This window comes from Lynx rufus, unplaced genomic scaffold, assembly GCF_022079265.1.
Source record: "Lynx rufus isolate CCGP_SWC_20201006 ecotype Redwood Valley unplaced genomic scaffold, mLynRuf1.p SCAF_15, whole genome shotgun sequence".
In the NCBI taxonomy this organism is placed as follows: domain Eukaryota; kingdom Metazoa; phylum Chordata; class Mammalia; order Carnivora; family Felidae; genus Lynx; species Lynx rufus.
In genome coordinates this window covers 30,314,974-30,436,869 of record NW_025814829.1, presented here as the reverse complement: position 1 = coordinate 30,436,869, position 121,896 = coordinate 30,314,974, and the positions used below count along the sequence as shown (strand labels likewise).

General features: G+C 48.5%; 3 protein-coding genes across 6 annotated transcripts; 1 reads left to right on the top strand and 2 right to left on the bottom strand.

Moving 5' to 3' along the window:
• Positions 1 to 16,848: 16,848 nt before the first annotated feature.
• On the bottom strand, positions 16,849 to 17,616 carry G0S2 (G0/G1 switch 2). Its single transcript, XM_047076784.1, has one exon. The coding sequence runs from the start codon at positions 17,506 to 17,508 to the stop codon at positions 17,197 to 17,199; it is 312 nt and encodes a 103-aa protein (XP_046932740.1). The 5' UTR covers positions 17,509 to 17,616; the 3' UTR covers positions 16,849 to 17,196.
• Positions 17,617 to 17,660: 44 nt separating this feature from the next.
• Positions 17,661 to 80,178, top strand: LAMB3 (laminin subunit beta 3). 4 transcript variants are annotated; one of them, XM_047076780.1, is made up of 28 exons: positions 17,661 to 17,920; positions 19,520 to 19,784; positions 32,519 to 32,647; positions 36,321 to 36,505; positions 38,007 to 38,327; positions 42,215 to 42,523; positions 43,901 to 43,965; positions 44,758 to 44,912; positions 55,566 to 55,680; positions 56,215 to 56,288; positions 60,170 to 60,361; positions 61,949 to 62,012; positions 62,416 to 62,603; positions 64,547 to 64,667; positions 65,427 to 65,615; positions 67,022 to 67,177; positions 67,542 to 67,738; positions 68,082 to 68,193; positions 69,051 to 69,429; positions 70,653 to 70,813; positions 70,921 to 71,141; positions 71,424 to 71,621; positions 71,980 to 72,124; positions 75,565 to 75,772; positions 76,213 to 76,354; positions 76,745 to 76,921; positions 77,654 to 77,807; positions 79,679 to 80,178. In XM_047076780.1, exons 7-28 carry the CDS (start codon positions 43,938 to 43,940, stop codon positions 79,813 to 79,815), a joined length of 3,513 nt encoding a protein of 1,170 aa, XP_046932736.1. In that variant the 5' UTR covers positions 17,661 to 17,920; positions 19,520 to 19,784; positions 32,519 to 32,647; positions 36,321 to 36,505; positions 38,007 to 38,327; positions 42,215 to 42,523; positions 43,901 to 43,937; the 3' UTR covers positions 79,816 to 80,178. The 4 variants fall into 4 exon arrangements, with proteins under 4 accessions (XP_046932736.1, XP_046932738.1, XP_046932737.1 ...); XM_047076782.1 differs by lacking the exons at positions 17,661 to 17,920; positions 19,520 to 19,784 and adding an exon at positions 18,062 to 18,104; XM_047076781.1 differs by lacking the exon at positions 17,661 to 17,920 and having other exon boundaries at positions 18,812 to 19,784.
• Positions 80,179 to 82,204: 2,026 nt separating this feature from the next.
• On the bottom strand, positions 82,205 to 100,170 carry CAMK1G (calcium/calmodulin dependent protein kinase IG). Its single transcript, XM_047077277.1, has 11 exons — positions 100,067 to 100,170; positions 94,631 to 94,759; positions 91,867 to 91,941; positions 89,279 to 89,417; positions 88,515 to 88,638; positions 87,076 to 87,151; positions 85,909 to 86,021; positions 85,068 to 85,146; positions 83,470 to 83,557; positions 82,809 to 83,233; positions 82,205 to 82,295 (listed from the first exon to the last, which is right to left on the bottom strand). Exons 1-11 carry the CDS (start codon positions 100,153 to 100,155, stop codon positions 82,205 to 82,207), a joined length of 1,428 nt encoding a protein of 475 aa, XP_046933233.1. The 5' UTR covers positions 100,156 to 100,170.
• Positions 100,171 to 121,896: the final 21,726 nt, after the last annotated feature.

The following is a 121,896-nucleotide window of genomic DNA, read 5'->3' as shown; positions in this document are numbered from 1 at the left end:
TACAATTCAACAATTTTTAATAAATTTGCCAAGTTGGGAAACCATCACCTTAACAGAAATTTTAGGACATTTCCATCATCCCAAAAAGATCCCTCTTACCCATTTGCAATTACTCTCTGTTCCTATCCCCAGCTCCATGCAGCCAGCAATCTTCTGTCTTTCATATTAGTGGAATCACATGCTATATGACAGACACAGTGTCTGACTTCTTTGACTTTAGCATACTGTTTTTGAGCTTCACCCATATTGTAGCATGTATCAATACTTTGTTCCTTTTCATTGCCAAATCATATTTCATTATATGGGTATGCCACGTTTTGTTTATCTAGTCACCAATACACAGATGTCTGGAATTTTCCACTTTTTGGCTATTATGAATAAGTGCTTCTGTAAACATTGGTGTGGAAATCTTTGTCTAGACACGTTTGTATTTCTCTTGGGTATATACCCTGGAAGGAGTGCATTGCTGGGTTGTATGGAAAATTTATGTTTAACTTTAAGAAACTACTAAACTATTATGACTTCGCTATTTTTTATTTATCATATCCTAGGGACCTCTATTTCAATGAATGGCTACACCATTCATCCAATGAATACTCCAGAACCTTGGAACTGCTTCTTTACTCCTCCTTGTCCATATCCCTAAATTCCATTTCTCATCAAGTCTACTCAATTCTACTTCCTAAGTGTCTCTAGACCTATCTCCCAATTTTCACCTTTACTATGAACATCCTAACTCAGGCCACTGTTATTTTCTGCTTTAGGAATCTCCTCATTCTTCTGTCTATCTCACCTCTAATCTATTTATTTAAAAAGAAATGCTGTGAAACATTTGATGTGCACAAAAAACAAAGAAACCATAAATAACTTATAAAGCGTAATAATAGAGTGAAAGCCTTATGGGCCTACCATCGACATAACCATTGCTAACACTTGACCACTACCAACACTGTGGATGTGCCCTGTGGGCTCTACTCCACCCAGTTCTTCTTCAGTGACTCCCTGTTGTTCTCAGGATAAAGTCCAAACTCACTATTTTATCTTTGTAAGTTCTTCATGAGTTCTGAAATCCTTTCCCAGGGGCCCCTTATCACCACCCCCCAATTCTTTTCCTTAAGGTTCCACCCTTCAAAATCAGTGACCTCCCTGCCCTCCCTTAGACCAGGTAAGGGGCTCCCCAAACACTGGGCATTTCTCTTATCATGGCTCCCATCACGGTATTCACAGGTGCTCATTTGCCTGTTTTTCCCAAAACCTAGCTCTGGAACAACAGAGGCCTGGTCTGTCTTGCCACTGTAGCTCTAATATTTAGCATGGTGTTTGGCACACAGTATGTACTCAGCATTTTTTAATGTTTATTTATTTTTTTAAATTTTTTTTAATGTTTATTTCTGAGACAGAGAGAGACAGAGCATGAGTGGGGGAGGGGAAGAGAGAGAGGGGGACACAGAATCCGAAGCAGGCTCCAGGCTCTGAGCTGTCAGTACAGAGCCCGACGCGGGGCTTGAACTCACAAACCGCGAGATCATGACCTGAGCCGAAGCTGGACGCTCAGCCGACTGAGCCACCCAGACGCCCCAGCATTTTTTAATGTTTAAAGGAAAGTGACTTCTATACATCCAGATAAAGATGGCTGGTAGGTATTTGGAGCTCAAGAGAAAGGTCTAGGCCAGAGATGTAGATTAGGGAGAATTAAATCTTGTAAGTTAAAATGGAAACCGTAGGAATAAATGAGACCATGAGGGAGAGGATGAAGAATAAAAGGGGGGATAGTACACTAACACTTATGGGTTAGGCAGAAGAGGAGAGCCAGTGAAGGAGGGCAAGAAGAAATAAGGAGCAGGAGGACCTGAGAGAACAGGGGCAGAGGGTCTCAATGAGATGGGAGAGGTCACAGCCTTGAAGCTCTGGGAGGTCAAGGAAGATGAGAAGTGGCAAAATACCTTGAGTCTTGCATATAAGAATCCCTGGAGACGGTGTCAGAGGGTTCTGAGGAGCTAAAGCCAGGATGCTATGGGTTGGAGAGTAAGGAACATGAAGAAACACCCTGTTTAGTGTGAGCCTGGGGGTACTTTTGAGGAGCTTGAGAAGTATGCAGATCTGAAGGAAGATTCTGATTGTTAGGATGGCAATGAGTTAAGCTTTCATTCAAATGTTTTCGAGCACTTTCCCTGTGCCAGACACTGTGTTAGGTTGAGCATATGTTCACCTTATGGGAAAGATACAGGAGTCCACAGACAGGTATGATTTACACAGCTCTGAAAAAGGGGACTCGAGGAAGCACAGTGAGGGTGGGTAGTGAACCTGTGTCTTCTGCTTCCAAATTCAGTGGGCTCTTCAGTCTAAGATGTTCCTTCCCTTCGATTTTTGGGAGGCAGATGGATGTGGCCTTCCATATCTCTTGGCGGAGGGGGAGGAAGAAGGTGGGGAGAAAAACTCCTCAAGGTCTCCTTTTCCTCAGGCTTGACCACAAATGTACCTCTCACTGTCATTTCTGCCTCTCCTGCTCCCTCCTGATCTTTAGATATCCACACAAGTAAGGCAAGAAAGTCTTTCCCAGGTTGGGTGAATTTTCCATTTTCTGTCCGACAGGAAGGTTCCTGAACTATGAGGCTTGGAAACTACCCAGGGAAAATGACCTCACAGGAATGGAAGCAGTTTCTCGGTTTAGGATGTTAAGAGTTTTAACAGGCTTCTGCCAGCAGAGGGAGCCCCAGGGTTGGGAGAGGAGGATCCGACAGCAGTGTTTAAAATGGGATGGGGAACTCGTTTCTGGCAATGTTTTTAGCAGTCTGGAGGTATTTATGCATTAAGTTCAGATAAAAGGGGATGAAAGCGGGAAGGAGGGAGGGAGGAAGAGACACTCATAACACACTTGCATATACACAGAAACAGTCACACAGACACACACAAAAAACACCGTATAACCCCCGCCCCCTCACCCCTCCCTACACGCACTCACAATTTAGGCTCTAGTCCAGTGGTTCCTGAACCCTGCCGCGCAACTGGATCACCTGGGGAAACTAAGGGCAGATTTCCAGGCCTCCTCAAGGCCGCTTCAGTCAGAACCATTAAGGGCGCGACCTAGGAATCTGTATTTGTACAAAGCTCCCCAGGCGATTCTGAAGTAAATGTGGACTGGTGAGCTGCTCTTGGTAATTAGGTAAATACTTTAACTATAGCTCGTTCAGAGATTTAATTTAATGGCTCCAGGCATCAACATGTTGACTGCTAGATCCGATGTAATCCAGGGGAGACCAATGAATAATTAATGAATTTATTAATGAATAACAGAAATCCTTGTTCCTTTCTTCCCCATGCCCTAGTCTCATTCTAAGGCAATTACTGGTTTAAATCTTCTTTTTTTCCCCCTCTGGGAATCAACTCCATATTTTTAAACAATATGCTTTCATTGTTATTTCTTGATTTTGCAATATTAGAAATTATTTATTTGATTTCCTACTAAGGATTCTTAGGACTTTGCTTTTTCTCACAACATATGCAGACAGACATTTCCTTCCTTCTAGATTCCTAGTACCATTATGTCACAAATTTTAAGTAAACCAATAGTCAGTGTTTATATTGTTATGACCAACTGTTTATAGCACAGCAGTACAATGCACTGTAATGTCATCTCTTCTGATCTCCCCTTCCCTTCTGGGAGTTAATAACCACCTCATTTTTGTTTGCTTACTTCGTTGTCCATGGTCTCCAAATCCTCCGACAAGAGCTATAAAACTCAAATAAGTTGGTCAAATTCATTGGATAATTTATCCAATTTTTTTCTTTGGAGACAACCCTCCTGGAGCCACGACTGTGCCAGTCTGGACTAGGAGCTTGATAGACTGTTCTCTGGGACATTTCCTTTGCCATCCACCTGGAAACTCAGACTTTTTTCTCTCTTGGCTCACTTCCTTATGCATGGTGAGGAAATGTTTTTCAGACCTTGGATGCAGGAGTGATGTTTCACATTAAACATCTTTTTGTGGCATTCATCCATCAGACCTTGGCCACATAAACCCCAGTGAGGCAGCTCTGTCTGCTTGTCTTTACATTCCCCTTGATTCATAGTTTGTCTGGGTAAGGATTTCTAGATTGAAGGTTGTTTTCTCTTGGAATGGGAAGACACTGCTATATTGCCTTTCGATTTCTAGCTTCCAGTATTGATACTGAGAAGTCCAGTTACTCTCTGGATTCCTAATCCTTGGTTTGTGAACTATTTTTCTTCTCTTTAGAATTTTTGGGATCCCTTTATTCCTGGGGTTCTAACATTTCTAATAATACACTTTGGGGAGAAGTGGGTTTTTTTTTTTTCATTCGTTGTTTTGAGTACTCAGTGGATCCTTTCAATGTGGAAATTAAAATCTTTCATCACAGGAAATTTTGGAGAAATTATCTTCTTTAAAAAATTTTTAATTAATTAATATTTAAAGAAATTTTTATTTATTTATTTTGAGAGAGAGAGTACATGAGGGAGGGGCAGAGAGAGAGAGGGAAACAGAGAGAATCCCAGGCAGGCTCTGAGCTGCCAGTATAGATCCCCACATAGGGCTTGATCCAATGAATGGTGAGATCATGACCTGAGCCAATATCAAGAGTTGGATGCTTAACTGACTGAGCCACCCACGTGCCCCTGGGGGAAGTTATCTTTTTGAGTAATGTATTCCCCTCCATTTTCTCCTGCTCTCTTTTTGGAATTCTAATTAGAAGGTGTCAGAGCTCCTTGACTGATCCTGTAGGTTTCTTACTGTTTTTGTCTTGTTTTCCATCTCTTTCCCTTTTTATCCTATTTTCTGGGATATTCTGTCAATTTTATCTTCCAGTGTTTTGTTTTAATTTTTCAATTTCTAGTTGCATTTTTATTTTAAAAAGCTCTTTCTTGTTCTCTAGTATTTTTAAAAAACAGTGGCTTCCTGATCTTTATTCATGGATGCACTGTCTTCCCTTATCTCTGGGGAGATTTTAATGTTGCCATGGCTGTTGTTAACAATTTCTTTTGCTCTCTGGATGTTGGAGTCTCCATCTTCAATGCCAGAGGCTTTCATTCCATGCTTGGTAATCCTTGGAGTCCATTCCTTGGCTGTTGGAAGTTTTGTTTGCAAGGGCAGGGCTTGCCAATTGCTGGATTCTACTACAAGATAATCCAGAGAGTGCTTGGCAGTTTCATTGGCAGACCCCATTGTCAGTGTCTGTAGTCTTCTCTTCTTTGGTTGGGCACTTTCTACAAGGAGCAATCGTGAATTCTTCTGGCTAGTGCGGGCTGGAGTAGGGTGAATGGAGATGGGGGTAAACTGCACAGTTCGTGTTCTGGGAGCTGGGCCAGGATAAGGGGCTGGGGAATCTCATCTTTCAGTATTGAATCTTTCTGTAATCCTTCTGTTTCTAGCTCCGTGCCTAACCCCACCCTTTGCTCTGCCTGGTGTCCCTGTGACTGGTGCCTCTTGGCCAGTTTCTCCAGAAAATAAGCTTTCTTTTTTCATTGGAGGGCAAGAGAGGGAATCTGGAGTGTCTCTTATCCTTCCCCTCATTTCTCTGGCTGTGTTCTAAGGTTCCCAATGCCCTGATCCCCGAGACTCTCCTGTACTCTGGCCTCTTGTGGGCTTCCCATCATGGGTACTTGGGCTTCAGCAATCACTGCTTTGCTAAGTCACTTATCACTCATCCATCCACTTTGCATCTTCCAAAGGGTGTTGACATCTCTCATCTGCTGTTTCTATTCCAGTTCTCTTTGTCCTTGTGGTTTATAGGATGCAAATTCTTCTACTGTGATCAGTGCATTTTGTCAGGAAGCAGAAACTAATGTTTGTTCAACTGCCACATTTAACCCTAGACAGCTCCTTTGAGTAGTCTGTCAGGCTTGACATGATGGGAAGCTTATAGCAGTGACATCTTCTGTTTCCCCCCGAGTTACTCAAGAGTCAAGAACATGTAAATGAGACTTTTATGAAATAATTTTAATGGAAGAAAATGAGGGGAAATATTTCATTTGTTCATTCATCCATCCCCCACCCCCCAAACATTTATTGAGCACTAATATATGCCCAGACTGTGCTAGGTGCCAGGAATATAAAAGCTGAGCAATATTTGGTATCTTCCTTTGAGGAAATTATAGTTAAGTATAAGGAAGGTAAGCAAGTAAATCAAAGTTCATAATAGCATAATAATATGCTATAATAAGGGTGTGCAAAGGGTATATATGGGAATATAGCGGTAGGGTGTCCAGATCAGTCTAGGACAGTGGGAAAGTCTTCCAGGAGGAGGTGGCCCTGGAGCTAAGTGTTGAAGGACAAATACAAATGACAGAGATGAAGAAGAAGGAGGAAGGGCATTCCAAATAAAGAGAACTGCATGTGTTCCGACAAGGAGTCTAGAAATAGCATGATATGTCAGAGGAACCTCAAGTAGATTGAAATGGCCAGAGCAAGGGTCTCCGTTGGGGAGTGGCTTGAGTGAGAGTATAATGGTCATTGAACTTTAAATATCTATGTTAGTCTGGAGCATGATCCTGGGTCTACCGATGAGAGATGCAGAAATAATAATAATATCCTATTCCCTCTGTGAATTTGAGCAAATTTTTAAAATGTCATTTGTAAAATGAGACTACTATGAGATTATATAAAGATATGAAGTATGCAAAATGCTGGGTCAGTGGTAGGAATTTAAAATATTCTAGTTGTCTTCTGACAAACCTGCCTTAAATCTTTCTACTCTCTCTAGTCCCCTAACAGTTATAAAACAGATTCTGGAAAAGCTTAACTATTAGGAAAATCTTTTCCTTCTTTCCATTTCTGCCAGGCAAGGATTACATGAGCATCTTTTAACTGAATATTTTTTTAATCAGCAGATGCAGTGTTTATGAATTCTTGGGTGTCTGGGGGCACCTTCCTGTAAAGGCAGGGTGGTTATTTTACAGGGCCCTTGGGTAGGACCAGAAGAAATGAGTTCCAGTCTCCTCTCCACCATGAACATATATGTGACCTTGGGCAAGGCCCTTTCCCTGTCTTGGCTTCGATTCCCTCACCTGGCGAACAAGAGGAATTAAATTAGATTACCTTTAAGATTTATTCCAGCTTAGAAATTGGCTGCAGGGAGGTTTTAGCTGTACTGATACTAGGAGGGAGGGAGGATTTTTGGATTTTACTTTCATATCATTTATTTTCATATCATGTAATATTTTCATATATCATGAAAAGGGAAAGGCAATTCCTGTCCAATCTCAGCAAGCAAGCAGAAGTAAGATTCTTTAGAATCATCTCTCCTTACCTCTCCCACTCTCCTTTCAGCTTCTGACTGATTTACTCACACAAACCCCGAAGAATGATGCTGGCACCAAAAACAAAACAAAACAAAACCGCCCCCCCAACCCCAACTTCCATGTGCGTCCTTCTGAACTGTTACGCACTGTTGGAAAGGTTGGGGGACAGGGACTCTTAAAAGCCAACTGTTGTGAAAATACATCATCATTGCCTAGATGTGCTTTCCAAAGCATGAGTCCAGCTCTCTTAATCCCTCCAAGTGACTGGATCGGTCAACTACAACCTTCTGGATGGTACTGTCTATTGATGGCAAGTGACGGTTTGGGTAAACGGTGGGGGTGGAGAATGGCATTTCCTGTTCCTGTCAGTTTCTCCAACCGACCTGAAAGAAGTGCCTTTGAATTGTCCCCAACAGGCCCTTTTAAGGCTCACAGGGTCAGTACCCTGAGCATTCAGGCTGGACGGGGGCTAAGGCATAGGTGAACAGCACGTGGAGATTTTTGATTGACAACTTTAAGCCTCCCTTGGTGCATTGAACAAGACTTCTTGAGATAAAATGAGCCTTCCTCAAGGCTCCTGGTTTCAATATTAATAATATTGAAGGAGCTGATGATCGGATGCAGAATGCAGATATCAGCATTCTCAGCAACTCCCAAGATACAGCCTGGTGTTTGTGCTCTGTCATCGGTTTAAAGCCAATTTTTAAAAAAATGCTTACGACCTGCAATCTTTGTATGATTTCAAAAGAACAGGCAGAGTTTTTAAAACAATTTTTGCAACTTTTTGTTCCAACTTAACTTTCTGTCCCAAAATGATCAGAATGCTCTCAGTGCCAGTAACAGACGCCTGGTTCCATCTGCGTCTTATCATATCTTCCCTCCTACACATTTCAAATCTCATCGGGCATTTTTTTTTTGACCAGCATTTGACATTGAAATCTCTCTTCAGCCCAGCCCTCCAGTTTATTCCAATAGATGCATTACTTCAATAGCGTTTTTTTGAAGACCTACTACGGACTAGGCCCTGACACAAATAGTGATGCTATCATATATAATGTGATTTTAAAAAGTCTTACCTTGAGGTTTCAACCAAGTTTGACTTCTTTTTATTGATCTCCTTTTTCCTTTTGCTTCTTTTCTCCCTTTCCCTCCTCCTCTGCTTTCCCTTCTGTTTCATCTCTCTCTTTCTCTGCGGTTTCCCACTCTTTGGGGAGGGGCAGGATTTCCTGCTCTGAAGTTGGTTGGTTTCTGGGAGGAGTCAGAAGACCTGATTCGGGACTGGAACCAGCTGGTCTGCCACCTGATACAAGAAGGTGAAACCCAGGCCAGGGAAGAAGGCTCTTAGGCTAGGACGGGAGCTTGCAGCCAGGAGGCGCTGGGAGAGGAGCCCCGAAGGGAAGCCAGAGTGGGCCAGTCCTTGCCGCAGGCAGGCGGAGAGTCCAGGGTTCTCCAAGGGAAGCCCATGGTGGGAAGGATTGAAAGTGGTCCTGGTTGCCCTGGAGACTTATCCATTACTGTTGTTAGCTCCCCACATGCCAGAGGCACGCTAGGCAGAACCCCGTCCCACCCTTAGCAAAAGCTCACTCTCACATTCCTGGCTTTGCCTCAAAGGAAAGTACTGAAACAAGACCTGGGTTTGGGCCGATTTTCCTTCACTACCAGGAGAGACTCTAGGATCCAGTGTGCTCTGTGAGACCTGTGTGTCTACACATTTCTCAATTATAAACTCCTTAGGAAGTCCTCTAAGGACATAAACGATTATGGTGATCACATCAGCAGGAGCAGAGCATAGACGGTAGAGGGAAAGACAGGAACCTGCAACAAGATCTCCATGGGGTTGGGGCTCCATATTATTCCACAATAATTCCAGCCTGATTCACACCAATTAATGTTGGAGGATCATACTCCAGTTTAGAAGTTTTGTTCTTTTGGAATAAGGCATGGACAACAGTGTGCCGATTAAAAAGTTCACTTTCTTGGGGCGCCTGGGTCACTCAGTCGGTCAAGCATCGACTTCAGCTCAGGTCATGATCTCACAGTTTGTGGGTTCGAGCCCCGCATCAGGCTCCATGCTGACAGCTCAGAGCCTGGAGCCTGCTCTGGTTTCTGTGTCTCCTTCACTCTCTCCCCTCCCTGCTCATGTTTGCTCTCTCTCTCAAAAATAAATAAACATTAAGAAAATTTTTTTTAAAGTTCGCTTTCTTTATCCATTCATTTATTCACTATTCAACAGATATTTAACGAGCACCTACCCCATGCCAGGCATTAGTGTAGGATCTGGGAACAGAGGGCTAGCCAAACTAGACATAGCCCCACCCTGATGGAGAGTATGATTGACATGGTCAAACAGTGGTGTCTCTGAGAGTAGGGGGCATAAATTTAAAGGAAGGACTGGAATTGTTGGGTGCTAATGTCTCTCTTGGAACAGCATCACTGGACAGATTTTGGACAGTTATCTTTCTGTTTCTTAGTCAAATGGGACATTGGTTCTTTCAACAATGGTTTTGCTTGCACTAACTTTAAGTATCCTTATCTATAGGCTCCCAGGTTTTTTTTTTTTTTTAATGGTTATTTATTTATTTTGAGAGAGAGAGAGAGAAAGAATGTGAGCTTGAGCGGGGGCGGGGAGGGGGAGGCAGAGGGGCAGAGAGAGGGAGAGAGAATCCCAAACTCTCAGCTCGGAACCCCACGGGGTAAGGTCATGACCTGAGCCAAAATCAAGAGTGACGCTTAACCAACCGAGCCACCTAGGCAGCCCTAGGCTCTCAATTCTTAAAACATAGAAGAGTTTTTTTGTCTTGTTTTTCTTTCAAGAGACAGTTTTCGTTTTATTTATTTATTTATTTATTTATTTATTATTTATTTTTTTATCTAGAGAACCATACGTTCTATTGATTTCTAGCTTATTCACCCTCTAAGGCTCTCTGAAACTGTTTAGCCCCATATTGGACATTTGGGATTATTTTTATCTCTCATTAAATCCCCTAATTTATATTTGAGCCCTAAGAGAAAGAAATAAGAACTGAAAAAGACAAGTCTCCTTTACTTCAACTGTTGGGTCTACTCCAGAATACTCTGAAAATTTCCTGAAGTCTGTTTTCATTTTTATTTAATTTATAATTTTAAATCTTTGTCCAATGTACCTTTAAAAGAAAGGCTTCTGGAATTGTCTTTTGTACTGTATTTTTTCTTGCTTTCTTAAGGCACTTTTACATGGCTGAGTTATTTAAAATTTTTTCCTTTCTTCCCTGCTGCTTTTAAATATTTTTCTACAGCTGAAGGACTAACAATTGATCAATTTGGTACAGATCTGTAGCCCAGAGCAATAAGTACCTAATAAAATCCTGAATTATTTAACAAATTTCTCCCTGGCTAGGTTTAGGAAACTCTTTTTTTTTTTTTTTTTTTTTAATTTTTTTTTTTCAACGTTTTTATTTTTGAGACAGAGAGAGACAGAGCATGAACGGGGGAGGGGCAGAGAGAGAGGGAGACACAGAATCGGAAACAGGCTCCAGGCTCCGAGCCGTCAGCCCAGAGCCTGACGCGGGGCTCGAACTCGCGGACCGCAAGATCGTGACCTGGCTGAAGTCGGACGCTTAACCGACTGCGCCACCCAGGCGCCCCTAGGAAACTCTTTAATTACAACTCTTAATATGGCTCCAGACCAGGTTTTAAATTTAGCTCCTTTAAAAAAAAAAAAAAAATCGATTTATTTATTTATTTATCAAATGTTTATGTATTCATTTTTGAGAAAGACTGGGGGGGCAGGGGAGAGGCAGAGACAGAGCGAGAGAGAGCATTCCAAGCAGGATCCACACTGCCAGTGCAAAGCGGGATGTGGGGCTTGATCTCACCAACCATGAGATCAGGACCTGAGCCATAATCAAGAGTCAGACGCTTAACCGATTGAGCCACCTAGGCACCCCCAAAATTCGATTTATTTAAATCAAAAAACAAAAGAAACAAACAACAAAGCCCTCAAAACAGGTCACCCAGCTTCTTTAGGACTGCCTTCTGGTTTAGCAATTTTACAGTGTGATGGCTTTTTTTCCCCAGAGAAAACTCTGATAAAAGTATGGTCTATATAGAAGCAGGTAAAGATGAGTAGAAAGAGAGAGAGAAATGAAATGAGAGTGGGTGTCAGAAGGTATCAGAGTCTTTGAGAGAGACTATGCTGGAGTTAGAATTTTACTTTTTAGGCCTCAGCCTACCATTTAAAGAAGCAAACTACTGACTCTAGATTTCTGGAGTTCATCTTTTTTTTTTTTTTTTTTTTTTAATATTTTTTTTTTCAACGTTTATTTTTATTTTTGGGACAGAGAGAGACAGAGCATGAACGGGGGAGGGGCAGAGAGAGAGGGAGACACAGAATCGGAAACAGGCTCCAGGCTCTGAGCCATCAGCCCAGAGCCCGATGCGGGGCTCGAACTCACGGACCGCGAGATCGTGACCTGGCTGAAGTCGGACGCTTAACCGACTGCGCCACCCAGGTGCCCCTGGAGTTCATCTTAAATGCCTTAATTTATTCTGGAGTTCCCCCTAAATGAATTAATTTACTGATTTTGACATGTCAAAAGTTCCTCCATGACGGCCATTGTTATTCTAACTCAGTTTTTGTCCTTTATCAAAGTAAGCACAAGAGTTAGGATCACAGGGCAGCTTTATAAGGGAAGTAGGAGTTCTTCCAAGAGGAGGTTGCAATTTTGATGTAGAAGAACCCAAGAAAGACAAAAGAGGCTGTTTAGTAAGAGTGTGTGCGTGGGTGCCCTTTCTAAGCAAAGGTTAGGAAAGGGCCATGCAGTCAATGACCTGACAATGTTTTACCCTGGAATACAGACTAAAAAATGACCTTCTTTCACATGTTGACCAGACAGAGAGTACTCTCATGAACGTTTTGTAGGGGACCCAAAGCTAAGTTTGGCCAATTGCCTTTTCCTGAATTGGGCATTCGTCTAATGGATCTGCAACTGTTATCCCTTAGGCCAGCTTGGACTGGATTGGCGGCTTATTGAACCATTCCCTATGAAACACTCCCTTATACCTATATTAGAAATAAGGTGCTCCAGAACAAAACAAAAACAGTTTCATAAGACAAGACTTTATAATATAGACAAACAAAAGCAAAGGGAAAGTGAGCAGCAGGGGAATAAGCAGTTTAATGACAAAAATAGTTATCAGATGGTATATCTCCCAAACTGAAGGTCTAATAACCTTATACAAAGGCCTAGGTATAATAATTTACTAGCATGTACACCTGTAAACTAAAATATCGAATTACTTTGTACAAACATTGAGGTCTAATGATTTTATACAAAGTTACTTGGTTATAAATCATATAGGTGGTGAGAAGTCAGTGAAACCACTGGAGTTCAGATTGTCATTGGAGCTGACTTAACTGGTAGCAGATAGAAGGACAGATAGAGTTTGGGCACAATGAACCCAGTAAGCTCATGTGTTGCCTTCTGGGAAACAAGAAAGTTAGAGATTGGCGTACTTTCCCAGACTTAAGTGGGCTGACATCACCTATAGAAGCATATTTACTTGTTGACTGCCTGGCATTCTGAAATGTATTTATGGGGTGAGTCATTTACTGATTGGTTGACCCTCAGAAGTTAGGGACTATCACTGACTGGTTAGCTTTGTAAAAGTGTGTTAACTGAGGTGAGTTATCATTCATTGAGCCAATGGATTTAAAACTGATTCTGGATACTGTGATTATAGGAACAATCAAACTTGTCCTAAGAATGTGGCAATTAAAAAAAAACTATTTAATGTTTATTTTTGAGAGAGAGAGAGAGAGAGACAGAGTGTAGCGGGCAAGGGGTAGAGAGAGAGGGAGACACAGAATCTGAAGCAGGCTCCATCCGGGCTCAAAGCTGTCAGCAGAGAGCCCAATGTGGGGCTTGAACTCACGGACTGCGAGATCATGACCTGAGCGGAAGTCGGATGCTTAACCCACTGAGCCATCCAGGTGCCCTGAAACTTTTTTTTTTTTTTTTGAAGTTTATTCATTTATTTTGAGAGACAGAGCAGGGAGGGTGAGAAAGGAGAGAAAATCCCAAGCAGGCTCTGTGCTGTCAGTGCAGCACCTGATGCAGGGCTCAAACTCACTAACCCACTAACCCTGAGATCATGACCTGAGCCGAAACCAAGAGTCAGACCAGGGGGCGCCTGGGTGGCGCAGTCGGTTAAGCGTCCGACTTCAGCCAGGTCACGATCTCGCGGTCCGTGAGTTCGAGCCCCGCGTCGGGCTCTGGGCTGATGGCTCGGAGCCTGGAGCCTGTTTCCGATTCTGTGTCTCCCTCTCTCTCTGCCCCTACCCCGTTCATGCTCTGTCTCTCTCTGTCCCCAAAAAAATAAATAAACGTTGAAAAAAAAAATTAAAAAAAAAAAAAAAAAAAAAGAGTCAGACCAGACACTTAACTAATTGAGCTGCTCAGGTGCCCCTGTGGCAACTTTTTAATATTCTCACAGTTGATACCAACTATTTGTTTTCACTAGAACAAGTGTAAGTTGAAATTTGATACAACAGAAAATTACATATTTACTTATATTAATAGATCGGAGTTTTGTGGTGTTTTGTAAAGAGCAACGTGACTAATAAGTGTTTCACTATGACAAAGTTTGAGAACCATTAGATACCACCACTAGATTAGGGTGTTTCCTAAGAGGCAAAAGTATTAGTTAGATAACTTAATCAGGAAATAGTTTATTTTTTGAATTAAATTCATTATTTTTAATATTCATCCAGCAAGAAGGAAAATATTTGGCAACATGCTGAGAGGAAGAACACAGACACTGGAAACATAGAGAGGGTGTGTGTGTTGGGACCTCAAAGGTCATAAGACTAATCTCCCTCCAAGTTCAGAAATCTCCTTTCCAATTTATACCACCCCTCACAGATGATTTCCAATCTCTGCTTGCATGCTTTAAGTAATGAGGCACTTACTACACATCACAAAGAAACTCATATTTTGAATTATTCTGATTTCTTAATGACCTAAGATCTGCTTCCTTGTACTTCTATCTGATAATTCCAGCATTTTCAAGCCACATCAAATAAATCTATTTTACTGACTTTATTGGGTCAATATGGAAGCACTTCAGATATTTGGAGGCAATCGTTATGCAACACTAGTGTATTGTAACTCTAGTGGTCTATTCAATTGCTCTGTAGGTGACAGGGTTTCTGGATTCTTATATGCCCAAGTCACTCTGATCTTAGCAGGTTTTTGTTTGTCACGGTGTCTCTTGAAATATAGCAACAACTTTCATTGGCTGAAAGCTTACTGTATGCCAGGTAGTGCTGTAAGCACTTTACATGCATTATCTCATTTAATTAGCAAAATTATCCCACAAGGAAGGCACAGTTTTATAGATGGGGAAGGAACTTAACTAACCTGAAGCGGGGAATTTATAAGTAACTTTTTCAAGGTCTTAGAGCTAGCAAACGAAGGAGTCAGAATGCAAACCTAAGCATATCCAGGCAATCTTATTTAACTTCTTTGGTTTCCTGCCTGCCAGATTATAAGGTAAAACAAAACCTCCTCCTCATCCCTTTTGCTTGACATTCCACTTCTACTACTAAGATGCTAGGTTTTTTAGCAGGCCCTTGTTGGCTTATATTGAGTTGGCAATTAGTGAAACACCTAGGTCTTTTTCACGTGATCTGCTGCTAGAATAAACCTTTATAATTCTGTGGCCATGCAACTGGATTTTTGGAACTAATTCTGTACTCTTTCTTCTTCCCTGTTCAGTTTCAATTGGTTAGCTTCAGTGCATGGTACTAACCTGTTGAGCCGTTTTGAATCCTGACTCCACTGTCTCAGCTCTGCATCAGCAACAGAATTGATACCTTCTGTCACTTCTCCTAGGTTGATGATAAAATTGCCAATCAGGATAGGGCCAAGGACCATTTTTGTCCCTGTGTTGGGAGAGAGACTTATATCTGACCGTAGTCTTTCAAGATCACCTCAAAACCTTGACTCTGAAACTATTAAGCAAACCCTTTTTCCTTCCTTTACTTTAACCTGGCGTTTCTCAGCCTTAGCCCTATTGACATTTTGGACTAGAGAATTCTTTGTAGTGGGCGGGGGGACCTGTGCATTATAAGATGTTTAGCAGCATTCCTGGCTTCCTTAGATGCTAGTAGTAATGCCCTTCCTCCCCTACCAGACAACCAGAAATGTCTCCAGACATTTTCAAATGTCTTCTGGGTGGGGGTGGGAGTGGGAGAAACAGAACAAAATTGCTCCTTGTTCTTTTGAGTATCAGTGCTCTAACTTCATGAATTGATTACTTGAGCAATCAAGTATTTATTAAGAACCTATTATTTGCCCAGGACTTGATACTTTCAACAAACACTAAAGAGGAAGAGGAAGATAAGGACCTTGATCGTGAGAAGATTATACTTTTTCCCTGGAGGGGGATGGGTGTTAACCAGCCTTTTCTCTTTCTAACCTGGAGCTTCTCACTATGATTTGAGTTGATAAAGAGGAAGGTTTGGTAAAGCTAGAGATCCAATTAGCCATTCTTGTCTTGCTTTCTCTTTTCTTACCAGCTGGGAAGCTGGTGCTTCTTTCCTCTCTCTTTCTTTTATTAAGATACAGTTAGAAGAGGGGTGCCTGGATGGTTCCTTCCATTAAGCATCTGACTGCAGCTCAGGTCATGATCTCATGGTTCCTGAGTTCAAGCCCCACGTCAGGCTCTGTGCTGACAGCTCAGAGCCTGGAGCCTGCTTCGGATTCTGTGTCGCCCTCTCTCTCTCTGCCCCTCCCCTGCTTGCGCTCTGTCTCTCTCTCAAAAATAAAATCAGTATTAAAAAATATATACAGTTAGAAGAAAGGTATCAGTCATAGGAGGCTCTGGTCTGGTGTGAGGTGGCAAATAGCCTTTCTGCCCTAGAACTAATCTGTATCTGCTGTTAGTGTGCTGTAGCTCAGAAGTTGATTTATCTTTTTTTTTTTTTTTTTTTTAAAGAAAGACAGACAACCACGTGCAACACCTCATATGGATGTGTCTGGAGTCTTGGAAGCTTGACTACCCTACGTTCTCCTACAAATGGACCTCGAGAGCTTGTTTGGAGGTTCTAGCAGGGGAACGCAGCTACTCGTATACCCTTGACAGAAGAACGGTCCTCCTCTATCGGGGAAGGTCGTCCTCTTCGACCGAGCGAGCTCACAGCTTCAGGAGGGACGCACATGGAGTGGTGAGGGAGGAAGGGGACACCCGCCTAGCTAGCCAGATCAGCCGAATCAACCCTGGCGATCACTCGGGGGACAGATGTTGTGGCCAGATCGCCCTCACATCTGAGAAGTTGATTTATCTTCTGATCTTAAAATGCTAAGTCTGATGCAAGGTATAAAAGTTTCTCTCCTGCCACCCCTAACATGAAACAAAAACAAATCTTCAGCATACTTACAAGCGTGTAATATGAACATCAGTGTCCCTAACAGTGAAGCAAACGCTGACTTGGTTTCAGGGAGCTGCTCTTCCCACAGTGCTCCTGCCCCTTCACCAGCATGCTCCCCCTCCTTGCTATCTCTCCACCCCAGGGAAACATGGTCAAGGAATCAGATACTGAGATATAGTATAAAAAGATTTTATTTCAAAATGCAAAATGGTGGTCACCGTAATAATAATAATATAAAAAGCATTTCCCCTCCTTCCACCCTAGTGCAAAATGGTAGATGCACTCAGATAGCTCAAAGACACATAGTTTTGTATGTGTCTTCCTGCAGTGCTGCACAGCAGCAAAACTCAATCCCAAACTCCTTTTGGTGGATCCGTGTGGTAGTTCAGTTCTAGAAGTCAGTGGCTTCTCAGATGTAAGTCCAAACAGCACAGGACTCCTGCTCTCTCCCACTTGGGCCTGACCCTACGCGCGCTCTCTTCTCACGCTCAGGCTATCTGTCCCCTCCCTCTGCCGGCTCCCAGGGGTCCTAGGAGGCGTGCAGCCTGTTGGAGAGCGCCCGGCTGCAGAGGACGGCCTCCTGCTGCTTGCCTTTCTCTAGCGGGGCCTGGGTCTCCAGGACCTTCCGTTCCCGGGCGGCCTGCAGCTCGGCCACCGCTGCCTCCCTGTCCCGCAGGCGGCTGGCGGCCGTGAAGGGGCTGCACACAGTCTCCACCAGGCCGATCACCACGCCGAAGAAGGCCAGCACGCTGCCCAGCACGTACAGCTTCACCAGCTTCCGATTGGGCTTCTGGGCCATCATCTCCCTGGCCAGCGGGATCAGCTCCTGCACCGTTTCCATCTCGGGGGCGGGGATGACCTGCGGGAGGAGCGGCGCAGGAAAGGGGCCCGTTCAGCCACGGAGGGATGGCCACGGCCTTCCCGAGCACCCTTCTCTCGGGTGTCCCGCAGGAAGGGGGACCCGCCCCGGACCCCGCCCAACCGCGCTCTGCCCGGCGGGGCTCACCTTGGAGGCGCAGCGCGAGCGGGAGGCAGCGCGAGCGGGGGGCGGCGGCGCGGCGGCGGTCAGCGCGTCCGGGGTCCGGCCGGCCTCTGCGCTCTCCTCCTCTTCGGCAGCCGCGGCTCTTCCAGGTGGAGACTCCGCAGCTGGCACCTTGGCAGCGTCCCGGGGCCGCTTATATCTTTCCTCTGAGACCCGCCTATCGGGCTCCCAGGGCCCCGGGCCAGCGCAGTTCTTGCCAGAGGAAGGAGGGGTGAGGAAGGGGAAGGGGCGGGGCGGGGGAGGGGAGGGACCGGGAAGGGCCCAGGGGAGGCGGCCGCGAGCAGTGCACCTCCAGGCGGTGTGAGCTGCGAGTCCCGGGCAGGGGAGACCGCGGCGGGGGTGCGGGGTGGGGTGCGGCCGCAAAGCAGGAGGACCCACTCCGGGTCCGCACAAGGGTGAGGACCCGGCACCCTGGGTATCGTGTACAGTTCCGACGTGACTCCTCCTTAAGAAGTGTGGGTGGGTGCGCAGCTTCCCTTGTCTGGGGCGACCCTAGAGGGACCCCTATGAGGACATGGGTTGGGGGCGGGGGAGGTTCTACGTAACCGGAAAATCTTTAGTTTTTATTCCTAAGGGGTGTCATCTTCCCACAGGTGTGGGGATCGGAGGGGAGAAGGCAAGGGGAGGGATCATGGTTAAGGAACGGAACAGGTCTCCAGGCTCTGTGTGTGCTTGTGTTTCTTTCCGGCCTGACTGGTTTTATTCACAGGTGCTTGCATTGCTACGGTAACTTGATAGATAACTATTTATCGAGGGTACCCTTTAATTGCAGGTGTATGTGTGATACGTCTCTGTGCTTGCCTCTGTTGGTGTATGTACTTCTGTGTCAGGGAACTACCATTAAATCCAATGATCCCCACTCCTACTTGAGAAGTGCAGTTTGGGGGTTTGGGGGGACCTGAAGATGGAAAGGAGCTGTTGATAAATTTCCTCTGCGGGTCTGGAATGCAGTTAGTTTATGCTCTCAATAATTATTTGCCACTTCCCTGGGTCTGGGGGTGCCATACCACAGAGCCAGTTCAGCTTATGGAAACAGGGGCGGAAGGGTGAGAATAGAGGGTTTGGGTAAGAGTTAAAGAGACAATTCTTGGAGGGCTCCCGGCTGGCTCAGTTCAGAAGAGCATGTGACTCTTGACCTCAGGGTCATGAGTTTAAACCTGACTTTAGGAATAGACATTACTTAAGTAAGACTTAAAAAGAGAGAGCATTCTTTGAAGCAAGTGTGAAGAGAGTAAGATACATTTTGGCCTGGGTGAAAACATCCTCACCTTGGGGTAGGGTGTAAGGATAAAACTTTGGTTATCCACTTATCCGAGTTAGCTAGCAAGAGGGGAGAAGCAGAGGTAATTGGGCCAAAGGGCTGCAAGCAGTGAAGGGAGAGGGCAGGAGGAGGAGGGGGAAATCAGACTGGCCAGAAAATTGTAAAGGTCAGTGATGCAATCTTGCAACAGTTTGTCATAGGCTGAGTGCTGTGAGGAGGGACTGGGTAAAGGGCGGCTTCAGAGATCAAGTGTTTGAGTCCTTGCAAATTTTAACAGTAATCTTTTTTTTTGGGGGGGGGGTTGGTGCTGAGGCAGTTTCCCAATTTGGTTAAAAAAGGCAACAATAATAACTACCCTATGCCGTGGCTATTAGTATTCCAGGTAATAAGATCTATATATGCTTGCAGATTGGGCAAGGTTACTTAAATAGCTTTTGTAAAATTCTACATTTTAGTCTGTACCCAAGCAGTCAAGGTGACGTGGGGCCCAACAGGGGTTATTCCTAGACGGTGGTGTCCTGGTGCTTATTGTTCTTTTAATGTTGTCAGACAGGAAATTTGCGCAACAAGGGACCAATTTGAGATTAATATCAATCTTGGCATTTTCTGTGAATCTTCCTTACAATTTTGGAGAAGTCTCCAATACCTGGCAGAAATGATACATGAGCTTTCTCAAGATTTGTGAGTGTTCCAAACATTGTGGCCTCTGGAAGAGTGTATGATGTGTACCTTAATATCAGAGCTTTCACCTGGTTTCTTCTCTGAAAGTGAGTCAGCCCAGCTTTGGACCCAAAACTCTGAAATTGACTCAATGGTAAGCATTTCCGGTATTTCTGTAAATCAAAGACGAAAACCGCATGTCTTCCAAGGTCAGCAGACTGTAATTTACCTACAGTTCCCCTTTCTTGTGATTTGCTGTGGCAGAATACATCAGCATCTCAGATAAGTTCTTCTCTTCCCCTCTTTGATAATCTGACTTTGACCCCCAGACCCCACCAGCTTGCTGGCCAGACGGAGACAGACACAGCAGCAGGAGGTATGGATTGGAGTTGCCAGTGCATTGGGTGCTTCTGGTTTAGGTGGTAGCTGGGGCTGAGTGGGAGATGGTGGGAACCAAAGGCTGAGGAATCCAGGGCCACCACATGTTTAGGAATTTCTGATAGCTCCTCTGTCTAGTGGGGCAAGAGAACCCAACTTCTAGGGTAGCAGGTTAGGTAGGGCTTGAGAAACTAAGCATGTGCTTTGTGCTGATGTCACTTTAGAGATGTAAAGCCTTGTGTTGCATCACACAGGTCAGACACAGGTTATAGCTCTGAAGGCCGGACCAGCTACAGGGTCATCAACCATTTCAGTGTGCCTAGGGCTAAGGGGTTTCCCTGAGTGCAGGAATTAACAGGGCTGAGAGTGGGACAGCTCTGGGTAAACTGGGATAGTTGGTCACCCTACCCTGGAGTCTATCCTAACATTTAATTCTGCCATTTCTAGGAAGGTAGGAAAGGCTAGTTTAAAGTGTGTTTGTTTTCGGGGGGCCTGGGTGGCTCAGTTGGTTAAGCGTCTGTCTCCTGATCTCAGCTCTGGTCATGATCTCATGTTCGCGAGCCCCACGTAGCACTCTGTGCTGATGGCATGGAGCCTGCTTGAGATTCTGTCTTTCCCTGTCTCTCCCCCTCCCCCACTCATTCTCTCTCTCTCTCTCTCTCTCTCTCTCTCTCTCTCTCTCTCTGTCTCTCCCTCTTTCAAATAAATAAAACTAAAAAATTTGTGTTTACAGGGGTGCCTGGGTGACTCAGTAGTCGGTTAAGCATCCGACTTTGGCTCAGGTCATGATCTCATTGTTCATGGGTTCAAGCCCCGTGTCGAGCTCTGCGCTGACAGCTCAGAGCCTGGAGCCTGTTTTGGATTCTGTGTGTGTCTCTCTCTGTGTGTCCCTCCCCTTCTTGCACTGCATCTCTCTCAAAAGTAAATAAATGTTACAAAAAATTTTTTAAAAATTTTGTTTATTTTGCTTTCCAAATCCCTTTCTCCCAAACATTAAAATACCCAGAGCCATCTGCAGAGGAAACAGTCACAAAGGTACAACAGGTAGTCTTAGGGATAAGTGCAGAGGTGGGATAGAGCTGTCCCAACAACTGTGCTTTGGGGATTGAAGGAACAGGAGACCGAGGCCTTTTGGATGATTGGTTGTATATGAACTTCAATGATTAGTATTATTATTTTGTTACCAGCTCCTTGCTGCCTAAAGTCACTGCTCACCCCTGGTATTCCAGGAGGCAGGAGGGAGAAGATCATCCATCATAGAAGATAGGATAAAATCATTTGTAAATCTTACACTCAGTCCTTAGAGTTACTTTCATCTCATGTATGCTAGTTGGAGAGGTTTCTCATCTCTCAAATATCAACGGATGATTTTTATTTTATTTTTTATTTATTATTATTTTTTATTTTATTTTATTTTTATTTCTATATGATTTTTAAATTTATACATGATTTTAGTTTAGTTTATTTATTTTTAAAAGTTTATTTATTTATGTTGAGAGAGTGAGTGGGGGAGGAGCAGAGGGAGACAGGGAGAGACAGAGAATCCCAAGCAGCCTCTGCACTGGCCCCAATGAAGGGTTTGAACTCACAAACCTTGAGATCATGACCTGAGTCCAAGTCAAATACTTAACCAATGGAGCAACCCAGGTGCCCCTTAACGGATGATTTTTAAATCTACACTCTAACCTTTATCTTCCTCTGGTTTTGTAGATTAGAGTTCTAGAGGCTAGACATTTCTGTGTGAATCTCCTGCTTTTATCAAAAACTTAACACACTTTAAACAAGACTCCCGATATTCTCTGTACTCTTACAAATGAAGTCACCTCAGTATCCTTGTGGCTAGCAGTGCATCTCCATTTTACCCATTCTCTGGGCCTGAGATACTGTGGCATTTTCTTAGAGAGGCTTCTTTCCTGACGGCTCTATCCCACCATTCCCTACTTAGTGTCCTATTTATTTTCTTCATAGCATTTAGTACCTGACTTTATATTGATGAACTGTTGGTTTGCTTTTGTGTTGTCTTCCATGGTAAGCTTCAGTGAGGGCTGGGACTTTGTTTTGCTTTTCACTGTGTCCCTAGAACCTTGTATGATTGTTGACATATAGTAGGTTCTTAATAGGTAACTATGGGATTAATTAATGTCTTCTCCGTTGGACTGGCAAGGGAAGGACTATGTTTATTAAGTTTGCATGCAGTCAGATGTTTAGTGTATGCTCAAAGAAGCATTTAGGGTATTTTTTTTTTTTTTTTTTTTTTGGTAGGCTCTATGCCCATCATGGGGCTTGAACTCACAACCCCTTGATCAAGAGTTGCAAACTCTACCTACTGAACCAACCAGTAGGCATCCCACTGTTTTTGGGTTTTGACAGTTTTATTTTCTCCTTGTCCTTCTTCTGCTTCTCCTTCTTCTCCTTCTTCTTCTTTGCCTTTCATCTTGTCCTCTGTACTCCATTTCAAACACTACCACCAAATAAGTCTTCCTAAAATTAGATTTTTATTCTTAATGCCTGTTTAAATCCCAGATCATTTCTCATTGCCTACATGAACCTGGATTCTGCATATTGGATTTACTTGATCAGTAATCCTGGAATCTGATACTTCTATGATCTGCCCTTCCCTACTCATCTCCATTCCATTCTATTCCATTATATTCCATTCTCCAACTAGAACCCTTTGCTCCACAGATGGGTTTCTCATAGCCCGAGTCCATTCTCATTGTGGTTGCCTCACTTTTGCTCATAATCTTCCTACCTGAAATGCGGTTGTCTTTCTCCTCTGTCTTCCTTCCTTCAGTTCATGTACTCGGAGAAGCCACCAGCACACCCTGATCTCTCTTTTCTGTGAATTTCAGCTGCCTTTGTGGCTCATTCTGCACGGGTTGGCACTGCACCGTGTACTGTTCTCTACAGCTCTCTCATTGTTCCCTGTGGGCTAGCCCTGTCTCTGTGGAAGACCAGATCTTTGTACCTTTCATGGTGCTAATGTATAATAGGGGCTTAATCAATACTAGTTAGATTGACCTGAAAGTCAGTATTGAGACAGAGATTACAAAATGATCAGACTCTCTTGGGATGTCATTTTAGGCACAGTAGCTTGTCCTTGGCTCAGAGCCTTGGGGTCAAAATTGCCCAAGACCTGGCAACTTGGCTTAGTTCCTTCCACTCTGTCTTCCTCACCTTTCACTTCCACTCCCAACATAGTGTCTGACATTGCAGGGATTGGCTTATTCTGGGGCACTCCTCCAGCCTGCTCCTGGGGCCTCAGGGTCTTGGCAAATCAACACTGATGAGCAGACCCTTGGTAGACATTTTGCTTTAGTCCCTCATGGCCTCTGGCCAAGCAGAGTCACTATCTGCTGGGCCATGCAGGATGTGCTGGGAGCAACACCCTACTGCCCACATACCATGTCTGAATTGCACTGCTCTACTTTGTAAGGTTGAATCAGCGCAGGGAATTTTTCTCAAGCTCAAATCCCAGCTAGACTTAACAGAATAGGGTTCTGGAGTCAAACAGACTTGGGTTCATTCAAGACCTGTCTTCTCTTACCAGGGTCTGACCTTGGACAAGTGACCTAACTTCTCTAGTCTCCATTTCCTCATCTGTAAAGTGGGGTTGATGATAACACCTATGAAATGAGATGTGATAAAGACTGGATGAGCTAGAGAACTGGAAAAGGCTTAGCAGTCTGGCACAAATGAAGCAATCAATACATGTCATTGATTCAGTCATTACTCTGTTGTCTTTGCCCCCTGCTTGTGTCAGCAATTCTTGTAGTCCTTTATCCCAGCCCAGGTCATTCACATTCTCTAGGTGACATATAGTCAGCAATAAGATCCAAAAACACTTGTTGAAGGGGCGCCTGGGTGGCTCAGTTGGTTAAGTGTCTGACTATTTGGTTTGGGGTGCCTGGATGGCTCATTCCGTTAAGCATCTGACTTAGGCTCAGGTCATGATCTTGTGGTTCATGAGTTCAAGCTCCACGTGGGTCTCTGGGCTGACAGCTCAGAGCCTGGAGCCTGCTTTGGATTCTGTGTCTCCCTCTCTCTCTCTCTGCCCCACCCCCCCAAAAAAATAAATTAACATTTGGGGAAAAAAAACCCAAAAACATTTGTTGAAGCCAGCCATGTATCCATTACTGTGTTAAGTATAGTTATAGAAAGCAAAATACAACATTGTTTAAAAAAAATATATTTGAGAGAGAGAGCAAAGGGCAGGGGCAGAGAAAGAGGGAGAGAGTGTGGAGCCTGATGCTGGGCTCGATCTCACGATCATGACCGAGCTGATATTAAGAGTCAAGACACTTAACCAACTGAGCCACCCAGGTGCCCCAGAATACAACATTGCTTTTGCCCTCATGAAGCTCATAGTCAAGTAGAGGACTCAGACATTAAATAAATTATTACAATATCCTAGGATGAGCACAATAATAGAAATATACACCAGGGAAACAAATAGAGTAGAATGGGTACTATATTGATTCAGTTTGGGGAGGAAGTTGTCAAAGAAGGCCCAAGAGTGGATGATGCCTGAGCAGCTGAAGGTATTAAAGGATGGATGATGTTCATCAGTGACTCTGGGAGTGGGGGCTCAGGGTTGGGGGAGGACTGGAATGAAAGAGGGCTGCATATAGAAAGGGTAGGATGGGGGCGCCTGGGTGGCGCAGTCGGTTAAGCGTCCGACTTCAGCCAGGTCACGATCTCGCGGTCTGTGAGTTCGAGCCCCGCGTCAGGCTCTGGGCTGACGGCTCGGAGCCTGGAGCCTGTTTCCGATTCTGTGTCTCCCTCTCTCTCTGCCCCTCCCCCGTTCATGCTCTGTCTCTCTCTGTCCCAAAAATAAAAAAAATAAAAAAAAAACGTTGAAAAAAAGGAAGGGTAGGATGTATGAAAATACATTTTGGGGTCCAAGAGAAGTTAAGCAAAATTGGTGTCAGAACATAAAGGATGGGTTTTGGGAAATGGCAGGAAATGAGGAGGAAGTAGTAGGCACAGAAACCATAATGAACAATTATGCATATGGTCACCTACATATGTGATGTCTAGTAACTAATGACCACTCCCATATTCTAGAAATACATTCTTCTTGGCTTCCATGTCATATTCTTCTAATTTTCCTCCTATTCTATTCTGGACACTCTTTAGTTCTTTTTCTCACTTTTGCCTTTTATACAACGTCTATACGACCTCTTTTTCTCACTTTTGCCTTTTATACAACCTCTATACGACCTCTTTTTCTCGCTTTTGCACTTCTCAGGACTCAGTCTTGGAACCTCTTTTTAAACTCTACACATTCTCAGGGCGCCTGGGTGGCGCAGTCGGTTAAGCGTCCGACTTCAGCCAGGTCACGATCTCGCGGTCCGGGAGTTCGAGCCCCGCGTCAGGCTCTGGGCTGACGGCTCAGAGCCTGGAGCCTGGTTTCCGATTCTGTGTCTCCCTCTCTCTCTGCCCCTCCCCCGTTCATGCTCTGTCTCTCTCTGTCCCAAAAACAAATAAACATTGAAAAAAAAAAAGTTAAACTCTACACATTCTCTTCAAGTGATTTAGATTCCTTGCAAGGCTTCCATTATTGCTCTGTAAAGATGACGTATACATCTGAGCCCTAGACCTCTGTATCTTCCTGCCTAGTCTACATCTTGACTTGGATATCTTGCAGGTATCGAACTTTTCATATCTGAAGCCAAAGTTGATATTTCCACCTCCAAAATTTGCACCACCATCTTTCCTGGTCAAGGCTTCACAATCTATCTGGTAGCCCAGGTTGTAAGCCTGGGAGTCATCCTTTTCTCCTCTCTCTCTGTCACCTCTCATACATGATCATCAAGACTTGTTATTCTGGGGCACCTGGGTGGCTCAGTCATTAAGCATCTGACTTCAGCTCAGGTCATGATCTCATGAGTTCACTTGGTGAGTTCGAGTTTCACATCAGGTGAGCACAAGCCCCACTTTGGGTAAGCACAAGCCTGATTTCAGGTGAGCTCCAGCCCCACTTTGGGTAAAAACACGAACCTTAAGCCCTGGGTGAGCCCCACTTCTCTATCTCTCTGTCTCTCTCTTTCTCTCCACACCCTCCCTCCCTCTCTCTCTCTGCCCCTTGCTCACTTGCCCCCCCCTAAAAAAAAAGAGTTATCATTCTGCCTCTTAAATACCTCTTGATTTTGTTTTCTATCCCCCTTGCCACCCTCCTAGTCTAAACCCTCATCATCTTACCTGCACTATTGCTGTGATCTCATAACTGGTCTCTCTGCATTGGGTCTTGACCTATCCAATCCAGTCTAAGCCAGCCCAATCCAATCCAATCCAATCCAATCCAATCCAATCCAGTATAATCTTAAAAAAAAAAAAAAGCAAACTTATCATGTCATTCTTCTTTTTAGAACCCTTCGATGGCTCCCCATCTTGCCCTTTGCATAATGCCCTGGATTCTTAGCATGGTGTATAAGTTCACTCATGACTTTGTCCTTGCCTTTTTTTCCAGTTTCATTGTATATCCCTCAACCCTTACTTTCTAGGTGCTAGCCCCACTGGTCTGTTCCTTCATAACTTCAGATCCTTCCTCATGTTGTTCTCTCCACCTGGAACACTCTCCTCATTTCCCATGATCTGGTGAACATTTACTCATCCTTCAAGTGTCACTGTCCTCTCACTGTCTCAGAGAAGCCTTCCCTGCTGCTTGGATGAGGGAAGCACCCTGTGCTGCATGGTTCCCACAACCATTTCACTTTTCTTCTCATGACCGTTGTCTGTTTCTATTGCAAGACTGTCAGCTCTATGAAGGTGGCAACTATCTCTGTCTTGTTCAGTACACTGTTCTCAGGGCTAGCACAATGCGAAGTCCACTGAGTTATTTAATCATAGCTATCAATTTATCTTATATTGAATTGGTTATCCTGCTGGCAGTCAGAGAAATTGATGGATTTCAGACAGCAGCACAGTACAACAAGTTTGGCATTTTAAGTAGATCACTATTGGAGTGAAGAATACATGAGTGGAGCAAGATGAGAGGCAGCGAGTGGGATATTTTTAGAGTAATTCAGGTAGTCATGGACTAGGCTGAGATAAAGGTAATGTGGATAGAGGGAGACAGATTTGAGTGATGAATTGTAGGTAAAGCTGGAAGACTTAGTGCTGTAGAAGAGAAAAGGAGTTAGAGGTGACTCCCAGGTTTGGAGAGAAAAGAAAGAAGAACACGTTTGAGGAGGAAGAGAATGAGTTCCATTTTGGTTATAATGAGTTTGGGCTGTTTGTGAGACATGCAAGCAAAGATGGTCATTAGGTGGTTGTATATGAATCATGAATCTGGAGCTCTGGAGAGAGATTGGGTTGGGAGTTGAAGATTTGAGAGGTTTCAGTGAGTTGAGAGTGGCTGAGATCTTGGAAATGGGGAAATACCCCATGAGAGAACAGAGACAAGAGAGAAAGGATGGGAATATGGGGACTGTGGAGATATTGTTTGCCTTGGGCTAGGGGTGAAGCAGAGCAATAGGTCTTATTCCTAAATCAGCTTATGGAGTAGTTGTTCTAAGAGTATGTATCACCAAATCTGCTTTTCTCCCTTCACATCCAGACTCTAGACCAGGAGCCCTCTTGGAATAAAGGACTCATTTCTTTATCTCTTTATTATTTTTAAGTTAAAATTCAAGTTAGTTAATACACAATGTAGTCTTGGCTTCAGGAGTAGAACCCAGTGATTCATCTCTTACATATGACACCCAGTGCTCATCCCGAAAATTCCCTCCTTAATGCCCATCAACCATTTAACCCATCCCCCCCACCCACCACCCCTCCAGCAACCTCAGTTATTCTCCGTATTTACGAGTCTCTTGTGGTTTGCCTCCCTCATTGTTTTTATCTTATTTTTCCTTCTCTTCCCTATGTTCATCTGTTGAGTTTCTCAAATTCCACATGTGAATGAAATCATATGATATCTGTCTTTCTCTGACTGACTTGTTTTGCTTAGCATAATACCCTCAAGTTCCATCCACGTTGTTGCAAATGGCAAGATTTCCTTCTTTTTCATCGCCGACTAGTACTGGTAGAATCACATCTTCTTTATCCATTCGTCAGTCAATGGACAGGTCTGTCAGAGTGGCTAAAATTAGCAATTCAGGAAACAACAGATGTTGGCAATGATGCAGAGAAAGGGGAACACTTTTGCACTATTGGTGGGATTGCAAACTGGTACAGACACTCTGGAAAACAATATGGAGGTTTTTCAAAAAACTAAAACTAGAACTACCGTATGACTTAGCAAAGGACTCATTTCTAATGTGGTAGACAGAATTTTAAGATGGCTTCTGATGTACAAGCCCTTTAAAACCCCCAGCATTTGTGAATAGGATGGGATAGTGCCCCCATGATTAAGTTATATTATTGGACAGATGATTTAATAAAATTAAAAATTCTGGTGTACCTGAGTGGCTCAGTTGGTTAAGTGTCCAAATCTTGATCTCAGCTTTGTCTTGATCTCAGGATTGTGAGTTCATGCCCATGTTGGGCCCTACGATGGGCATGAAGCCTACTTAAAAAAAAAAATCAGTTCATCAGTCACCTGAATTGCATTTCAAGCATTCAACAACCACAAGTAGCTAGTGGCTACCATATTGGACAGCACAGGTATAGAACATTTCCATCACTGCAGAAAGGTCTATAGACGCAGAGCACTGGGTCTCAATCTATGGAACGGTAGGAAATCATCTGGGAAGTGGTTCTCAATTCTGGCTACAGATGCTGTCTGAATTCTTTGTTCCTCTTTATAACTAAAATTGTTTATTAACAGTTGTCTACAATCACTATATCTATTTCTTCATCAACCATTCACTCTTTTGCCCATGTCCATCTGGCTTCCATTACCACCACCCCACCAAAATCCAATGGGATATTTATTGAATGAACTGGGTTTTATCATTCAACAGATAATAACTATTTCTTCCTTTTAGAAACACCTTTTCTCTTTGCTTCAGGGACACTGCACTCTCCTTTTCTTCATTGTTCCACCTTAGTTTCTTCTTCCCAGATTTCCTTCATTACATCTTTCTTTTCTATCAGTCAGTGGCTCTTAATCTTGAACATGCATTAGAATCACTGGGGAGCTTTTAACATTTCTGAAGACCAGGCTAGATCAATTAAATAAAAAATCTTGCCAAGTAGGACCCAAAGATCAGTAATGTTTAAAGGTCTAAAGGTGATTCCAATGTGTAGCCAAGGTTGTGAATTACTCTCTTAATGCTGGGGGTTTTTCCAGTGTCCTACCATGATTCCTCTTCTCCATCTACAGTATTTCCCTAGGTCAGTGGTTCTCAGCCCTGGCTCCACTTTAGAATCATCTTGGGAGTTTTTCAAAGCCATCATTGCCTGGGAGGTCCCCAAGGTGGATCCACCTTAATTCCTGTGGGTGACTCTAGTATCTCCTATGGCTTAAACAAGACTTGAGAGGTCCTAAGCCCTGAAAAGATTGAGCTTTCCACCCTGCCCATGTAAATAAAAATAATAGCATTAAATTTTAAAATATATATTGGGGATTTACATACAGCCTTCTAATTTTGCACAAGATGTTTACTTCCATATCTTAAAAAAAATTTAAATATAAAAATTTGTAAAAAAAATGTTGGTACCTCTACTTTGCTGGCACCTTAAATACACATTTAACCTCCCTTTGGAAGTCCAGCCCTAAATCTCATCCCAAAGGTCGCCTCCTTGGAGAGACTCCTCTTATCCATCCCTTCTAAAGTGGCACTCCCAATATCCTGAGATCCATATCTACTGTATCATCCCATTAAAATAATATTTCACAAAAATTGTGAAATTTGTAATTGTCAGATTTAGTCTTTGGTTTACTTGTTTATTGTTTACCTCTTGTCTGTCTTTTTTGCGGCTATCTTGTTTGTCCTCATCTAGCACAATGCCTGGTACAAAATAAGTGTTCAATAAATATGAACAGAATGAATGAATGAATGAATGAATGAATGCTGATGTATGGCAAGTAGCAGTGAGTAGATTAATACCAAGGCATGTAGGCCACCTTGGGTTGTTACCCGTAAAAGTCTGTCTTCATGGGGTGGGATGGGAGAATTGAGTCTGTGAAAAGGGAGGACCCTGACTGGTTACACGGAGGGAGGCCCTTGGCTCCAGTAACCTGGTCAAGGCTTAGAGCAGTAGGAACATGCCATGATGTTGGGTGAATTCTGGGGCTGATGAAAACTAGTATTTATTTTTAGGTTGTAGTTTCCCGGTGTCACTTCCAAATTTTCAGTACAGTTTCTTAAACTCAGCAGCTATGTGTTTTGTTCTTTGGGGAATGGAGGAAGGATTGTGTCTTTGGGTCTGAGGTCAAAATAGGCCAGAGAGCTGGTTAAAAGAAAGCTGTGAGTATTTGAGGACAAATGGCAACTAGAATGAACTTGTATTATCTGCTAGTATTTCCTTAGAACTGTCAGCATTATGGTTTTTTTGATAGTAGAAGAAAGGGTGATTTGGATGGCTAAAGAAGTTGAGATCACTGTTGTTACATAATTAATAAATTATTTGGTAATTATGTGTTTAGCATCTGTGTCCCATGAGACAGCAGTCTCCCTCCAGACAGTGATTCTGTCTATTTACTACTGGTCACTGGGTGCCTTGCTTGGTGGATGCTCAGTAAATATTTGTTTTGTGAATGAATGGTTCTGGATGTTTTTGTGTTTCTGGGTTAAAAGTCAGAAGAGTCTGCTGACATGTGATGAGGAGAGCCGGAAGAAAAGCCCAGGCTCTGAGGATGAGGAGCTGATAGAAGCTGGGGGTGGAGGGGTGTTATGTACACAGTCTGATTTGCTGGGAGGGTTCACATCCAAGTCCAGGCCACCAGAACAGCTGGAGGGATAACAGGACACTGTTGGCCCTAGTTAATGAATTTCGAGAGACAACTATTCTGAGACCCTGTTGGGTTGTGGGAAGGGGTTTTTTAGTGTCTTAGGCTTGGTGCTCATTGGCCCAGGGTTGGAATGGGCCTACAAGTACCAATGGAATACATTATCTTTGGCAGCACAAGGACAGGTAGGGGCTGACAGACCTTAGGCTACGTATGTTCCCTGATTCTCTGAGAGTAACAAAGAATTCTTGAAACATGTTGAGGAGTTCTTGTGTCCTAAGAACCTCTCTCCACTTGTGCCCTTTCCTCCCTTGGACCCACATTTATTCCTTTCATTGCCTCTAACTATTCTAAAAGCTGGGTCTTATATGCCTTGAGTGGCCTGGGTCCATAGCCTGAGCACAGAAGTATTTCAGTTCCCCAAACCAAAAATACTGCCATTTTGATTCCTGGCCTTTCTCTCCCCAAGTACCAACCATGGTAGATGGAATAGGAAGCCTAACTTTGAGAAACTGTTGATCAGCAGATTGGCTCATCATGAATTTTCTCGGGTTCTAGTTCTTAGGAGAAAAAATATTTACTTTTCTCTCTATGTTGTCCTGAAAGGGAATTATGTGTCAATATTCATGACAGCATATTTTTCAACTTTTTGTTAGGTTTTCCCTTGCCCTATGGATCCATACTAATAAATCAATATCTGTTTTTGAGCACCTACTATGTACAAACACTGGGCTACGCACTCATTAGGGGATAAAAAGAATGGCCAAGGGTCATTCCTGTCCTCAAAGAGTTTACAATCAAGATTTGGGGACAAATCACAAAATAACTAAAATTTGAATAGGTGTTAATATGTAAATTTGGTGTAGAAGGGATTTACAAACAGAACAGTGCTGATTGTTGCTTGAATTGTAGAAGTAAGGTCTGCTGCTGGGACTTGGGAAGGATTTACAAAGAATAGCTGAGAAGTCATCACTGATCCAGGAACCTGATCCAACTCTTGGATTTAGAATTTATCCAAGTACACAAGAGATGGAGATGGCCAGGCAGACAGGCGGAGCTGAATGAATTGAGTCTAAATATGGTCAAGGGAATGGAATGGCTGGATCAGAGCACTTGTGTGAAGGTTGCTGTTTGAGATAAGGTCAAATGTGCAGCTTTTTCAGCAGCACCTGAGAGTCTGGCTGTGGACTTGGTATTTTAATCTGGAGATGATGGAAAGCGTACAGGTCAAAGTGCATACCAAATCCAGCTCAGCAGATGGAGTGCTAGGCGAGTGCTAATAAGATGAAATGTACACTGGAAAAAGTGCAAAGGCATGTGTGTGTGTCTATGTGTGTATGTGTATGTGCATGTACCTCTGAAGAAGGGCAAAAGTTCAACGTGTAGGCCATGGTTTTAACAGTATTTGATTTGAGACAAGATAGAGATGTTAATGTGTCTATAAGCTCAATATGGGTCCTTGGTGTGATTTGGCTGAGAAAAGAGCCTCCTGTACTTCAGGCTCCAACAGCAGGAGTAGAGTTGCCAGAACAAAAGTTGTACTGGAATGCTGTTTTCTTTCCCTAGGTCCTTGAAGACAACTGCTTTGATAAGATGTCTAATATTCATACAGGAGCTTCGCGAGCTCTTCCCTGGGGGAGAGTCTTATTCTCATGTGCTATTCCATTCAGGTTTTTCTAGGACTCAGAGCCAACTTCACTTTCTCAAACCATCGCACATCTTCATGCAGAGTTTACTGAGCCACCTGATGTGACATGTTCAAAACCTGTCTGGGAGAAGAAGTATCGATGTACAACCAGGTGAGCAAGCATTTGTCTGAGGCAAAAGAGTGTTCTCTGAGACATAGAATTTCTGGGGCTAAAACAAGGAGAATCCTGGAAAACTGCAGTGGTTAGTCACCCTACAACATACCAGAATCTTTTCCTTGAAGATTCGCCCCCAACCCCCGTGATTTTTCTCTCAGAAACTAGAGCAACCTGCCTGTCTCATAGATATTTATCCTCTATCTACATCTTGTAGAGATCTCACAGGCTATGTTTCTAAGGTTTTCCAAGGGGATACCACTGGTGATGCTTTAGGTTTTGCAAATCTAAAATATTCACCAGGCCATTTTTTCCTATCACTTTCCTTGAGATGTTGTATTCCACAAACTATTCCATGTGACTTTTCCTTTTTGTCAAAAACAGATTCCCTTAATCTTGGGAGGACCAGATATACAATGGAAAGAATTTGGATTTTTGGAAACTCAAAGATACGCTGATGGATTCTGGTTTCACCATATACTAGTTGTGGTAGACAGTGCTGTTTGTTCACCACGCTGTATTGCATTTTCCTTTTCTGGGCACAGAGGAAGATCACTTAGGTGCCCTCTGAGCAGTTCTGGCCAATAAGTTGTAAGCCAAATGACGGTGTCACTTTAGAGCTGAAGCATGGAATATGGGAGAACTTCTCCACACTCCTCTATCCTTGCTGTCATGATCATTAAGGACATGTGTCCTTGTTGGTGTAGCTACAAGATGGCAGACGTCCCTGAATGGCTATAGAACAAAGGACCTCTCCCCTCACCATTGTCTCCCATTTTACTTTGTACGAACAACAAATAAATGTTTGTTGTGTTATGCTGGTGAGGTTTTGTGGTTAGTTTATTACTGCAGCATAACCTGACTAAAATGCTAGTTCTGTGTCTTCATCACCTTGGGCTACCCAAATAATATACCATAGATTGGGTGGCTTAAGTAATAGACATTTATTTCTCACAGTTCTAGGAGGCTAGAAGGCCAAGATGATGGTGCTAGTAATCGGGTTCCTGATGAGAGCCAGCTTCCTGGCTTCAGACAGGTGTCCCCTTACTGTGTTCCCACACAGTGGAGGCAGAGCTCTGGTGTCGGCTCCTCTACTTATAAGGTCTCTAATCCCATTATGGGGACTGTACCCACATGACCTCATCTAAACCTAATTACCTTCCAAAGGCCCCATCTCCCAATACCATCACATTGAGGTTAAGGTTTCAACATATGAATCTGGCGGGGGGGGGGTGCAGACATATTCAGTCTCTAACACCTCGTAAACTTTTCAAGCTACCTAATAATGCTGAGGCTATAAAAAAGGGAAATAATATCTCCTTTAAAGAGCCACCTTCTAGGGCTTCTGGGATACATAAGTGAGATACTGTAGACATGGTGTTTAGAATGGTTCCTTATACATAGCAAAAGCAGAAAAATATTTTGTTCCCTTCTGTTCTTTCAGGGAAATACATAGCTATTTCTTTCTGGAGTAATACTTAACCAAAGGAGTAAATGCAACCTCTCATGTCCAGGGAAGCATACACAGAGTCTCCAGATGATGCAGGTTGTTTAGTTCTCTATACTGTTGTTTAGTTCTTGGTCTTTCACCTGGAGAGGTCTTTGATCAAGGGACTCATGCCCAGAGCATGCCGCCATGATGTCAGACATTAGACACCAGGACACCCGTGTTCACTTCTAAGCACCATATCTTAAGAAGATTGCTGACAGATGGAGGAACTTCTAGAGGAAGGTGTGCAGGTTAGGAAAAGTCTGGAAGCCATGAGTAAACCATCTACTACAAGTAAGTTTGCCAGATTCAGCAAATAAAAATATGAGAAGCCCAGTAAAATTAGAATTTCAGATAAATAATGGATCCTATTTTAGTATAAGTATGCCTCATGCAATCTTTGGGGTTCTACTTATACTGACAAGGTGTCCCTTGTTTATCTAAGATACAAATTTAACTGGGACCTCTGTATTTTATCTGGCAGTGCTAGCTACAAGGATCGTTGGGGACAGTGCACACACATCAGATCGAGAGATGCAACATCACAGTTAGGCATCCAAATGTGTGATTATACTTGAGCACTGGGAGCTGCTGGGTATGCAAATTTCTGAGTGAGCAGTGGGGAAGTTCAGAATTAGGTATGTTATTCTGGGAGAATTGCATGGGAAAGGCAAAGTTGGGTGAGGGTGGAAATTTTAGTTATCCTCACTTCCTCTTTCCCCTCAAAATATAGATAAACCAGAACTGACTCTTTCTTTCTTTTGATTTGCCCTGAGACATACAAGCAGGAAGATAAGGTGCTGGTAGTTACTTGTTACATTTTCTGCCCTCCCTCTCTTTTTGTCTGTTCTTCCTTACACGTTTATTAGCACATACATTTATTGAGGAACTATGCTAAGGGCTTTCTTGACATAAGAACTCTAACAGCCCCAAGAAGCAATCTTTCTTAAGAAAGGGAAGCCATATCTTACAAAATCTACAATGATTTAGAAAATTTGTAGCGAACTCCTGGGCGGTCCCTGGGTATAGTGGTTCAGGGCAGAGGAGGGAGCAAAGAGAGATGGATTAATAGTTTGTAGATGAACAAAAATTACTGTCTTCACCCCGACGTTTTTTACTTTATGTTTACTGATGATTCTAATAAAATATGCTCATTATGGAAGATGAAGGCATGCAGAGAAATAGAAACAGACAGGAAGGGGAGCCTGGGTGGCTCAGTTGGTTAAGCATCCCAATCTTGATTTCTGCTCAGGTTGTTATCTCACAGTTGTGAGACTGAACCCCGTGTCTGGCTCTGCACTAGGTGTGGAGTCCGCTTGGGGTTCTCTCTCTCCCTCTCTCTCTGCCCCTCCCCTGCTGGTTCCTCCCTCGCTCACACTCATTCTCTCTGAAAGAAAGAAAGAAAGGAAGGAAGAAAGGCACCTGTGTGGCCCCAGTTAAGCGTTCGACTTTGGCTCAGGTCATGATCTCACGGTTCGTGAGTTTGAGCCCTGTGTCAGGCTCTGTGCTGACACCTTGGAGCCTGGAGACTACTTCAGATTCTTCGTCTCCCTCTCTCTCTGCTCCTTCTCCATTTGCACTCTGTGACTCTCTCTCAAAAATAAACATTAAAAAATTTTTTAAAGAAAGAAAGAGACAGGAAATATTAACATGGCTATTTCCTCCGTGTCTTCTCTCTGAATATTAGTTTTCTTTCGAGTTAAGTAGATTTTATGTATGTTTATTTTCTAATTCTCCACCCCCCCCCGCCCCACTTAACAGTATCCCATCAACTTTTCCCTCTTTATCAGTATTAAATCTCTTATCAGTATTTTAGATCAGAAGGGAGTCAGTTTTGACTCACATTTTCAGGGGAAGGAATGAGATTGGATAAAGACTCATCACCCTTCTCTGCTGGGATATTGCCCAGGCTTTGATCTGTGTAAAACAAAGGCCCCAGGAGAAGAAAGTGCCTTTTATCTATCGCCCTCAGATTTGCTAGGCAGCTGCCCTGAGTTAAGAACAAAACATCTGCCCAGACCAGCTTTGACTCCTATCTTTATCAGGTGTTGGACTCTGTTTTTGCTAAATCTTGATGGCCATAAAACAGTAAGTCTGTTTATCCTTACACTTGTTCCTCTGCCCTCTATCCTCTGTTTGTAAACACTCCCTGCCCTCTACCCTCTGTCCTTCCCTGTGCAGGAATGCTGGGAGCATTGCCCTGCTCTCGGGAGCTTAGCTCGTTGGCCCCCGGAGTGTCCCCTCATCCCTTCTGGTCCAAGTCATGGCTTCTGAGGACTTTGCAGCCCCTAAGGAACAGAGTGGAATGCACAAAGCACAGATTTTCGGATTGGGCCCTGGGGCTTCCGTGGATGGCCTGCTGCCCGGTAAGTGAGCTATGAAATATCTGGATGGGATTGATATTTGCATTTTGATAAGAACAACTGCAGATTCTGCTTATCATAGGCCTTGACACCTGCATGTGATGTGCACGTGAGCACAGACATCTTTATAGAGGACGCACCTAGCCAGGCCACAAGTTTGCATTGTTTCCTTTAAACTTTATAAGGATCCACGAGGCAGATGGCTAATATTCCCATTGTAGGCAAGCCGTTTTGGTTGTGCAAAAGCACACAGCTGGGGGTGCAGAGTCAAGACCTTCACCTTCACCTCGCTCACCTTGAGGTCCGGGCTTTAACTGCTGTCCACCCTGAGAGCAGAACATTCTGGAGCTGGAGAGGGCTTTAGGGGAGATTCAGAAACATTGAATGCCCCAGCCACTCTGCAAGCCAATTAAATTTGGGGGTGGGGCCTGGCTTAAGTCTGTGATTTTGTAAGTCTTGCAAGTAGTTCTGAGGGACAGCCTGGATTGAGAACCAGTAAAATCCAACACCTGTATTCTCAAATGATGAAAATGAGACCCAGCGAGGGGCTTGCCCTAGTTTACACTTTAGTTGAGTAGCAGAGCTGGAGCTAGGACCAGGATTTCCGAGATGCTCCAGTCCGTACGTGGACCCTATGCGGCCACAAGCACTGCAAGGAGGTGCTGATTAAAAGCCTTTAGTTGGGGCTAATTCCAGATGTGAAGCCAGATATACCGATGCCCCCCTCCCCCCTCAAACCTCGAAGTGCTCACTTCCCCATACTCCGGCAACAAACGCCAGTTTGAACATTTGGATGTTCAGTTTGTCAGCCTACTGGCCCTTTCTGGGATTGTATTTAGAAGTTTGAAGTCCTGTTTGGCAGCCCTCTGCTAGTTCGGGGAGCAGATCTCCTGAGGCAAATGCCCACAGTCCCCCTCCGTGTCTTCCCCAAATGCTGCTGACCTGCCGCGTGGCTGCACGTTGCCCCCTTCAGGCATCTGTCTCTCTCCTCTCCGGCTGGGCCATGGCCACATGGGGAGCTCCACATGGCATCTCTGTGGCCAAAGGTCACAGAGGTTGGGTGTAGATCTCGAAAACCTAATACCCTGAGGACAGTGACTGGACAGCAGAGGTAGAGGTGGTTGGGGTGGAGAATGCTTGGTCATGAGCTGGCTTGTCTGCTAGAGGAAGGTCAGGAACCCACAGTACAGGCGGTAGAAATGCCAACATATTCTTCCCTCTTCTCTGGGAAGCCAGCCAACAATGGGCCAGGCATAGGCCAGCTTTCTACTCTAGCAAGCTGCAGGCTACACTGAGCTGTACCCCTCAGGAGGGAAGGGTGGAGCATTTGGGGGTGTACCCTGGGAGATAGAAGGAGCTGAGGTGACCCAGGAGCCTGACCTCAGGGGAGGGGATTCCCCCTTCCTGTGGCGAGGCAGAAGTTGTGTCATCCTGTCACATACACTGTGTTTAGGTCACTGTGATGTGTTTCCGGCTACTTTCTCTCTCTTTCCATTCCTTATAGGGTACTCACGTCCTCAGTCAGAACAGCTCCCTGTCAGCATGGTGGGGAAACCCTACCAGTATGTGCCTGAGCCTCTGAGATGGGGAATTTGGATGCCAGCCCCTTCCTCATCTCTGCCCACACAAGAGAGCCTGTCAACGTGGAAAACAAACAGGAAGGCACTTAATGGTGTCTGTTCTGGATGTTCCTACAGTATCATTGCCTCCCCAGGAGCCCCCAGCTAACACCAGTCCTCCGCTGGAACCAAGTTCCTGAAAGTGTGCCTCATTTTCTTCATCTGCATAGGAAGGATGATTAAGTGCCATCCTCTACAGAGATGTAGTGAGTATTAAATGAGTTAATACATACAAGGGGTGTAGAACAGTGCTTCCTGAGCACTTGGTAAAATGTTAGCTGTAGTTATGTTAAGTTGACTGCCTGATTTCTCCTGGACCTCAGGCCCAAGCTAATGTGTGCCATTGTCCTTTGGGCAGACATTCAGGCTGAGGAGGTGAGGGTAGGGGAGAGAGAAGGGCACGAAATAGAGTCAGCCCCTGACAGGCATCCCAGGCCCCTGTTCTGCTGGCCTCTGTCTGAGGCTGGGTTCTTGCCTGTGCTCAGTAACATAATAAACTGTCTCTCTCTGGTTTTGGGGGAGGCGCATGGAAGAGTGACCAATGTCTGGGCCACTGAGCTATGGTGCAGGTGTGAAGGGCCACGCCAGCTTGAGTCATGTGGCGAATCCCCAGGGCTGTTCCTGGAGCCTACCCTGTCCCACAGACGACGACTCAACCATGACTCACCATATTCAGGTGGTGCCTGGGCCTTAGTCACCTGGGGCCTCTTCTACCAACACCTGTGATCCGGCATTCACAGCCTACACCAGGCTCTCTTATCCACCTTAAACTCCTCTCCTTTCTTCTCTCCTTCCCTCTCCTTGCTCCCTATCCCTTGATCTCTCATGGATCAGATCTTGGCTGATCTCCCTGACAATTTGGATGGGTTGAGCCTGACAGATGGATAATGGAGACTGGAGATTCTAATGCCACCCCCACACCCTGTCAGAGACATTGCCAGGAATGACTGATAAGCACACAGGATGCTGCCTACATCAACATGGTGACATTTATGTAATCTGGGGGTAGGTGCCTCCAGAAAGACCCCCCTCTCTGCAGTTGACTGCCACAGGAATTTCCACTATAAGCCGTCCATTCCGGTCACTAGAGGCCCAGACTGTCCCCTCTGAGAACACAAATACACCCACAGTGCATGGGGACTCCTTAAACTATATCCCTTATTTACACTTCGGTGTGAACCTGTTCGTTACACAAAGAGTGAGCACTTGCTAGGTGCCAAGCACTATTTCAAGGCACTTGGAAAACAGTAGTGAACAAAAGGGACAAAAATCTCTGCCTTCTTGAACATGTCAGTCTGGTGGAAGGAGTCAGAAAATAAACATGATTAATAGGTAAGCTATATAGTTGGTGGAAAGCTGGTAAGTGTTGCACATCACAACCAGAAAGACCCAGCCCACCAATAATGTAGGATAGGTGGGGTTGGGAGTGCTGGGGGCTGGGGACAGGGATTGGGCAGGGAAATTGCTTGTCATTTTAAATAGGGTGGTCAGAGTCATTGAGAAAGTAACATTTGAACAAAGACTTGAAAGAGGTAGGCCAGTTAGCCTTGTAGACACCCAGGGGACAGTGTTCCACGGGGAGGAAGCACCCAGGCAAGGCAGCAGAGTCCTAGGACGGAAGCAGCCTGGTGGTTTGGAGGCGCAGTTAGGAGGCCATGCCCCTGGGGTGAAAGGAGTGAGGGGCAGTATCAGTAGAGACAGAGGAATCATGGGGGTGTTTGGATCACGTAGGGACTCGCAGATGTCTCTAAGGGCTTTGGCTTTGACCCTGATCATAATGGGGAGCTAGTGCAGGGTTCTGAACAGAAGAGGGTCTGTTCAGAAGAGGGTCTTCTAAAGACCAGTTGGGAGGAAGAAGAGGAAAGTTCGAGGATTTGCAGAAGTCTGAGGAAGAGAGGCTCAGGCCAAGAGGGTAGACGTGATTGGTTCTGTTTGCCTTTGGAAGGGGAGCTAACAGCATTTCCTGTTAGGATGATGTGGGTGCAAGAGACACCGGAGTCAAGGATAACTTGAGTAGCTATTTCCCTAAGCTCAAGTTCTAATGAGCCAGGGCTGGTGGGAGGGGTGTGTGGGGGGTGTTGGTGGGAGGGTGGTGGTGCTGAGGGCTCCAGAACGAGATGATGGGAAGCAGTTAGAGAGGGAAGAGTACACAGAGGGAGGCTGGGGCATTGTAGTGATGCCCCCACCTGCCCTTTAACCCTGGCCAGGTCCTAACCCAGCCTCTGGCTCTATTTTAGGCTTCTTGTCTCTGAACAAATTGGGTTCTGAAGTTCAAAGCCTGTGCCTGGGGCCCTGCCATCCCGAGGGTTCTAGATCCCCTTTGGAGAGTGCTCAGTATCCCTGAGGAGTGAGGCTGACAAGCCTACCCTGGGGGTCTGCAGAAACACTGTCCTGGATTTGGCCCAGAGTGTGGGGGGTGCCCAAACGGAGCAATTGCCATTTCCCTCTGTGAAGCGAAACCACTCCTGGGGCCTGCCCCAGCCTGTGAAGTCTGAAACACTAACGGCTTATTTACCCGGGCTCCTGGCCTCATAAGGGAGGAGAAGGAGGGGGATTTGAAGGGCCCCAGCCACTCAATGTGCGGCCCACCACACACCTGCCCCACCTCGTCTGACAGTCTGGGATTGCCACACCGGTTCCTTCTGCTGGTTAACTATTAACGAGTTCTTTGTCACATCCTCTTTCCTGGTGGTGGGCAAGGGATGGGGCAGTTCCAGGAGGGTGAAGACTTCCTGGAAGCTTAGAGTTCAGGGAGCTGGAGAAGTGGGGAGACACAGACCAGGCGGGTGGACTCTAAGCCCCAGGAGGTGGAGTGGGTGTCAGCAGTGACCTTTCTCTGCAGGATGTGATGGGGGTCTCTCTGTGTTCCTGTTGCAGAGGCTGGCCCATGTAGGGGAGCTGTTTGTACTGACTCTGGCTTGTTGAGTTAAACCAGATTTCACTGGAATTCTTACAGGGGTCAAGACACTAACATTTATTGGAGTGTTTGTTATGTGTGTAAATAACTTATTGCCCATTTGCTAATTATAGTACTTCCCATGCCCACCTAAGCTTACTGGACTAAATTAGAACCTAAGATTAGAAACGCCCGGTTTAATCCACAAAATTCTACATTTTCCCCTTAAGGGTTCTCCAACCAATTTCTTGGACTTACCCCTCAAACTGTAGAGAACTTCTTGCTTAGGAGACACTGACAGACTGGACTGGATAGTTAAAAGTCTCCTTTAAATAGAAACTTTGAGGCAGCGAGTGGTGTTCCAAGACAATGCCAGTTCAACAGTGCCAAGATATGGACTGGGTGACCTTCCAGATCTCTCTAAAGGCCCTCTCTGACCCTAACCTGGGGGATGAGTGTCCTCTGAGACCAGCCTTTCCATTTAGGTCTGTTACTGCCATTTACAGTGGCCCTCAGCCCAGGGGCCCTAAGGTAAGGGTGCACCCAGAATCCCACAAAGGAAGCTGTGTTCTCAGGCCTGGTGGGGGGAGGGGGCAGACAGGGGAAGTGGGTCTAGTTGTGGTTAACCTTTCCTTCCACCACTTGTGGTCAGGTCTGTTTTCTGGCCCTGCAGGCTGGCATTCCTGCCCTGGAAGGGTGGGGCCCCGAGACCAGCCCTTACTGAGCTGGGGGCAGTGACTCACAGGTAGTTACCTGTCCTGGGGCTCCCTGCCAACCTGCAGAGGGAGCCGGAGGGTAGGCATTTAGAGTTTATTCCTGTTTATTCCCCTTAAGCTTTCCTTGGGCTTTGACCCCTTCCTGATGAACCTAAAGGGTCTGCAAATTCCCCACAAAGTAGGGTTTTTCCACTTCCCCTCCCCCCTCCTTGGGAGGGGGTCTGGTGCTTTCCAGGGTCCTGGATGTTTAGTTCTCCTCCCCTTGTAGCCCAGTGACAGGTCTGGGCAATAATACCCTGTATAACAGCCCTGACCTTTGTGTCCTCTGCTGGGTCTTCTGTCCAGGGTGGTCCAGGACACAAGAGGAAGCTGACCCCTATAGGCCTTGGGAAAGTGCCAAGTGTGGTGTCTATCACAATGTGAGTGCCGTTCCCTGCCCCCCTGGAGTCACTGACATTTGCCTGGTGCTTTCTGTTTGCAGTGGCTCCCTTCAACCACCCCCACCCAGGACACCCATGGGCAGCCAGGGACTGATGAGCTCGCTGTGAGGCCTCTGAGACCGACCCACTTGCCCAGTCCTGTCCTGGGGGGGTGGGGGTGCTGTGACGGCAGATGGGCGTGCCAGCCGCCAGATTCCTGAGGCCCGCCCTGCAGTGGGCTACGCCCAGCCAGGGAGTCTCCAGAGGTGAGGCCGTTCTTTAAAAACTGGGAGCCAGGAGAGGAGCCCCCACATTCAAGGGGTGCTCTCAGAGGCCATCTGGAGAAAGAAGAGCAAGCAGCACGGAGCAAGGTATGTTACCTGTCTTCACCTGCCTTCACCTGCCCGGTGAGGGCCAGACGCAGGGGGGAAGGGCTGTCTGTATCTCTGGGTGTCTGGTGCCTGGCTACAGGGCCTGATTCAGTCCTTCCTGGGAGCTCACCCAAGCAAGCAAGCTCACCTCCAAAGGCTAGGTTAAATGTCTGCCATTGTTTGGGCTGCTTTTTCACATCTGATAAGAGTCTCAGTGACAAGATCGGGGCTGAGCACAAAGAGTAGTAGAAAGTGTGGGCTGGCCCAGCTAGAGCTCTTCCAAGGGCCACTCAGATGCCTAGTCGTGGAAGATTCTAGCCCGGGAGTGGAAGCACAGAGATAGCACTGGATGAAAAACCAAAAAACGGGTCTCCTCTTAGGCCATGATTAGCTGCGCAACATCAGGCCACCCATCTCCTCCTGGGGCCCCTGAATCTTCTGGGAGGGATTGGAAAACAATTTTGATGAATTGGGATGTATAATTTAAAGATTCCAGGAGCGTCCCCAGTTCCTCTGTGGCCATGCCTTGTCCTGCACGCACCCCCACCCCCCCGCCTCATTCTTCCACCCCAGCCAAGGGAGTTTGTGGCTGTCACTGGAGCAGGGCACACATCCAAACGAAGACAGAGTTGGGCACTGCCTGAGCTGGGGTGGGGCTTGCCTCAGCACGGTAGGCCTGCCTGTGCCCCGGAGGGACCCTTTGAGTATCCAGCCTCAGCCTCCAGAATCCCCATTCTGGGGACTTCCTCCTGCAAAGCCCGGGCCAAAATGGGAGACATTTTGAGTTGCTTTCAGTTCACATGAAATCGTCATTCACTTTTTAAATTCTGCCAGACTCCCCTTTCTTCCCATCACATCCCAGCTACCTGCTTAGCCCAGAATTGTGGCCACCACAGTCTCACCCTTAGGGTGGCCTGGGTGGTACTGGAGACCATGGCAGTGGCAGAGAGAGCTCGCGTCCAGGCCCTCAGTCACTTTGACCCACTCACCTTTGGGCCTGGATGTTGGGCCAAGCCCTGAGAAAGGCCAACTCTGTTTCTTGGAGTAGTAACAAGGCCTCTATAGCTCCTCTTCTGCAAAGGGCCCAGCCCTTTTCTGCTCCCCACGATTGTGTGGGCAGGGTAGGGCCAAGCCTCTTTCCCTTCCATCTCAGGGGGGAAGACAAAGTCTGTAAGGTGATGGCATTTTCCCAGGTTATGCTGTGAGACACACGCCAGCTCAGACATGGGTTCAGGGCTCTGACATTTTCCAAGCTTTTGGCTACAAATGTACCTGCTGCTCGGAAGTATCCTAGGTCAAGACCCTAGGTAAAGGGGGCTAGTATGCCCCAGAGGTTTTATGGATTTTTTTAATCCAAGCTGCTTTGTTCTGTCCCAGGTGAGGGCCTCTGTGGGGATTCCCCTATTGGCTGAAAATGAGGCCACTCCTACTCCTGGGTTTTGGTAAGTATCCATTCCCGTCTTTCTAAGCCCTGTTATATAGCAGGGAGGGGACACCATGGGTAAGAGGATAGCTTACCAAAGTACGAACATCATCTGTCACCCTGTAGTCCTTGAGCTTGGAGCACTTGTCTACTGGGGCACCCATGAGGTTTCCCTGCTCATTTGGGCCTTTAGAGAAGATGAGAGGTTCCTAAGTGTCTTCTTATTTCTACCTGAGGGTGGCCCATGGTTTCCCAAGTGCCCTGCACAGCTAATTTCCTAGCCTTTCACTCTGGCTGGTTCCAGAGCCATCATGGCTTGATTTTACAGTGGTCTGTAACTGGGCACTCACTAAGTATGGCTGGGTCAACTTTGCAGATAAAGGAGTAGAAAGAATGCAGGCATCTCCTGGTGTTGCACAAATGGCCAGCAGCCAGCCCTGCTCTGGATGCTGACAGAGGCCAGGCTGCAAGTGAAGAGATTGAGGAGTATGTCCTGGTGGCTGAGCATGTGCCTGCAACTTGACTCTAACAGCCACATATGGATGCCACATTTCAGGATCATCCAGGGTTTTTGGTTGCCAGTGTTTCCCCTCCTTTCCTTTTTAAGTTATGGGTTATGGAACATGAAATCAGGGTTTTGTTTTGTTTTGTTTTGTTTTGTTTACCTAGCAGCATCAGGATTGCAATCCTCACCACCACCACCAAGTGGGAGCGTGCTAGTCTAGCTGATTTATGCTTCCCTGGGGGATACTGGGTGGCCTGGTGGACCCTCCTCTCTCTAGGCTGTATCTTAGCACCCTTGTGACTTCAGTCTTGCCCAGTTTCCTGTGTGCCCAGCAAGCCTGCTCCCGTGGGGCCTGCTATCCACCCGTTGGGGACCTGCTCATTGGGAGGACCCGGTTTCTCCATGCTTCATCCACCTGTGGACTGACCAAGCCTGAGACCTACTGCACCCAGTATGGCGAGGTAGGCCCTAACACCATGGCCTTCAGGGCTGGAAAAGGCAAGATTGGGCTGTGTGTGAGTCTGCCATTTGTTCACAGAATGCCTGGAATGTACTTGGTATAGCCCCAGCTTCATGCACTGTGGAGAATGCAAGAAACATATAAGGCCAGATCACTGCCTTGACAGAATTTTCTCCTCCATTGGGCAAGAGAAAATGTACTCAGAATTAGCAGGATGGCTCTTTTCTTCTTCTGCTTATAAAACTGAAATCTCTCCCCAGTCCTTGGGCATGGGCAGGACAGGTTTTCAAGTCTTGAGAACAGACAATGGGATGAGTATTGATCCTTTAGTATGTAGAGTTTAACATGTCTGTGGTGGATGAAATCAAGGCTGATGGAGCATAGGTGGGGGGATGTGTGCACTGGGTTGTGTTCTTGCTGTGGGATGAGCTAAGTTGTGCCATGGTTACTCGTTTGCCACCATCTCTTTGGCCAGTGTTGGGATATGAGTGGACAGAGCTAGCGGGACAGTACATGATTATAAGCTGGAGTTTACCTTCTGTGTTTTGCAACTATCATGTATGAAGAGCCAGCTTACCTCTCAGCCTCGTTGGTCCACTCAGGCAAAGTGGGAAACATCCCAACTGCTGTTGGAGAACATAAATCAGCAGGATAGACCAAGAAGTGATGAGGCCAGAAAGGAGGTTTGGCAGCTCAGCTGTTAAGTCAGAACACAAGCTGAACAAATCCAGAAACTCAAACGCTAGGACCTGTCAATTGACATTGCCTGATTAGGGAACTGAGTTTTTTAAAGAGCTTTTGTGTTTTTTTTTTCTTCTACATGCCTGTGGATCTTTGTTGTAGGAACTTTGGCTTTCTTTTCTTTTTTAAACCTTTTTTTTAATGTTTATTTATTTTTTGAGACAGAGACAGAATGCGAGTAGGGGAGGGGCAGACAGAGAGGGAGACACCAAATCTGAAGCAGGCTCTAGGCTCTGAGCTGTCAGCACAGAGCCTGACGCAGGGCTCGAACCCACGAACCGTGAGATCATGACCCGAGCCGAAGTTGGACGCTAAACCGACTGAGCCACCCAGGCGCTCGTCTTTTCTTTTCTCTTTAATAAGGTGGGGATCATTCTTGGTGCCTTATGTTTACCAATGTTGAAATCATTTAGCATTTTCTTGTTTCCCAGCTGCAAGTCTCATTTGGCCATCTTTCTGCCCCAAAGACAAAGATTTGGACAAAGGAGTGGGTGAGGAAGTGGTTTTCCTCGAATCTCTAGTCTTTTCAGAAAAAGAGAGAAAGAGAGAAACAGACAGAAGGGGAGTAAGAGAGATTGATTGCCATGAAAGAGACTTGGGTTCACAGAGAGCCTGTGGTGTCCTCTTTCCAGACTGTCCTTGTCCTTGGGATGATGGAGGTGGCATCTGATACCGCCTCTGGGCCTCCCTGGCCTTCTTGTCACCAGTGTTCTCTTGGCTACTTTTAATGACAGATGGTACTGGGTAGTGGCTTTGGAGGCACTGAACAGAGATGGCTGTGGTTTCTGCTGCTCACCCAGTTGGATATAGGAAACCCTGTTTGACAGTGTTGGGTAAGATGGCCAGCATAAGACAAGTACTCCCTGTGGGCCCAGATTACTCCATACGCATCAGGGGACCTGGAAATATTGAGCTTTCTAGACAACAGAATGGTTTTAGCCACCCCCTTCCTACACACCCTCAAAATCTCATGCTACTAGGGTATGTCTAAAAATTTCAGGGAGACTTCTGCTGACCTCCTTCCTCAGGATGGCCTGCCTTCTGGAAGGAGAAGCAAGGAGAAGTCAGAGCCCCTGTCCTGGCATGTCCCCTCAACCCCAGCCCTGTCTGGACAGCCTCTGTCCCCAAAGCCTTGGGCTTTTGGCTTCACCTTGGCCTGCCCTCTGCCTCTCTCAGATGCCCAGGGTGCCAACTCCCTTCCCTGCTCTTAAATAGCCCCCTGAGAGCAAAGTGGTGCTTGCAAAAGAGAAGTCTAGACTTTTGCAACCCTGGGGATGGATAAATATCAGCTATTTTGCCGCTGTGAAAGTTGAGAAGGATTGGCTTTTTTTTCTCCTTTTCTATAAGGGGGAATAAAGCCATGCAACCTCTTTTCAAGAGTAGAGGATAGGGCATCTTGAATGCAATGTGTAGTCCCAGGTCTGCCACTAACTTGTGGCAAGATATTATCCCTCTCCAAGACTTCCTTCCTCTTCCATGAGTGAGTATTAGATGAAAGTGTCTGCAGGTTTGCTCCTGGCCCCAACTTTCTCTGGAAATGAGCTGACTGTTGAAAACCAGCTTCTCTCCCCCTACCTTCCACTCCTCCCTTATTTCATTTCTCATCCTCTCTCTTACCTGTCTCACCTCCTAGAGGCTGTTGGGTGGCAGCCATGAAGACATACACTAAAGACACACACTGGGTGCTGTGGTGGCTGTGTGATAACAATTAGGAATCAGTGTTTTAACTCTGCTGAGTTCCAATTCCAGTTTTTAAGTTTAATTTATTCTATTATCAAATGGTATGTATAGCAGCTATAATTTATTAGGCACATATTATGTGTCCCAGACATCATAGTAAGAGGTTTATATAAACTATCTCAATCTATTTTCATGATACTTCATGTGGTGACACTTGTTATCTCTGTGAGCTATTGGGAGGGTCTGGGTGTGTGCTGGGACCCCAAATTTCTGATGGAAACACACAGGTGTCGAGTTTTCTGAGTACTTAGAGATGGGGGGTGTCCTGGCCAGCCCTGGCTGGAGATGAGACATGATGCAGAACCTCACTGCTAGTGCCCTCCCCTCCCCCTTCTCCCCCTCACCCCATTCTACCAGCTCCTGCCCTGATATACACACCTGCCTTAAGTCGAAGCTTCTGGTTAGTGCCTCTGTTCTATTTCTGTGACATGGCGAGCCCTGAGCCAATTACAGCCTTACCCAGCACCTGCTGCCTGCCCACTGATGTGGCACGAATGCAAGCTCTCATTGGAGATTTATGACTCTTGGACATTCTGCACTGCTCATTCCCCTGCTGTCCACCCCAGAGGGACTCAGTGGAATGGGAATTGCAGGAGCAGTGGGGACTCCTTCCAGTTCCAAAATTGTCTCTCCCAGCTCCTGGTCTCAGAGTGTAGCTCCTTTTTTGTGTGCCAGTCTTTGCCTGTTGGGATTCTACCTCCTCTCCCTGATTTGGTCTCAGTAGCTAAACCCCATCAGCCTCAAGAGCTTGCTTCTGAGATTTTGGGGTCCATATTGCATCCCTTGCAATGGACATAGGACTTGGTCAGCTTGGCCTTATGGCACCCCACCCCCAACTTTGCCCCTCTGGTCCTGACCTTTAACTATCTAAGCTTGGGCCCAGGCTGTTCTTTACCAGGATGGCCCTGTTTCCTCGCTCTCCTTCCTCTAGCTCCTAGCTAACCTCTGGATAAACTCACTGTTCCCTAAAGCTCCAAGAACATCTGTGTTGCCCCCTTATCCTTGTTTGCTTCTGTGCTCTCCCTGAGCGTCAGTTCCTCATTGGAAAAATGAGAGTAATGACAGCACCCACTGCAATGAGTTGTTGTGAGGACTGTACAAAGGAATGAGCAAAGTGACCATGGCTAGTGTCTGCAAGATGCTAAATGTTCCATCCCCTCTTCCCTTACACACCTGCCTACTGGCACCTGTGTCTGCGTGCAAAGGCTGCCTCATCTGTCCTGAGCATTTCTTCCCTGATTAGGACACACACTCACATACTTATGGAAATCAACCCATCCTTGGGCCAGCCCACTCTGCTTCCAAGTGGCTGCTCCCAATCTGATTTGCAGTGGACTGTTGGAGACTCTGGAGACAATTATGGTCAATGAAGTCACCCTGACCGGTAGTGAGGACTCTCTGGTTCTGATCTTGGCTGTGACACTTAGATTAGGGATGGAACCTTACTAGCCCATGGGTTCCCTCTAGACCACCACTTCTCCATTTGCGAGATAAAGGAGTTGGGTTAGTTGGCCTTCATGTTTGCTTAGCTTTAGCATCTCTGCCTGCTTCTCAGAGATGGCTGGGCTGTGTGTGACCCTTTAGGTTCCTCATGGTCTCTCTCAGGCAAGTACTGGCAGGGGCTGAGCCATGCCATGTGATCATCTCTGGGCTGGTGCAGGCTCCCCAGAAACCAGTGGGTTTTGCCTGGAAGCTTCCCAGCCCTGATTTCTGCTTCTGACAATGTCTCCTCCAATGTTGTGTCTGCTCCCCTAAATGCTTATTTATCTCCCACTCCCTCCCTTTCTGGGGAAAACTTAATTACTCAGCTGCCTTAATAACAGTTTTACATAATGCATACCTCAGGTTAATTAGCTGTGTAAACGAAATAGCTGTCATTTTGATCTCTTGGAAACAAGCTGAAGAGCAGTAGCCAGTTCACATCCCCTCTTCCCCAACACACACACACACATACAGGCACACACTTGCACACATGCATGTAAGTGCACCCACACCCACATGCACAAACCCCAACAAACACTGACTTTCTTTGACAATTGTCTGTTTTCTTAACCTTTGGCATGGCTAATGTGTAGACAGAGGATATGTTCATTTATATCCTGAGATCCTTATCCTGTGCCCACAGAAGACTTTGAGACTGTCTCTAACCAAAATGGCTGCCCTCCCGTTTCCCAGAAGCTCTCAGACATTCTGAAACTTCCAAAGCTCCTGCCATTGGGGATTCACTCTTTTGGATGAAGCATTGTTGAATTCCTTGTTTAAAATACAAACGCTCTTGGGAAAGGCAGCATATCATCAACCATTTATATTTCAACAAGGGTTTGCTTGTCAGAAAGTGAGCTGTGGCTTTTGAAAAGGGTTCCAAGAAAGTGAAACCCAGGATGGGTAAGTTTTGAGGGCTAGAAGGAAATGGATAGGGACACTGGGGGATAATGTTGCTAACAGAAGGAAGAAAAACCCGGGTTGGTGGAATGTGAGATTCTGGGTGCCTGGTTGTTATGGGCTGGGAAGCACAGCTTGTAGGCTAAAAGTACAGAAGAGGAGGGAAAGATGTGATGGGAAGGCCTGGACCAACCAGGTGGCCTCAAACTTTGCTGGCCTGGTCTCTCACTCAATTGCTTTTGGGGTTCAGGTCTCTAGAAGTCTCTAGGCAACATTTTGCAGACCTACTTTACTTCTTTGTCTTTGGAGGCTATAGGAACCATTGTTACTGGCAGAGCCTACAGAGGTCCAGACAGGCAAAGGATTCCCTGCACTCAGGTTTAGGGAAATATCTCTGTTTCTGTAAAGGTCCAGGCTGGGGCTGAGGCTGTCCTTTCCAGGGAAGAAGGGAGGGAGCATCCTGACAACCAACTCTGGTCCCTGCCAGTGGCTGCCAAGTCACCACTGTGTCCCTTGGATCAGAACAGGAATAGAAAATTTAAAGGCAGATACTTTGGGACAGAAATACCTGCTTCATCTCCTCCTAGCTTTATGAACTTGGACACATTTCTTAACTCTCTAAGACTTGCTTTCTTATCTGTCAAATGAGTATACCCATCATTTAATGTAAAATACCTACCTCAGAGATTTTGGAAGGATGGAAGGAGATAATGTATGCACAGTGCTCAGGAGAGAGCCTGGTGCAGTGTAATTTCTGGGTGTGTGGTGCACATCATCTTTAATCAGCTTCAGAAAGTCAGCCTACTGAACTTACTTTGGATGGTGATAAGGGCAGTGCTTAAGGCTTTGGTGAAGATGTTATTTCATGATGAGAGAAGATGAAGTTGAAAGTGCCTTATAGAACTGGGGCTTTCCTCCCACTCAGCACCATAGTGGAACCCAACTTTTGACCTTTACTGGCAATATCCACGAATGTAGAAAGGCTGAGGCTTCTGGATCCCAGTGGGGTTTAATGGAGGCCTTGCTGACCAATGACCTTAAGGGCTCCTTCTTCTGCCCACTTAGCTGAGAAGAGTATTGCTCTAGTACAGCATCTGGTCAGTGTCTTTTTTTTTTTTTTTCTTCCTTCCTTTGCATTCTTGTTTGGAGTGTTTTTAAACTTCTGAGCAGATAAGCTGGAGTAGGGAAGAATTCTAATAGCATGTTAGAGCAAGAGGGAACTTCATTATCTCATTCCACCCCTGCATATTACCAATGAGGAAGCTGAAGTGGAGAGAATGTCTTTTCTTGCAGGCAGCTGGATTTTTTTTTCTTTTCTTTTTTTTTTTTTTTTTTTTGGTCTCGGCTTCCTTTCTTTTGGCCCTGGCTGGCAGCCATGACCCTGATGATATCTCCTTAGATAGACACAGGCAGCCACTGGCTTGCTCATGGCAGGGAACTGGGCCATGAAAACCAGAGGCTGTTTTCCTATTTCCCCCTGGAGTTAGCTCTGTGTTCTACAAAGGCACAGAGCTTTGATTTGCGTTTACCTTCCTTTTCCCACCCATTTCCACTGTGATTCAGGCTCCTGCTGGCTCTTGCTCTCTCCTTTGCTCTCCCCCTAGCTCTCTGGGAGGGTTTCTCTTCCCCCCAGACTGCTGAGCTTCTAGAAAGCTCTAGGATGAGGGAAGAGGCCCAACCTTTCCAGATGGAGAGTTAAGTAGGAGCCAAACTGGCTGGAGGCCTGACAGGCTGAACTGATAATACTGCCGCGTCTCTGAGGTCGTGCAGCCGGGAGAACGCTCACTAGTTGACCCCAGAGGGAGGCTGCTGCAGCTGAGACCTTCCACCTCTGGGAGAGATGGAAGCGCCTGACACACATGAGGGGAAGAACCTCGCATTGATAATCACACACACACGTTTATACACGTACTCATATAAGCATGCAAGAATAGATAGAAAGGGAAACTGAGATACAGAGGAAAAGAGAAAGTTAGCAGCTTGTCTTCACGTGGGCTTCTGCCATAAGCTGCTCTATTTCAGGTCTCCAGCCAGCTAGCTAGTTGACGAGCAGAGCTACTTAAAATACCTGGCCCAAGCCTGTTGGCTTAGCCTGTCTCTAAGGATTGTAATAAATCCCTCCTTTAGCTATGTTACTAGGATAAGCAGCACGTAGGTTTTAAGCCCACGAGGGTATCTGATCTTCCATCAGTGTCTGCACACGTGGAAGGGAAGTGCAGCAGGCACCGGGTACCCCCAGCTGACTCTGAAGACTGGGCCAGGAGGCAGGATAAAAAGCCCATACTGAACACCCTGGAGATTTTTAGTTTGTTTAGTTTTATAATGTCTACTTTCCCGGGCATAAAGGTGTGTGTGTGTGTGTGTGTGTGTGTGTGTGTGTGTGTGTGTATCTCCAAGGTACTAAAGTTTAAAATTATTAAAGAACAACATATAAGGAAAAGAGTTCCTTATTATCCTATTACCCAGATATATTAGGTTAAATTGCATGCCATTGCCATTTTTGTAGGTCAGATTGGCTGAAGTAATTTCATCTGTTCAACCTAATCTGTTGGTATATGTCCTTCCAAACACTTTCTATTCCTTTAAAATATATATATATATATATATATATATATATTCCTTTTATATTATATTTATTTATATTTATATTATATTCCTTTAAACATATATATGATATATATATATGATATATGTATACATCATATATATATGTGTATATATATATGATCATGACCTATATACATTTATTCCCAACTGTTTTTCTTCATAAAACAAAATATGGTAAGCATTTTCCCCATGTCATTGAAAACTTCCTGTGACCAATCTTTTTAATAGTTACATAATATTTCATCTTTTGGGACCATGAAGGTCATTTTTCAGTTCCAGGTTGAGTTGTTCTAGCCCCTGTGCCCCAGGCCCGAGGAAAGAAAGAGCCTTGTTTCTGGTGCTCGCTTGGCCGGGGAACAGGCTGGGATCGGGTCCCAGCAGAGCTGAGGAGAGAGCTCTGGTGACAGGCGGCCGGAAGACAGCTGGCCCTTGTCTCTCTGCAGGACATGTGCTGAGTGTAGACGGAGGATGGGGAGTGGAAAAGTTTGCCCCTGAGAGGCTGCGCAGAGTGGGGAGAAGGGCATGCTCACTGCCAGGGACCAAAATAGGATTCTGGAGGAGAGTCAGATTCCAGCAAGAGACTTCTCTTGCCCAGAAAGGATTATTTTAAGTGCTCAGGTATTTATTTCAGCCACTGACACATCTACAGTTTCTGTGTTAACTGAGCTGGGTCAGCCTGAGAAACCCGCTTTCTTCCCAAAGTGCTTTCTCCACCTTACATTCCCCCATGGTCAGCTACACGGTGAGGCCAAGCCCTTTGAGTGAGACAGAGATTGTCACCCTTTACTGTGCTTCCGTGATGTCTGTGGACCCACCTGGCTTCCTAGCAGAAGTGAGAGGGCAACACTGATGGAGGAAGGGAGAGGGAAAGAGGGAGAGGAGGGGGGGTTTGTAGGGGACCCTCTCTGGTGTTGTGTTGGTGCCAACATTGGCTATCAGCAGAAAACTCACTAGCCTTTTGAGCCTCATCTTTCACAAATGTAAAGTAGGAAAAATACTCCTTATTACCTGGGTACAGTACCTAGCCCACGGTAAGCTCTCTGTCACATAATGTTGATGTTCTATTACCTCCTCTCTTCCCCACCCCTTGGTTTAAACTTCATGACTGCAGTAAGGGAATGTTTAGTAATAATAACAATGTTAGCAGTCATTGAGTATTTGCTATTCATTAAGTATTAAGGCCCTACTATGTGCTGGGCACTTTTTTAAGCACTGGGAATACAGGAGAGGAAGCCCTCGTGGAGTATATATGTTCAGCAGAAGGAGGCAGAGGGTAAACAAACAATATAAGCAAATAAATAGACAATAAATGCCCAACATTTCAAGTGGAGATCTGAACCCTGAAGGAAAATGTAGCTGGGCAAGGAAAGGACAGGGCATTGAGTGCTCCATACAGAGCATGCATGCCAGCCATTATCTGAACATTAAATACCAAAAAATTATTGTTTAATAAAACACGTTTGGTCGTGATGAAGAAACCTCTGAGCAGCAGGATGGGTGACAATTCTCTCATATGCAGGTGAGAACTGGAAAGCGGGGTGGGAAGTAGAGTTTCCAGGAACCAGGACTCCTGGCTCTTCTTCGCCTTCTGCCCTGTCCCAAGCTTTGTCAGCCGTGGGGAGGGAGGATGGGTGTTGGGCAAGGAGTTCCCATAACCCCAGGCACAGGCTCAGCATATTAACTCAATCCCTTTGGGACTGACCTGTCACGTTAATTAGTGCAGGGGACACTACCCGTTCTAAGACATCACATCAGCCTTATTGGCTTATCACCTTCCCTGGTCAGGCTAGAGGTTCAGGAGCAGAAAGGTCTTGGACAAACCAGAGCTTTCCCCTGGTTCTGGTGAGTAGAGGCCTTAGGGGAAAGCAGAAGCATGGGTGTTTGGAGATACGGTTGTCCCAACCCAGAAGGAGATTCTTGTCCAAGCCTTGCTTCTACTTGTGGATGAATATGGAGCCCTCCGAATAGTGTTCTCTACTCTGGGCACAAGGTTTGGTGCCTTGGTTACTCAGAGAAAACAGAGTTTATTTGTGTTGCATGGGGGAGCTGGGACAAGGTTGTGCTGTCTCTGTGGGGGGGTACGTGTGCATGCACACATGCATACATACGCACACACACATAAACTTAAAGAACAAGGGTCATGTTCTATGGCCCTATTCTTTTGCTTGCTGGTATCCACCTGCTGTGGAGTCCATGGGGTTCAGTTCTTGTGTCACTTGTGTCACCCCAGGGCTTGGGCAGGCCAAGGAAGGTGTGATTTGGTGGGGGAGCTCCCCAGTGAGGCTGTTTCTTTTTTGGCTGCCTCAATCTTCATGTGAGAACTCTTGCCCTGAGCCCCAAGGCTGCAACATTCCTGGCCTTGGGACCACCTACCTACAAAGCTCCACTTGGTGGGGGACCCTTAGATTCTCTCCTGTGGGTAGGGAATGCCAAACCTGAGAAGGGTCCTCAAGTCTCAGATGTCAGTGCTGGAAGGCCTTTGAGATCATTGAAATGTTACTAGAATGTTGGCTCTCTGAGGGCAGGGTCTTCATTTTGTTCACTAGTATAACTCCAGGGCCCAGAGCGGGGTCTAGCACATAGTACACACTCAGTAAATATTTGCTGAATGATTGAATGACTGTATTCTAACCTCCACTCTACCTGCACAGGAGAAAACTGAGCCTAGAAGATGGGGTAACAGAGCTAGGAATGGAACTCCAAATTCCCTTGTCCTTTTTTTGCTGTGTCCCCTCTCCCTCATGCTCAGAAACCCAGTTTTCTCCAGGCCTCCAGGATTAGGTCAGATGAGATCTAAAACTCTCCAGCCTGTACCTAGCACACAGAAGATGCTACATTCATGCAAATCCCTCATCTTTTCTTCGTTTTGCTCTTGGTACTCTTTCCAAGTTTTTCTTTGAGGCAATGTTCTGTACCAGAGTTTGCTGCTACCTCACATCTCTTTCCTAGCAGTAACACCTATTTGCTATTCACTTTGCTATGTGTTAGGAGGGAGACAAAAGAATTAAAGTCAAAGATGACAATAGCCTTGTTTTCAGAGGCTAATCCTTCCAAGGGTATTAATGAAATCAGTGGATCCCTGGGGGTAGGGTTTCACAGAAGGAATGTTCTAGGCTCTCAGGACGTAAGGGAGAGTCTTCCCTGGACCCCACTCACAAGGCTCTCTTGTCTCCCTGTCCCTCAGTGGCGGATGAAATGTTGCAAGTGTGACTCCAGGTTGCCTCATAATTACAACGGCCACCGAGTGGAGAATGTGGTTTCATCCTCAGGCCCCATGCGCTGGTGGCAGTCCCAGAATGGTAAGCGCCAGCCGCCTGTAAGGGCATAAACTGGTGGAGGCTCCCACAGCGTGGGGGTGGCTGGAAGTTTCCTGGGAACCCTTGGGGTGTTCTAGGCATTTCTTATGGAGGTGGGACATGTGTGGTTAACAGGCAGTACCTACCGCCTCTGTATTTGAGAACTTTTGAATGCTGTAGCTAGAAGAATTTACTGGAAGTCAAGGAATGGGTAAAAGGAGCAAGAGAGAAATGCCTTTATTTCACCCCATTAGTTACAATGAGCTCGTTGAAGGAATGGGGCTTGTAGAACAGACAAGTTGAAATCTCTTAGTGTGTTAGGGTCATCAAGAGATGATGGGAAGGAAACTTGGCCAAGGACAGATAGGATCTTGAGTAGGAAATATAAGTAAAAGCATGCTGGTACCATTCCTCTCCAAGAGGAGAATTGGAGGATCGAGGTTTCTGACTTCTGAGAGCTAGTGGAGTCCAGAGCCTTCTTCAGGGCTGGGAAGGTAGAATTTCCTGGTCTAAAGTTTCTACTTTTTGTCCTTCTAGATGTGAATCCTGTCTCTCTGCAGTTGGACCTGGACGGGAGGTTCCAGCTTCAAGACATCATGATGGATTTTAAGGTGTGCTTCCTAAGGATGGCAGTGGATGGGAGAGGGGGACCCTGGGCCATTTGGGCTTGGGCTTATAGGAAGCACAGCGTCCTTGTCTCCCTAGGCTTAGGGTGATGGCATCATATGGTAGGTAGGTGCCACTTCCCTAGGCTGAGGTGACACTTACCCTGAATCTCTATCATGGTGACAACAGAGGCCCACTCCTGGGAGCACAGTGGCACCTCCAGGCTCCCTGTCCTGGCCTTGCAGTGGATATATATCCACTTTCTCTCTGCATCCCCCATCCTCGACCCATCTAATTAATTCAGCTCTGCCAAGTACCAATTCCGCTTGGCCCAGTCAATTATTATACAGGTGTATATTCTTGATGTGTTTAATAATTTTGCAGATGAGATTGAGTTTAATAAATGGCCAATAAGTGGCCCATATCCATGAAAGATGTGCTCTTGGAACAGCCCTCTTGGTGGACAATCTACTCACTCACTGCTATTACTTCCCAGAATACTTTTGGATTCTGCTTATATACTAGCATCCTGAGATACTCCTTTTGGAGGGAACATTTTTGTTCATTTGTCACGAGTCATTTTTTTTTTTCAGAGAAGATTTGATTTTATTCTTTCTACAGAAATAGTCAAATACTTAAAGATCAAGCTTGGTCAATAAGATTAGATCAGGAAGGGTGAAATCATTTTCAGAAGTTAGAATGAACCGTGAATAAGATGCAATAGGATCTAATTTCTTACTTGACTCAGAAAGTTAACTTTGAGATCCTCTCCTCAAGAAAAGGTCAAAAGTATTTTGAGAAATGGCAGCATCATCTGAATAAATGCCCAGTCTCTAAAGGTGACAGCGTTGAAGGGCAACATTCATCTGGATGGATATTGTTAGTCACATTGCTTTTTCGTTACTCACTCATTCCTTTGTCCATTCTTGCCACACACATATTGAACACTGGTTATATGTTAGGTTTGGTGCCAGGTGTTAGGGATAAAAAGATGAATAAAGCTAAATCATGGTTGTCATGCTGCTTCAGTGTATGTCAGGAAGACAAAGGACCAACAGTGAGATGATGTGTACTCTGATTAGGAAGAGGTGCTGGGGAGCACAGAGTGAGGCATCCAATTTGATCTGTCTTTGGGGAGTAAGTCATAGCATGTACCCAGGAAAAGATGAATCTTTGCAGGCCACTGATAACCAGGTAAAGGGCAAAGTCCATTCTGGGCAAAAAAAACCATAAAGTGCAAAGGCCTGGAGGCAAGAGGCAAGAAGGTATGTAATTGAGGAGGGGGCAAGGGAATGCACACAAGGTCTGGAAGGGAAAATATGTATAAGGTAGTGAGAAGTAAGGATGTGGAAGGCTACCACAACTTGAGAGACAAGTTTGCAGATGTAAATGGGGAGGGAGGAAGTAGACTAAAGATTCATCCATTCTTCATTCAACAGATGACTAAGTGCCTCCTGTGTGTTAGGTGTTGGGGGTGCAACTGTGCACAAGACAGACAAGGAGGCCTATGGTTTACTGTAGTGGTTCTCAATTCGGGGACATTTGGAGATCTGGAGACGTTTTTGGTTGTCACAACTGTGGGTGTGACTATTACACGTCTAGTGGTGTCTAGTGAGTAGAGGTCAGGGATGCTGCTAACCATCCTGAGGTGATCAGGAAGGTCCACACGAGGAATTATCCAACTCCAAATATGGACAGTGTAAAGGCTGGGAAACCTGGGCTCCCGGAGAGGAAGAAAACGCAGGCAGCCAACAAATAAATTATTAGAAATTGTGGTGATATTTATGAAGGAAACAAAGTAAATTCTGGAATGGGGTAGAGTGGGCAGGATGTGGGCAGAAGAATGCATAGGTATGAAAAATCTTGTGGGGAAGTGACATTTAAGCTGAGAACAAAAATTGAGAAGGAACCCACCAGGGGGAGGAACATTCCAGGCAGAAGAAACAACCCGAACAAAGGTCTCTGAGGAGGGAATGAACTTGGTATGACCCATGGCTTGAAGAGATGGAGGTGCACAGGGCATGAGATGAGGTGAGGAGACGGGACCCCTTCACCCTTGGTGAGGGGTTAGGATTTATTCAAGAGTAGCAGGCAGAGGACTTGAGTAGACATTTCTTCCAAGAAGATGTACAGATGGCCAGAAGGCAAATGAAAGGGTGCTCAACACCATTAATCATCAGAAAAATGCAAATCAAAACCACACTGATATATCACCTCACGCTTGTTAGAACAGCTAGTCTTAAAGGACAAGAAGCACATGTTGGCGAAGATGTGGAGAGAAAGGAACCCTTATGCACTGTTGGTGGGAATGTAAATTAGTGTAGCCACTAATGAAAATAATATGGAGGTTCCTCCAAAAACTACAGATAGAACTACCATATGATCCAGCAATTCCACCAGGGTCTATATGGGAAGGAAATGAAATCAACCTTCCGAGGAGATATCTGCACCCTTATGTTCACCACAGCATTATTCACAATAGGCGAGACATGGAAACAAGCCCAGTGTCCATCAGTAGACGAATGGACAGAGAAAATGTAATCTATAGCTATATATCTATACACAATGGGATATTCAGCTATAAAAAAGAAGGAAATCTTGCCTTTTGTGACAACATAGGTGGGCTTTGAGGGCATTCTGCTAAGTGAAATAAGTCAGACAAAGAAAGACAAACACCATGTGGTCTCCCTGATGTGTGGAATCCAAAAAAGCTGAATTCAAGCAAACAGAGTAGAATGGTGGTTGCCAGGGGTTCGGGGGTGGGGGAGATGGGGAGGTATTGGTCAAAGGGTGCAAACTTCCAGCTGCAAGATGAGTAAATTCTGGAAATCTAATATACAGCCTGGTAACTATACTTAACAACACTGTTATATACCTGAAAGTGGTTAAGAGTCTAAATCTTAACTTTTATCACAACACACACAAGATGGTAATTATGTGAGGGGCTGGATGTGTTAATTATTGCAGTAATCATTTTGCAATTTGTGCATGCGTCAAAAATCATCATGTTGGACACCTTAAACTTAAATATATTAGAGGTCAATAGGATCTCAATAAGCTGGAAAAAAATAGTGGGAAGCTATTCTAGGGTTTTTGGCAGAGGAGTGACACAGTCCATTTTATGTTTTAAAAAGGACATTCTGTCTGTAGGTGGAGGGCCTAACCGAGGTGAGAGTGAACAAGGAAATCAGGTGGCGCCTACTTGGGAGATCAGGGGGCTGTGCGCTGCCGCAGGAAACAGGGTCTGCTGTGGGTCTGTTTGGAGGAAACGGTCCAAGCTGGGAGCCGTCAGCACGAAGACCGCATTGAAAGCCACGAGAAGTGGGTGAAACCACCGAGGGTGGAAGGACACAACGTGTCATGCTGAGAGGCTTGCATTTCATCTCTAGCTAATGCACATCCACTGAGGGGCCTGGAGCAGGAGTGACATGGTCAAGTAGTCATCTAGAAAGACCTCTCCAGTGACGTGGGGAGAGAGGTTTGGGGGGCCCAGACAGCTGACTGTGGGAAGTACCGTGGGAGAATGTTCTGGCCTGGCCACCTGCATGGTGCGCTGAACTAGGATCATAATCATGCCTTCTGGAATGTAGATCACCGTTCTCCTGCTTTCCACGGTCCCCCTGGGGAAATCCCGATGGGCCTTTCCAGTGTTGGCCAGGGTGTCTGCCGTCGGACCTGGATGCCCTGAAGCCCACCCGCTCCCTCTCGCCCCGTTCTCCTTCCCTCACTGTGATTCTCAGGGACCACCAGTACATCTTTAGGAGGCTTTTTGGTGATGATGTCTCTGCAGTGGCCCCTTCTCTTCACTCAGGCCCCCACCCTGTCTGTGTCTCTGCAGTGGCCCCTTCTCTTCACTCAGGCCCCCACCCTGTCCGTGTCTCTGCAGGGGCCCTTGCCCGCCGGGATGCTGATTGAGCGGTCCGCAGACTTCGGCAACACCTGGCAGGTGTACCAGTACCTGGCTGCTGACTGCGCCTCCATCTTCCCCCGGGTCCGTCAGGGCCAGCCTCAGAGCTGGCAGGATGTTCGGTGCCAGTCCTTGCCCCAGAGGCCTAACGGGCATCTGGACGGGGGGAAGGTAGGTAGAGGGGACTCGGAAAAATAGGCACGGGTTGGTGGGGGAGGGGAGGTCCCTGACATCACATTTGCTCGCACGGTCACCCAGCCTCTGGAGAAGACGTCAGTGCACCTTGCTGTTTTTCCTGCTCCCTCCAATAATGACCTCTCTGGCCGCTTTCAGAATATCTGCTGTTTGTCCCCTTTGCTACTCAGGAGGAATATTTTAAAACCACATCTAGGGCCCTGCATAATCCAACCGTGCCCTCATCCCCTCTTCCATAGCCACCGCTCCCAGCTCGTTGGCACAGTCCCCACAGTAGAGAGGGTAAAATTGACTCTGCTTCCGTGCAAGGACTTTGAGATGGTTGTTAGATTCACGTGAGCAAAGTACACACATTTAATTTGATCTCTGGTTTCACCTTGGTAAAGTTTAACACCAGAATGAGCTTTCTCAGTTTAATCCCTCTGCCTCTCCCTTGGGGAAATTCAGGTAGAAGCTGGGGCTCTGTGTCACCAGAATTTAACCCTGAGCAGGAACGGAGAAACTGCTTCTAGAAACGGCTCAGAACTTTCTCCCCAACTCGACTCCTCTCACCTGGGGTCAGATTCTTGCATTTCTTTCGTGACTGCCTTTCCCCTCACCACCTAGCAGCTGCCGCTGGAGGGCTGCTGTGTTCTCTGTCCTTCCTTCTCTGGTTCAGGCTCCAGCAGCCTTCAGAGCTCTTCTCCTGGGCACCCAGTGCTCAGAGTGCTGCCCTCCCTGTGGGCGGTGCCTTGTTCCTTCCCCGGAGCAAGTCCTCCTGGGTTACAGCAGACCCCATCTGCTTGTTAACCACACTCCGGAGACTCCAGATCCAAACACAGGGCTTTTTCCTGATTCGTGGAAGGTTGATATGAAAACTCTGGAATATGCAGATGAATTCCCATACAATGAATGGGGTTTTTTGGTTTTTTTGTTTTTGTTTTGTCTTGTTTTGTTTTTTTAGACACACACACACACACGTGGATGAGCAGGGGAGGGGCAGAGGGTGAGAGAGAACCTTAAGAAGGCTCAACGATCAACGTGGAGCCCAATGCAGGGCTTGATCTCACAAACCTCAACATCATGACCTGAGGTGAAATCGAATCTGATGCTCAACCCAGGTGACCCTGAATGGTTTTTATTAAAGAGGAAAAGCATAGTTAAAATTGGGGTTGTCTAGAGTGTGGTTACCACATCCATGAATCCTTGGGCCCTGGACCTTCTCATTCATCCTAGGTGTTTGGAAAATTAATATTCCCTAAACCGTCATGTGCACATTGTATATCTCACCATTATTTTTGACCCAAGGAAATCAGGAAATTCTTGGGATATCTGTATTTTTAAATGGAGAGGTGTGGTTGTCTACACACACACACACACACACACACACACACACACATTTAGGGCCCAGTGACCATCTGGCTCCCTCAGTGCAGCTGGCAGCCCTCACATCGATGGTCTACTCAGGTTCAAGGTGAGAAGGGCCTCAGAGCAGTCTGATGGGGGTGGAGCATTGGTGGAAAGGGGCGTTGGGGGCACCCCATTTACCTCTGCCACAGGCCTTCCCTTTCTGTCTCTCTGTAGGTTCAACTTAACATCATGGATTTAGCATCTGGGATTCCAGCAACTCAAAGTCAAAAAATTCAAGGTCAGTGTGGTAACTTCTCCCCACTGTGGGTGGGAAACAAAACTTGGAACTTGGGACTTGCCATGGTTGGTTGGTTGGAACTTGGGACATAGAAATTGCCTGGTCTTTCCTATTTCTGTCAATATGGTTGGATTTAATACTCACCCTGCTTATTCCATCAGGCTCTGTGGTAGACTCAGGAGGCCTGGGTTGGAGTGCAGGGGTCTTTCCTGCTTGGGAGGGTTGAGGGCTGAGGAGGATGGCCCCTCATATAACCAACCTTATGGAGGCAGGGAAGACCAGATGGTGAGATCAGAATTTCTTTCCTTATCTGTCCTGCCCTAGGAGACTATTTGCCTCTCACTTCCTTTCTTCATTTTCCCTTCCCCAATCCCCTCCCTCCGTGTTGTTTTCCCCCTCTCAGAGCTGGGGGAAATCACAAACTTGAGAATCAACTTCACCAGGCTGGCCCCTGTGCCCCAGAGAGGCTACCACGCCCCCAGCGCCTACTATGCAGTGTCCCAGTTGCGTCTACAGGGGAGCTGCTTCTGTCATGGCCACGCTGACCGCTGTGCCCCTAAGCCTGGAGCCGGCCCCTCTACCGCTGTGCAGGTGACAGTCCTGGGTGGGAAGGGCTGAGGGGAGAGAGCAAGACCAAAGCAGACTGAGGACATTCTTGGGGCGCCTATAAAACAAGGAGGGCACTAAATTTAAAACTTGAGTATTTAACCTTTTAGCAACACTGAAAAAGAGTCTAATTATTATTTCAAAGATCAGAATTTTGTAGCACTTCTTTAAGCCTGCCTTATGGTTTGTAATGGTTTGTTTTTCAGTTACACATAAGCAAATCTGTGGGTCTTGCCTGGCGCTTAAGGTGATGCTGCTTAATCCTGGCTACACGTTTTAACTTCCTGGGGAGCTAAAAAAAAAAAAAAGAAAGAAAGAAAGAAAGAAAGAAAGAAAGAAAGAAAGAAAGAAAGTGCCCAGACCTCCATCCTCAGATACGCCAAGTTTATTATCGGTTTTTAAAGCTCCCAGGTGATTCTCAGCACTGCCAGGGTGGAGAGCCACTGGTTTGGGGACTCTAGAGTCCCATCTAGTGGCGAGATATAGGGAAGGTGAGAGAGAACAGAGTCTAACGTGGATGCTAAGAGTACCCCAGACCATCTGACTAATGAGTCAGATGGATGCATCAGGGATGGGAGAGGGAAGCTCCAACTTCACCAGCAACCCTGGGGGGTTTGCTGTGAAACCACACACGGGAAGCATCCGTAGAGTGACAACTTTGCGCTCAGAAGCAGAAGAAGCTGTCATTTCTATTCTTTGGAGCTTCAGCTCTTCTATTAACGTATGGGAGCTCATTTACCCTAGTGATGGAGGGGCACTAGGAAACCACGTAGAAGGGCCTAGAGGGAAATACAGGTGAAAAGAGCTCTGGCCAGCTGCATCCTTCCCACTTCTGGGCCAGCCTCTACCCAGGGCTGCAGAGTTGGCCAGAGGGGACACCAGCTCCAAGAATGTGTCATCTATTAGGACCTGGAGACAAATGAGCAGAACCCAGGCAGAACAGGATTGCTGATAGATGAGGAATACAATATGCTGTGGGATGTAGGGGCGGGATAGGGCACACCAGCCCCAGGGACTCTCAACTCTGGCTGCACAGTGGAATCACCACTTTAAAAAGTACCAATGCCTGGGCCTTGTCCTTGAGATCTGGATCGAGTTGGGCCTGGCCATGGTAGTTCTAAAAAAGCTTCCCACGTGATTCTGGAGTTGCACCCAGCGTTGAGATCCACGGAATTAGGGGAACCAGGGAGGCCTGGGGAGGAAGGTGCCATTCTAGCTGGCAGGATCTTACTGGTGTCCAGAGAAAGAAGGGAATTCCAAGCAGGAAGAAAAACATCAGTAAAGGCTAAGAGGTGGGGGAAAGCAGGGCTTGGACAGGACGCGGCTGGAGGTTCAGCTTGGCTGTGCTGTTCCGAGTGGGAAATAAAGATGAAGCAGACATGGTAGGAGTCTTTAATGCCAGGCTGAGGGTGTGGGGCTTAATTTGGAAGACAATGAGCACACAATAGCTATTCTATTTTTATATCTTAATAAGTCTGGTAACAATTCATCATAGCAGTCCCATTAGACAATCAGCCGCAGTCAAAGATTGCTGGAATATAAATCTGCAGAGGGTCCACAAGCTTCCAGAACCATAGTTTACCAGTAAGGGTGTCTGGGCACCTTCCAGGTGCTGCTTTGGACTGGGCATCACGGGGATGTTCAAGGGCAAAGAATGAGCTTTTTAAATACCTAGTTAGAATAGGAGGGCAGGTACATGCATCTGAGCATGTGCGCGCACACACACACACACACACACACACACACACACACACACCAGCACACAAGCAGGCAGCTGAGAGTGTCACTGGAGCCGAGTGAAGTCTGGAGGAGGTGGGGTCTGAGCTGGACCCTGAGTGGTGGTGGGGGGGTGGGTGGGTAGAGGGCAGGTCCATTTCTGGGATATCCCTCTGATGATTATTCCTGATGGCTGGTGGCCCCTTTTCCAGGTCCACGATATCTGTGTCTGTCAACACAACACCGCCGGCCCCAATTGTGAACGCTGTGCGCCCTTCTACAACAATCGGCCCTGGAGACCTGCAGATGACCAGGACCCCCATGAGTGCCAACGTATGGTCCAGAACTCACCTCCTCCCCTGTAGTGACTGGCTGGGGTGCTGGCCCCTCTGGGCCTCAATGATCTCACCTGGGACATAGGGAGAGTCTATTCTTTATTATTTAAGTTTAACCTTAATCGCACCCCTGCAACGTAAGCTCTCCTTGCTCTGTGCGGATGGAGAGAGTTTAGGTTGCACCTGCCCTCTTCCTCCCCAGACTTTTTCCTCAGCCAGGCCTGAAGGGACCAAGGCTGGTCCTTGCTTCTCATGCCACATGGCTTCATGGTAACTTCAGATCCTCTATCTTCTGTGTCCTCCACTGGTCTTGTCCTGTGTAGGACTTATCTGGTTCCCTGCTTCACAGGAGCCCCTGCAGTCAGGGCCTTTCTCTGCACAAGGGAGGGAAAGAAGGATCCCCAGCCCAGAGAGAGGCAGTGGCCCAGGAGGAGATCCGCGGTGGCAGTCGGGGTGGGGAGGTGGGGTTGGGGTGGACCATTCAAAGGTCTCTCTCTCTGGCCCAACGCAGACATTATTCTCAGGTGAGTGTCCACACTGGGAGTTAAGAGGCCTGAATTCTTACCCTGCTCTGCTTTCTTACTGGCCATATAACCTTAAATAAGTCACACGAGGCTCCTCGGGCCTCAGTTTCCCCATTTCCTGAACCTGAACATCTTGCAGAGTTGCAAGAGATGCTAGTGCATTAGCATGGCATATGCTTTGTGGATGGTGGTGGTGCTGGCCTACGGTCAGCCCTGGGAATGTCCTTTTGCAGCGTGCGACTGCAATGGGCACTCTGAGACCTGTCACTTCGACCCAGCTGTGTTCGCCGCCAGCCAGGGGGCGCACGGAGGTGTGTGTGACGACTGCCGGGACCACACCGAGGGCAAGAACTGTGAGCGGTGTCAGCTGCACTATTTCCGCAACCGGCGTCCTGGAGCTCCCATTCAAGAGACCTGTATCCGTGAGTAGGGGCTCTGGGGACCTAGCGTATCATCTGCCTATTACTCCCCATCCTCTCTAGGTACGACGGAGCACGTGTCCCTGGGGACACACAAGCCCTCAGGAAGCGTGAAGACTTCGTTGTTTGCCAGAACTTGTGGGGAGTTGTTTTAACTTAGCTGGGCACGTCTAAGCAAATCACTTTACCTCTCTGGACCATCAATCCATCAGTCAATCAATCATTATGTAGCCCTGATTTTTTTTAATTAAAAAAAATTGTTTAATGTTCATTTATTTTTGAGAGAGAGGGACAGAGCGTGAACAGGGGAGGGGCAGAGAGAGGGAGACACAGAATGTGAAGCAGCTCTAGGCTCCGAGCTGTCAGTACACAGCTCGATGCAGGGCTCGAACTCACAAACTGCGAGATCATGACCTGAGTGGAAGTCAGATGTTTAACCAACTGAGCCACCCAGGCGCCCCTATGTAGCCCTTATTTTGGACACAGGCGGGACAAAAGTAAATATAAGATATAGTTCCTGCTGTCGAGAAACACACACACTGTTTGGCAATGTAAATCATACCTGGAAAAGGCAGAATAAGTACTTCGTCCGTATACATGCTATTGCCTTTACCATGTTGTATTGCGGTTTGCTCCGTATTTTTCCATGTCCCCCAATATCGAGAACTCCTCCATGGCAAAGGTTGTGTCTCATATCCTTGGGCCCTCGTGCAATGACAGGCACATGGCTGGTGCTGAGGAAATGTTTGGTGAATGAGCGTATGCACCGAACTCCCAGCAGTGACTTAGCACGTTCACAGGGGCCAGTGAGTTTGTACACGAGAGAGAGCAAAATGGACTGAAGCAATCTGAATCAGGCGGGGTTAATCACCAGACTTTTTAGACGAAGGAAGAATCTGCATTCTGAAAGGCTTGCCGAGAGTTCTAGGTGTGGGAGTTGAAGAAAGCTAGTTCACTTCCTGTTGATATTATTTATGGAAAGAGTTGACTTCTGTTTCCTGCAGTTGCTTGCTGGGTGGCCTTGAGTAACCTCAGGGTTATCCTGAGGATTTCATAAGGCAACGTGCATGCGTGCACAGCTCAGCGCTTGGCATATAGTAGTCGTTCGGCAAACAACGACAACAAAAACTTCTACAGTACTTAACGTGCGCCAAGCGCTGTTCTACCCGCTTTTCATTTACTCAGTTGTTTCTCACAGGAAACCCATGAGCGTTGTATAATTATCCCCATTTTACAGATGGGGAAACTGAGGCACCGGGGGCTCAAGTAACTTGACTAAGGTTGTAAGGTTGTAAGCCAGTACGTGCTGGAATAAAGGTTTGAACCAGGCAGTCTGGCTTCTACAGTCTGCTCTGAACTTTCTGTTTTTCTTCTTTCTTCTTGCTGTGGTGGCTGCTTCTGTCTCTCAGCCTGCGAGTGTGATCCCGATGGGGCAGTGCCGGGCGTTCCCTGCGACCCAGTGACTGGGCAGTGCGTGTGCAAGGAGCATGTGCAGGGGGAGCGCTGTGACCTGTGCAAGCCGGGATTCACAGGACTCACCTATGCTAACCCACAGGGCTGCCACCGTGAGTAGGGGGACCCAGTCTGGGATATCACGGGGAAGATTGCACCGGCCACCAGAGAGAGTCCTGACGTGCCTCTCTGTGGTGTGTGCCGGATGCTGTGCCATGGGCCTCCAGCAGATGGCAGCACAGGCCCAGGTTAGAAGGTGGGACTGAGTCGGCCCCCCGGAGGGAGTTGGAGGGTGGGTGGCCAAGCTGCCAGGTGCCAGGGAGGAAAGTGCAGTGGCCTCATGAGTCAGGCAGGCAGGTTCTCTGGAAAGAACGACGCTGCCTGGTTCTTTTCCCGGGTTGGGTTCTCTCCCTGATGTGTGTCCCCTAGGGGTGCATTTTGGTTGTCTTGTGAGCTCAGTTCCCCTCCCTCCTGCAGGCTGTGACTGCAACATCCTGGGGTCTCGTCGGGACATGCCGTGTGATGAGGAGAGCGGGCACTGCCTATGTCTGCCCCACGTGGTGGGCCCCAAATGTGACCAGTGCGCTCCCTACCACTGGAAGCTGGCCAGCGGTCGGGGCTGTGAGCCGTGTGCCTGTGACCCTCACAACTCCCTCAGCCCCCAGTGCAACCAGGTACGAGGAGGAAAGGGGTCTTGCCCACCAGCCTCTGTCTCCCCCCAGCGCTGCCCTTCTGGTCTTTCCGAAATCAGACTGGTCTGGTTCTGTCCCCATCCTCTCTCCCTCTGTGACTCTGAGGCTTCTGCAATGCCAGATTCGTCACACCTTCTGTAGGGCCGTTCGGGGGCCTTGCCTTCAGAGCTTGTCTTTGAATGGGAGCCATTGTTTTGGGGGGCACACTCGCTCTGTAGGCAGTCCCGGGCTCTGTGTGCTGACCAGGGATCTGGCACACGGCCCCCGATTCCAGGGCAAGGCCAGGCCTGCGAGGGAGGTCCCCTCACAATGCTCTCCCTCACAGTTCACAGGGCAGTGCCCCTGTCGAGAAGGGTTCGGTGGCCTGACCTGCGAAGCTGCAGCCCTCCGCCAGTGTCCTGACCGGACCTATGGAGACACAGGCACAGGATGCCGTGGTGGGTGCTTCCTGAGAGGGGCGATGCTGAGGCAATGGGGGCGGGGGGGGGGCGCTTGGGCGGGCTCCTGGTGGAGGGCCGGTGGGTGGGTCTGTGGTAGGGGAGGACATCTCATACTGGACAGGTGGTGTGGGTCCTGGCAGCTCTGTGAGAGCACAGGTTCCCCACAACTGCTCCAGCCAGCCAGCCCACTTAGCCTCCTAACCCCAGGGCCGGCTGACGTCAGGCCACCCCCCTGTCTCCACGACAGGAGGGTTGCTTTGCCCCCTACTTCCCCGAGAAAGCATTTCCCAGAAGCCCTCTCCGGGGCAGGGGCAGGAAGGGGAGGGGTTCCCTCCTAGATGGAGAAAGTGAGTCTTGAGGGAAAGGTCTAAATTTCCCTAGAGTCAGTTTGACAAGTAGCCACAAGAGCATGGGACTTGGAGTGCCCAGACCCAACTCTGGTCTCAGCGTGGCCTCTGTCCTGCTGAGTGACTTGGTGTGGGTGGTTTTCGCCAAGGCCTCAGTTTCCTGAGGGCACATTGTACTTAACAGCTCTGTGCCTTTTTGCTTCATCTCTACAAATGGGAAAATAAGGGAGGTTAACTCTATCACAGAGTGGCTGCGAAGTTAAAGCAAGTTCATGTGTGAGTGGGTGAGTGTCTGACTTAGAGCTGTGCCTGGCGCACAGTAGGTGCTAAATTAAGGGCTTGCTTTCGTTGCTTGCATTGCCCTGATTTTGTTCTGGCCTTGGCGGTCTATTATTCTAAGCCACGTAGACAGGCCCTGAAGATAGGCCTCCGCTTCAGGCTCTCCCCACAAGGTGCCTTTATCTTCCTAACCCCCCGACCTTGACCATCATTTTTTCCCCGCCTTAGCCTGTGACTGTGACTTCCGGGGAACAGAGGGCCCAGGCTGTGACAAGGCCTCGGGCCGCTGCCTCTGCCGCCCTGGCTTGACCGGACCCCGCTGTGACCAATGCCAACGAGGTTACTGTGACCGCTATCCAGTGTGTGTGGCCTGCCACCCTTGCTTCCAGAGCTACGATGCTGACCTCCGGGGGCAGGCCTTGCGCCTCAGCGGCCTGCGCAATGCCACTGCCCGCCTGTGGCCAGGGCTGGGTCTGGAGGATCCTGGCCTGACTGCCCGGATCATGGGTGCAAAGAGCAAGATGGAGCAGATCCAAGCAATTCTCACCAGTGCCTCGGTCACCGAGCAGGAGGTGTCCCAGGTGGCCAATGCCATTTTCTCCATCAGGTAATTTCCCTTTCCCTGCCAAACACTTGGAGGAATTACATCACACGGGTTCACATAAGTGGCACACACTGGTCCTTCTTTCCACTGTACAGCCCTTTACAGTTTACAGAGCATTTTCACATATGCTCTTTTTTTGAACTATTGCAACACTCCTATGAGGTTGGGGTGGTGGGTGTTATTACTTGCATTTTGCAGATGGGGGAACAGGCACAGATAGGGGATGTGACAGAGTCACGTGGCCACTGAGGGGCAGAGCTGGGACTCAGAGTGCAGGCAAGAGCCCCAGGGCTCTTTCAAGTGCCCGGTGCTGCCTGTGGGAGAGAGTCAGCTCTGGATTAGTCACCCTGGTGCAGGGCATTGGAGAGGCAGGGGCTCTAAAAATAACTTGTGTTTGCCTTTGGAATGGGAGCGGTCCCACCCACACCTCCTTCCTACCAGCAGGGGTGTCTTCTTGTAAGGTTCGGTTCTGGAAGTTTCTATAATTAGTTTGCATTCCCCAAGCACTAGTTGACTTTCTCGGTGCCCAGAGCCATCCAGGTGTGTGATTGACCTAAGTCTCAAAATTCAGTAGTGAGCCCATAGGTATTTGGTAGACTGGAAATGCAGGTGTGGAAGGGTGTCCTGTGGAAAGATGTTCTATGCCAGAGCAAAGCCCGTAGGTGAAGGATGCAAAGCTTGCCGGGGGGGGGGGGGGGGGGAGTTTGTGGTTGGTAGACCAGCCAAGAAGATGGGGAGAGAGGAATCTCTGAAAACTCAATGGTTGTGCGCCAGGGCTGATGGATCCTGACCCCCTTTGGGTGGAGATGACCAGTGGGTCGCGGCTATGGGTGCTCATGGGAGGCATGGGCTGCAGAGAAGAGACTTGGGAGCCCAGCAAGCAGGCAATACAGGTGGTACAGGCGGTGGCTGAAGCCAGCCTACAGCGAGCTGAGGAGAAACGGGTTAGGGTGATGCTCCTCGTGGAAGCCTGCTACGGAGGTGGCGCAGGCTCAGGAAGGTTGAAGCACACAGGTCAGGGAAGGAGAGGTTCCTGCGATCTGCCTGCCGAGGGACAGGGGTGGGGGGCAGGTTGTGCTGGCTCTCCAGCAGATCCCTCCTCAGCCTGCAGGGTCTGCATTCTGTTGCCTTTTTCCTGACTCACAGAGGTTTCTCCGAGGGGCTGCCGGGTTCTGGGGAGGCAGCCTCCTTCCCATATCTTAGCCAAAGCTCTTCTCCCGTCTCAGGCGGACTCTCCAGGGCCTGCAGCCTGATCTGGCCCTAGAGGAGGAGACCTTGTCCCTCCCGGGAGACCTGGAGAATCTGGACAGAAGCTTCAATCGCCTGCTCATTATATATCAGAGCAAGAAGGAACAGTTTGAAAGGATAAGCAGTACGGATCCTTTAGGTATGCGCGGCCACGCCACACCGCGCCTGGGCTCCGCTCTTGCTTGCCCTCCGTCTCCCAGCCTCCAGGGCCAGCGGCGGCTCAGTTCTCCCCTCGTCTTCCCACAGGGGCCTTCCGGGTGCTGACTGCAGCCTACCAGCGGTCCTCCCAGGCTGCTCAGCAGGTCTCCGACAGCTTCCACCTGCTCCTCCAGCTCAGGGACAGCCGGAGAGAGGCAGAGAGGCTGGAGGGGCAGGTGGGAGGAGGAACGGGAGCCGGAGGTCCCCAGCTCGCAGCTCTGAGCCTGGGGATGGCTTCCTTGCCTGATCTGATGCCCACCATCAACAAGGTGACTCACGGCATGGAGCCCCACTTCTTGGATCTCCTTGCTCCAGTCTGTCGCACGCCAACTGCTGCCATACTTTTCCTACGAGGGCACTGTGACCCTACCCTACTCCCCCACCCATCCCAATCTTTGGCCCCTCACGGTGTGCTCAGTGGTTGCCAAGGAAACAAGTTTCTGGTGCCTGGTTGCCATGGAGACATCTGGCGGTTTGTTTCTTGGGTGTGGGACAGGGGTGGTTGTTGAAGAGCCTTGGGTACCCTCTTTGACGTCTCCTTCTCTCCACAGCTCTGTGGGGGCTCCAGGCAGACGGCCTGTACCCCAGGAGCATGCCCCGGAGAGCTGTGTCCCCGAGACAACGGCACGGCATGTGGCTCTCACTGCAGAGGCATCCTCCCCAAAGCGGGTGGGGCCTTCCGGACTGCGGGCCAGGTGGCCAGGCAGCTGCAGGGTTTCAACACCCAGCTCCAGCAGACCAGGCAGATGGTGGGTGCAGCCAAGGTGGGGTGGGCACATGTAGAGAAAGGCTAAGGGGATGGGATCCCCGGGGCAGGTCAGTTTTTATTTCCCAGCCAGGAGACAAAAGCCCAGGGATGCTAGGTGACTTGTCTGAGGCCCCACAGCAAGAGAGAGGTAGAGTTTGGGGCCAATGTTCTGAGGGTTTTGTTTTGTTGTGTTGTGTTTTCTACCTGACTCTACGTCATTTTTTCCAGAGCCAAACCATGTCAGCAACAAATGTTTCCCTGGTAGATCTAGGGTAGCGGGTGTCCACAGAATCCCTGAGCGCTGCTGCGAGGCTCTCCTGGGGCCTTGATCGCTGCTGACCCATAGCTTGTGTTGGTAGATCAGGGCAGCAGAGGAGGCCGCCTCGAAGGTGCAGTCGGACGCTCAGCGCCTGGAGACCCAGGTGAGCGCCAGCCGCTCCCAGATGGAGGAAGATGTCAGACGCACACGACGCCTCATCCAGCAGGTCCGAGACTTCCTGTCAGGTGAGCCTGGCCCTTTCCCTCCTTCGGCCTGAGAGGGCCCTAGACTCTCCATTCCCTGTCCCTGACACAGCAGCTGGCTGCCTCCTTCCCTGGCCTCCAGGCCACCTGGGCCAGGTGCCCACCACTCGCCTGGATGGCTGCCACAGCCCTTCACTTATTCTCCCTCCCCCACCCCTGCTCCCTTACAGTTCACTCTCAACAGAACAACTTAAAACATCTTTGAAAAAATGCTTCAAATCCCTCACTGGCTTCCCCTCATTCTTGGAGTTACTGTGGCCTCTGCTCACCTCCCGGGTGTGGCCGTGTCTTCACTGCTTTGCTCACTGCCCATCCTCGAACAGGCTGGCTCTTATCCACCTCAGAGACTTATACTTGCTCTTTCTCTGCCTGGAATGCTCTTTCCAAGGCTGCTGATTCTATTCCTTATGGTCTCAATTTAAATATCATCTCCCTAGAGGCGCTTTCCTGACCACCCCATCTGGTACCCACTCCCAATCCCCCCAACCCCCACCACCGCTCCCAGCGTCTGACCTTCATTGCTTTGCTCTGAGCCTGTGGTTGTTGAATTCATTCGTCTCGGGGTGCACTGTCTGTCTGTCCACTAGACTCTAAACTGCAGGAGGGCAGGGACGGCTGCCCGTCTTATTCACTGTGTCACTGGCGCCCCGCATGAGGCCAGACACAGAAAAGCACCCGGTGTCGGTTGAATGAATAAATGAACCAGATCCCCTCTGTTGGTGCCCCGGGAGTGGAAAGATTCCTGGATAGCACTCAGGAAACCTGTGACTTTGAGCAGGTTGCTTTTCTCTTTGCCTCACCTTTCACTTCTGCGAGCTGGGATGGTAGTATTTCACGTTGATTCTGGGGATCTAGTAACTGATGTAAAGTGTGCTTTGAAAAATTAAAGTTGCCTCAGGAATATGAGTTGATATTATTAGAGTTCTGTTCCCTGCCAGGGAATTTGCTTGGCTGGGAGCCCAGTTAATATGAGCTGAGGGCTTGGTGTTACAACAGGCCTCTTCGTGCTACTCTTGCAATGCCTTTGCTCCAAACAGGCAGGTTGGAGAGAGGCAGGGAGGATCTGTTGGGAGCCATGGCTTGCCTGAGGCCAGGCTGGAGTCAGACTCCCAGGGAACCCCAGAATGGGAGAGAGTGGTTGTAGGAAAATGGTGCTCAAGAAACATGGACAGGGGTGCCTGGGTGGCTCAGGGGGTAACTAGCCTCCGACTTCAGCTCAGGTCGTGATCTCATGGTTCATGAGTTTGAGCCCCTGGCTCTCTGCTCTCAGCACAGAACCTGCTTCAGATCCTCTGTCTCCCTCTCTTTCTGCCCCTCCCCTGCTCACACTCTCTTTCTCTCTCTCAAAAATAAGTAAACGTTAAAAAAAAAAAAGAAACCTGGACAAAGGGGCAGGCCAAAATTTGGGGTTCAGACTGATAGATAAGATCTTCCCCCAAGCCAAGCCCAGTGAAGGCTGAATGGTGTCAGCCCTGGCTAGGGGGTAGGAGGTGAGTAGGAAGTCTCTCTTTGGGGTGCAGCCTGGGCTCACATGAACAAGCAGGGAGTCACTGAGCTGAGGGGACCCTTTTGTTTTCTATGTTATACGTGTGCCTCAGGTCAAGTCCTTTGACAGGATCAGGGGCAAGGAGAAGGCGCAGGGTGTGGGAAAGCCTGCACCTGTGAAGGGCCCAGGACAGTTCTCACAGTGCCCATGGGAATGGGTTTTGGCCTCTAGAGCACTGGGTAGGAGGTGCAGGTACCAGTGGCTGTTGTGCACAGGGTTGGCGTGTGGGGTGTGTGGAAGGCCCCTGGAGGAAGGAGGACCCGTGGTCTTTCCCAGGTTTTCAAATGGAATTAACAAAAATAGCTCCGGCTTACTGAGTTCTTACTAAGTGCCTGGCACTGGTCTAAGTGCCTCATAGGTACTACGTTATTTAATCGTGACTGCCTACCACTTTGTAGCAGGGGACTCCAGGCACAGGGAGGTTAAGTAACCTGCCTAAGAGCATCCAGCTTGGAGGGAATGTGGGTGGGATTCTTCTCATTCTGTTGTCCACACTGTAGATTGCTGTACTGTTAAACACACACACACACACACACGCACACACAGTTTTGTTAATATTTTTCTTCCTGGATTGCTCCCCTGTCCCACCTCTCTTGACCTGGCTCATTCCTACTCCCCCTATAAGAATCCTTTAGATGGCCCATTCTCCAGGAGCCCCCCTGACCACCCCCTCACTGGACCCATCAGATGGGGTTAGGGGCTCCTCCAGTGGCTGTCTGAGCTCCCTGTGCTCAACTTCATCACTCAGGCTGGCCTTCCTTGTTATGTGTTTGTCTGTCCCACTAGGCTTTGAGCTCTGTAAGGATAGGGACTGAGTCTGATTTGATCTGCAGTCTCAGTCGCCCACATTCTGGCCCCAAGCCCCAGGACAAAGCATCTGGGTGGGCAGGTGCCCCCTCTCCTACCACGTCTGTACCTGGAATGTGTACAAGTGAAAGGGAGACATAGGGAGGAGATAGTACTTCTACGTCTGACCTTATTCTCTGACTCAGAGTTGGTTGTAAGACCCTTGCTGATTGAGTGTTTCATTTCGTCCCTTCGGGTTGAGGATCCTTATTTCCATTTCACAGATCTGGAAACTGAGCTTAGAGAAGCCATTTGACTTGTCCCAGTTTGCTTGAATAGTAAAGGAGAGGCCTGGGTCTGGAGGGCCTTTAGTCATTCATTCACGCTGCAAACACCAAGTGCCTCCAGGGGCCAGGCACCACGGCAGGGGCCAGGGATACGGATGACGCCCAGGCACCGCCATCGTGGAGCTTCTAGTGGGGTAACAGACAGAAAACCAGAGACATGAGTTAAGGGTTCGGCATGTGGGAGGCAATAGATGCTAGGGAGAAAGATAAAGCAGAGAAGGAGGATAAGGGGCATTGGCACAGGTGAAGGTTGCAACTCTAGATCGGATGGCCAGGGGCGGCCTCCCCGGGAAGGTGACATTTGAGCAAAGACCTGGCAATCTTTCTCTGCCTTTGCAAAAATGAGCACTCTGGCCTGAGGAGGGGCGCGTGGAAGGGGTCTCACTGCCAAGGAAGCAGTCAGTTCCAGTTGCTGGCCGCTCTCCCCAGTCTAGGGCTGATTATGTTTGTGCTCCAGGCATTGTGCAGTACCAGCTGGCTGGCACCACCTCCTTCTCTCCAGCCTGCAGCTTCCTGTGGCACCAGACACGGAGTTGCCACAGCTGTGTCCACAATCATCCTCCTGCAGCGTTCCCGGAAACCGAGAATGGGCACCTGAGTGCGCCTGAGAGGGCGCAGCAGCTCCGCGGGCGGCCGGGGCCGAGATGTCACCGTGGCGCTTCCCATGGCGCTGCTCGGCCTGGAGAAGCCTCTCATTTTCGGGGGCTAGACTCCCCCGGTCTGATGGACGGCTTGTCTTCCAGACCCTGACACTGATGCAGCCACCATCCAGGAGGTCAGCGAGGCCGTGCTGGCCCTGTGGCTGCCCACAGACTCGGCCACCGTCCTGCGGAAGATGAACGAGATCCAGGCCATCGCAGCCAGGCTACCCAATGTGGACCTGGTGCTGTCACAGACCAAGAAGGACATTGCTCGGGCTCGCAGGCTCCAGGCTGAGGCTGAGCAGGCCAGGTATGGCCTCGGGCCCCGCGCTTCTCCCTGCCCAGGGTTGGCCTGCTGCTTTGCTCCCCAACTCCTTTGGTTGTGGGAAGAGGGATAGAATCTGTACACGTCAGAGGGGTGCAGAGGGCTGGGGGACAGGAAGGGTGCTTGCCGTGGTGGGGGGGGATGGTGAGGTGATAAACAGCATCCACGGGAAACTTTACTCGCGTGACCCTGTCTTCCACATTGGAAACTGTGCCCGAAGGGTATCTCAGACATAACACCCACATTGATACCACGTCTGCTTGGCGGGGCCTTGGGATGGAAAAGCTACTGAATTAATCTTCCCTGATTAGTCTGGGCCGGGAAGGATGTTCTCTTGAACTGCTGTACGAGTTGAGCCACACATCTATTCATTCACTGTTGCTCACTCCTTCTCTCTCCGCTCTCCTCCACTCCTCGGTCCCCAGGAGCCGAGCCCACGTGGTGGAGGGCCAGGTGGAGGATGTGGTGGGGAACCTGCGTCAGGGCACAGTGGCACTGCAGGAGGCTCAGGACACCATGCAAGGCACCAGCCGCTCCCTTCGGCTTATCCAGGAAAGGGTTGCTGAGGTGACGTGGTGTGGCTTTCTCCCCCCGTGTTTGAGAATGAAGACACAGATTCAGGCACAAGGGCTAGAAAGTGCCGGAAAGTGACTTGGATGGGGACCTAGAGAGGGAGGACTATGAGCTCTGGGCCCAGCTTTGAGCCCTTGGTTTTCTGGTCCTGTGGCTGGGTGCAGATGGCCAGGGGTGGGCTCTGGGCTGCAGTGGGGGCGGGGGGCAGCTGAGCTGGAGAGGGAGGGGCCCTGGATGTCAGGGGGCAGATAGAGGATCGGCAGGGGGACAACAGCGGTATCCTGGTTGGAGAGAGTTTTCGCCGCCTGATGAGTCGGGCAGCGGGAGGACGAGGCCCCCGCTTGTGAGACCCACCACAACCCAGGCGTCCCTTTCCCCACAAAGGTTCAGCAGGTGCTGGGGCCAGCGGAAAGACTGGTGGCCGGCATGACGGAGCAGCTGGGTGACTTCCGAGCACGGATGGAGGCGCTCCGCCTGCAGGCTAGGCAGCAGCGGGCACAGGCAGCTCAGGCCCAGCAGCTCGCGGAAGGCGCTGAACAGCAGGCGCTGAGCGCCCAGGAGGTACGAGCAGACAGACTTCATCCTAGGCAGCACAGCCAGGGTGAGGGTCCTGAGCAGGAGAGGACTCTGTACGCTTTGTGAGACCCTGGGTTCGAAGGCAATTCCCACATGTTATTCTAGAATCGTCAGAAAGGGCTTCAGGACTCTACCTCGGGCCACCTCTGGGGAGCTGGTCAGGGGTGTTGTGAATGATCTCCCCAGTCCCTCCCCATTTACAGATGGACAGGTAACTTTGTCCGGGCCCAAAGCTCACCTACAAAGCAGGTCTGTTGATACCAGTCCAGAACTTGTCCCCTTTGTGGCTACCCAGCCCAGAGAGGCAGTCTTGACTTAGCCTAACCTGGGTCCCACCATTGTTGGAATTATGTCAGAGAGGTGATCAAAGAGCCTCTGGTCTGGGTCTCCAGCGTACCAGGAACTTCGGCTCTCATGGTCCCAGTATAGTGGCAGGCAGCCAAATATGCTGCTACATGACAAGTAAGTGCCCAGCACCGTGCAGGAAGTTAGGCAGGAAATGACAGGAGCTCAGGTGGAGGGAGGGAAATACAGAAGGAATTTAAGGTATAGTTTGTGGCCTAGGGATTTTCCTGGGCAAAAGCAACCCTCTGGGGAGTGTCAGGAGGCACCTTGTGCCCGTGTGTTAATCCGGATGGTATCGAGAGCTTTAGCCAAAGGTCTTTAGAACTTTGGGTGGCGGTGATGGTGACACTGAGATTGTTCCATGTTTTTCAGGGATTTGAGAGAATAAAGCAAAAATATGCTGAATTGAAGGACCAGTTGGGTCGTAGCCCCATGCTGGGGGAGCAGGGAAGCCGGATCCTGAGCGTCAAGACAGAGGCAGAGGAGTTATTTGGGGAGACCATGGAGATGATGGACAGGATGAAAGGTGAGGGTTCCATCCCGGGGCTCGGACTCCTGGGCATCCCAGGAGGCTGGTCCCAACCCCAGGTCTCTGAGGCCCACCCTTGTCAGAGCGAGCAGTGCTAAGGGGGCGAGACCAGAAGGGAGTCCTGAGCACCTAAGAATATGAGGCACAGTGATGGGGCTGCGGGGAATGCAGAGATGCTCACAAGACCTGTCCTGCCCTCCAGATGTGCGTCATGCGTCTACCAACCGGAAAAGGCCAGGTGGTAGCAATGGAACAAGCATTTACTTGTCTGTAGGAATTTGCTTTTTTAAAATTTTTTTTTAACATTTATACATTTTTGAGAGACAGAGACAGAGCATGAGTGGGGGAAGGGCGGAGAGAGAGGGAGACACAGAATCCGAAACAGGCTCTGGCTCTGAGCTGTCCACGCAGAGCCCGACGCGGGACTCAAACCCACAAACGTTTATTTATTTATTTATTTTTTGAAAATTTTTTTAACATTTATTTATTTTTGAGACAGAGAGAGACAGAGCATGAATGGGGGAGGGTCAGAGAGAGAGAGGGAGACACAGAATCTGAAACAGGCTCCAGGCTCTGAGCGGTCAGCACAGAGCCCGATGCAGGGCTTGAACTCACGGACTGGACCGTGAGATCATGACCTGAGCTGAGGTCGGACGCTCAACCGACTGAGCCACCCAGGCGCTCCAACCCACAAACCTTTAGATTATGAACTGAGCCTAAGTCGGATGCTTAACCTACTGAGCCACCCGGGCACCTCAGGAATTTACTTTTAATTGCAGGATTTGGGGGAAGATCATGCATAGGGGCCTCCTGGGGGAGGGGACCAGGGAACATAATAGCAGCTGCTAAAATTTCAATACTTGATCAACCCAAAGGTCCATATGGGTGCCCACTGACCGACTGGCATCCCAGTAATGCCCCTGTTACACTCTGCTGGTGGGATCTCACCCGGCGGGTGGTGTTCAGTGGTGGCTACAATATCCTCAGAAAGGATGTTGACAAAGCCTGCACGTATCAGAGGGAGGGTAAGCAGGGCTGGGAGTTAGAGAAGCGTCCATAATTGTATCGGATGAAAAACGGGTGAAGGAGCTAGGGAGATTTGATCTGAGAAGACGTGGCCTCAGACATTTGAACGACTTCCATGTGGGAGACAGAGCAAATATATTCCTACACCCCTAGGAGACAGACCTGGGACAACCGGCTGGGGGCCAGAAGTGGTCAGACTCTGGCTTCATGAGAAGGCTTTTTTAACAGCTAGAGCTGCCTGAAGTTGGAACCCTGTGAGGCAGTGCACCCCCTCCTTATTCCTGGAAAAGTTCAGGCTGATGCTGGGTGCCAGCTCTCAGGAGTGTGGTAGAGGGGCCTCTTTCCCAGGGTGACAGTGACAGGAGGGACAGGCTGTCCTCCACATCCTCCGCAGGATCTGGTGGCGGCGTGCGGAACAGACCTGGCGGGGAGGACTAGATTTATCTGGGGAGGTATTTGGGGGAGGGAAAGCGCGGAGGAATTCTGGTCCCCCAGCCAGCGCTTTTGCCATGGTGCCCACTTGAGGACCATTAGTGGGATGGCAGTGTCTGAGTCCAATAGTGGTAGGTTGGTAATCTCGGTGCCAGTGGCCTCCCTCATGAGTCTGGGACAACTGCTCTGCCTAGAGCAGAGGGGGAGACTAGGGGATTTCTGGGTCTGGTTTCTCTAGAGTGGGGTATGGGTGGAGAGCCATGAGGCTGGAGAGAACTTGCCTTAGTGACCAGGCTCCCCCACAGGTGATTTCACCTGTGGCTGCTGCCAAGCGGGTGGGAAGAGAAGGGGTTTGGAGTCTTTGGGTATCTCACCAGCGCCTCCTCCCCTTGCTGTTCCATCTGCCTCAGACATGGAGTTGGAGCTGCTTCGGGGGAGCCAGGCCATCGAGCTTCGCTCGGCAGACCTGACGGGGCTGGAGAAGCACGTGGAACAGATCCGCGACCACATCAATGGGCGTGTGCTCTACTATGCCACCTGTAAGTGACGTGCCGGCTTCCAGCCCCTGGCCCTGCCCGTCTGCCCGCTTTACTTTTGGAGGACAGACTGGGTTGGAATGCTTTCCAGCTCCAGGAGACTTATACAGCCGAAAGCACAGCGTGGTCCACCCCTGGTGTGCAGCTGTTAAGATTGTTCTGGGCTGCAGCTGAGCCCGAGATGATGGGAAATTACATTTGAGAGACAGAGAGGGTGGAGGCGGGCCGTGCCTTTGTGACTGGGAGCTCTCAAGTGCAGGGAGCTTGACCGGGCAGCGTGCATGCCCTTCATCCTCCACTGAGGCTGAGTCCTGGACGAACCCAAAATCTTAACAAAAAGTGATGTACAAACTAAAAGCCCAATAAAAATCTTTGGAAAGAAGTCTGGAGGTTGAAAGAGTTTCAGAAAATGGCCTCCCCATTAAGTAAATCTCCGTCACTTGTGTCTGTCCCGCACTTGGGGTTCCTGGGTGCTCCCCTGCTCAAGCCCAAGGCCTGGTGGTATAGGAAGCATAGGCTGCCCCACTTTGCTCAGTACAGCTTGCTCATCACCCAAACTTAGGCTGACTGGACCCCTTTGCCCCAGGACCCAATGGATCCCTTCCTTGAGAGACCAGACCAAGTATTTTCATCTTTGAGCAGCGATCCAGTTTCTCATTTACAGATGAGGAAATAGAAATCCAGAGAAGGGAAGTATTGTGTCCAAATTCACCCAGCTCCAGAGGCAGAACCTGTGTCTCTTGGGATCTCAAAGAGAAGTTGCAAATGGATGACGGGTAACTGTGTGTGTGTGGAACATATGGAAAAGGCGTGATGTGAGTGTGCTAACCACAGCCTGTGCAATGTGCTAGGCGTTTTACCTACATTAACTTTTTGACTATTATCAATCACGTTAATTACTTATTGAGCACTGCGCAAGAGACATCATGTGCATTATCTCGTGATATAGGTGCTGTTCCCATTTGACAAGTGAGGAAACGAAGGCACAGGCTGTGTAACCCCCCCAAGGTCACAGATGAGGCAGAGGGCAGGGCAGAGCTGGGCTTTAAACTCATGATCGTCTACCACAGTCATTAGGAGAATGGATGCTGGAGCCTGACGGCTCGGGCTCGCACAGACCCTACACCGGGGGTCGTTCTGAGGAGTCAATGAGTCAGTGTGCGAAACTCCTGTCATTAAGTACCTGGCATACCTTATGCTCCCAGTCTGCATCAGCCACCCCCCTGCCAGACCCCAGGCTCTCCACCCGGCACGGGCTCAGAAGTCCCAGAGCCACTGCTGACTTTGAGAAGAACCACATGAAGCCTCGTAGAGAAAAATATGTCCGTTTTATTGAGCACAACACCGAGCATGAAGCTGGAGGGGACGGGGTACAAGAAAACTAGGGAGCGACAAGAATAAGGTCCCCGATTTCCAGGGAGAGAAAGAAGAGCAGAAGCAGGATGAGAATTAACCATCTGAAATGAAAACCGTCAACTTCCAATTTGTACTTCATTGGGTGTGGGTGGGGCGTCTTGGTCAGGATAAGGATTCCTCGCAGTACCTAATCATTGATCTCTTTCTTTTTCATCTTGGAGGCTGTGGGGCTGCTTTGGGCCTGGGGCAGGGAGGGAGGTGGTTCAGAAGTGAGCGGGGGGCAGGCTGGCCGCGTCTCAGCCCGGTTGGAGCTAATCCTAAAGCCAAGGATGGGAACTTGAGAGCTCACGGGTGGCCCACAGAGCTGACTGTCATTCATGCAGATGGGCAAGCGACTACATTAATGAGCCCGTTCTGGCCGTGAGGACAAAGGCCTGGCAGGCAGGAGCGAGTGTGTGCTGAGCCGGAGTCTGGGTCGATGCTCCATATGGCTTTGCTCGGAGAAGGTGACACAGCCTGGCCAGCCCATTAAGCTTTTCATAACAAACAACACAGACCCGGGCAAGAGCTACCTAGTACACTGCATGGAGCCACGGCACGCAGGGTGTGGGGGCGCAGAGCAGGCAGGTCAGGGAGACCTGGAAACGGGTGGATGCCGCCCTCCTGCCCACGGCTTCAACGAGGCCTCCGCGCCTCGGGGCTCACTGCTGGGCCTTCCGTGAGAGTCTGCCCCGGGCGGCAGCGTGCTGCTTCCGACCCTAAACCACTCCTGCCAGGCCCTGCTCCACTTGCTCCGCCTTCCTCCCCGCTGCAGGGTGGATGCCGGGTTTGGAAGGGTAGAGAAGAGATGACAACTCCCCTGCAGAGGAAATGGGTTCGGGGTGGGGGTGGGCCTGCCGCTTCCGGTGCCCCTCAGACCCCTTCGTTCAGACCCTGTGCTGGGGCTCTCCTTCTGGGCCAGAAACCCTCCCCGAGCCCCCCGCCCTGGCCCTCCCACCTCTGGTCGCCTCACCTGAAAATTGACACAGGTGTGGACTCCGGGGATCACATGATGAGACAGACTCCAGTCTGCCCCGCCCGGCAGTGGGAACTGCCGCTGGCTTTAACCGGCACCATGACCTCTGATTTGTAGTTCCTGGAAAGCAAACGAGGCAGCAGGCTGTGAAGTATTTGTGGAAGCAAGAAGATCTGGGTGGTTCCCCGTGACTGTGGCATCCACTCAGCCCTCCCTTTATCAAGGTTTGGAAAGTACAAGCCCTTGCTGAAAAGACCAAGATGACAACGAAGCTCCCCTCCTCCCCCAACACAGCGGTTCTGGAAAGTCAAGGAATCTAGTGCGCATCACTCACACGTGCCCAGTTTTCTGCAGGCATTTATAATTCCTGTTGCTTCACTAAACTTTTAAGTACCTTAAAAGGGAGGCTGAGCAGGTGGGTAGGATTTTACAGATGAGCAAACCAGAAACAGACACGTTGCCTGATCTGTCAGCAGCCACACAGCTAGTGGGAGGGACAGGACTGGAGGCACTTCCCTTGACCCCTGATCCAGAGCTCTTCCCACCCTGCAGAGCCTCCTCCTTCTGGTCAGTGTCTTTCAGTCCCTTTGCCTGAGCAGGGCTAGGCCTCTGTCTTTGGCTGAAAATACGTACTGTTTTCTGTTAGCTTTTTTGAGGAGTGTGGGTTCGGAGCAGTAAGAGGACCTCTCTTTACTCCCGATGCTCAGGCAACTAGAACAGCAGCCACAGGGCCCAGCGGCCAGGGGCCCCTGCTGCATGGGCACCAGGGTGCTGCTGATGCGGAGCGAGCCATTGACCAGGCAGTTGAGGGACCTGCCACCGGGCGCAGCGGTCCGGGGGCCGTGCTGGCAGGGCAGCCGGGGCAGGGCAGGAAGTGCGCCACTCTGGTCCAGGGCAGGTGCCTCGGTGATGGTGAGCTCAGAGGAGCTGGGTCTGGAGGCTTCTGAGGCTTGAGTGACGGGAGGCCTGTTCTCCACCTCTGGGTGGATGCCTGGGCTGTGCAAGTTCATGTGCAGCTTCCTCATGTGATGCACCACAGCTGCTGCATTGAAGGCTTGCTGAGGAGACACAAGAGCAGCCTCTGGCCACCTCCGCTCTCAGAGGGCTGCAGGGCTCAAACTTTCCCTTTGCCCTGTGGCCTCTTGAAACTTGCCCACTTCTCATTTCAGAGAGGGTCCAGGGAGCTCCAGTGTCTGCTAGGAAGCCCCAAGGACAGCCCCTCCACCAGCCCTGCCCCAGCTCAGCCTCCAGTGGCCCAGAAGAGCCTGCTACCTCCCCAGAAAGGGCGACCTACCCTCCACTTGCTCTTGGCAAAGTTCTTCTGGATCTGGAGACTGACTGATGGGTAGATGTCCCGGTGGAGGGCTGTGTTTCCATTGATCCTGTAGATATAGAAGGGACACCTGGCTAGTGGGTGATTATGGGACTCATCCAGGAGCTGGGCAGGGAGCTGTGCATGCAGGTCCTAGTTAAGTTGAGTGAACTCAGAAGAAGAGTGACCCACCGTAGGAATGGGCTGGAACCAGGCTCCTCTGTCCCCCTGGGCAGGTCATTAGGGGGCCAATGCTTTGGCAAAACCAAAATCTTGCTTTACAGCAGGGTCGGCAAACTATGGCCCGTGGGCCAAATCTACCCATTGCCCATTTCTGTAAATAGGTCTCACTAGGACACAGATGTGCCCATTCATTCAGGTATGAGCTATGGCTACTTCCAGGTGATAAGGGCAGACTGAGTAGTTGCCGTATAGACGATATGGCCGGCTAAGCCTAAGATACTGACTCTCCAGCTTTTCACAAACAAGGCTTACCAGCCCCTGTGTCAGAGGGTGCTTGGGTTGTCCCTCTCTGTTAGCTCAAAGCTTTGCTTGGAACCCATCTCCTCCTGGAAGCCTTCTTGAAGGAGGCCGCCCAATACAGGCTGCCCTTGCCCTCATCATCCATTTCTACGTGTTCCTTAGACATTTGCCATGGGTGCAGTACTTTCTAGGTACTAGGGACGCAGAGTAGCAACAGATGTCACCCTGATCCCTGGGGCTTTCCAGTGTAGGCGTGGAGCCTTGTTCCATGCCATGAACTAGAGTCATTCATGTAAGCTGTGTGACTGATGAAGAGAAGTGAGGAGGGGTACCTGGCCTGCAGGAGCCAGGGCATCAGGGAAGGGCAGAAACTGCTCCGGTCCTCAAGGATGCTACATACAAGGCAAGAGGCAGGACATTCTAGGTGGTGAAAATAGTATGACCCCAGGTGTAGGTTGGAAAGAGCTTGGTATATGGGGTAGGGGAGGGCAGGAAGAGAAATGCAACTCTTAGGCCTCTCTGGAATAGAGGATGTGTGTCGGGAATTGGGGGAAATAAAGTTGGAGGTAAAGGGTCAGGCCAGAATGGGGAAAACCTGAAAAGGCACAGGAATCTAGGCTTGCTGTGGTAGGAAGTGGGGAGCTACTGGGAATCTTGAGCAGGGGTGTTGCATGAGAAAAGAAAGTGTTTCAAGACTTAATTTACTCAGTTTACTGATTGGTTGCTTTGTGATTCCTCACAAATTGCCTCAGTTGGGATGATTCTCTTAAGGACAGGGCACAGCTGCCTCTTCCCGGTGCCTCTTGCACAGCTGGTACTAGGATGGTTGCATCCTAGTACTGATGACAGAGCCTGGTTGTGTCTGTCTCCTGCCCTTGACGAGATGATGCAGCCCCCACGTCTGGGTCAGAACCCACTTCATTAAATGCTGTTTGCATCTCTAGCTGGACCGGATAGACAAGTCTATGCTCCTTGGATGCTGCAAGAGTAAAGAGCTCAGGGCAAGCAAACTCTGGGGATACACCATGTGAATGAGTCATCATGGCATCTGGGGAACCAAAAGGCTAGGGTCCAGACCCCACCCCATCCTCACTCACCAGGGGTGCCTCAAGGCCTTCTCACAGGTGTACCGTTCATTCGGGTCCTTCTCCAGCAAGTGGCAAATAAAATCCTTGGCTAAGGGGAGCAATCAAAGACACAACTAAGGGCCAGATTTCGTGACTGATGGAAATTCACTTCCGGGCTGGTGGGTGGCAATGAATGCATCTTTAGTTAATCTTCCAAAGAGGCAATTTTAAGAGTCTTAAAAGAGAAAAAAAAAATCCAAGCCACCTAACGACAACCCACCATAAACCACCAAAGAGAGGCTCTACGTAGCCTCACCCACACAGCACTGCAGATACATCTCTTATCACGAGGCACCAACGTGCCTGCACGCCACGAGTGTATTCGTTTGCACCATTCAGGGGCAGGCACCCACACGTGGGCACACATGTGAATGCTGCCTTGTCCCGGCGCTGATCTGCACTTAATGGGCCCCACAACATGTAATGATTGCCTTCTCTCCCACATACAGACATTGCATACTCTCGGTCTTGATATCTGAAAGGAAAAACTTGCCTTGGTTTTGCTGCTCCTGCCTGGAACATTCCCCTGTGCCTCAAGCTGCCCTCCTGGCCCCTCATCTAAACTACCTCCCCTCTTTTACCAGGTATGCTGTGGTTCTGCCTCCAGAAAACAAAAGCCTAAACACTGGATGCAAATAATTTATTTGGCCTTTGAGCCAGATAAAGATTTCTCCACTTCCCTGGCAGCCTGGTCTATAAGTTTCCCTGGGGACTTTCAAGAGCCAGGACTGTCATCTTTTGTTAAGCTCTTTTCTCTTGGCACCCTCTGCCTTGAGCCTGTCATCTTGTCCTTCACACCTGGTAGCCTTACCTGACTCAGAAATGTCATCCCAGAATGGAGATTCAAATTCATAGTAGCCCTCCTTGATCTTCTCGAAAAGCTTAGACTCAGTTTCTTCATAGAAGGGGGGATACCCACACAACCTGCAGTGAAACACGGAAGGAGGTATGCTGCTAAACAACCCCAGTCTCCCTGAGCCAGCCTCTCCCTTCTGCCTAGCCTCCACTATACACAGGCATGAGCTAAGGCTCTCCAATCAGCAGTATGAACAGGTGGATTCGGGAACGATGCAGGCCCTATCAAGTGTTTATGCAGGAGCCAAAGCTTGGAACAGGCAGCCCTGGAAGGCCCCTTTGTGCATTGTTCCCCCAAACCTCTCACCACCTCTCCTATACCTCCCCTGACACTTAGATGATGTATACAAGATCTTTAAGAGGGATGATAGAATGTCTGCTTGAATGTAAGTTTCCTGAGGGATTATTTAGGCTATTAGCACAGAATAGACAATCAATGAATATTTGTTAAGTAAATGAATGAGTGACAGTAGTTACTCAACATAAGCTTAGGAAATAGAGAACTGAATCCACACTAAGGGGTAAATGACAGGTTATTTTCCTAACAGCAGAGTCTGCTATAGATGAAGAGGAATGGTGGGGAAGGGGTGATGAGTAGGTTAGTAAAGGAGAGCCCAAGAATATGTGAAGAGGAACAATGACCAGATTCATTCGGGCCATCATTTTGCTTTGGGCTGACTTGCCAGGAGAGAAATTTGAGATGTGAACATTGTACCCACTTGACTTCCAAGCTTGGCTTGGCCTCCCCTTTTTCCATTGCTCATTCCATACAGCGGGACTCAACACATTTATATAGAGTAAATGGGGGTGGGGTGCAGGAACAGAGAGTACCATATGGCTCAACAGTGGGTTCACACTGAGCTCTGTTTTTATAATCTGGTGGAGACCAGGACAGAAACCTTTGGAGCTGTGTGCATGAGTAAGCGCGTGTGTGTGTGTGTGTGTGTGTGTGCGTGCACGCACACACACACACATGCATGCAAGCACTCACACATGCACACGTGTACATACACATGCTTTGGAGGTGGATGTTGCTTGAGGAGCTAAAATAGGGGAGGGGAGAGAAAGGATGAGCAGGTTGTGAGATTTCCCAGGAACTGAGCCAATGACAGCTTCTACTCACAATATGTAAGTGATGACGCCAATAGACCAGCAATCCACAGCCTTGCTGTAGGGCTTCTGTGCCAACACTTCCGGAGCTACAACAAACCAAAGGCAGAGTCAGGGCTGGGACAAGAAGAGAGGGCCGAGGGGTGAGGGCTGAAGGTCAGGATGAGGCTTAGAGAAGAGGACTAGGAAAGCTCCTGGGATGGCAGTGTTTCTGTATCACTGAAACTTTTCCTAGGGCGGGGACAGTGTCTCTCCCATCTGACTGAATCTTCCTCCATCAACCTGGAAGGTCCCCACGACAGGGCCTATGACTCTTACATCAGACTGGGAATCTCCAGGGCTACCTTGCCCCCATCAGATGTAGGTCTATGTCTCCCCACACAGATGGGTTAGCCCAGGGCTGGGGTTGTGTGTCTGTGTTCTGATGGGGACATCTGCCAAGTAGGGGCAATCTCTCTCCCACTAGACTGGGATCTCCCTGAGGGCAGAAACTGAGTCATCCCTCTTAAAATGAGGAACTCTTAGAGGGCAGGTGATAACTGCTCCATCTGTCTCTGGTACCTTCTGAGGGCAAGGCTTAGTTATCCGTATCAGACTGAGAGCTCCCTGAGAAAATGAGCCAGGTCTTCCTCTGAATGGGAGCAGTAGAGGGCTACTTTCTGTATTTATCCCAGATCCCAGGGATTTGTACTCATTGGGACTCAGTACCTACTAACTGACCTCTCTTTGGGGGTGAGAGCAGATTTCCTCTTAAGTTAGAGTTCTCCTTCCTACTACCATCCTCAACCAGGTGATGAGTAGTGAAGAGGGAAGGGGCAGGAGTGGACATTCTGAGTTTTGGTTTTCTCCCCATGAATTTTGGGGATGCTTTCACCCGGTAACTTGCCTGCCTTACTTTTTGGGGGGCCTTGAAAGCCTGTTGTTTAGGCAGGAAGTCCCGCCTCTGCCAGTTTCCTAGGATGTTTTCTTGGGGATACGTTTGGGCGGGAGCATGCATGCCTGAGTTCCTCGGCTTCAAACTCAACACTATGCCTCTGGGATACCACCAACTGGTGGGTTGTAGTCTCCTGTGGAAGTGGGAAAAAGGAAAAGGGGCGGCTAGCGGTCAAACCCTTGGCAATCTAACGATCTCTGGGTTTGTGATCTTGTCTCTGCCCCTGGTTTAGCTGGAGAGACAAAGGCAGGAAGTTAGCCAAAATAATGAGAGGCAAGTATAGGCAGGGGCTGTTGGAAGAGTTCAGGGGTAGGCTGTCTTTAAAGATGTAGGGTTTGGGAGCAGTAGGGGTAGTTCCAGAGATACATGGATTTACCCTAAGCCTCATAATGAATGCTCTCCTGGGATTGCCCCTGAAGTTGAACCCTGTCTCCTTATAACCACCCCTCTCTGTTAAGTAATATCCATGAGGTTGAATGCAGCCAACTGGTTAACCTTCCTCCTGTCCCCAGACTCACCCACATAGCCCGGGGTCCCACAGGCAGTGGACATGACTCCACTCTGTTCCATCTTGGACAGACCAAAGTCTGTGATCATGATCTTAGAATTCTCTTCAGGGGTTAGGTACAGCAGGTTTTCAGGCTGTGGGAGAAGAGCAATACCATGCAGTGTAGGATATAATCATCTGAAATACATGTTTATTTTCCTCCCCTGATAGAGAATTTCTTAGGAAGCTACGCTCTGGGCTCCTGACTTCAAGGACAGGCTCATGTCCCCCAGTTCTTCCCTCCTTCCTCCTAGCTGCAGCTCCCCACCCCATATTGAGCACTCTGTATTTTGCTTATGGCCCCCAGGTTGCTCATCTTTGTAGTCATTAAAGAACTACTCCCTCCCTCTCCTCAGCCCCAACTACCCTAAGACTGTTTTTTGAGGAAATCAAACCATAGTTAATTGTCTCTGACCTTTCTAAAGTCTACTGTGTGCCTGATGCAATGTTGGCCTCCAGTTACTATTTATTTCTTCTGATTTTGAGTGTGGCTAGGTTCAAGAAACATGTGCATTCTCTTGGTATCCTAATAGGGTGAGGCCTAGGGCAAAGTTCAGGAAGAGGCTGAGATGAAAATTAACAATGATTGTTCAGTCATTCAAGATTTGTTTAAGGGATCCAACAAATGATGAGGTTGGTCCAACCCTCTCATTTTACACAGCTTAGGCTGCCCATGACCCATGCAGCTTCCTGAAGGGTCGTTCTATTTCCCATTGAGGACTCCCACTCGGGCACCTTCAAGTCTCTGTGGACGATGCCATTCTCGTGGAGGTATTTCACTGCTGACAAGACCTGCTGGATCACCAGGCTGGCATCCTTCTCTGTGTAGACACCCCGCTCCAGGATCCGGTCAAAGAGTTCCCCGCCAGAAACACTGTGGGCAGAGGGGCAAGCACAGGAATCCAGGTCTTATTCCGGGTCAGAGGGTCATAAGTGCGTTTACTCTGTAGCTCTGAAGACACAGCAGTGGCAGAACGGGTGGGTGCCCACGGCCTAGGTAGGGAGGTCTACCTTGGTTTGAGAATACCTCCTTTGGGTGGTGGAATGATATCACGAGTGAGTCATTTCTTTGGGCCAACCATTTCCCTCTCCCTAGACACTTCTTTGAAGTGCAAAATGCCCCTCGTTAGAGTTCAGCAAGAAGCCAATAATCCCTTAGTGGACACACGCTTAGCTGCCTATTTTCCTGACTTAGGACACAGGGGCCATGATGAAAGAAGAGGTGAAATTGAAATGAGGCAAAACAGGAATGAGGTGTACACGTGACACAAATTGTGCTCGTGTCAGGATTTCTGTCCTCACTGGAAAACTGGGCTACTGACTGCCGAACTTGTGGGTGGAGTTCTAGTGCTGCTGGGAGACTCCAATGGTAAGGGATCTTAGGATTCAGGGGAGCTTCAGATCCACTCTGCTCCCCATCTCTTGAATGCCATCTACGCTATTTTTGCCAAGAAGTTTCTTAGCTCGTCCTGAAACACCTCTGAGGCCGACAACTCACTACCCCTAAGACAGACTGTTTTATCTTTCACCGCCTTCTTAATATTTCTGTATATTATGACGGAACCCACTCCCTGTAGTTTCCACCAGCAGATAGCCCTTCTACCCACTGGGGCCACGCAGAGCAAGAATACCACCCTCTCACGTGGATCTCTTCAAGTATGTGAAGACAGTGAAATGCTCACCTGAGGCCTTCCCTGGGATAAACATTTCATGGGCCAGGGATTCCAACTCTTTCACAGTCCTCGCCCCCTTGTCACTGTTCCATGACACTGGATGCGGACGTGCACACATCATAGGACCATGCAGTGATGAGGAAGGGGAATTCCTCTAATCAAGATGCACACCACCCTACTCCTTTTGTTTCTGTCCTGAAGCTCTGGGCTCTGCCATAGGATCTAGAGGCCCATGAGAAAGACAGTCTCTATGCACAACCAGCAATTCCTGACACGGGGTGGCCTGGGTCCTAGAGCTGGCACCCTCATAGGCTTTCCACTCTTCGGTGATATCTGAATCTGCCCGCTTCCCTGCCTCCCCTTAGCTGGCTATCTAAATGTGTGCTAATCCTGTTGAATTGGCCTCATTAAGGTGCCACATGGTCCCTGCTCATTTGTTAATGCTGTTCTGCACCCCTATCCCCAACCTCGCTCCCTTGACCACCTGCTCCCTCTAGTCACTGGGCCTCAGGTGAGCCTTGGAGTTAATAGGCTGCTTAGGCCTGAATCAACTCATTAAAGTTTCTGAGGAATCAGCCTGTTAGTCAAAAATATTGCATCTAGCCATAGAGATAGCAGAGTGGTGTGTGTGTGTGTGTGTGTGTGTGTGTGTGTACTTTATAAATAGAAATTTCTCTGAGTCCAAGGCTGAGCACTTGTAGGAGCACCGACCAACTCCTACAGCATTCAGTCTCAGACAGAACTCCTATTTATATATGACAATGATGTGGAGACCTTTCTAGGGAGGCACCATTTCTGTCCCACAGATGGACACACACAGTCACAGCCTGTTTTTAACTTTGGATGGATCTCTTTTGAGAAAATCTTTTTTTTTTATATATGTATCAAATTGAAATCTGTGTCGTGTGGTTTCTAATCCCACAGTAATTTTACCCTAGAGTGGCATTAAAGTATTTAACGTTAGTTTGGTGGACTGACTGGTCAAAATGGACTCAAGCCGTGGCGCCCGAGAAGGGTTCTGGAGGGTTCCCTGCTATGCCAGTCATTATCCCTTCAACTGTAGCATTGTGGGGAGGTCCAGAAAGTCTGAGGGGAGTGGCTGGGGCACAGGGGAGGATGGATGGGTTGGAGTCACAGCTGCTGCCGGGGTTGCTTAGCTGACTTGTAGCAAATACTTTAGGGGCACCTGGATGGCTCAGTCAGTTGAGCATCTGACTTCAGCTCAGGTCATGATCTCGCGGTTCATGGGTTAAAGCCCCATGTTGGGCTCTGTGCTGACAGCTCGGAGCCTGGAGCCTGCTTCAGATTCTGTGTCTGTCTCTCTCTCTGCCTCTCCCCTGTTTGTGCTCTGTCTCTCTCTCTCTCAAAAATAAAGAAACGTTAAAAAAATATTTTAATGATCGGTAAGGCTGTCGTGGTACAGACCATCTCAATAATCAGTCCTAGTTCTACCCTTCGGTCCACACAGAACATGTTCATGACCAGAGGCATACTTAACCTGAGAGAAATCTTAGCATTTGAGAGCCTCTTGAACTAATTCTTGATCTCATCTTTTAAATCAGCGTACTCCCCTCACCACCGAGCAGCTTCCTCTAGGCCTCCCAGGCCCCCAGAGATGTCTGTAGAGGAAGTGGGTCACCTTTCACTTACAGCTGCATGACCAGGTAGTAGTGAGTGGTGCTCTCATAGATGTCCTCCAGGGTCACGATGTTTTCATGCTTGATCCTGGGGAAAAGGAAGGATCATGGTACGTGGTTTAGGTGTCCAGACAAAGAATGGACTTTTTTATTTCTGTTAGAGACTTTGATGACAATATTTAGGAAGAGTGGATCCTTGTGAAACCTTCCTAATAAATAGGTGGTCACAAAGAAATCTTAAAGATCCCAGAGTGGTGTTCAATCCATATTTCTGAATGGATAATTGATCATTCTGCCTTCAGGGAACCAATATTTTGTGGCTACTCCAGAAATCTCTTTAAACTTTGCCAAAAGAGAAACTTAAAATACCTGAAGAAGGCCAAGGGAACACCCCAAACTAGATTATTTTACAAAATGGGTATCCAGAAACATCCTCGAAGAAAGTGGACTGCAGCAGAAGAGAATCGGGTTAGTTAAGCCTCCTCGTGGGTAACCACGGAAGTAGTGTTGCAAAATTCTTATTCCGGAATATTTTGAGAAGCCGGGAAGATGCTATTTTCTGGGGTCAGTTCTGTGGAATGTCTTTGTTGCTGATAGTAATTCTCAACCAGTGGCTCTTTTGTCCCTGGGGGAATATTTGACAATAACTAGAGACATTTTTTGTTATTGTGCCTCGGGAGGGGGTAAGAGCTACTGGCATCTAACGGACAGAAGCAGGAATGCCGGTCAATATCCCATAATGCACAGTCCACCACCCCACCACCCCAATAAAGAATTATCTGGTCTAAAATGTCAGTAATGCTGTGTTCAGGAAAATTTGCTCTAGGTTCTCTCTGAATGGGATTACTCACGGGCCAAGGCAAGCAGAATAATCATACTTGCCGTGGGGCTTGGCTTCCCGGGCAGCAATTCTGTGCATAGGAAGAATCTTTCTAGGAAGTTTGGTTCATGGCTGGGTAGCATAGGGGTTAAGAATTTGGACTCTGAGTCAGTTGGGTTTGAGTTCAGATCTGGATGAGATACTTATGAAATGGATGACTGGCTGGTTTTCTTAAATCTTCTAAGCCCCACTTTTTTGGTTTGTAAAGTACATCTCTCTCATAGGGTTATATCAGGATTAAAAGAGACAATGCATGCAAAATGCTTAGTATAGTGCCTGGGGAATAGTAAACACATAATAAACAGTATCTAAACATCTTTAAGTTTAATTTCTAAAATTATAGACCAACTGCAGTGGGTACCTGATGGATTCAATTACACTTACAAGTTGACAATACTAACATTAATATATCATTTACTGAACAAATCTTTACCAAGCATCTATGCTGTTAGGGACTGATGATACAATACGATGGTAAGAAAGACCACCATAGTCCTTGCTCTCAATGAGTCCACAGTCCATCTCTGTTCTAATCTCTCTGGAGTCCAAACTGGTATCTCCAGCATCCTCCATGTAGAGATTGGGGGATACACGTATTCAATATGTTCCAACAAATTTCTTTCTATTTCCTTCAAGCCTACACATCCCTTTTGTTCTCTATCCAAGCAATGACATTACTATCCACCAAATCGCTCAATCTCAGCATCATTTTTAGTACTTTTCTCTTTTATACTCGAAGCAGTCGATCCCAAGCCCAATCACTTCTCTCTCTTGAATCCAGTCTTCTTGCTGCCACATGATCCTGCTATTACCTTTGCTTGTATCCTCATCCATTGTCTAGATTATTGAGAAAGTCTTAAATCTATCTTCCACCATGCTTAAGAGGCATGGCTCTAAAATAGAAGTCTGATCATGTGATTCCTTACTAAAAATTCTTTGATGACTTTTCTTTGCCCACGGAAAAAAGTCAACATTCTTTACCATGGTAGCCAAGACCCTTTATAATCAGATCTCATTTGATTTCATCTCCTGTCCCTTGATGATACTTACTCTAAGCTCAGGGGCTTCTAATACCGACTCTTTCCTAATGTCCGTTGCACTTACACAGTTGAGTTTCTGTTACTCTCAGCCTGAATTCCCTTTCTGCATTGCCTCTCCTGTCTCCATTAAATTCTACTCACCTATCAAGGTGCCTCTTCCTTAAAAATGTACCTAATACCCCATACTCATAAAAATGTACATGTAGGCAAAATGAATCTCTGTATTTTTCAAGCCTTGCCTTCTGCTACTATTGGCTCATGTCTAATGGGATTAGAGTTTGTTATGGGCACCTGTCTCTGCCCAGAAAATGTGAGCTTCTGAGGATAAGGAATTTTGTAGGCCTTATTCTTGTGTTCCTAATGCCTAATACACTTTTGGCATACCATGGGGATTCCGCAAGGCTTTTTTGTTTGGGTCCTGCTGTAAACAGTTAGATGGTTTGTTAGTGTGGCCTCTACCATGATGGCTGGGGTGCTGAGCCTATATTTGCTTTGGAATAAAGTCAAACCAATTTCTAAATCTTCTGCTTCCTTAATTACTGGTTCTTCCTGCTATTGGCCCTAGTTGATTTTTGTTCCATTGAGCTAATTATTCTCTGGTCTATGTGCACAAACCAGGTCTGCTATTAGTTGGTTTGCTAGTCAGTTTGCTGCCCCCACAACCACCCCCCAATCAGCAGAAGCATCTGCCTGGCTTAACTTGGCCGATTGATCCAATGGACACATTAATGCAATCAAAGGGAGTAAGTAATGCCTTTGGGTGTGGAAATCCATCTTCAGGCCTACTCAAAGGTAATTTGTGAAGGAAATGTTATGTAATGTATGGTTGTACCCGACCAACCCTAAGACCCACTCACTTTTTCAACACAGCAATCTCATTCTCCAGGCTGCTGTCCCGGAAGGCAGGTGACTTCTTGATGCACTTCAGGGCAAAGAGCTTCCCAGTCATCCTTTGCTTCACCAGGAAAACTTCTGAAAAAGCTCCTCTAAGTAGAAGACACCAAGAGTTAAAATTAGTCCTGGCTGGCTAGAGAACATTGTTAGAGGCAAAACCAAAGGGTAGATGAAGGAAGGTGTGGCTGGTAATTGGTTTCCATTGTCACTGTGGGTATCTGAGGAGCTGTACTGAGGGTAGAGCCTATCTTACATCGAGCCCTGTGTCCTTTCTCTTGGGAAAGAAAAGATTCTACTACAGACTCAGGCACTAGATGGATGCTATTTCCCGATTCTGTGATTTGGAAGGGACACCCAGGGACTCCGCTTTGTTATGGAGAGATTTCTCCATTTGGCCAACCCAGTAAAGAGAGGCCACCGCAGAGTCAATTTACTTGCCTTCTTCCAGCATGTTGAAGTGTGGCACACTGGAATGGCAGCTGGAGGTAGCACTGGGAACAGGGCTCAGGCAGTGATGGAACAAAACTCCCCTCTCAGTTTTAGATGGTGATAATTATCTTGAGCCAATTACCAAGGGCTAAGGGGGCTGAGAACCCTCTCATTCAGTAGGATCTATGAGAATGAAAGACAGAACCCAGCAGCTCTGGAAAGGTTTTCTGAAGAAGGAGAGGTTAGAACCCAATGGAAACACAGGGTAGGATTCCAAATTATAGCTTTCTCGTTTTGAAGGGGGTTCTCTGGAGACCAGGCTATTGAATACCAGTTAGCTAGCCATGGATGTTGGAGCCCAAGTGCCCAGGTGAGAACCTCAGCTTTTTGGGTGACAAGTCACTTAACTACCCAGTTTCTTTACCTGAAAAGTGGGAGTGTCAATAGTATCTGATTCAGAGTTGTTTAGAAGATGAAATGAATTAACATACGTAAAGTGCTTACAAGCATTCCTGACATCTGTTAAATTACATGTGTCAGACACTATTATTGTTATTACTATTATTAGTTGAATACCATTAGGGAGAACACCTGGTAGTAACAAGAGGCAATAGGGTTTAAGTGAGGAAACAGCTGAGCCATCGCGTCCCCTGCCATCTGGGGATTTTAGACTCGGGGCCCAATAGCAGTCAAGCTCATGTAATGGCTTTGAGGATCTGCATTAGGAAATACTTGGTGTGGGGCGCTTGGCTGGCTCAGTGTGTTAAGTGTCCGACTCGGGTCGTGATCTCACGGTTCAATTCGCGAGTTCGAGCTTCGTGAGTTTGAGCCCCATATAGGGCTCCGCACTGACAACGTAGAGCCTGCTTGGGATCCTCCGTCCGCTCTTCCCTGCTCACACTCTCTCATGCTTTCTCCCTCCCTCTCAAAATAAATAGCATTTAAAAAAAGAAAGAAACTACTTAGTGTTTGCTGGGTCTGAGTTTCCTGTTTCCCCCAGCTGCACTTGGAATTGAATTAATCAGAGCCTTCAGAGCTTGCTCCATTCATTCATTCGTTCATTCACTCATCCCTTCAATCAAGATTTATTGAGCACCTACTGAGTCAGACACTGGAGATAAAAAAGGTAAGTGTTTCTGTTCTTAGGAAGCCTGCAGACTAGTGAAGAACGCAGACAAATGAGCAATTAACATTGGATTTGAAAGATGTTATTAGACATTCAATGAATGCTTGATTATCTGACAGAACAGATAATCTGCGTGTTAGTTAGGCGCTTGGATTAGTATCGGTCTTGAGAGTCTAGTGTGAGAGATGGATACATACAAATAAGCAGGGGGTATCATGAGACCACCGACAGCGAACATTTAAGACAGGGCCTCTGTTCTGGCTGGGCAGGATGCATGGCACACAACTCCAACACATGCCAGTCACCTTGGAACCGCTGTACATGTTCATCCAATAATTATTACAACACTTTCCCCCCCAGCAGCTAGCAGGCTAGAAAACAAGGGCACCTTTTTCTAACGTGCATGCAGCGATCGCTTGGAGCAGCTAAGGAGCCTGTCATCCATGGCCCTCTGACTTAACACCCTGAACTCAGTTTTCAGGGATGAATGAGAGTTAGCCCAGCGAAAAGGTGGAAGTGATGTCTCAGGAGGGGGTGAAAAAGAGGTAGAAGAAACAGCATGGAGGCACAGGACAGCAGGTAGGATGGGGCTGCCAGGGTCCAGCACCATCTGCGAAGTACGACGCAGGGAATACGGGCACACAAGTGGGCACGAGTGCCAAGTCCTCCACCCGGTTGCATACGGAAAGTGCTCAATAAACGTGTGATGGGTGGATGGGTGGAAGGAGGGAGGAGGGAGAGGTTTGGACTGGGATTAGCTGTGTGTTCTACTCCTCTTTAGATCCCACTTTCCCTGTTATAAAATGAGAGAGTTGAACCACGTGGCCTTCAAGATTCCTTCCAGCTATGACCTTCCGGGACCCAATTTCAGAGTTCTCCCTTTCGCCTGTACGTGGGTGGTACAGCTGACTTCAAAGCCGATATCCACTCTGGGTTCTCTTGTGGAATGAGGTCAAATTCCAGCCTTCCTTGCGGCGAGGGGGGGGGGGTGGGCATTTACATTGCAGTGTATGCAAATGGCGCCTCCTAGGGTTGTGCAGTGTGGTGGCAATTTGAGACAGTGTTACTGCTCTTCTGCCTCAGGCTGCTTTGTACACTGTGTGTGTGTGTGTGTGTGTGTGTGTGTGTGTGTGCGCGCGCGCGCGCACGCGTGTGTGTGGTGTGTGTGTGTGTGCGTGTGTGTGTGTGGTAAGTATGGCCGGGCAGTGAAGAGGGATTACAAGACTTAATTGTGCTATCTGTCAGAGTGGGGAGCAGAGAGCTAGTTCTGAGCAGCTCAGGTTGCTGGGGTCAGAAGGCAAGACGGGCAGAGGCTTCAGAGCCAGGATTACTTTGCTGCAGTAGAACTTGGTCTGTGTTTCCTGCTCTGAACAGCTCTCTCCGCTTGCTGGAAGACTCGTTGATGGGGGAAGTGGGGGAGAACCAAGGAGATGTCTCTTCCTGGGCAGTGAAAGGAGGAGGACCGGGGCCTGGGTGACATTTCCCCTGCTATGGACTAGCTTTACCCATCGTCCATAAGGCTACCCTAGGGCCCTGGAATTGTGGGTGATCTCTGGGCAGATTTAGCAAAAGCCTTCTCTACTGGTGGGTTGTTCCAGAAGAGCTGAGGGCTAGAGACAAGAGGCATTCGTCAAGATTCCAGTACATCCTGCTCAGAGGAGTCTGCCCCACCCACTCCTCCCTTCCCCTCAGCATCTCACCTTGGTAACAACTGCATGGGGTCTGCAGCTTGGGGCTGCCTGTCCCCCTCCTGGGCACTTCAGGGGTGCCTTCTCTTTAGCTTTTGTTCAGCCCCAACTGCGGCAACAGCTGTGACTTGCCCCCTCTCTGGTCCCCCGAGTTCCTCAGATCAGTGCGGGGCTGGATATGTTACAGCCACCAGAAGCACTTAAAATACAGATTCCTGACCACTCAGTCCTATCTCCGCAAACCCCAGTGCGGTAGGTCTGGGACCAGGAGTCTGTAGTTTTCAAAACTTACCTATGCTAAAATGATAGTGGGAAGTTATTACTGATTTTCTTGAGTGTCGCAATGCTATTGTGGATACAGATGAAAATGCCTTTATTTTTAGGAGATGCAGACAGAAGGATTCAAAGGTAACATGTCATGAAGTGTGCAACTGCTGACAAATTGTCCAGGGAAATCAGTGCGTGCGTGTGTGTGTGTGCGTGTGTGTGTGTGTGTGAAAGAGAGAGAGAGAGAGAGATGAAAGTTTGTAAAACAAATATAGTGAAGTGTTAACAGCTGTTGAATTGTGGTGTATATTGAGGTGGTGTATATATTTGTTGTTCACTGTATTATTATTTCACTTTTCAAAAAATTTAGTTATTTTCACAGCTAAAAGTTAGAGGGAAAGGGGACACCTTGGCTCAGCTGAGCAACGGACTCTTGATTTGGGCTCAGGGCATGATCTCACTATGGTGATATCGAGCACTGTGCTGAGTGTGGAGCCTGCTTGGGATTCTCTCCCTCCCTTTCCCTCTGCCCCTCCCCTGCTCTCTCTAGCACCTACTCTCTCTCTCGAAATAAATAAATCAACTTAAAAAAATAGTCAAGAAAAAGTGGCGACTCCGCTGTCCCCCTAGGTTGAGGACGGCAGTGGCCGACTTCACTGAGTTCCGTCTTCTAACAGACCCACAGCACAAGTCTGAGCAAACAGTGAATAAGCCCTTGCCAACCTGGGCATCCTTCTCCCTCCTTCTCTTGATTTTCGGGATGCTTGGCAAATCATTTCTGATTCATGCATGAGTCTCGTCCCTCTCTCCTGCCAAAAATCCCCTCTCTAGCCACCCCCGTCTTGGCAAAGGTCCTTGATGGAAGGCCAAGGCTCTGATGACCAGCGCCACCCCCGAGATCCTCCTGCGTGCGCAGAGTCCCACGCTGGCCTGGGCAGGGAGAGCTCAGGGACCTCCTGTCCAGGCCAGGCCTGGCTCCTCTCCGTCTACAGTGAGAGTGTGGGCAGCTGTCATTGCCCGAGGTCAAGCCTCCCAGCCAAGGCCCACGGAACTAAACTCAGCCCGAGTTGGCTAAAGGGAAAGCTTGCTTGAATGGACAGCCTACTAACTGCCCCTCACTTCCTGGGGCCCAATTAGCCCAGACCAATTAGCAGGCCAGCTAGGGTCCTGGGGCTACGGAGCTGGTGGCCCGGAGCCCCTGGCAGCCTGCGTCACCGCCTGCACCCTCCCCAGGGGGGGTGGGGGAGAGGCAGGACTGAGCAGAGTGTCAGCTCCAGACAGGCTGTCTCTGTTCCTCCAGCCGTGTAATCGTTGTCAAAGGGCAGGCACAGACACTCCAGAGGCGGGTAGGGGTTTGGGCTACGGCATGACTTTATTTTTCCAACACAGCACTTAAGCTACAGTGCAGACTCGATGGGGAGCTGACTCCAGTATGTGTACCCATCCACTCTCTGGGGCCCAGAAGCCCCTTCTCCTCTGTCTACAGTACACAGTGGGGTTGGGTGACCTGTTCACTGCCAGGGGGAAACGAAGAAGCTGGATGAGGAGGCCCAGGAAAGTTCTAGGGTCACTCCACAAGTGCTCCAGAATCCCACTTTCCTGCCAAGTTGTCCCGGATCTAGAAGCAGGGCAGGGATCCCTGGGGGTGGGCCAGGACGCGGAGCCCAGGGAAAGGGCTGGTATGCCCTGCGGGTCCCAGTGTATGAAACCGTCCTCCGTTCTACCCCACGGTGACTTCCCCTACCCCACCCCCTCCCTGCGAGCTGCTGGGCTGATTTCCCAGGGGCCTCAGTCCCAGCTTGTCAGCTGCAGCTGGCCCAGAACAACTCTTTCCGGGTCCCCCCAGCGCGCAGCCCTGCCACCCGCCAGCTCTCAGCTCCCGCACTCACGATCCCAGCACTTCCATGAAGATGAAGGTTTTCCGGATGTTGGTGGTCTGTTTCTTCCAGGAACTGGAGTCTTCTTCCTTTCGACCCATCGCCTCCAGAGTTGAAGCTTTCGGGGATGCTTTGAGGAAGGGGAGGAAGAGTCTGATCAGCTAAAATTTCTTAGACAGGATGAAAACAAGTTGCAAAAAGAATCGAAAACACCTCTGTCACATAATAGCTAGAAAGAAGGACAAGGAGCAAATCCTGGATAATTGGCAAAAACAAGACCATTCTCTCCGCTTGCTTTTTAAAATGGCTCCAAAAAATACATTGCACGTCTGCTGCATGCCCGTTGTACTTCCTACCGCCCAAGGAGTGGAGGGTCTCGGAGTGCAAAGTCCACTTTGTACATATGTGTTTAAGGGCAATAACACACACACGTATGGATTCACACGTGAATATCCACCCTGGGGGGAATCTGAGCTGTGCGGAGGGGTTTCCTGCGTTTCCTGGTGATGGCCAAGGTGTTTATTCAAACCACAGGGTCAGCCTGACTTCCCTTCTGTTGTCACACGTTGTAATCAGGTAGGCCACGTCTCCAAGTCATTCCGACCCCCACCTCTCTCCTACCTGTTCTGGGCTAAATGAATGTTGGATGAAGGAACACTGTTTCCTCCCAAACACCCACAACATTGGTACTGTGCTGGGAAAGTCGTTATTCATTACAATCTGAACTAAATCTTGTCCTAACCTTGTATCGGGGTTCCAGAGTTACCACCTTCATTCACCTGAGGCAGCACCTATGATGTGCCAGGTGCTGGCTCCATACAGATGGTGGCTCTGTCCTCTGGGGACTCGCAGGCTAGAGGAGGCATACGATGAGCAGGGAGGGTACCACGTACGCGGTGACAAAGGGCGGGAAAGCCATGAAAGAATAAAACCTAGGCTTGCAAGGGGGACAAACAGGGACAGTCATCTTTAGATGAAGTCAGGGGAAGGTCTACGTAGCAGGTCATATGTAAGCTGAGATCAGAAGTTTGTGAAGGAGCCTGCCAAGCACAGGGTGTGTACGAAGGAGCATTTCGGCAGAAGATATCAAATACAGGAGCCCCAGATGGGGGCCAGGCAGGAACCACCTGAAGGGATGGAAGGGACAGGGTGTCTGGAGCAGGGGGAACTCTGCATGACACGGGGGCGACGAGTGGGCAAGGGGAGGCGGGCAGGGGACAGACCACGTGTAAAGCCTTATAGATCCTGCTAAAGATACTGGGCTTTTCTTCTAAGGGAGACCACAAGACACTGGAGGATTTTTAGCAGGGAGTTAAGTTGCATGTTGACCTTAGAGCCCACTCTGGCTGCTCTGTCGAGAATGGGGTGGAGGGAGTAAGAGTCAATATATGGAAAATGGTGGGGGACAGAAGTCCAGGACAGAAATGGCGGTGGCTTGGATCACAGTGGAAATGAGGGAGAGAGAAGGGGTGGACTTGGGATCCATTCTGGATTTCCGATTATGTGCGATACCAGGTGATGTGACTACAGAGCAGGGAGAGTCTAGGCTGGCTGCCATGTTTCTGGTAGGGGTATCGGGGTGACGGTGCCCCTAGTGAGGCAGTGAATACTAGAGAGAAGCATGTTCTTGGGGTGGCTGGGTTGGGGGGGACCTCCGTGCCTTTGGGCGCTCTGCCCTCGTTGCTCTACTACAGACAGATAGTCGTGTCTGGAGCGGTGGGTGAACCCCATTTCTGCCAACACCCTTTCCCCCATACTCCTTGGGCCTAAGAAGTAGGAAAATATGTCTAATGGTCGCATCTCTTAGGCAATACCCCTCCTTCCCCATTGAAACAAATGCCTGTAGACTCTATGGGGTCTTCTATTAGCCTCAGGACAAAGGGAAAGTTGGTGCCTCCCTAAATGAACATCAGGTAAAGAACAGAGGTTTGGAGGTCAACCTGAGTTCGGATTCTACTGCTGCCAGTTACTACTTAAATGGCCTTAGGCAAGCTACTAACCTCTTTGAGTTTATTAACTCATCTGTAAAATGGGACAAAGCCCATTACGGTTATGGTGAAGGTTAGATGGAATTGTGTACACAGAGACTTAGCACATTGTCTCACATATACTAAACAGTTGGAATAGAGATAGTATTTGGGGGATGCTAAATCGATGTCTCTTCATTCCTGGTAATCCCCATCTGGAGGAGGACTCGTGTCCTAAAATAGGTTCTATAGTATAGAGAGGAACCACTTCTGCCATTCAGACACAAGTGTGAGACTTAAGGCCCTGTGGATACGAAGAATGTGACATAAGAGAAGGCCCCGCTAGAGAGGAAGAGGTGTGGAAATGACCGACAGTTTTGGCTCAAGTGGATCCAGGGAAGGAGAGGGGGGGAGATGGGTGTAGTTGCCCGAAGCACACATCTCTGCGTTCACCTTCCTGGAGTTGAACCCCATCCGGGCCTGGGAGAGATAGGTGACACAGATGGGTGGGCTTCCCAGGCCCCTGCTGGTGGGAAGCTCTAAGTGTAGGAGGAGTTTCCAGTGCAAGCACATTTAACAGGGCGGGAAGTAATCGTGGGGCAGGCCTAGAGGGAGAAGGTGAGTGAGACAGGGTGGCATGACCCGCTGGGACTCCAGAAGTCTCCCCGGCCTGTGGGGGGCTGGGGCCAGCTTGTTCCAGATCATGACGGCCGACTGCGGGTGTCTCCCTAGCCCTCTGTTTGGTGACGTCATGTTGTTAGCTTGAAATTAGCCACAGTGGGAGTGCTTACACCTGGACACAGGCAAATGCTACAATCAGGGCTTCTCCCCCACTCATCCCCTACCTTCTAGAACCAGTCCTTCAACAGACATGTCATCTCACTTCTGCCCCTGGCCCTGGTGAAGGGACACAGAGCTGCTAGAGGGCCTGTCACCTGGGGTCCAGAAGAAGAGACAGGCTTAACCAGGGCTTCTCAGGTGGACGCAAATGGCTGGGAGCTGGGCCTTCAGTAGAGGGTGTCAGCACAGTGCCCGGTGGGCCAGATGGGACCAGTCACACTAAAGAGGTCAACAGTCATCTTCTGGTGAGATCCCAGAGAACTAGGATCTGAGGTCCCTGATGAGTCTGAGGCCCCTTTCTCCTATCTACAAGCAAGATCAAGTAAGCACCTTATAACACAAAATGCCCCCTTGAACCAGAGTAAGAGGCGGCGAGGCCATCTCAAGGCTGCTCAAGGCTGTGTGTTTTCCTGGAAGAAACTGAGTTAGCTAAATGAGACTCCGTTGAACCCGAGATGCTATAATGAACACATTCAAATTTAAAGTTCCCCATTTCCCGTTTTTGCTGCCTGGTGAGAGTGGGGGTTCATGAGAAGGATTTTACGGGAAATAAAGACGCTACATTTTCTTCGCACATTTCAGTATTGTGTGTAAATTTGCAACCTGGCTGTATACTAGTTGGTGGCTGTTATTATGAGAATGCGTGTGAGAAGTGTTATGAAATCCTTAGCATTTGGAAATTCCAGTGTGAATCTGGTGGTTTGTGCTTGTATCTTCAGGACCATTTGTGGACTTGCTCCTCTTGGGAGGGGGGCAGCCCAGAGGGACCACAGCAGTTCAGGGCCCTGGGCACTAGCCGCAGGGGGGAAGGGGGCCTCACCATCCATGCAGTGGTGGCCTGACCCTTGATTTGGAGGGCACGGTCCACAAGGCAGAGAGATAAATGAACCCTGACTGGCAGACTGCTTTAGGGAAGATGAAATATTAGAATAGAGGGCTATCTTTAGCCAGATACCATTCTGCAGATTCTTAGCCCCAAATCTGGCAGCTTCCACTTATCAGACTGGGTGGCATCTGGGCTCGGACCAAGTGCTTCTTATTGTATACACTGCAGCTGGGAAGTCTTGAAGAATGTAAGAGGTGAGGGCAAAGGGGTGGACGTTAAAAGGAGCCACATCAAGAGGGTCAGTCTGTTTGTCTCCCTCTCTGTCTCTCTCCCCTCCACAGACCCGCAGGGCTGGGGGCGGGGTGCTGCTTTTCCAGGTAAGGAGCCAATCAAGAATCTTCTTTCCAGCTCGGGGACCATCGGCTGGGCGTTCATGACTCCCCCTGCTGGAGCCCCGTGGAATGACGGCCCGCCCTCAGGGAGGCTCCCCCAACCACCTCACTAGCAGATCTGTACTCCCTGTTCCCTCTCTCCCATCTCTCTTAAATAGCTTAAAAACATAGTATTCTTAGCTAAGCCAGGCTATAAGAAAACATCTTTCCCGCCCACCCCTCCTCCCATACACTCAATCCCAACAATTTAGTTCCATCTTCAGAGCAACGTGGAAAACTCGGGGGCCCGGATCTGAAACCCCCGGTCGTTCCCGCCCCTCCCGGACCTCAGAGAAGTCCCCAGGCCCCGTGCCCCGCGCGGTGAAGGTCTAACCTTGGGCTCCTAGAGGGGCAGCCCACATTGTTTCCGCGTCCTGCTTCTTTCCGTTGAAGTCCTCCCCCTTCTCCCCTGACTCCTGTAATCTAGGTTCTTTCAGAGGAAAAGAAAACACATACTGAGAAGGTTGAAGCCCCAATATTGCTGTTATTTGTTCCCAAAGCACTTGCACCTCTCTCTTTTGGGCCAAGACTTCCACTGGGCTTCAAAGCTCAGGAACAGCCACTGCAGGGTTACAGCTGATTTCCCACGTGTAGCTGGGGGTCGCGGTGGGGGTTGGCATCCATGACCCCCCCGCTCCCTCAACAGGACAAGACCCTCAGGGATATTTTGCGAAAATGACTCCAGGCAAAGGAAACAACCTTACTCATGGGGCCATCTTTGAATTGTGAGGGTAACACTTCTTCAATCAACAAGTGTTTATTGAGTACCTCCTGTGTACCTAGGGCACTAAACACGGACATTTCTATGACAGGAAGCTACCTTTAAAAGTTCTTCCGATCAAGGTGGAAAGACCAAGCCTAGGTATGTACATAAGCAACTAAAAACACGGACCAGTCCAGGGGAGCGGCAAATGAATGCACACACTGCTCATTGCTCAGAGCCAAAGCAGTTCAGAGGTCAGTTGCAGATTGACGGCGGACGTGTGAAAGTCCCTCACCAGGCTGTGAGTGCTTCCAGGGCAGGGGACGTGTGTTCCTCAACTGGAATCCCTAGTGCCTAGTACTGAGCCTGGCATACACCAAGGTCCAGCATGCATTTGATACACGATTTAGTGAAGAGGAGAGCCCAGGTGGGTTGATCAGGGAGTTGGACTTAAAATGGCTTAGTGCAAGGTGGGAAGACAGATTCCTTACCTTGCTCTAGAAACAGACCTTCAGCAAGAAGACCTGTACTTGGGGAAGAAAAGGCAGTAGGGCCTCCTCTCTAAAGTTCTCTCAGCGAGGCTCCATTTAGGACATTGCAGCCAGACCTATGACAATCTGAAACTCTCCTGTTCCTTTGTGTGAGGTCATATCCTCACTAGAAAGTAACTCCATGTGGACCAGACCTTGCCCATCTCCTTGTCTCCCCTGGGCCTAGCGCAGCGCCTGGCTCCTAGGTCGTGCTCACTCGTAGTTTTTTCAGATGGTCTTCCTGGTCTGTTGGGGGACACAGCTGGGGAGGAGCTTGCAGAGGGAAAAGTTCTTCCTAAAGGGTAGCCCTGGGCTGGATGCCGCCTCTGAATGCAGCCCTTTCCGGTGCTTCTGGGGACAGGCTGCGTGACCCGTGGTGGCATCCAGCCTGGCTGTTTATGAGGTGCTGGTGAGAGATGCTCGGGCTGTGAGCCCAGGAGGCAGGTGCCCTTCTCATGCTTCCTTCGTGGAGCATCACTGCCCTTCTCCCCTTCCCATGCTCCATTTGGTCACAGGAACAACGCTAGCACCAGACAGAACTCTAAGGCAGATGAGGCTTATTTTCAATGACCTCCTCATTGCCATCACCAGTCCCCAAAGATGCCAGGCATTCAATTCAATTCAATTCAATTCAATTCAATTCAATTCAACTCCATGTGTTTCCCAAAGCCACGGTAGGGTTCCTAAAGTGGACAGGAGCAACCTAGAGGCGATGGGGACAGGGAAGGAGGGGATCTTGGAGCAGCATGTCTGCAGCCTTCAACCCACAGATAATGGCTCTCAACTCTACCTAGGGGAAGAGTCACTGTACCTTTGCTTATGCTCTCACTTGGGGCTTCTGAGCAAGCAGGTATAAGTCACTCTGGGGCATAAGTGAGGCATGTGTGGCTCTTTTACTGACCTCAGTGGAACCAGGCCACCCTAAGACCGCTTTATGGTCTGCATACAGGGCTTTCCATTTCTTGGGAGCATGACTCAGAAAGGCCTGTGGGTCTTGGGAGGGAGGTTATCAGTTGGATCATCTTTAATAAGAGTGTGCTCTCTGCCTCCAGGCTGGGGCACATGGAGCCATGGCAATGTATAAATTGTGTGGTTATAAGGGGCTGAAAGGCTAAAGCTGGGTTGTTTTCTTGCCCTGATTTCCCCCCCTCCCCCATCTCCTGGGCTCTGGCCCATATTAGACTTTGCGTCATCCTTTGGATTGAGAGAGACATTAGAAAGAGCTCAAGTTCTGGTTCCAGTTTTGATTTGGTACGGAGAAGCTGTGCAGCCCCAGGGAAGTCACTGTACATCTCTGGGCTTCCACATTTCTCTTTAGTGAAAAGAGATTGGAACAGACAAAGGTTTCCTGAAGTTTGTTTTTTAAAATACTAGTCCCAGAAGATTCTTTGTGTGCAAAGCGGGTTTGCTGCCCCTTCTTTAAAGATTCACGACCCATATTAGCTTATGAAAGGCTCCGAGGACTATTACACACCCTCGGTTAATGCTGTTTAACCTGTCATGCCCCAAACTTACGAGATTGTGAAACTTTCCTTTTGTGACATCTGCTAGCATCCAGGGACTCCAGGGTGGCCCAAGCTTACTTTGGAAAACGGGGTGACTGGCTATTTCTGATACTCTGTGATTCTCCATTTGTTTTAGCCATAAGAAATTTCCAGCAGTCTGCTGCCCTCAGCCATACCACTTCATGAGGTCACAGGCATATAGCTGGGCCTGGGTGGCTGTCAGGCCCAGTTCATGGGCTGCAGCTCAAGTGGCTGGTCAGTTTTCCAGAGCCCAAGCCCCGAACCTGCAAGCCTCCTGGAGACCTCTGGCAGAACAGAACCTCTGAGGAGTACGGACTCCATCCCCAGTGCTCCCACTAGGCCTGCGTCTCACGGGCCAACTCTGCGTGCCAGTTTCTGTTCACAAAATTACGGAGGAAGGATGTTTTTCAATTGCCTCCTGCAGTTTATTTCAGGCTCAAACCCACATTTACGTTTAACCAAGCTCGTCCTGCTGCAGTGACCAGCCAGAATCCACATGTTGCCTAAGGTTTACCATGTGCCTCTTATAAAATAAATGAAGAACACGCTCCAAGGCTTCACTTAGTGGCTGAGAGGTCAACACATAGGAGTCACTGGAGAGAGTAGGGGGTGCTCCTGATTCCCGCTGTGCTCCTAAGCACAGGGGGCCTCAGTTTCCTCCTCTGCTGCACGGGAATAATGATCCCTGCTCTAGTTCTCAGCACTCCCGTGGCGTCAGTGGGCACAACAGAATCATTCTGCAGCCTCGACGATGCCATGCAGCGGGTCCACATTATAGGCACATGAATTAAACACCATGCACCGGCCGGGAAAGAGAGGAAAACAAAAGCACTTTAAATAGAGGCGAACACACAGGAGGAGACGTGAATCCACTGCTCCCTAACTGGTCTCAGCTCCCAAGTGCGTCTCACCGTGTGGACATCTCATCTCACGGTGATTTTAAAGTGTTTGAAAGTATCTAATTTTTCATACAGCACGGTCTTGAAATGCAAACCCATTACTTCATCTGGTACCGAACCAGCAGAAGAGAGCTCTGAGGCCACACTGGGAAGCTGCCTGGGAAGGGTTTATGCCGGTCTCTCTGGGGCACCTTTCTAAGGAGTTTCCAGGGGGAATGGTGGTGACCGTGTATCTGCCACACGCGGCCCTTAAAGCCAGACCCGTGCAAGAGGTGCGTCCTCTGTGCAGGTGCAGGGCTCCTTCCTGGCACCGCCAGGCAAGGTCCGCCCTGGGAAGGGGTGCACGAGGCGAGCTGTGGCAGGATGCTCTTCGGGACCAGCCCTGCCTCCCGGGACTCGGGCTTGACCGGCTGGCAGCGCTCGCGGGGCGGGGCGGGGCAGGGCGGGGCACTTGCCGCCGGGCCCCAGCCCCCAAGCCCCCAGCCCCCCGCCGGTGACCGCGGGGGCGCGCCTGCGGTTGTAGCGCGCGCGCGCGGCCACCGTCTCATTCATGCTGCAGCTCATTCACTGGGCGGGCTGGCGGCGCCGGGGTGGGGGGGGGCCGCACCGCACGCGCTGAGCGGGGCGTTTATTCCAGCCGCGTGCGCGTGTGTGAGCGCGGGAGAGGGATCGAGGGCGGCGCTCTCTGCCTGTGGGGGGGGGGAGTATTTCCTGTCCCAGCCCCCTGCCCCCAAGTGCTCCCCGGCCTCGCAGGGTGCCTGCTGAGCGCTGGCAGCCGCACCTTGCGGCGCCTCACCTGCCTCCCCTCCTCCCCTCGGCCTCACTGTCACCTTTAGGGGAGGTGTCATGAAGCCCGTTCGGTAGCTGCGGTGCTGATGGCTAGGAATGTTGAGCAGGATGCCCCAAATCAGATAGTATGTGACAGAGCTGGCCTGGGAGCCCCCGTCCATCAGAGAGCCACCACAAAACCTGTTGCCTCTCTCCTGGAGGTGATTATCCGATTTCACTTACCGGGCTTCACCCTTGGGGTGCTTTCATGCAACCCCAGCACCCAGCTCCTGACCGAGCCCCCCGGGGAACACGTGACTTGGATGATCTGAGAAAGGCACTGAGGCCGGGCCATCTACTGCCTCTCCTGTCTCCAGCTCAAACCTCTTGTCGCTCGGACCTCAGGCTTCTTTCCCCAAGTTTTGCCCCGTCTCTCTCAGAAGTGCTCTTAATACACACCCACATCCACACCTGTCCCCCATCCCATACACCATAGCTATCTGTGGTATCACGGAGAGGTCACTGATGATGTCAGAAGTTCTGGGGTCAAACGCCACCGTCATTAACCAGATACCACCAATATCCAGCTTTGCAACCCCAGGCAAGCCTCTTTGAGTCTCATCCATACTAAGGGAGAACTATTACTTGCCCCACCAGCTCGATGGGCTTGCCCTAAAGCCAGTAGCTTAAAAGCACATTATAAACTGTAAAGCGCAGTTCCCATACCAGGTATTACTAAGCACTTTGTGTCATGGCCTATTGGAGCTCATCTTTGGCCCCGGGTTCAGCGTGGGTCAAAAGAACTGCCCGGGGCTGGGCTGTTTCCGGCCTCTGATCTGGGAAAGATCGTCTCCTTACCCAGGAGAACCCCGCTCGACTCTTTGACCCTCCTCAGAGATTTTTCTCATGATCAGTTTAGCTGGCTCCAGAGCAAGCCGCTGGCCAGCCGTGCACTACCGCCAGACCAGCGCGAGCCCTGGCCGCTGCCTCCGGGAGCTTCGGGGTTAATGTTTGTGCGTCAAAGTTACGTGGAGAGAAGGGGCCACGGTGCGGATGGGGGTGGTGGAGCAATCAGACCTTCTTTTAACGTCTTCACCTGCCAGCGCAACTGGGGAAGTTTCAAGACGGAAGGGAGACAGAAGCGCCCCTGGGGAAGGTGAAGGAGCAGTCTCGTGACTGACAGCAATGAGTTCTGCATCCTGAAGCCGCCCAGGCGGGACGTGGAGCTGGCGCCTGCCGGTGGACCCCGCCAGGAGGGACTGAGGCTGGCCCGCTTTCCTGGGGTTTGCAGAGCCACAGGCTGTTTACAAACTGCCTTTTCTGCCCACTGGCTCTCTTAATGCTCACGACAGCCCAGCCAGGTAGGCAGAACGCATTGCTCCTTGCCAGATGGGGTCAGAGAGGTTAAGAGATGAAGGTTGAGCAGGAGGCAGGGTTGCAAGCTCGCTGGAGCTCCTGACACCCCCGCAGACAGACAGCCCCTCCCAGCCACAGAGCCCTGAGGGTTGTCCCTAGAATGCAGCCTGCAGGCAGGCATTGCAGGAGGGACATACACAGATATTTTGCCCCCCTTTCCCTGCCCAGAAGTGCAAAAGGTTCCCCCTCAAGCCAACCCCGAAGTGATGGCAGATGGCTCTGCACGGAGGTTCCACCTGGGCCCCGTTCAGACTTATTTTCCAAGGCAGCTACAACTTACCCTTGATACCACGAGAGTCAGGCAAGCCTGGAAATGGGGCAGAAATGAATAAAATACCCAAGTTGCTTGCAAAGGTGGCTCTTCTGCCACATCCCTAGGTGCCACATGCCTCCCCTTAAGCAAGGAAACCTCCTAAAACCGAGAAAAGAGTCAGGTTCATCTTACCTGAAGACTCGGAAGGAATGGTGCTCCCGGTGCTCCTACTCCAGCTCCTACAGGTCTGTGAGGATTAGCTGCTCCAGCGCTTTAACAATAAACTGAATTAAAGGGGAGGAATGCAGGGGTTTTCTTTCCCAGGACCGTAACCAGGCAGTCTTAAAGGGGAGGAAAAGTAGCTATGGTGGCTTGCGTCTCTCCTGCCTTTCCTCTGCTTTGCTTTCCCTCCCTCCAAGCAGCATTGAGGCCGATCCAGAAAAATGCTTTTGCAGAGGGCCCTTTTATGCCCTCTGTGCGTGTGTGTGCGTGTGTGTAATTGTGTTTGCATTGATGTGTGTAATGGCAAGGGAGCAAGAAGAGAAAGCAGAAACAAAACTGCAAATTACTGGTTTCCATTGGCCTGGATGGGGTGATAACAGAACATTAGAGAAGCTTTCTAGGACTGCCTGCCTCAGTTTCTTTTTTAACCACTCAGTTGCTGGAGTGTCGTCTAAAAACACCTTCCCGACCAAGAGGATATCTACTTGGATCGAAATGTAGGGACTGAAGACCGCTCTGTGTCCAGTTGTCTCTTACAGAATGGGAGGAGAAGCAGGGGGACCCTCTGTTGCATGGCCCCACCCCAACTCTCTGATCTATCATCTGTCTCCTGTTTCTAGAAGCATAGCATCCTGATCCCAAAACCTACCAGCCTCGTTTCAGCCCTATCCCATTAGACCTTAGGAGATCATTCCCTTTCCTCTGGAAACTCTAGCTGACTCTGTTCCCCCCACTCACCTCTCCATCCTGCTCTTGACCATCTCAGCCTCCTTTGGGCTGTTCCTTTCCGTGAAGTTTCCTTGAACTTCCGTCTTTTGCCCTTTGCTTTCTCTTTCCCTCCTCTTCCCTTAATCCTAACATCCACTCACAGAGTCTGTTACCATCATCATGTGAATGTCCCAAGTCAACACCCCCGTCTGGGTTGTTGACCTTAACCTTGACATCCAGATGTCCAACTCCATCCACAAATAATCCTGAACATGTAAGAGCTTTCTTCAGACGCCTCTCCCCCTGTCTCCCCAGCTAGGCTGTGGAGCTACTATCTTCCCAAACACTCAAGGTAGGGTCCCAGTCACTTTCTTTGACTGTGTTGTCTCTTTCATTGCCTTCCAAATCCAATCAGCTGTTATGCACTTTTAATTGTTCCTTTAAATTAGTTTTTAAATTGTGCCTTTTCAATTTTTTAAACTCGTTTGTGTTTTTTGAACAAATAACACATTCATAGGGGTCAGAAATCAGAACTATATTAAAAGACATATATCAAAAAATAAAAATAAAGAAATAAAAGACATGCATTGAGGTGTTTCACCTTTCCATCCACCCTTTCCCGCCCACCCACCCCCCACCCGCCCTGCCCTCTATAGGTGGCCACTCTTATTGGTTTCTTGTCTATCACTCCAGTATTTCATGTGGATGCAAGTAAAAGAATATAGAATATATTCTGTAGAATATAGAATATAGATATAGCTATAAATAGATATAGATATTCCCTGCTATCCTTTTCACACAAAAAGTAAGTAAATGCTGCCTCTTTTATATCTTCATTGCTACAATTTTAATTCAGGCCCTCCTTCTCCTCTCTCTGGTACTATTGTGATAGATTAGGCTCTAACTGGTCCCTGGGGGAGGTGGCCAATTGAGATACCTAAAAGTGGCTCTGGAGAAGTCTTCTAGGTTAGACTCCTGGGTTGTCCGTTGACAGGATATGTGGCCTTGGACAAGTGACTTAACCTCTCTGTGCCTCAGTTTCCCCACCTGTGAAATGGGATAATTTGTGAGCTTATTTCATACGCTGGTAGGGTGGAGTGAGACAGAATGCCAGTTGCTTGGAACAGTAACTAGCAGATGATAAAGACTCAGTAAATGTGGACTAATACTGTTTTCCCTCCAATCCAACTTTCATTCTTGCTAGAATTATCTCAAGAAAACATATCGCTTTTACCTCACACACACACACAAAAGATCTATTACCTACAGGATAAAGTCCAAACACCTTGGCCCATCACTGAAGGCATTCTAGGATCTGGCACAAAACTGTCCTCTCTCCCTTGAGTCCCTCCACCCACCCAGCTAACTCTCTAGCTTTGCATCCGAGACCCTGATTTCTGACACACCGCTTTACCCAGCACTCCTGACCTTCGCTTGTGCTGGTCTATCAATATAGAATGCCCCTTCCTCGTTCTCTGCCAATGGAAATGCTATAGATTTTAAAAATCCTCATCAAATACTATCTCATCCGTGAAGCCTTCCATGATTTCCCGACTTCCTTGCAACTAGTCCCTCCTTCCTCTGTGCGGTTCCCAAAACTTTGTCTACAGCTCTTCGTCGTCCTTAATCTTTTTCTGCCTTGAATTTTAGCCTGTGTTTCCACCACTTAGAATCCCTGGGTACAGTGTCCCTGTCCAGCAGCTGTCTTCCTCCTGTCTGAACACTGGAACTGGGGAGTTCATCACAGCTTGAAACAGTCAAGTAATGCCCTTGGGCATCAACATGTGTTAGAAAGCTTATCTCCATAGGGGACTGAAGTCTTCTTCAGCACAGGCACGCATGCACTCATTCCTTAAATGTTTATCGACACTGAACACGTACTAGGTACTGGGGACACAAAACCAGACCCAGACTCTACACTCCCAGAACTGCTGTCCAAGCACACGAACCAGCCACGTCTGTGCTACGTAATGTGCGCTGATACAAGTTTGAATTGGGCAAGGAACTGCTTGCTGGTCAGCACCAGCCCCCTGGAACCCTCCCTCTTCTTCCCCTTTCCTTCCATCCACCTGCGCACTGCTGGCCTTGGTGAGCCACAGAGCCAGAGATGAATTCTCAGCTGTGGAAATAGAAATGGGTTCCATGTTGGGCGCCATGGGACAAAGTGTTACCTCTTTATGCTGAGTTCCAAAGGTAGATGTCCTCGCAGGTACTGAACAGGCCATATGCTGGACATCAGAGGCCGGGAGCAGGGGCAAAGAATCCATTGCTGGAGCAGTAGCACAGGTGGCTAGAGAACTGAAGGGGCATCCATTCAGGAATGTGTTCCAGGGAGGTAGAAGAGAGACTGGGGCGTGAGAATGCATGTGTACTTGGGCACATATACATGCATGTGCACACTCACACATGCTTGCAACGTTGTCTGGTTCAGAGTCTTTTAATGGCCTTGTCTCTATGGTTTCTCTAATCAGCAGTCCAACTGAGTGTTTATGCAACATCAACTCTGTGCCCAGTAGAGGAGGCAAGGCATAGAAAACAACTGGAGATGAATCAACAGCTGCATCAGGTACTATTACCTCACATTGTCCCCAGGGACGGGGCCTTGGCAGGAGAGCTGGGGGTTGGAGGCGTTAGGAATGGTTTCATGGAAAAGTGTCACGGAAGTCAGCCTGGTCCTTAAAGGTGACTAGGACCGGATGTGGGAGATGTTAGGGAAAATACAGAGGCTGGAATATGTAAGATGCATGCTGGAAATGACAGGGTGGCCCTGCAGTGCACGGGGGACAAGTGCATAGGGGACAAGGCTGGCCCAGGAGGGTGTTTGAGCAGCCTGACTGAGGCTTTGGACTTGGCTGTGAGGCAGTAGAGGCACTGTAGATTTTTTTTTTTAAGCTTATTTATTTTTGAGAGAGAGAGAGAAAGAGAGACAGAGCGTGAGCGGGGGAGGGGCAGAGAGAGAGGGAGACAGAATCCGAAGCAGGTTCCAAGCTCTGAGCTGTCAGCACAGAGCCCGATGCGGGGCTCAAACTCACCAACTGTGAGATCATGACCTGAGCTGGAGTCAGACGCTTAGCCAACTGAGCCACCCAGGTGCCCCATCTGCACTATAGATTCTTAAGCAAGGATGTCTTAAGCAAGATTCTTAAGCACCAATGTCAGGGTGCCAGAATTGGGGAGAAATTAGAGACTAGAAAGTCAGCAGGGAGGCTCTACTGTCACGGAGATGCAGGTCTGAACCAAAGGGGTAGAGGAGAGGAGAAGGAAGGCCCATTCTCACCAGGAAGCATCCTTCTCTCACCTAAAGTGACGTGTGCATCTGAGCTTGTCACAGGGGATGTCAGCAAAGGGAGAAGTGACCAAGTGTACTCACTGGGTGCCCACCTCCACTGCTCCCATGTGGTCATGCTTACCCTTCAACTGAACAAAGCAAGGAGTCCTCTTATGGTTTGGGGTAAGGAGGAGACAAGGGAGGTGTGCTCATGAGAACAGAACAATGTTTTTCTTTCAAAGAGCATTGGTCTGCACTCTCTTTTATGTTTGATTAGACCTCCAGATTGAGCTTTTTGGATAACCAAATGACGACAAGACATAATGAGGTGCCAGGGTGGAAAAGGGAAGGGAAAGCAACCTCCATCCATCTGTCCATCCATCCATCCATCCATCCTTCCATCCATCCATTCTTCCATTCATTCCTGCAACAAATATTTATTAAGCAACTACTCTGTTTTGGGCAATATTTTGGGCTCCAAACATACAGTAACAAATGAGATAAGCAGTTTCTTCCCTAATGAGTCTTGCATTCTAGCCGTGGAGTCAGATTTTAAACAAACACAGATCATCACAAATGCAATAAGTACTATGAACAGTTTAGGACACTGTGAAAATATGTGTTAGGGGACCTTACCAAGCCCGGAGACAGTGACTTTCAAACTGGACTCAGAAGGAAGAAGAACTAACTACGTGAAAAGTTAAGCAAAAGAACAGCTTGTGGAAAGGTCCTGAGGTAGAAAGGAGCCATGCCTACTGGAGAGACAGAGAGAAGTGCATTGTTACTGGGCAGTAAGAGCAAAAGGGAAAGATGCCCCAAATGCAGCTGGTGAAGCAAGAAAAGAAACATTGTCCAAGGCCTTGAAAGTATGACAGGCAGAGTAATGAGAGGGGAGAGGGCCACCAAAGAACAAACACCACTTATTTCGTAACACATTTCCAATTTGAAGTTGGATAAGAGAGAATGGAATGGGCACCCAAAGTGGGGGCGAGAGGGAGGAAAAAAATGGAAATTGTAGGACGGTACCGACAGGCTGGCATGCAGGCATGAATCAACGTAATACTTGCTACTTTCGTGTTTATTTGTTTTAAAAATAAGACACCAGATTTCTAGTACTTCCAGGAATAGACGCCGCTTGGTCTACATTGTTCCCGCAGCCTGCGATGCGCTCATCTTTTTGTTTGAGCCGGACCGTTAAGAAGTCTCCCCTGATCACTCTTCCCCGGGCACAGGCAAAATGGATGTTCTCTGAGCCCAACTCTGCAACCACACGCACCCTGCTCCACTGGGTGGAAACCGGTCTGCCACATGTCAGGGTTGTCCAGTAGTGACGAGCTCTCTAAGCGTAGAAACCATGCTTCAGTGACCTCTGTACTAGCATATCACCAGGTGCAAAGCAAGTTCCACAAGGGGTCTGAAAAATCGAAGGGCAGAATAAGACCTAAAAGAAGGGTTTTCTGCTGTGTCCTGAGTTTGACACTATTAACAGCAGAAGGAGGTGCATTCGTAATGGGTTTACCATCGGCTGCCCCTACACACACGCAGAACCCAAAGAATATATATTCAAACAGCCATGCCTCCTGGTTTGTGCCGCAGCTTCCGATTTCTTTAGAGGGCACAGAGAGTTGAGTGTCAGGGGTGGGCTGGTCAGTCAGGATCTCTGGGTACTTCCGCATGGCCCCTCCACCTAGGGAGGGTGTGTCAGCTCATTCCATCTGAACTTTCTCTTTCTTCTCCTTTCTCCGATAACTCCTTCACCCTGTAAACCCTGTCCTTAGATCTTTCTGTCTTTCTCCTCCACCCCTGCCAAGGTTCAGCAGACATTCAGCTGTATCTCACCCTACCCTGGGTGGGGCAGGCATCCCGTTGGTTCTCGCAGGTTGGATGTCTACAAGGTGAGTAGATTTTTCACCCGATCCCCTCCTCACATGTTCGCTCTGTGTCTCTGTGCCAAAAGAATCTACCGTCTCCGTTGCTTTGAGTCACATTCCCAAATGAGCCCAGCCTTTGTATATGCCATGTTCCAGGAATAAGTGGGGTAAGGGACAAAGCCTATGAGCCTGGCTTCAGATTTTTGGCTGATGACCTAGTCAGTTCCCATGTGAGAGCCCCAGCAGAGACTGTAGAACCTTTCTCCTCTGTATCCAACATTATCTGCGTGTATTTCTCTGTCCACGACTGGAGGAATCAGTCACGACTCTCCATGGTCACCAGCACGTGACCTTGAAAAACAGTGGGGATGGGAGGGGGTCAAGTGCAATGAGTGGGTGATCCTGAGTATCACTTGGTGGAAAATATGTTCCAAACTTTTATCAAGGCTACTGACAAAGTACCTGATTGTCCTCTTTGATTTTAATTTCCTTTTTCTGTCTCTTCCTAAGCCTCCAGGGAATGAACAAATAACAAAGGAAATGGCTGACAAAGGGAAAATTATGATGTGAGAATTTCACTAAAGAATTTAGCCCACTTTACTCTGTTCGCAAAGGCCCTGGAATTGGCCCCGAACTGGGGTTTAGGGAATCTATCATTTGTTCCCACGGTGTCCTTATTAGCCAGGCAACCTGGGCAGAGTTTAAACCTCAAGGATCTTCCTGTTCTCATCTGTCAAATTGGGCTAATGATGTCAATCCACCCCACGAGTCTCTCTACTGTCGGTGTCCCAGGTAAGGAAAGGATTGTATGAGTCATGGAAAGTAAGGTTACACTTGTTCCCTGCTGAAAGTCACATGCTCACCTCCAGGTCCTGCCCCCGCATAGGGCAGAGTTAGAATGCAGCAGGATTGCTCTGGGCTTCTCGGGGGAGAAGGGACTCAGGGCTCCTTCACTCCCAAGAGCAAGCTGCCACTGCCCTCTAGTGACAGCATTCTGTCCAGACCAGGTGCCTGTGTCCACCCCTCTGGCTAATGGGGGAAAACATCTTTTTCTTGACAGGACTCTTTCTAACCAACCTTTTCTCAAAAAAGCCGTGCCTCAAAATTCTCCATATTCTTGCTCTGTGTGGTGATTGCTGTTCTTATCTATCATATTCTTAAAATTTTTTTTTTTTTTTCAATGTTTATTTATTTTTGGGACAGAGAGAGATAGAGCATGAACGGGGGAGGGGCAGAGAGAGAGGGAGACACAGCATCGGAAACAGGCTCCAGGCTCTGAGCCATCAGCCCAGAGCCTGACGCGGGGCTCGAACTCACGGACCGCGAGATCGTGACCTGGCTGAAGTCGGACGCTTAACCGACTGCGCCACCCAGGCGCCCCTTATCTATCATATTCTAAGAACTAGCAAGTATTTTTCAAGTGTCTGCTATGGGGGGTGGGCAATGTGCCAGGTACTGAAGTGACAGTCCTCCCCTCCTCCCACCTCCCTCTGCTGCCCATTGTCCCTTAGGAGGGGGACATCTCAGACCAGTCATCTTCAGGATGTCAGCCTTCTGGAAACTTTCCAGAGATAATGACTGAGCCTCCTTCTCCCTCTTCCGTGTGGAAAGGACCCAATGGGACTAAGGACGCTACCTACTAATCTCCTCTGTCCTTATGGTGCCCAGCGCAGAGCAGGCATTCTGGAAGGATTTGCCTGTTGAAGACGTTGTCTGCTGAATGAATAGCTGACCTTCAGAAGTGACTCCTGGATAGACCTTGGAATTTTATAATATATAAACATCTTGGAGAGCCACAGTGAAAAGCCTAAGAGTCAGACACAAGACCAGACTTGGGATTGAATTTTGGGTGCTTTATCACTAGAAGTGTGATCCCCAGGCAAATTCTTCAACATTTCTGCACCTGTTTCTCATGCATCAAATGGGCATAAAGGGATACTTTGCTCAACAAGAGGGCCACGAGAATTAAATGAGAGAATGTAGGTGAAGTGCTTGGAAAATGATAAGCACTCAGGAAGAGGCCCTTTTGGGCGCATGACTCAGTTACAGCCTCTGCAGAGTAAGGCAGCTCAGGAGAGCGGGGTGGAGGCGGGACAGGGAGCCAAGAAAGAGGCAGTGTCTGCACTGATGGGCAAGCGTGCATGCATGTCCCAGGTGGCCGGGACAGAGGATTTCCACGTCCAGTGAGCTCTCACCTGTAGAGGTGACAGGTCCTTTCCCCTCTTGGGGTAACTGTCTTTGCCAGAAGGAGGGGTGGTCTAGAGCAATCTAGCACCCAGTGAAGTCCAACGAATGCACCAGTTACGGACTTAGTCACAAGTGGGGAAGTAGCGAAAGACAAATCCTCTCAATCGGGAGGGTGACAACCAGGACTCTTGGACAACTGGGGTGCTAGGACCTGAGAGCTAGACAGCATTCTGGGGACGTATCCGCCCCCATTGTCCCTGGGGAAAATAACAACAAGAAAGTCCTCTTTTTTCCTCCTCTCCCTAGACACTTGCCCAGGGCAAGTGAACCCCTTCTCCCGCCCCAGTCCCTCCTCTGTTCCAGGCTTGCAGGTGGAGAAGGGCTCCTGAGGCTGCCAGCAGCATCACTACCTAGATGTTCTCATCTGCCGTTGTTCCTGAGACGGAACATTTAAATAACAGAACTGACGATAAGTAAAATTTAGCAGCAATAATTTGCTTCCAAGGAAGGAAAAATTGCTTGATTTAGACACCCGATCCCTTGTTTGACTGTTTTCAGTGCTACGGTTCAAACCTGACCTTCGGAGATGGACTGACAGAACGTGTGGAGGGAGAGAATGCAGGCACGATGTCTCCAGGGCAACTCCTGGAGTCGCAACGGCCTGGCCGTGGCTCAGTGCAGTGCCTTGGGAACAGACACAATACACTCCAAGTCCAAGGCTAGTTCCTGCACTTCTACTGGAGGTGAGTCCACAGCATGGGGACAGGAGCAGGCTGGCGTTGACACTCGGTGTAATGGATCATTCTGATCTGAGCTTTCAGCATTCCTGCCTCTCCCCCAGCTGGCGGGAGGAAGCACAGAGGAAATGGTCTGCCTAGGCTTTCCAAAACCTTGGAGAAAACAACCACACTCAAGAATTACAAAGAGGACGAGGGCCCATGTTCCTGCAGTCACCAAGCCAGTGTCCTTGGTAGCACTAGAAAATTATTGATTGATGCTGGGGTTTAGAGGACCTGAATTCGTCTGCTCAGAGGGTCAGGTTTGGGGCCAAGGCCTGCAAGCTGGTGTGTGGGAGAAAAAAGAGGAAGACGCTTCTTCCATTGTTCTGGACTAGGGCATCGTCAATTCCAAGGACCGAAGAACAGACCAGCATTAAAGGCAGATACCATTCTTTTCACAACCCTGGGAAGCTTTGGAAATACCGGCCTTTGAAACAAAGCCAGGCCAGTCATTTTGGACATTTCTCTGTAAGGGGAGGTTGACCTTATCATAACCTGTAACCCAGATGAGAATGGAAGGGTTAGGGACCAGATGGGGCTTGGTATCTGGAGAGGGTGGCAATGTCAGCAAATTGTCACATCCCAAAGTTCCCACGAGAGGTAATGGGGATGTCACGAGTGTGCAGAGAACAGCAGTGGGGTGTCTAGGAGAAGCCAGTGTTCTGAGATTGTCACACCACATGCATTTGCATGGGCTCCTTCCTCTGCCTGGGATGTACTCTCATTTTCTGCTTAGAAGATTACTAGCCATGCTTCCAGAGCAGCTCACAGTCTACCCCCTGTATGAAATCCTCCAGGCCGAAATAGCACACTCTTGCCACAGTATTTTGGCCATACCTTATTCATTCTTCCATTATATTCAAAATTTTAAATTATTGAACGAATTTATTTCAATAAATTTGGGGCCCCTAGGGTAGACACTGTCTATATATGCCTAGCATATAGCAGCTAGTAATTTATTAATTCATTCGACACATATAAATTAGGATTGAGGAAAGCAGGCTGAAAGATAGCATGGGGGGGTGAGATTTGGTGAGAGATACCAGGGTGAGAGTCTAAACCCAGGTTAGGGGTGGGCACAAAAGCAAGAAAGTGCCTCTGTCCCGGAGGAATTGGGCACTGGGCATAGTTTTAATGCACAGATCCCAGCACAGGAATCCAGGTTGGAAATGGGGTTCAGGGAGGAGCACTAGTTGCATGAATATTCAGCGACTCAGAGAGTTCAGCATTAGCCCTGAGAAGGGTTGGATGCCGAATCTCATGAAACCTGTCTCCTTGTGGAAGACAATTCCGATGTCTGAGCCCGGCATGGGGCTGGGTCTGTGGCTGGGAGAATTACACTGAAGGGGCCTCAGTTGCAGCTGGAGGACTGGGGGTATCATGAGTCTACAAGTCAACAAGCCAGACTCCTGGGCCATTGCTTTGTCCCTTTTTTCTCTAAAAAGGGAACTGGGGCATAGATGGCCAGCTTTCTAACCCAAGGCAGGGCAGCACAGCTGATGGAATCTCAGGAGAATGGACCCCATGCCGCCATTAGTTACTAGACATTCCATGCACAGAATCCGGAAGTGAAACTTGCAGAGACACAGATACACCATCCATCACATACACATCACATACACCTGCCCATGTGTTCCACAGATCCTATTGCTAGTTTTTAAACTTAAGAACTGTTCTGTGGCTTTTCTCTTCCCATGGGGAGAATCACAGTTTGTTGCTCTAGAGCAAGTCTCCTGGAACAGATTCTGCTCCTAACCAGGGACTGGAGGAGGGTGAGTTAGAGCTCAAGTTTGAAAAGCATGTCTGTAGGTGGTGTTTAATCAACATGAAACAGCTAGAAAGTCAGTTGATCTTAAGTCTTAGAATAAAAACAGTTCACGGTGGCGGGGGGGGCACCTGGGTGGCTCAGTAGGTTAGTTAAACATCCAACTCTTGATTTTGGCTCAGGTCATGATTTCATGGGATCATGAGTTTGAGGCCCATGTCAGCTTGAAGCCTGCTTGGGATTCTCTCTCTTTCCCTCTCTCTCTGCCCCTCCTCTGCACTCTCTCTCTCTCTCTCTCTCAAAATAAATAGACGGTGAAAAAAAAAAGAATAAACACAGTTCAGGTCCCATTGTCCCTTTGCAAATCCTTATCTCGTGAAAGGGGTTTTCATTCTAGATTTGAGTCTTTGTTGGGTAACTTCAGATAAATCTGAACCTCAGTTTCTTCATCTACAGAATGGGAAGAATAACGTGATCTTGCCAGCACGGGGGTTCTCATGAGCATACTGGATAGCCTCCTGTGGGGTCTACCCAGCCCTCTATCCCCTTTCTGGGTTCACACCTCAACCCTTTTTCTGCTGGGGAATGTTCATTTTCTTGTTACTTGACTCCAGTGTGAGCCATCATGTCTACGTAGAACCTACTCTTGGCCACACTCGATGGGTTAAATGGTGAGCTGGAGTCAATTTTGTTTAGTTTTGCTATCAAATAAATTTACTTCGAGTTTATGTAATAAAAATTCCTTTCAGATTTGCTGGACTCTTTGGATTTTGGAATTGTAGATAATGGACTGTGGCATTGTAGATAGTTGAGTCTAGGCAAATTTTGATCCTACGTGTCTGTGTTCTTTATCAGAATGTGAATTCGTCAAGGACAGGACTAA

Coding starts and splice junctions, on each gene's coding strand:
- G0S2 (XM_047076784.1), bottom strand. CDS start 17,508: ATGGAAACGGTGCAGGAGCTGATCCCGCTGGCCAGGGAGATGATGGCC.
- LAMB3 (XM_047076780.1), top strand. CDS start 43,938: ATGAGGCCACTCCTACTCCTGGGTTTTG. Junction 43,966..44,757: donor ACTCCTACTCCTGGGTTTTG/GTAAGTATCCAT, acceptor TTGTGACTTCAG/TCTTGCCCAGTTTCCTGTGT. Junction 60,362..61,948: donor GGCATCTGGACGGGGGGAAG/GTAGGTAGAGGG, acceptor GTCTCTCTGTAG/GTTCAACTTAACATCATGGA.
- CAMK1G (XM_047077277.1), bottom strand. CDS start 100,155: ATGGGTCGAAAGGAAGAAGACTCCAGTTCCTGGAAGAAACAGACCACC. Junction 83,558..85,067: donor AAGGCCTTGAGGCACCCCTG/GTGAGTGAGGAT, acceptor CTATATCTACAG/GATCAATGGAAACACAGCCC. Junction 83,234..83,469: donor TTGCCAAGAGCAAGTGGAGG/GTAGGTCGCCCT, acceptor GTGTCTCCTCAG/CAAGCCTTCAATGCAGCAGC.